Source organism: Camarhynchus parvulus, chromosome 1 (genome assembly GCF_901933205.1).
Source record: "Camarhynchus parvulus chromosome 1, STF_HiC, whole genome shotgun sequence".
In the NCBI taxonomy this organism is placed as follows: domain Eukaryota; kingdom Metazoa; phylum Chordata; class Aves; order Passeriformes; family Thraupidae; genus Camarhynchus; species Camarhynchus parvulus.
Genome location: NC_044571.1, coordinates 2,497,552 through 2,605,698, shown reverse-complemented (window position 1 = coordinate 2,605,698; position 108,147 = coordinate 2,497,552). Strand labels below are relative to the sequence as shown.

Below are 108,147 nucleotides of genomic sequence, written 5' to 3'. Positions count from 1 at the left end.
GAGGGGAAAACCGTTCAAAAAACGCACTGCAAAGAGCCCGGAGTGCCTCAACCTGCTGAGGGAAAAAGCGTTCAAAAAATGCACTGCAAAGAGCCCGGAGTGCCTCAACCTGCTGAGGGAAGGCTCCTCTCCTCTCCCTTCGGCACTGCGTCCACGGGTCGTTCTCGACCGGCTTAAAAATATCACCCCCAAAAAACGAGTTGGGAAATGTGCTGAAAGTCGTGCGACATGTTGGGGCAGTCACAGGATTCTAGAGGGTTTCTTTCCCCTCAGAAATGCGTCCAGGGGTTTTTCTCGGCCCCTCATAAAATCTGTGTTCCCCAAAAACAAGTTAAAAAACGCACTAAAAGTCACCCGGTGTGGGAGCCTTGAGCTGCTGAGGGAAGGCTTCTTTCCTCTTGGAATTCTGTCCAGGGTTTTTCTAATTCTCATCAGAAGAAAAAAATACATTCCCCCTGAAGTGAGTTAGATGTGGAAGCCTCAAGCCGCTGAGGCAAAGCTCCTTTCCCCTCCGAATTGCATCCAGGGGTCTTTCTCACCCCCTCTGAAAATCAATATATTCCCCCAAAATGTGTTTAAAGATGCACTGAAAGTAGCTTGGTGTGGGACCTTTGAGGTGCTGAGGGAATCACAGAATAAAAGGCTCTTTTCCCTTCAGAAATGCGTCCAGGGGTTTTTCTTGGCCCCTCAGAAAATCTGTGTTCCCCAAGAACAAGTGAAAAAACGCACTAAAAGTCACCCACTGTGGGAGCCTTGAGTTGCTGAGGGAAAGATCCTTTCCTCTTGGAATTCAGTCCAGGGCTTCTCTAATTCTCATCAGAAAAAAAAAAAACCAAAATATAGATTATATATATATACATATATATATATTTCCCCCAGAAGTGAGTTAGGTGTGGAAGCCTCAAGCTGCTGAGGCAAAGCTCCTTTCCCCTCAGAACTGCATCCAGGGGTCTTTCTCACCCCTCTCTGAAAATCAATATATTCCCCCAAAATGAGTTTAAAAATGCACTAAAAGTAGCTTGCTATGGGAGCTTTGAGGTGTTGAGGGAATCACAGAATAAAAGGCTCACAATTGCATCCAGGGGTCTTCCTCGTCCCCCTCAAAAAATCAATATATTTCCCAAAAAATGAGTTAAAATATGCACTCGAAGTAGCCCAGTGTGGGAGCCTCGAGCTGCTGACGGAAGGCTCCTTTCCCCTCGGAACTGCCGGATCGGTGCTTCCAGCCTAAATCTGTGACAGTGGGTTTTTAATGTATTTTTTAATTATTTTTAATTTCTGGAATGCCCACAAAGATCAAAAAGTAGAGTCTGGCCTTTATCTAATACTTTAATTCTGACGTGTGATACTTTAATCTAGTCATTTCAGTTCCCAGCCAGCCTCCTTGGAGAAATTAGGACATGTTACTTGTTCCATTTGCTTTTTCTTCCTGTTTTAATTTTTTTTTTTTATCTTGGCTTAAAAGGTGGAAATAAGCAGCCAAGGATTGGCAGACGGATGCAGCCACAGCCAAAACCCCCCAAATAATTGAAGTGTTGAGAATTTTACTTAAATTGTGTGATCACAGAATCCCAGAGTGGGTTGGGTTGGGAGGGACCTTAAAATTCACCCAGTGCCACCCCTGCCATGGCAGGGACACCTCCCACTGTCCCAGGCTGCTCCAGCCCCAGTGTCCAACCTGGCCTTGGGCACTGCCAGGGATCCAGGGATGGAATTCCATCCCAGGGTCTCCCCACCCTCACAGGAAGGAAAATTTTCCCAATTATTTGATGTAAACCTGTAATTTTTCAGTGTGGAGCCATTCCCTGGGTGCTGTCCCTGCATCCCCTGGAAATTGTCTCTCTCCAGCTTTCCTGGGGCTCCTGCAGGCCCTGCAAGGCCACCCTGAGCTCAGGCCAAAGCTTCTCCTGTGCAGGTGAACAATGCCAGCTGTGCCAGCCTTTCCTGCCAGCAGAGCTGCTCCATCCCTCTGCTCATCCTGGAGCCTCCTCTGGGCTCTCTGCAGCAGCTCCAGCTCCTCCCTGCGCTGGGGCAGCTCTGCAGCTGGGAAATCACCTGTGGGGCACAGGGACAGAATTTTGAGCTGTTTTTTTGCATTTCTGAAGAAATATTGAAAGAAAATTTGATATTTAACTTCCAGTCATCCTTCCCCTTCCCACGTGCAGGCAGCAGCTCTGGAATTGTTGCTGTGTGACAGGAAACATCTCCTTTGTTAAAGCAGTTCACATCTTCAGGAATATCCTGAAACTCATCCTGGTGCCACCCCTGCCATGGCAGGGACACCTCCCGCTGTCCCAGAGTGCTCCAGCCCCAGTGTCCAACCTGGCCTTGGGCACTGCCAGGGATCCAGGGGCAGCCCCAGCTGCTCTGGGAATTCCATCCCAGGGAAGGATTTCTCCCTGATACACCATCTAAACCTCTCCTTTTCAGCTTAAGGCCATTCATTCCTGTTTGTCACCCAAATCCCTTGTGAAAAGTCCCTCTCCAGGGACAGGGGTGCACAGGGGAATCGTGGGACCACCCCAGGAGTGGAATTTGAGGTGTTTGGTGAGTTGGAATTCGCTATGGAACTGCACCTTCCCGCCGTGGCAGGTGCTTGGGAGCACCGTGATTTAAGTGCTCCTTTCTCATAGCCCTCAGCCCCAGAAAGATTTGAGGTCACTTGGAGCTGCTTTTGACACTTCTCTTGTTGACTCTGAGCGTGGCCAGAATGTGGCTCTTGTCCTGAGATGTGGAAAGCAACACCTGAGGGAGCTGGGAAAGGGGCTCAGCCTGGAGAAAAGGAGACTCAGGGGGGACCTCAGTGCTCTGCACAGCTCCTGACAGGAGGGGCAGGGACAGGAGGAGAGGAAATGGCCTCAAATGGCACCAGGGGAGGCTCAGGTTGGAGATTGGGACAGAAAATTTCCCTGACAGAGTGGTCAGGCCTTGGGCTGAGCTGCCCAGGGAGGTTTGGAGTCCCTGGGATTGTCCCAGAGCAGTCTGGATGTGCCCTTGGGGACAGGGATTGGGGTGGTGCTGGTGGGGCTGGATGATCCTGGAGGGTTCTTCCAACATGGACAATTCCAAGATCTCCAAGGCCAGCCTCTGCCCAGTCCCTCAGTCAGGAAGAACAGCTCCACTCTCAGAGAGGAGCAGGGGGGGCATTCCCTGAGGATTTTTTCCCCTCTAAAATCTCTTTCTGGTCTCTGTGATTGCAGTGACAGAACAGTTTCTCTGTTGCTCAGTGTAGGTAACTACAAAGCTCACAGAAATTTGTTACACTGTTCACTGCATTACTGTAACTTCCTGGGGTTTGGGGATTTTGTCAGGTTTTGAGGGTTTATTTTGCTAACACTTAAAAATATTACAGAGTTTTCAAGAGTTTGTGCATTTGCTCAGTCATCCTGTACTTTTATTTTACTGGCTACATCCAAGCCCTGGCACCTTGGGCAGAGATAAAATGTCCTTTAAAACGTGATGGCATCTTTTTTAAATGTTATTTTCCAGCACAAACAACTAGATATTTTTGGCTTGTTAATTTTATTTGGATAATCAATAATCTGCATGGTACAAAAGTGTTCTCCTCAATATCCATTTCATTAAAAAGCCAGGGGAGGTTCAGGTTGGACATCAGGAGGAAGAAATCAGGAGGAAAGTGTTGTCAGAAACAGAACTTGTGTTCTGTGCTGGAGGTTTAGGGTTTAGCTTAGGGATCCTCCAGGCTGGGATTCCACCAGAATTCTGCCTCACCTGGAAACTTTGCACAGAGTTGTCACCTGGATGAAGGGAACCCAAGTTCTTGCTTATCAAAAGTTATCAAATCTTACTCCTTTTTATTTTCCTTAGGAAGGGAGGGACTGCCAAGACAGGAAAGACTCAAGAGTCCTTTTTTTAAACTGTCCATCACAAACCACCTGGAGTAGGTTTGCAGTGCTTGAAAACAGGAGGTTGTGTGCATTCTACATGAATCAGTGGACAAGCTTGTAAGAAATATTTGGGTTTCTCTTCCTAAGAGACCACCCCTTAGAAAGCAAAATATTTGGGACCAAAAAAACAATAATAAGCAGAAAAATTGAGAAAAAATTAGAAAAAAAAAAGCACATTAAAAATGAGGAGGAAAGAGAGTGGAGAAATGAGTTCTAAGAAAGAAAATAACGTAGAGCATTCTAGAGAAATGGAAGAGATGTAAAAGAAACAACACAACAGCTGAAGAGTTGGGATTGCTCAGCCTGGAGAAGAGGAGGATGTGTGGAGACCTCCGAGCATCCTCCAGTGTCTGAAGGGGCAACAGGGAAGTTGGAGAGGGACAATCCATCAGGAACTGGAGTGACAGGACAAGGGGCAGTGACTTCAAACTGAAACAGGGAAATTTAGGTAGAGATATGAAGAAGTTGTTCCCTGGCAGGGTGGGCAGGCTCTGGCACAGAGTGCCCCAGAGCAGCTGGGGCTGCCCCTGGATCCCTGGCAGTGCCCAAGGCCAGGCTGGAGCAGCCTGGGACAGTGGGAGGTGTCCCTGCCATGGCAGAGGTGGCACTGGGTGGTTTTTAATGTCCCTTCTGACCCAAACTGTGATTCTATGGCAGTGGAGTGTGATTACGGGTATTCTGTCCCATTTTTTCTCTTTCCAGCCTTCCTGCATGGAGCAGAGGGGCCCATTTGCCTCTCACTGTGTGCTCTGCAAGGCTTCATTCCCTGATCCCACCTGCCCTTGTAGCCCTGAAGTTTTCCTCCTGGAGCATTTCCAGCTCTGCCTCAACTCCAGACTCCCTTCACAGCAGCCATGGGCACCCTGACTTCTCCAGGGCTCAACATTTGTACTCTGGGTACAAGTTTTGATGTAGATGTTGTGCTGGACCAGCAGCAATTCCAACAATCCCACTGCAAGAGGGGCCTTCTAAGGTCACCAGGCCCAAGCTGGAAGATCTTCAGGAAAAATTCCATCAATATACAGAAAGATTCTGCTGTTGTGTTTCTCCACCAAAGCCACCCCACAGCTCAGCTCCTTTGGTACTGGGCCCCTCTGGGGTGGTGTTCCCAGGGGTCCCAGCATGAGGGAAGAGATGAGAATCTTGACTCTGTGTTGCAAAAGGCTGATTTATTATTTTATGATATATATTGTATTAAAAGAAAATTATATACTAAATCTATACTAAAAGAATAGAAGAAAGGATTTCATCAGAAGGCTTGAAAGGAATAGAAAAGAATGGAATGATAATAAAATCTTGTGGCTGACCAGAGAGTCTGAGACAGCTGGACTGTGATTGGCCATTAATTAAAAACAACCACATGAGACCAATCACAGATGCACCTGTTGCATTCCACAGCAGCAGATAATCATTGTTTACATTTCATTTCTGAGGCTTCTCAGCTTCTCAGGAGAAAAATCCTAACGAAAAGATTTTTTATAAAATATGTCCATGACACCCCCATCACTATAGGACATGAAATAAAACAATGCAGATACTGGAACTTCTGAGTTAAAAAGAAGAAGTTTAATTTCTGACTTGAACATTTCTAGACTTTCAAAAGTGACAGTGGATTGGAGGATGACAGTGCCACCTCTCCAATGGTTAAACCAACTGTCCATCAAATTTCTCCTCCTCCAGAAAAGAATGTAAAACAATAATTATTGACATAAAACTACATGAGAAAGTTCTTTACAAGAATGTAAACATCAGAAGGCTTAGAAGAACTTAAGAGAACTTAGAAGAACAGGGTGACAGGCCCCAACCCCAGTGAAGTCCCAGCAGAAGTTCTCCTCCATGGGTTACATCACCAACACTTCCCAGAGCAGCGTGGCAGCTCCCAGGCAGCCTCAGTTCCACATGAAGCCATCATCTGGAGGGAGCAGCTTGTGTTTCGCCTGTCAAAAAGGTGCTGCTAAGGAACTTATGTGGTCCAGCTCTTTTTAGGCCAGAGGGGTTGCCATGGTAACCCGTTGGGATGGAGACAGATCAGCTTTTGAGTCATCATCAGAGCCGGCTTCGATAGTACCGGCTTTGGATTGGCAGCCAGAGCTGCACACTGTGTAGGCTGGCACGCCTCTGGACCAGAAGGTCCTGCAATTGCTGCTGGATGAGGCTTGTTCCCAAAAAAAAAGTGCATTTCCCTGAGTTCTCCCTGGTAATCCCTGGAATTGGTTCCTTGGTGCTCACACTCATGGTGAAGATCACACTCCTGAGCATGAAAAGTTTCCCTTCTGGTTTAAAACATCAGGCAGGAATTTCTGGACATCAGGAGGATTTTTGGTTTTTTCATGGAAATGGTTGTTGAGTATTGGAAGAGGCTGCCCAGGGAGGTTTGGAGTGCCCATCCCTGGAGGTGTCCAAGGAACACCTGGAGGTGACACTCAGAGCTCTGGGCATGGGGCACAGCTGCGACCTGATGCTCTTGGAGATCTTTTCCAACCTGAGTGATTCTGTGAAAATCCTCCCCCAAAACCCAGGAGCTTCTGGGGAAGAAGTCTCCAGGGAAAAGGCTGTGTTAGTTATCCTAGGGAAGGTGCATACTTGGAAGTTGTATCCCAGAATTTCTCCTCAGACCACTTTCCACGACAAATACATCTGTGGGAGTGCAGAACAGTTCCTGTTAAAATCAGGCATTCTGAAGAATTGTGATTCTTTAAAACTTTAGTAAATCAGGTGCTACAATGTCAAGTATGTCTCTACACCCTCAATTCCCTACTTTTAGAGGAATCTGGTTTCCCTGCTTTAGAAAGCATAGAAAACAAAACAAAACAAAATGTTAATTTAATCATAAAGTTCCCTTCACATCCAAAAGAACCAGTACAACCCATGGCTCTTTAAAAATCTTTAATTCTGCTGACTCTAACATCATTGGATCTACACCTGTTCAGTGCTCATCTTTTGCTTCTCTGTCAGAATAGAAGAGTCAAAACCTGTCCTCAATTCCATTAAAATTCCATTCCTCTTTCACTGGCCCCTTCCCTTTTCCACACCAATTCCCTGCTCTCTTGTGCAGCAGGATTGGTCTTTGGTGGCCAAAATGAAAACTTGGTTCTTGCTGTCAGGAGAAAGCTCCTTGTGCAGCTCCCACAGGGATTTTGTTCTTGAAATTCCAGACCAAGGTATTTGTGGTATCCTGACACAAATCCACTCCAGAAAGTTCTTAGAAGTATGTTCTGCTTGGTGTCCACTTGATCAACCTCCTGCTAGCAAAGAAAAAGAAATTGTGATGAATTTTAAATAATTTTTTCTAAAATTGTCACTTAGGGAACTTCATTAGGCTAAGAAGTCATTCTTCAGTAGAAGCAGGAATGCTTTGTTGTCTGTTCCTTTTTCCCTCCCAGATCTTCCATCCCATCCCAGTTCAAAGACAGATGGAGACTTTTTACAAGAGCATGGAGTGATGGGACAAGGAGGAATAGCCTTAAACTGGAAAAGTAAATTTAAATAAGAGATTACAACAGAATTCTTTGCTCTGAGGGTGGTGAAGCCCTGGCACAGGGTGCCCAGAGAAGTCCAGGGCTCAGTCACTGCACAGCAAAGTTCCTCCTGATGGTCAGGTGAAACTTCCCACAGCAGTTCAGCTTCTCCCAAAGTGAGAGATGGTTTAGGGATTAGCCAGGATCAATCCTCCAACCCAGCCAGCAGCTCCCAGAACTTCTCTGAATCTCTTTATTCACACCTCTGCCCAAGGTGGCTCTGTCAGAGGCGGCTGAGCCCTGTGAGGAATAAAAAACCATTGCAAGAGCTCAGGGTCCAATCCAGGGCTGATCCACTCAGGATTATGAACCAAAACAAAGAGTTTGTATTTTCTGCAGAGGAGCTGTGAGGTGCATTCCAGTTCCTGGGTGTCCCCACTGCCAGGCCCTGGAGCTGCTCTGTGGCATCACTAATTAGGCTAATTGCTCTGGGGGCCAGCACTCCTCTTTTGTAGGGCACCATTTTTGGGGCCTGCATTTCCCCTCTGTGAGCTATTGCAGGGAGCTGCAAGGCAAGGTCAGTGCTGACCTTCTGCTGAGATCCCTGCTGGAATTCCAGAGGGACCAGCCAGGCCTGCCAGGATGGAGCTCCCAAAATAACTCCAGGCAGAGCTGTGCTCGCAGGGCAGGGACATCCCTGCAGCGCTCCCAGGGCAGCTCCCCCAGGCTGGTGGAACTCTGCAGAGGGCACAGCACCACGGGCACCTCAGGGGGAAGCACTGGGCACCAACCTGAAACTGCTGTGGGAGGGACACAGGCACACAAACCACCTGGGGCTGGAGCTATGGGGAAATCAGGAACCAGTTCCTGAGGTGTGAAGGGGTGGAGGAGTCCAGAAAACCTTACAGTTCTCCATCCTTTTGAAGAAGCTTCAGGGCTCCCTGTTCCCACTGTCACTCCCAGCTGCAGAACGGCCAGGGTGAGTTCAAAACCAGCCATGGAGAAGTCCTGGCTGTCAGGTCTCAGGACTTCAGGAAACTTTGCAAAGGGTCCAGCACTCAAAGCAAATCTGGAGTGGAATCACAGAATCTGCTTTGGGTTGGAAGGGACCATAAAGGAGTGACAGCACAGGGGGGAATGGCTTCAAACTGACAGGAGGTGGGATTGGGTGGGATATCAGGAACAATTCCTGAGGGTGGGGAGGCTCTGGAATGGAATTCCCAGAGCAGCTGTGGCTGTCCCTGGATCCCTGGCAGTGCCCAAGGCCAGGTTGGACACTGGGGCTGGAGCAGCCTGGGGCAGTGGGAGGTGTCCCTGCCATGGCAGGGGTGGAATGAGATGAGCTTTAACATCCCAACCCAAACCACTCTGGGATCTGTGATTCCCTGATACAAGGAATATTAAAAACTGGGTTTGAATTGGGGACAACTGGCAGGCACTGGTAGCACAATGCAAGATGAGGTGTGCTGCTTGTATAACTGATATTTCATAAACATTCAATTGTTTCCCAAGAAATCTGTCAGGTTTGAAATTGTCCAGTGGCCTTGGTGAAGTTGGCAAATCTGTGGAGCTGGAAAAGATTTCACTGAGCAGCTGCACAGGAAACTCTCTGAGGCAGGGGCTGCACCAAACCACTTCTCTGCTCTGTGCTAACAGCATTGCCCATCAATTCTTTCCTTTCTGCAGAAGAAAATTACCATTACTCCGGGTATTTGATATTTTTGTGTGCAGGGCTCATCAGGTTGATGAATAAATTGAATTAGATGATGGTTTTAGGTCCCTTTCCACTCAAATACCCTCTCCTGAGTGCTCACATCCACAGGACACACAACACTTGTGCTCCCAGCACAGAAAGTTTCTCTCTTGGTTTAGAAAACCCAGTTTTGAAAAACAAAAGCTAAAAAATCACCTCAATCCCATTGTTTTTCCCTCTTCCAACCTATGTGTAACAGCAAATCTTTTCACAATAAACCTCAACTGAATTTCGATACATTGACAGAGCAGTTTTTGAAAGGGATCACCTCAAAGAGGTGAAGCTGGACTGCTGAACCCAAATTTCAGGCAGAACATAAAGACTTCCAGTTAAAAATTAAAATAAAGCTAAATGAAAAGCATTGAGAAAATTCCAAGTAGCCAAATGCACCTGTAGAAGTATAAATATTTAAAAAAATCAAGGTAACATAATTTACTCTGGATATTTATTTTATTTATTTTATTTGAATAAACTCTAGTCCATTCTAGGTGTATGAGTAATGGAAATCTCATCTTTGACACAGAAAAGTCTAAATTAATTCATTTTTGAAGAATTCTATTGATTAAATACTAATTAATGCCATTTATATAGATAAAAACCAATGCTCAAATTTACACAGGAACTTTGTATGTGGGATGGACAGAGCACACATGGAACATCAGGACGAGAACACTTCCTGACCTCATTTTGGGGATTTGAGGATACTTTGGGAGGTTTTATGTGTGTCCAGAACATTCAGGCTGAGACAAACAACCAACTGATCCTTGTTTGTTTGTTTTCCATTGTTTGCAGGTTTGCCAAGCTTTAACTGCTTGGAAGAAGTTTCCTGTCCTGGGTGTTGCTTCAGGCTGATTTTTTATTCTTTAAACCTCCCCTAGTTTTTTGGGGGTTTTTTTCTCTTCTGTTTTAAGTGGAAGGAACAAGGAGAACTTGGGGTTTTTTTTGGAAGGGTAATATTTTGGTCAGGGAAATTTATAAGCAACTTCAAGTTTCAAAGGCTGAAAACAGCAGCTAAAAAATATTTCTTGCTTAAATTGTCACAAGAAAGAACTTTTTGTTGTCTTTTTTATGTTGCTTTCCAAGGCAGTGAAATTGATATGTAATAAATTACAGTAAATACACCAAGTCTGTGGTATTAATTTTTACCCAGATTCCAGATTCTGAGCATCACCTTCTTAGCCAAAGGGACAACAACACAAGGTTTTTACAGGCAACATGGATCTGCTCCATGGGGGGAAAATTCCTTACTGGGAAACTTTTCCAAGCATTTGCTGTTCCTTTTCCCAAGTGTCCTAAACCCCAAACCCAGGGCTCTCTGCAGCACCTTCAGCTGTCCTTGAAGGCCATGGCTGAGGGTGGGAGGCAATGCTGGGATGAGGAGTTTGCTCCAAAATTCTGTTTTTCACAATTGGCATGTTGAGATCCCAGAATCCCAGAAACACCGAAATCCCAGAATGGTTTGGGTTGGAAGGGACTCCAAAGCCCACCCAGTGCCACCCCTGCCATGGCAGGGACACCTCCCACTGTCCCAGGCTGCTCCAGCCCCAGTGTCCAACCTGGCCTTGGGCACTGCCAGGGATCCAGGGATGGAATTCCATCCCAGCCCCTGCCCACCCTGCCAGGGAACAATTCCTCATTGCCAAGATCCCATCCAGCCCTGCCCTCTGGCACTGGCAGCCATTCCCTGGGTGCTGTCCCTGCATCCCCTGGAAATTGTCTCTCTCCATCTTTTTTGTCAGCTCCTTCAGGTCCTGGAATCCTTTTTAAGATGTCTGAAGAGAACTGCACACACTGCTCCATGCACACAGAACTATGGATTTATACCAGGGCAGGTGTGCTGCAGTGTTCTCTGGTTTGTTCTTTATTTTGTGCTCTTAAGAATTCCAAATATTTGATTTGTTTCTCTCAGTAAAAGGGAACATTGTGCTGATATTTTCATGGCAATATTAATCAGAACCCAAAGATCTCAGTTGTTAGTGGAAAACCAGCTAAGAGCCCGTCCTTCTGTACACAGAATTTCCCCCCTCAGTAGTGTGCACTGCTTTACTACATCAGATTTCCCCTGCCATTTTATTATCCAGTCCCTCAGTCTTGCAAGGTTTTTATTCAGTTCTTCAACCCCTTTAACTGCACCTGACTTTGTCCTCTGCCTTTCCTTCACCTGAACGCCTCAATCCCTTCAGCAGGCTGTGGTGTGTCCCTGCCCAGCCCCTCTCTCCAGGTCGTGAGGGATGCACGAGGCAGCACCAGGCACAGCACAGCTCCCTGCAGATTCCTCCTGTAACCTCCCCTTCTCTGAAAACTGACCTTTCAGTGCTGTTTTATTTCTTTCCTCTCATCCTGCCAGTTTTTATCCATTCTTCTCTTGCTTCTTTTGCATAAAGGCTTTTTTATTATTATTTTCCACGCGGTGCTTTGTCTGGGAATCTCATTGTCCCAGGAAATCCTGGGAGCACTTAACCATGGATCTTCATGCTTGCCTGCTCCACCTGGTTAGTGGGGAACAGAGTGGAGGGAGTTCTTCAGCTCTTGCATAGCAGGGATTTGGGATAGCATGGATTTGGGGCAACATGGATTTGGGACAACACAGATTTCACATTGAGAGCTCTGTGCAGTTCTGCTCCTGCAGGAGAGCCCTGGAGGGGCTGGAGCGTGTCCAGGGCAGGGAACGGAGCTGGGAAGGGGCTGGAGAATCCCTGAAGGAGCTGGGAAGGGGCTGAGGCTGGAGCAAAGGAGGCTCAGGGGCCCTTGTGGCTCTGCACAAGTCCCTGCCAGGAGGGGCACAGCCGGGGGGGTCGGGCTCTGCTCCCAGGGCACAGGGACAGGAGCAGAGGGAACGGCCTCAGGCTGGGCCAGGGCAGGCTCAGCTGGGACAGCAGCAGCAATTTGCCCATGGAAAGGGAGCTCAGGCTGTGCAAACCCAGGGCACCAGGAATATTTCTGTGTCTGCTCTGGGGTGCCCTGACCCCCAGGGCAGCACTGACTCTGACCCTCATTCATGGAGAAAGTTTCCCAGACCTCAAGATAGACTGGAATCCACAAAAGTGTGAAATAGATTATAGAGAGCAGTGCAGGTGTATCACTGGGTGAGAAATTGAGGTTTTGGGGTTTTTAGTCTGTTGTGGATGGAAGCAAGATGGAGGGCACAGGGTGTTGTCCTGGGTTTGCTCTTCAAGCTTCTTCTTCCTGCTTCTCCATGGGTTTGGGTGGCATTTTGTAATTGGGCAGAAAAGTCCCCATTGCAGCTCTGTGGGATCAGTTATTGGGTTAAAAGGGAAAGTAATCCAGGTGTCAGTTCTTCATTGGATAGTTCAGTCTTAAAAGACCTTGGAACAAGAGATTGTTGGCCATTTTGTGCCTTCCAATGAAAAGCTGCAGAACTCACAGTAGTGAGACTGTTTTACTGATAAGAAATAATAAACACCTGAGTGCAAACATGAAACACCATCTCAAGTGCCTTCAATCCAGACCCAGAGAAACCAACCACTGGTACTGCCACACCAGGCCTTGGCAGGGGCTGCCCAGGGAGCTTTGCAGTGCCCATCCCTGCAGGTGTGCCCTGGAGGTGGCACTGAGTGCTCTGGGCTGGGGACAAGGTGCCCATGGGGCACAGCTGGCACTCCATGGGCTGGCAGGGCTTTTCCAGCCTCAGGGATTTGGGGATTCTGTGGAACTCTTGCACTGTGAACTCAGATGCAAGAACAGGAATTTTGTTTTCCCTGTGATTTTGCTTTCTCTCTGTGCTCCTTTAACACCTTGATGCTCTCTGGGCCCTGCCCACTCTGCTGCTGGTGCTGACAGAAAGGGTTTGGCTTTGGGAGTCATTCCTCAAGCTCAGCTCAGAAATCACAGAGCCATGGAATGGTTTGGGTTGGGAGGGACCTCAAAGCCCACCCAGTGCCACCCCTGCCATGGCAGGGACACCTCCCACTGCCCCAGGCTGCTCCAAGCCCTGTTCAGCCTTCTGTGAAAGTTAAAAATAATTTCCATACTGTCCCTTACTCCAGCCTAAAATACTGAAAACATATCATTGAAAACATTAAATCAACAGTTTTGTTTGGTGTGTCCTATCTATAATGGAAAAATCTATTTAAGGGGCTGAGTTACAGAGTTTTCCTCCTATTTGACAAGAAAAAAACTTTAAATAAATCTGTGTTCAGTGCCTCAGGAAGCTCCAACCACCTGAGCAGTGAGGGTGGAAATATCCTGCCATTAGTAAACCCATTACACACTCCTTACAACCAGGAGAAAAAACTGAGCCATGAATTGTAATCTTACACTTGGAGTTTCAAAAGCTATTTATGGAAAATGGAAACAGCTGAGGGTGTGCAGATCACGCACTGGGACCATTTTTTTCCCCTGGACCCAAATCAATATTTAAAAAAAATATTAAAAATTAAAAAAATTAAATATTTAATTACTTTTTCCATTCCAGCCCCCTTTGAGGTCATTACAAAATTTTGCTTCCACATAAATGTTGAGCACCACAATTTTTGTTTAATACAACTGTCAGTATTTTCAATATCTGCATAAATCCCAAATTGTTTTTCAAGGGCTATCAGCATTCAAAGAATCAGTCAATTTTAACTTTTCATTCAACATTTCATTATTATTTTAAAATTATTTGAAAACACAAACACCTTTTTTAACACTGTATACTATAATTCATTGCTGCTGGAAGAGTATACAAGTTTTAGTTGGAATGTGCATTTATTTAGTATTTATTTGTGGTTGTATTCTCCATACCTGTATCCTGCCATAGGTTATTTAAAATTATAGAAATAAATATAATTTATAAAAATAAATATATAAATAAAATATAAAATAAATATAAATTCCCAAACAATTCCTCTTATATCGATCAGTTCTCACACACAAGCCTGCAAAATTCAGTATTTTGTAAAGAGTTTCTTTTACCATGGTAGTTGATATTTTTAAGTTGATATTTTTAAAGATACCAACTTGCCCATCATCATTCAGAATCTCTCAACATCCAGTAACAACCCTTTACTAAGAAAAATTACCTAATTAATACCTAATTATTTATTTCCTTTTTTTTTCTGATTCCCAAGTACTTTTTATTCAGGATATTCAGTCATTATTTTCTTTCTCTGCCAAATATAATTTTTTAATGTCTAAACCACTTGTTTTGTTTTATCCACTGCTTTTGTCACCCCTACACATTTTATAACATTATTTTTCTTAGTTGCTAATTCTCCTGAGTGGCAAGAGAAGCTCAGTGCAATTTTCAGCCAGTCCAAGCCCTTTTTAAAGTATCTAATGACAGTTCTTCTAAGGGAATTCCCTTCAAAACTCTGCATTTTGGCTGGAAAATGAGTTCATTCTTAAAAGATCCTTCACCAATATTATTATAATTTATGGGGTATTTTCCTTTTATTGTACCTCTCTCAATTTAAACACTTTCTTTAGACTTTTTTTAATGGATGTTCCCCCAGCTTTGTTCATCTCAATCAGCTTTTCTCACCTTGCTATGTGAATAATTAAGTTTATTTTGCTGCCTTCTTTAATATTTTTTCATTTGTTTTTTGAAGTCTGATAGACTTTAAAGCATAATTTTTAAAAGAAGCATTTTAGAAAATACTGGTGAGATTTAATGTGTGTACAGTCCCTCTATGTGGTGCAGAGATTTTAATTTCTTTTTTATTACCTTCTTTCAGGATCACCACCACTTGTGTAGTGCAGAATTTGTGGAATTTGCTGATTTGTCCACCAAAAAGAATGGATTTCAGTTTATTTCCTGTTCTTCAGGGCATCACTTTTCTTCTCCCCCTTCCTTGGTGTTAAAGAGCAGCTTTTCCACCCAGGTGCTCTGAAAAACAAATTGTCAAATGTGCTTACAGAAACCATGGAATGATCTCAAAATTGTCCAACACATCAACAAGATGTGAAATTACTTTTTTATTAGATTTAATCATCTATAAGTTCCTTAAAAGTGCAGTTTTTCAATGATTTTGTATAAAATGTAGAACTTCTCCCATTGAATTCCTGAAGTTAAATCCCTTCCAATCCAAACCATTCTGTGATTCTACACCACTGTCCTCTGAGCAAAGATTTCAAAACTAATAAAAAACCCCCAAAACCAGAAAAACAGGTTCTGGGTACCCAAAAAAAACTTTGGGTAACCCCAGCTTGCCTGGGTTATCCCAAATGAGGAACGCTGTCATCCCAAACCAATTAATCCATACATTTCAGGTCTGGGTTGGAGCAAATACAGAAATGGAATTATTCTAAATAATTTAAATCTATTTGTTAAATGATGACCCAGAAATAACCAGGTAGAAAAGTGGAAGGGGTTTGGAACTGGATGATCTTTAAAGTCCCTTCCAACCCAAACCTTTCAATGAGGATCCTGTGATAATCAGGAACAAAAACAAATGTATGGATGGTTCTGAGTTCACACAGATTTTCCCTTTCAGTTTAGGTTCATTTGTTACTGGAGTTCTTTTATTCAGTTCTGGCTCACCAAACTTGAAAACAACAAATGAAGTTCCAAGTCAAGTTTGAATCTGGTTGACTCCACAAGTGGAGTCACACCCAAAATGGATTTGAGCAAATTCTGTACCTCCCGGTTAGTTCTTTGTGCTCAACTCAGGAATAACCAGAGTATTTTATTTATTTAATCCTGCTCTTGCAGCTGGACACAACAATGCATCAACCAACAGCAGTAACAGCTATAGAAATGAAGTGATTAAGAGCTGCCAACCATTTCTGCATTAATCCAGAGCTCCTCATCACAGAATCCCAGAGTGGTTTGGGTTGGAAGTGACCTCAAAGCCCATCCCAAAACCCACCCCACCCCCGCCATGGCAGGAACACCTTCCACTGTCCCAGTGTCCAACCTGGCCTAGGGCACTGCCAGGGATCCAGGGGCAGCCCCAGCTGCTCTGGGAATTCCATCCCAGCCCTTCCTAACAATTCCTCATTCCCAAGATCCCATCCAGCCCTGCCCGCTGGCCATTTAAAACCATTCCCCCTGACCTTGCAAAAATGTCCTGCCCAGTAACAGGATTTCTTTCGGTTGATCAAAATTATAAATTTACAGGGTATCCACCTCCCAGTGAATTATTTTGGAAGATTTCAGTAAAATCAGTGAAACAGTTTGAGCATCAGAGCAAAAGCTGGAATTGTTGGCACTGAGCCCTCTCATTGTCAGGAGCCTGCTGCATTTGTCCACTTAGAAAATCCACCCCAAATTTGGGCAATTTGAGACTGACAAATTTAGCTTTGTTTGGGAATGGGAATTCCATCAGAAAATCACAGCTGAAGGGCAAAGGAGCTTCTCAGGGGAATATTGGTGCCCCCAGCCTGGAGGTGGGAAGGGAATTCACCTGTCACTGCACTGGGCTGACAGGGACAACCTGTCCCACATGGGGATACTTCTCTCCTTGAAGGAGTTGTTTTATTCCTCCTGCTTTCTGGGTTTAGGGGGTTTTTTTGTGTGTATATTTTTTAATTTTGGTTTTGTTGTTTTGTTTTTTCTTTGTATCTTTGATTTTGTTTGTTTGGTTGGTTGTTTTTTTGTTGTTGTTGTTGTTTTGCTTACTTGGGTTTTTAGTTGTTGTTGTTGGTTGGGATTTTTTATTTTTGGAGGGTTTCTTTGGTGTGTTTTTTGTTTGTTGGTTTGTTTTTGTGGTTTTGTTCGAAGATTGCACACAAGATGTTTTCCATTCCCATCTGTATGGCAGATTCCCTTGCCAAGTGAGCAGTTTGCCTTATCTCTCTCTTTGAGTGACCACATTCACACCTCCCTCGGGAGGGGACCTCTGCTGATAACAGACTATTGAATGTCCCTGCATGGCTGATAAGAACTATAACATCCCATTGGGAGATGCTCCGCCCAGAGGGAGGAGCCAAGCATTGCTGCCCCGATATACTCTGAGATTCTGGAACTCCGGCACGGCTTTTCTGCATGGGATTCCCCAGAGGAACAGCAGCTGCCTCTTCCTCCCCTGGATCTCCAGAGGAAGAATACATCCTTCTCTGCAGATCCTCCTTGCTCCAACAGAACCATCCCTCATACTTCAGAGGGCTGCAGCCACATTTTCAATGGAACTGCCACCAACACCCTGACCCACAGGGTGTCAGGTTGGGCTCTGACTCTGTCAGTGTTGTTCTAGTGCACTGCATTGTTTATTTTATTCTTTTGTTTCTTCCCTATTAAAGAACTGTTATTTCCTGCTCCCATATCTTTGCCTGAGAGCCCCTTAATTTAAAATCATAGCAATTTGGAGGGGTGGGGAGGGTTTACATTCTCCATTTCAGGGGAGGCTCCTGCCTTCCTTAGCAGACACCTGGCTTTCCAAAACAAGACATTTTGTTTTTCAGGGTTTTTTAAAAAATAATTCTATTTCCTGCACCTGCAGAGCTGCCCCAGCCCTGGGCCCAGCCCAGGGAGGAGCTGGAGCTGCTGCAGAGAGCCCAGAGGAGGCTCCAGGATGAGCAGAGGGATGGAGCAGCTCTGCTGGCAGGAAAGGCTGGCACAGCTGGCATTGTTCACCTGCACAGGAGAAGCTTTGGCCTGAGCTTAGGGCGCCTTCCAGAGTCCAAAGGAGGTTTAAAAAAGGAGGAAGAGGGATTTTTTATATGGACAAAGAGTGACAGGACAAGGGGGATGGTCTAAACTGCCAGAGGGCAGGGCTGGATGGGATCTTGGCAATGAGGAATTGTTCCCTGGCAGGGTGGGCAGGGCTGGGATGGAATTCCATCCCTGGATCCCTGGCAGTGCCCAAGGCCAGTTGGAGCAGCCTGGGACAGTGGGAGGTGTTCCTGCCATGGCAGGGGTGGCACTGGGTGATCTTTAAGTCCCTTCCCACCCAAACCACTCTGGGACTGTTTCAGCAGAAGAGGCCCATGGGGGTGCTGAGCTCTGTCCCAGCAGGGTTGGGACACAGGTGTTCCCTGTGTGCTCCCTGGTTTGTTTGTGGGATCTCTGTTGCCAGGCACAGGGGCAGCTCCTGCCTGCTCCAACGGGAGCTGTTCCTGGACACGAGGCTCCAGTTCCTAGAAATGAGGAACTCAAGTACCTTGGAAAAAGTTTCCCAAGAAAAACAGCTGATTGTGAAAGTGATGGCAAAACAAATCTTCACACTCAGAGGCAGCTGTGCTGTCCAGGCTTTTATTTTCCTCTTTTCCTTGAATGGGGTAAAAAGTAAAAGAAAAAAAATCCCTCTTTATCTGCCCCACACTAATTAATGACAGTAATTGCCTACCTTAGCTACTCAGCTACCTGAGTCCTGCCAGTAATATTCAGTGAGCCCAGTTAAATGCTCCTTTCTTTTTACAATGATCACTTTCCCTCTCTTCCCTGAAATGTGGGACAATTTGATATCTCAGGTTTTGTCCCAAAACAGGAGCTTGCAGTGGGTTTTGGAAAGTTTCCCATAAGCACAGCACAGGAAGGGGCATGGATGGGTTTGGGTACTGAGGGCTGAGGAGGAAGGGGACAGAACCATCCTCCAGGAACGCCCACCACTGACAACGTTATGTTGATTTTAACGATGTAAATCTGAATAAAATCTAATTTAGTGAACAATGTGTGAATAACGAGGTGAAAATAATGCCTTAGGAAAGCAATAACATTCAGAACTGGAGTCCTGCTCTGGAGATTTCCTTCAGGACTTGCAGTTCCACCGATGGACGAGTCCCGGTTCCGCTGAAATCACGGGAATTCCGGCTGAGGCCACACCTGGAAGCAATGGCCGCATTTCCCTCAGCCCTCGGCCATTCCCACACCGAGCATTTCCCTGCTCCGGGTTTTCAAGGCGGAATCCCTCGCTTTGCAAGGCTTTGCCTTCCTGAATTTATCGGACAGGCTGGGGGAGCTCTGGGCACCGAGGCCGGGCCGTGTTTGGGAACTTAAAGCGATGAATCCCGGTGGAATTAGAACGGAGAGAAGTTCGCTCGTCATTTATATCGGTGCTTGCGGCTGTGCAGTGCACTCCGAGGGAAACATTTCAGGACAGCGAGGCCTTTCCCGGGCTCCCATTGTCACCGCCTCACAGTCCCCGCCCCACAGTCGCCACACGCGACATTCGCGGGCCGCGTGAGGCAGTGGCGGCCGCGCCTACAACTCCCATCAACCCACGCGGCGTCCCGGCCTGCAGCGGGCGCTGCCGGCGCGCAAAGCACGCCGGGATCCGTAGTTCCTCGCGGGTGACGCCGTTGCGTCACTCACCCCGCCCGCGCGTTGCTATGACAACCAGGGGCAGTGGGCGTGGCCGCGCGGGAAGTAGCGTCAGCGGCTGGGAAGTGACGGCGGCGAGGACCCGGATGTGGAGGGGGCGGGGCTCCCGCACACCCCCGCGGGTCACGTGAGGCGGCGGTCACGTGACGGAGCGATGGGGACGGCGCTGGACGTGAGGGTGAAACGCGCCGGGAAAGTCTATCGGGATGGGGTGCGTGTGTCGCGATAGAGCCACCGGGACAGCGGGGAACTGCGGGGAACAGCGGCCGGGAAGGGCAGGGCTGGCCTGGGGTGCATCGGGATGGGCATTGCCAGCAGGTCAGGGCTGCCCCTGCCCCTGTGCCCACCCTGGGGGCACCTCTGGCTGCTGTGCCCAGCTCTGGCTCCTCAGCACAGCAGGGCCAGGAGCTCCTGGAGCTGAGCAAGGGCCTGGAGCAGCTCCGTGCCCAGGAAAGGCTGAGGGAGCTGGGGCTGCTCAGCCTGGAGAGGAGCCCAGGGAGAGAGAGGGGCCTCAGCCCTGCCTGGCCCTGTGTCTGTCCCTGCCTGTCCCTGTGTCTGTCCCTGTGTCTGTCCCTGTGTCTGGCCCTGTGTGCAGAGGTCAGAGCAGGCCCAGGCTCTGCTCCAGGCCCAGCAATGGCCCCAGAGCCACGGGCAGGGCCTGAGCCCAGCAATTCCCCTGCACGGGAGGCACAACTTGTGCCCTGGGCAGTGCCCAGCCCTGAGCAGAGACCAGAGGGGCTCTGGGGGCTCCTCCTGGGGACATTCCAGAGCCATCTGGACACGTTCCTGTCACCTGCTCCAGGTGCCCCTGCCTTGGGGAGCTCCCAGATCATCTCCAGCGGTCCCTTCCCAGCCCGGCTGTTCTGGGCTCCCCTGAGCCTGTCGGGGACACCTGGGGCTCTGTCGGGGACACTTGGAGGTCCCCGCTGCGCTCTGGGACCGGCCCTGGCAGCGGGCGCTCCTCGGCGGGCGGAGCCGATCGCCCTCTCCTGTCGGTGCTGCCGCGGTGTCGCCGTCTGGCCGTGTGTCCCTGGCCGTGTGTCCCGGAGCTTTCCCCGTGTCCCTGTCCATGTGTCCCGGAGCTTTCCCTGTCCTTGTATCCCTGTCCGTGTGTCCCTGTCCGTGTGTCCCTGTCCCCCTGCATTCCCCGGAGCTTTCCCTGCTCCCATCTCTTCCCCCGGCGCTGTCCGGGTCCCGGGGCTTTCCCGGTGCTCTCTCTCTCCGGGATTCGGGCTCTGCCGTTGGGCTTGAGCGCTGCTTTCTGTCCTTCCCCATTTCCCGGGAATCACGGGAAGACCCCGACCAGCTCAGCAGAGGCTGATGTGGCTCGAAAGGGAAGGAATATTTTTCATTTTTATCATTTTTTACCTAGAAATCCCGAGTTGCTCAGCAGCAATGTTCAGATCCCTCTTTTTTCTTGCACTTGTATCATAAAAACCCTTTCCATCCACCGAAATTCCATTTATTGAATGATTTCAATGCTGGAAAACTGGATTTGAAAGGAAGAGTGTGCAGCATCTGTCCTGCAATTGTCAGATTATCTAGAGAGTGGCTTTGGCAGAGCTGAATTATTCCCTTTAGGAATGGCTCCAGAGGGGTAAATACTGTCTGTGTCTCACTTCCACTTCATTTTGTGCATTATAAAATTATAAATTATTCGGATTTTATTTATTTATCTATTTCAGTTTCTCAGTGCTGTGTCCATTTTCAATTTGACTGAACTTGACTAGCTTTATATCACTTTTAAATGGATTTTTTTTGGTATGGAAAGGAATATTTTCTCTGTTTTAAGCTGAAATTAGGATATTTTTGGTCAATCAGTCTGTCAGTTCTGTTTTTACCTTCCACTTTAACTCCATGTGGAAAGGTTTAATTTTAGTTCATTAACTGGGCCTGGAATCTGTAAGTCTGGGATGAAAACACAACGATGGGAGAGCTCTGCACCAGGGATACAACATGGATTCTTTAGCAGGAATCTCCTAGGGAGAGAAAGGAGATGCAAACCTTAATTAGGCCTGGAAGGGACATAAAATCATCCCTGGCAGGGACACCTCCCACTGTCCCAGGCTGCTCCAGCCCCAGTGTCCAGCCTGGCCTTGGGCACTGCCAGGGATCCAGGGGCAGCCCCAGCTGCTCTGGGAATTCCATCCCAGCCCCTGCCCACCCTGTCAGGGAGGAAATTGTTCCTAATATCTGTTCTAAACCTGTAATTTTCCAGTGTGAAGCCATTCCCTGTGTGCTGTCCCTGCATCCCCTGGAAATTGTCTCTCTCCAGCTTTCCTGGGGCTCCTGCAGGCCCTGCAAGGCCACCCTGAGCTCAGGCCAAAGCTTCTCCTGTGCAGGTGAACAATGCCAGCTGTGCCAGCCTTTCCTGCCAGCAGAGCTGCTCCATCCCTCTGCTCATCCTGGAGCCTCCTCTGGGCTCTCTGCAGCAGCTCCAGCTCCTCCCTGCGCTGGGGCAGCTCTGCAGGTGGGAAATCACCTGTGGGGGCACAGGGACAGAATTTTGAGCTGGTTTTTTGCATTTCTGTAGAAATATTGAAAGAAAATTTGATATTTAACTTCCAGTCATCCTTCCCCTTCCTGTCCCCTTCCCACGTGCAGGCAGCAGCTCTGGAATTGTTGCTGTGTGACAGGAAACATCTCCTGTGTTAAAGCAGTTCACATCTTCAGGGCTGTCCTTGCTTCTCAGAGCTGAGCTGGACTCGTTTTTTAAAGCAATAACCTAATTGCTTGTGCTAATTAAGGCCCCTTAGCAGAGCAGGGCAGAATTGAGGTCAGCTTTTCTTTGCTGTCCCTTTGTGCTCCTGTTCCAGCATTTCCCACTTGCTGCACTTCCTCTTCCCAGGCTCTCAGGGTGTCACCCTTGCTTGGATGTTTTCCTGCTACCTCAACCCCCCCATGACCCATTTTTACCATCCTGCACCACCAGGAAAGACAAAAATCTGCCAGAATTCCCATTCTGCAGGAGAGATCCTGGTTTGGAGAGGTCGGGTGCAGAGTGAGCACTTGGGATTGTCCCATGACTGGAGGGAGCTGTTCCTTGGGGCCAGTTTGCCTGGGGAAGGAGCAGGAGAGGAACTCAGGGGATTCTCCGGTTCTCAGTCCTTTCCAGCTGGGAATATTTCAGGAATGAAGGAGATTCTGCAGTGTGGGAGAAGGGAAGGATAGACCATGGAGGGTGTGGAGGGAGCTGTGTGCTGCTCTCCTGCAGTTCAGCAGTTTTCAGTGTTGAAGTCTGAGCTGGCACTTTGAGGATGCAGCATTTTTGTGCAAAGGAAATTTTGTGGACAGCACATCCTCCATGGGATGAGTGACAACATCCCTGGAGTCACACAGCTCCTGCCTTTCATTCAGATTCATTTCAAAACTTTCTGTGTGTTCATTTTTTATATTTTAAATTTCTTCTCCTCCACTCTGGAGGCGAATCTCACCCTCAGCTTGGCCATCCCTTTTCCAGTTGTGCCTTTTTCTCCCTCTCCTGTGGCTGACCATCCCAATTTTCATCCAGCAGTTCCTCCTGGCAGGTTATTGCAACACAAACACAACTTGGCTGTTGCAGCTGACCCAAAAGAAAGGTTTGTCATTTTCCTGGACAGAAAAACCTTGAAACTGTGGGAAGAAGTTGAAGCTCAGGTTAATACTTCAGCCAAGAGGAGGATGGTGTTTTTAAGGAAAAGCCAAAAGTGCAGAGCTCTCATCCTGAGCTTGGGATTCTGGAAATCCAAGAATTCTGCTTGAGTTGAGATGTTGTTGTTTCTCTGTCTCATCCTGAATCCCTTCATCAGTGTTTGTCTGTCCTGACAAGGTTACACCATTCTTTGGGCACAGGATTTTTTTGGAGTTTGGAGATCAGTTCCAGGCTGTTTAGATAGCAGCTATGAAAAAATGGATTTAAACAAATGTTTTCCTCTTTCCTCTTAGGAAATTCTTTCTGGAGTGGTGGTCATAACCAGCAAGGACACGGTGCAGCACCAGGGGATCTCCTTAACCATGGAGGGCTCCGTGAATCTGCAGCTCAGTGCCAAAAATGTGGGGGTGTTTGAGGCCTTCTGCAACACTGCCAAGGTAAGGCCTGCCCAGGTGAATGTTTTGAGCACAAAAAACTCTCTTTTCTCGAATGGAACCTTTCCCTCAAGGCTCTCAGGTGGTCAGAGCTGCTCATGGTGTGGAAGTGATGGAAAGCAGGAAGGGCTCAGCTTTATGTGGACCACAGAATGCCAGGAGGGGTCAGGCTGGAAGGGAGCACAGGGGTCACTGGTGTCACCTCCCTGCTCCAGCAGGGCCATCCCAGAGCACAGGGCTGTGTCCAGGAACTCTGGAATATCCCCAGGGTAGGATAAATGAGGACATTTTGGGGAATTAAATCACACTGGTAGGAGATTTTTATTTCAGGCTGAAATGCACTGCCATAAATAGGTAAAAAGGGTTACTGGATGATGCACTGAATCTGTGATTTAAAGAAAAACAATTATTGTGGGATGTTATTTTATTTTTGTTGAGGTGACTGGGTTTAACTGGACTTTTGTGCCAGATCAGTCACTGTCTGAGGAGGCCATGGGGGGGTCCCTGGGCATGGGACAAGATTGCTCAGGAGGGAATGGAGCTCCTGGAAGGACTCTGAGCTGCTCCCCAGGGACAGGCTGGGCTGGTGGGAAGGGTTTGGTTAAGTGAGGATGGCCTGGAATCAGGGAATCACAGAAAGTCTGGGGCAGAAGGGACCTCAAAACCCACCCAGTGCCACCCCTGCCATGGCAGGGACACCTCCCACTGCCCCAGGCTGCTCCAGCCCCAGTGTCCAACCTGGCCTTGGGCACTGCCAGGGATCCAGGGATGGAATTCCATCCCAGCCCTGCCCACCCTGCCAGGGAACAATTCCTCATTCCCAAGATCCCAGCAAATCCTACTTTGAAGCCATTCCCTGGCTCCTGTCCCTCCATCCCTTGTCCCCAGTCCCTCCCCAGCTCTCCTGGAGCCCCTTCAGGCTCTGGAGGGGCTCTGAGCTCTCCCTGGAGTTTTCCCTTCTCCAGGTGAGCATCCCCAGCTCTCCCAGCCTGGCTCCAGCCCTGGGATCAGTTTAGGGGCCTCCTCTGGACTCACCAACAGCTCCACTTCCTTCTTGTGTTGGGAGCCCAAGAGTTGGGGACAAGAATGGCAAAACTGTCCAAGCCAGCCCTCACAGGTAACTCTCCTTGTGGTGAGAGACCTTCCCCAAATAATAATCAACTTCAGAGGTCAGGGGGGTGGCTCAGTGGCCTTGGTCATTCCTGCTGCTGTTCAGGGTCATCATTTAGGAAATGAAGCTCCACTTCCCAAAGCTGGAGCTGCTCCTGGTGAGCTCCCTGAATATCTTTGATCATTAATGTGATGCACCCTTAAAATAGAAATTACTTTCTTGAGCAAAATATTCATGTTTCTTCGTATTGTAAAAAACTATCCCAGCACTTTGTGTCCTGAGGAGGTCCCTGGGATTGTGGAAATGCAGGAATTGTGGTGGAGTTCAGATGTTGTTGGTTCTCTGTCTCAACCTAAACCTCTTTGACATTTATCCTTGCAGCCTATTCAGATTATCAACAGCACCATTGAGATGGTGAAACCAGGGAAGCTCCCCAGTGGCAAGACAGAAATTCCCTTTGAATTCCCACTGCAAATGAAGGGCAACAAGGTTCTGTATGAGACATACCATGGAGTCTTTGTCAATATCCAGGTGAGGAGAGAAAATAGGAAATTTCACCTGCACAATGGCTTCTGAAGCAGCTCTTAATCCGTGGAAATTGAGGGTGAAGTTTGGTCATGTTTTCCTTTCACTCTGACTGAACCTTCCACCCTTTATCCAGTAAATCTTTTAAGGATTGATGGCACAAACAAGATTGTTTTATATTTCAGATATTGTTTTATCTGAAATACCTCAGCAGAACATCTATAACCTAAATCTGATCCATGGAAAAATGCAGCTCTTAATCCATGGAAACTGAGGATGAAGTTTGGTGGTATTTTCCTTTCACACTGACTGAGCCTTCCACCCTTTATGCAGTAAATCTTCAAGGGATGATGGCACAAACAAGATGTTTTACCTGAAACACCTCAGCAGAACATCTGTAAACTAAATTTGATCAATGGAAATTGAGGATGAAGTTTGGTGATGTTTTCCTTTCACACTGACTGAACCTTCCACCCTTTATGCAGTAAATCTTTAAGGAATTATGGCACGAACAAAATGTTTTACCTGAAATATTTTAGCAGAACATCTGTAACCTAAATTGAATCCATCCTGATGTTGTAGGGAAACGGTTTCCATTCCCTTCCTGAAAAAAAACCAAAAACCAGCACCCCAGTGTGGTTGTATTCCACATAAATGTGTAATTTCATGTGGTGTTGGAAGCAACACGGATCAGGAATGATTTGCTTTGCTGGGATGAGGAGGAGTAACATTCCCTGCCCAAATCTGTATGGAATACCTGCTTGGACACAGTCTTGTGGAAATACAGTTCTGAAATTTGATCTTTTTTGGTTTAAACTTGCCTTATCATAGGTGGGTTGGGTTGTTTGGGTGATTTTTGGTGGTTTTTAGGGGGAAAGTCTTTCTCCAGTCATCTCTTGAAGGTAAATTCTGTGTTAGACAATGAAGTTTGGTGTGACTGGAATGAAAAAAACAACCTAATAAACCAAATCACCCTACAGCAGCCTATCAGAAGTAACTAAAAGAAAAAAATCCCTTGTTTTTTTTCTGTTTGGATGTTTTTAAAATACTTTCCATTTATTTGCTCAGTTTTGGCTTCTTCCCTCATGTAACAGCTGTTGTTTGTGGTGGGGATGTCAAAAATGGTGCAGCACTGGTTGAGTTGCTTCCCATATCCCAAATAACTTGCTGTGATCGATCAGTTTGAGCTGCACTTTAATGAGGAATATTTGTTTTATTTTGTCATTCCTTCTCTTCTCTGTGGAGCTTTTCTTGGATAAAATACCATTTAAATTTAATAATTTAAATTTCAGCCAAACTTTGAGAGTCCTGCTCTCCTGAGGAGGGAAATGTGACACTTCCTAAACCTCTGGGCAGTTTAATTGAGCCTCTCTTTCTTGATTAAGGGATTAATTGTGGGTTCAACCTCAGTTTAACCTTTAAGCAGACACTGCTGGATGGCTGTGCCATGAACCAGAAGTGAGGAACCCAAATCCTGGTGTGAGGGAAGAATTAAAAATCAGACAAAACAAAAAACCCAACAAGTTGTCTGTCCTGTAGGGACACTGAGAGGCTTTGTTGGAGGTGAAGTGTAGGATTTCTGGGATAACCAAATTCTTCCTATTTTTCACCTGCTGGTTTATGGCTCCCGTTTTAGGGGAGCAAATTGGAAGCAAATTCACTTCCTTGCCTGATTTTAGTGCTGCTGGGAGCTCAGCTGTGTGGCTGAAGTTCCCCATGAAATATCCCAACTACTGTGACTTCAATCCCACAATAAAACCAAAATTAGGGGGCTGAAGACAAAAACACAAAATACAAAAATACATCACACTGACAATCCCTTAACCAAAACAGGGTGAAAAATCACCCTTAACTGGATATAACAGCAACAGCACTGCACAGAGGCAAAAGGGGGCTGAAGAGTTGGGAAGGAGGGAGGAAATTTGAATTAAAGTTTTTCTTTTTTCCCCTTTTTCCCCCTTTTCCCCCCCTTCCCCCCCCCCCCCTTTTCCCCCCCTTTCCCCCCCTTTTCCCCCCCTTTTCCCCCCTTTTTCCCCCCTTTTTCATCCCCTTTTTCATCCCTTTTCCCCCCTTTTTCATCCCTTTCCCCCTTTTTCATCCCCTTTTTCATCCCTTTCCCCCAGTACACCCTGCGCTGTGACATGAGACGTTCCCTGCTGGCAAAGGACCTGACCAAGACTTGTGAGTTCATTGTCCACTCCATGGTGAGTGTGCTTTATGTTCATTTTGCAATTAATTAATTTTTTTAATTGATTTTTTTCTCCCCACTTCACTTTAAGGGGGGGGGGGAAACCTCCAAATAAACCCATGGAAATTGTGATAGTGACACGAGGGATTACAGAAGTGTAAAATCAGAATATCCTGAGTTGGAAGAAACTCCAAAAATCATCAAACCTAACCCCTGGTCCTGCACAGGACACCCCAAAATCCCACCCTGTGCCTGAGACCTGTGTCCAAAATGTAGGAGTGAAGGAAATCTGCCCCAAAACAAAACCACCCCAAAGAGCTGTTGCTTCTGATTAGAAAAACCCATCCCCCTCTCAAAGAACAAAGAGGAGTTGGATTTTCAGATGCTTTTACAGTGCCCTGAGTTTATTCTCTTGTTCATCCTTGGAGTTCTAAGACAATGGGGTGGTCACATAAATATGATGTCATTTTTTCCAAACACTGCTTTGAATTATCCCTGCAGCTCTCAGCCAAAGCTTCCAGGCTCCCCCAGTCCTGCAAATGGGAGTTGGGTGGTGAAAATCCTGATTTCTGTTCTTCAGGAGTTCTGGTACAGAGCCCTGACTCCAAACTGTCACAGCTGGCTCTGCATCCAGGTGCAAATCATGGAAAGATGGGGGAGAGACCTTCAGGATGACCCAGTCCCATCCTCACCCCAAACCATGTCCCACATCCAGGCTGCTGAACTCTCCCGGGGACTCCAGCACCTCCCTGAGCAGCTCATGCCAATGCCTGACACCCCTGCAAGGGAAACAAGGGAAAACTTGGTCCTGATTTCTATCCTAGATTTTCTAATTCTTGTTTCTAATCCTAATCGCTGTGGGAGGAGGTTGAACTCCCAGAAAATGCTTTGCTGCTTCTTACAGAAGTTCCTGTGTTGAATTTGGGGTTGGTTAGATTGAGCTGTGCTGTCCAGAGCAGCTGAGGACAGGCCAGAGCTGATGAAATGTCCCTTTTTCCATCTCTAACTTGCTGGAACGTCCTGCTTCTATCATTCCTTTGAACTCTAACAGGACAGCGAATATCAAAATCCTTTGTGTTACTCAGGACTTGTGGTGGAAATGTTATTTTAGTTCTAAAGCAACTTTTTAAAAGATGTAGTTTGGTGTTACAAGCAAGTTTCCTGTTGGTAAGATTTCAATGTTTTCTGCAATATCTGATGCTACATTTTATTGGTCCATTATTACATTTATAAGTGAGCCACACTTGTCAGAGGAGTGACAGACCACATCTCCTGCAGTTTTCCTGGGTTTATTTCTTGTTCCCACCACAGCACTTCTGAGCTCACCAGTCAGTAAATCATGGATCTCTCAGTCAGGGTGAATTAATGAGGTTTTACTGAACAGATAATTCTCACTGTCAGTGCTCAATGTACCATTTCCCTTCAGCCTGTTCTGTGCCAGAATTTGTCATTTTGGGAAAATGCAGCCAATCTTTTGCTAATCTCTTCCATCTTGCAGCTGGGCAGCAGCAGCTATTTTGAATTCTTGAGCAGTGAGGGCAGATCCTCACTCAGAGTTCCTGATCAGACCCTTGCTGCTGGAGAGCAAGAATTTATAAAGCAGATTTGAAGCAATGGGCACAAGTTCATTTAGAATCTCCCCTCCCCAAATTTAATAATGAAAGGAAACATTCCAAGGGACATGTACAATGAATTTATTTGTACATCCAGAAATGGGAAATTGAGCTTTTTTTCTTCTCTACTTCAGATGGGGAGGGTACTCCTGCTTTTCCAGGTGGTTTAGGGCAGCCAGCTGTTGTGTTTAATGTTCTCTCTCTGTTTTGGGGATCAGATTTCAGTTTAACCCTTCCACTCCCTGCAGTCACAGAAAGGGAAGCTGCTGCCGAGCCCGGTGGACTTCACCATTACTCCTGAAACTCTGCAGAATGTCAAAGAGGTAAAAGCATTTTCTTACTATTTTATTCTAAATGTGAAGTTTGTGTGTTTCTAATTGAGATCAGAGGAGTGATTAAATTCTGCCTTGTAGATTATCAGGCAGATTATCTTGTTTTGTTTTTCTGTTTTCTTTTTCACTTTTATAAGCAATAAGTGATTCTGCCTCATCTCTTGCACTGTGGTGACCATTGAAGGTGGAATTTTGCTCAGGAGTGGTTAAATATTTTTATCCCTTTCCTGAGTGGAAAATGGCAGTGTGAAGCAAGGGAAAACAATCTATACATGGACAGCAAAGAGCCCTTAAAAATGTGTATTTTGAGCCTTGTTTGTGCCTTTTGTTACAGCCCTCTGTGGCTTTGGGAAGCCTCAAGGAGGGCAGGCTTAGATATTGGGAATTAGGAATTGTTCCTGGGAGGGGCTGGGATGGAATTCCCAGAGCAGCTGGGGCTGCCCCTGGATCCCTGGCAGTGCCCAAGGTTGGACACTGGGGCTGGAGCAGCCTGGGACAGTGGGAGGTGTCCCCACCTCCATCCCCAGCTCCTGGATGAATTCTAACACCAAGTTCTGTCAGTTCTTCCCAGGAGAGGCCCATCCATGGGTGGATGGAGGAGCAGGAAGGACACATGTCAAGGGTGAAGACTGTAGGAGAAATCCTGATACAGAATGCCAGAAATAAATTTAAGCTCCATCAGGAATTTCTGAACTCTTGAATTCTCACCTTTGGAACCTTTGACTAATTTCCTACTTGTTTTAAGATTTTTTTCCTTTTTTCCTTAGCCTGCTTTTTATGGTGCCACCTTTTTCTCCTCCTTCCAACCTTTTCAGAGAGCCTCCCTGCCCAAATTCCTGATCAGAGGGCACCTGAACTCCACCAACTGTGTGATCACGCAGCCGCTGACGGGGGAGCTGGTGGTGGAGAGCGCCGAGGCGGCCGTCAAGAGCATCGAGCTGCAGCTCGTGCGTGTGGAGACCTGTGGTGAGCCCCTGGGCAGGCACCAGCCTGCAGCAACTCCCTCCATCCCTCCTGGCCTGCTTTGGAGAGCCAGGTGTCTGCTGAGGAAGGCAGGAGCCTCCCCTGAAATGGGAAATACAAACCCCCTCCCTCTGAATTGTTATAAATTTGAAATTAAGGGGGCTCTCAGGTAAAGATATGGGAGTAGGAATAACAGTTCTGCATTAGGGAAGAAAATAAAAATAAAATTGTGGTGTTTGTGAGGGTCCCCAGGATCAGGGAAGAGATGAGAATCTGACTCTGTGTTCTCAGGAGGCTGATTTATTAATTTATGATATTATATTAAAAGAATACTATACTAAAACTCTACTACAGAAAGAGAAAGGATACAGACAGAAGGTTACAAAGAATGATCATGAAAAACTCGTGACTGGTGACTGACTCCTCAGAGTCTGACACAGCTGATGGTGATTGGTCGTTAATTAAAAACAATTCACATGAAACCAATCAAACACGACCAGCTGGTAAACAATCTCCAGCCACATTCCAAAGCAGCAAAACACAGGAGAAGCAAATTAGATAATTATTGTTTTCATTTCTCTCAAGTTGAGGCTTCTCAACTTCCCAGAAGAAGAAATCCTGGCAAGGAGAATTTTTCAGAAAATGTGACAGTGACTTAAAATAATGCAGTAAACCAAAACAACACTGTCAGAGTCAGAGCACAACCTGACACCCTGTGGGGTCAGGGTGCTGGCAGCAGTCCCATTGGAATTGTGGCTCAGCCCTCCTGCAGTGTCAGGGGTGGTTCTGCTGGAGCAGGGATCCTGGAGAAAGGTGCAGTCTCTGCCTCTGATGATCCAGTGGAAGAGGCAGCTGCTGTTCCTCTGGGAAACCCAGTGGAAAGGCTGTTCTTGCTGTCCCAGCACCTCAGATTGGATCCAGGTAGGAATGCTTGGCTCCTCCCCTGGGCGCAGCATCTCCCCATGGGATGCTGGAATTGGATCAGCCCTGCAGGGACACTCAGTGGCCATGGACAGCAGAGATCTCCTGGAGGGAGGGTTGGCTGTGGGAGAGAGAAAGAAAAAACTGCCCCATGGACAGCAGAGAGCTGCCCCAGCTCTGACAGGTGGGGATAGAACACATCTTGCCTTGCAACCTGGGACACCTTCCCAGGGAAACAGGGACCAGCAGGAAAGAAAGGCCAGAGCTCTGAGGCCTTGCAAGGTTTGCACTTAAGAGGAACAGCCCTGATGGTAATTTAAATTATCTCTCAGAGTAAGTTATCCTTTCCTCTGTGAAAACTTGCAGGGTGTTTTTCCCCCTTAATCCTGGTGGATCTCTGCTACTTTGTGGCTTCTTTTTTCTGCCTCTGTCAAGGTTGGGATTGAAGCTCTCAAGACAATGTTTCCTGTTCAGACTCAGGTGTTTGTTATTTCTTATCTATATCACAGACTTAAAAGCCCTGAGTTCTGCAGTCTTTCACTAACAAGGTACAAAATGGCTCACTATCTTTCTCTACAAGGCCTTCTTAGGATAAATTACCCAATTAAAAAATGACACATTATTTTTATTTTTAAGCCAGTAACTAATCACTTGAAGTCTGCAATGGGGACTTTTCTGTCCTATTACACAAAACCACCCAAACCCATGGAGAAGAAGGTGAAGAAGGAGCAGCCTCCACCCTAAAACCTCCATCTTGCTTTCCATCTATTCCTGTATTCTAAACCCTTAAACTCTGAGTTTCCCACCCTGTGATATCACACACTTCTATTCAAACTCCACACCTTTAACTTCAGTTTCATTATTGAATTTTGGAAGCTCCTCCACAACCTCAGATCAAATGCAGTGTTCTCCTGGGGGTCAGTGCCTAAAATTCTCAGTAACCAGGGTGAATTTTGGCTGCTGCTTTCTCTCACCTCCTGCCATTTCCCTCCTCCAGGGTGTGCTGAGGGCTATGCCAGGGATGCCACGGAGATCCAGAACATCCAGATCGCCGACGGCGACGTCTGCAGGGGCCTCCCCATCCCCATCCACATGGTGTTCCCCAGGCTCTTCACCTGCCCCACCCTGGAAACAACCAACTTCAAAGTGGGTGAGTGGGGAGGCGTTTTCCTGGGAGAGTAGTGGCCACAGTCATTCCCTTTTGTTAGTGAGGATGGAACAGGGAAGCCCTATAAATATGATTGCCTGGCGAAAGATTTTGAGAATATAGAAACTATAAGCAAGATTGAAATGAAGGCAACCTTTGAGATCTCCTGGCTAATGAACAACGGGAAAACAATGGTGTGGCCGAGCAGGTAATCCCCTTCTTGATGAAACAATACCCTCTCCAGGCAAGCAGGTCCAAGGGTCAGAAGACGACCCTGACTGCTTGGCAGGAGAGGTCCAAAGAGGAGTTTTTAGGGTTTAAAGTGTAACACAATATGGTAATGTAGTGATTCTTATAGGCTGTATGTAAATGCTGTAGGATTTGTATCTTGTATTAGATTGGTCAGTGAGAATCAGAATATTCAACACAGAAGATGATTTAACGCATTGTAGTGGGAACCTCGCTCTCTCACTTGCTCACTCTTCTATGCTCTAGGCTTCTCTTACTCTTGCTCTCTTTCTCCTGCTCTTCTTCGCTCTCTCTCTCTTCTCCTCTGGGCCCTGAGCTGTGGCTGGCCCTGCACCCAGGCCCTTGTGATAAACTCAAGCCCACAGCCCAGCTTCAGAGATCTCTCGTCTGCGTCCATCCCGACCGCGCAGGAGACCATCACCTGCCCCTACACCTTCCCACGGGCAGTGAGGGGATAAATCCAGCAGGGCTGCAGGAGGAGCCAGGACACCCCTGAGCTTCCCTGAGCCCAAGTGCTGCTGCATTTCAGACTGAGAAAACTCAGCCCAAACACTTCCAACACTTCAACACAAACTGCTGTGCAGCCACTCCTAACAAAACTCCAGGAGCAGCAGTGGAATACAGGCCATGTGATTACACACTTGAGGAGTAGTCCAAGAATAAAATTCCCTCTTTTCCTCAGCAGTGAGAATCCCCCTTTCCCCGTTTCCATTTCTTCTCCTTTTTGTTTCCCTCTCTGCTGCTGAAAGCCCTGCAAGCAGCAACGTTGGTCAGGGTGTGATTCTCTTACCAACACCACGTGCTCCTCCCTGCTGATTGTTGTCAAAACCTGTATTTTTATTATCAAATTCAGGATTTTCCTCACTTGTTCAGATCAGTACTGCAAGAAGAATCCACTTGGCTGGTTTGTATTTCTTCCCTCCATCCTGCTGGAATCCATTGGCACAGAATCTGTGTGCAGTGGTTTTCCCCAAAATAATAATTTTTTTGGCCATTTTAAGCTCTTCACTAGCAATTTAAAATGAGCATTTGAATTTATTTTGATTTCTGCTTCCCTTCATTTATTAACTCTGCCTGGCTTTTTGTTCTGTCTCTATTTAGGATTGATTATTGATCTGATACTGATTTTTGGCTTTGAAGGACACAGTGTAGTATCTAAGAACAGATTATTTTTCTGGAATTTTTGCTCCCCATTTGCAGGCCTGTTGTATTCCAGTATTTCATTTCCCAAGGCTGTTACATGCTGGCAATGGGTCTGTCCTGGAATTCTCCCATTCCATGCTTTAAACACCATCTTGGTGGAGGTGTCTTTTCCAAAACATTTTATTCTTTGATATCTGAATCTTCTTTTCCAGAGGGATGTTTGCCATAATTTATCAGTGATTAAAAAAAATCCGGAGGAATCCCATAAGATTACAACAAAGCAGGATTTTCTAGGAATGGTCCAAGGGCTGGGATGCCTGGGTGAGGTTCTGAGGGAATGTTTCAGGAGCTCCTGCCCCATCCTGCTGCTAGGATTCAGCTTTTCTATGGAATTGAAGCAGGATTGCTGCTAGGAATCACTTTCCTGTGGAATTGAAGCAGGATTGCTGCTAGGATTCAGTTTCCTGTGGAATTGAAGCAGGATTGCTGCTAGGATTCAGTTTTCCTATGGAATTGAAGCAGGATTGCTCCAGGATTCAGCTTCCTGTAGAATTAAAGCAGGATTGTTCCTAGGATTCAGTTTTCCTGTGGAATTGAAGCAGGATTGCTCCAGGATTCAGCTTCCCATGAATTCTCTCTTTTTCCCCTCTCCAGAGTTTGAAGTGAACATCGTGGTCCTCCTGCACGATGACCATCTCATCACAGAGAACTTCCCCCTGAAGCTCTGCAGGATGTGAACATCCACAGGAGAAGAAGCAGGGAAGGATTTTCTGGGAATTCCTCAGAGGGAAAGTGGAACTTTATCCATGCCTGGCTTCAGCTGGAGCCACCTCACTCCCTTCTTCTGTGGGCACTTCTTGTGCTTCCACTTTGTTAACCTGGCCAAGACTTTGCCTCTCTGCATTTCCCAGTCCTGCTGCCTTCAACAACCACGTTTTTCCCAATTTTTCTCAGGCAAATCCTGAAGGAATCATTCTGTAGCTTTCTACAGCTTGTAGAAGTATGTAGCAGGTTCCTCTCTTGGTTTAATTTTGTAATATTTGTTCCAAAGTCCTTTGAAGCCCCCTTAAAACTCATAAATCCCATTCCAGCCATACTGGGAGGGTATGGGAATTGTGACAGAATGAGAAATAAGGTCTTGGAAGATCTAAAAAATGGTGCTACAGCTCTGGAAGGTGGTGCTGTGGGATCTGTCCCAAGGTGGATGGGAAATGAGTGATTTCAAATCACACCAAGCAAATTTTGGTCAAACTGCAAACAGCAGGAATTAATTGGAGAAATTCATTGATGTGTTTGTGACTGTACAGCTTAAAGGAGAAGTAATTCAGTAAGAAATAACCTTCCCAACACAAACAGGCTGTAGATTTTGATGTTGTTTTCATGGAACAGCCACAACTTGTGCATTTTCCATTAATTTTCCATGTGGGGCAGAGGCAGGCTCAGGCTATATTATTGTCGTGGGTTTACAGGAAGCAGGTTTTCTGGGAATGGAGTGGCCAGAGGCCAATAGGTGTTCAGATTTTAAATTGACACCAGGCTTGGCCACTGAGGGTGGATGCGCCTCTGAGAACACAGGGGTTAGAAGCAGAGCACTCCCTTGGGCTCTCTCTTTGATTTCCGGCCAGCAAAGAGGCAAGGCCTCCCCTGCCCGGCTTCGAGCTGGGCGGGGCAGGGGAAACCTGCGGCCCGGCAGAGGTAGGCCTGACCCCTCAGGATGGAAGGGTGGTGGGGGCACCAGGAGGCGTTGGGCAGCCCCCCCCCAGGAGAGACAGAGGGAGAGAGGCCCCGAGAAGATTTGGGCAGCCCCCCCAGCTAGAAGATGAGAGAGAAAGCTGGTACGGGCCTGTGGCCTTGAAGTGATATCGGCTGTGAAGAAGGAGGGGGAAGGGGGGAGTGCAGCAGAGAAGGAGCCTGGCCGCGTGCAGAAGTTTGTTAACCCCTTCCTGGACAATGAAGACCTCACAGAGCATTTGGACCTTTCCCGGGGGAGATGGAGTGGATGATAAAGAAGAAATGAGCAAGTGAATGACAGTTGGAGCAGTGAGTGAGTCTGGGAGAGTAAAGAAGAGGCCGGAAAGAGATGATGGAGTAGCTGGTTGCTGGACTCTTTTTGGTACAGCCATGGACAGAACCGTGCTTCCTCGCGACACAGAGGCTGCATGCAGTGGGGGGGCGATGGCTCAGAACTGAGAGGGTTCAGTTTTGGAGACCCCCCGGCCCCAGGGGGTAGACAAGTATGGGGGGGACAAGAGGTCCCGAGATGAGAGAAAACTGTGCTTTTTTTTGGAACTGGTCAAAGCACCCTTAAAAGGATAACCCTTGAAGCAGCTCTGTTCCATGTCCAGTGGTGAGAGCACTGGGCATGCAAGGAAGAGGTCACCATGGCCCCAAGAAGGACTCCTCTCCTCTTGATGGACTGGAATTGAGTATTTACAGGGTGATGGATGGAGAGTTGAAATTTGGAAGATGTATTGGAAATGTGGTGGGGGGAGGAGGAAATGCTTTTTGTGGAGTTTTCATTTTCCAGGTGTGTGTGTGTGTGTGTGTGTGTGGGTTTTTTTCTTTTGTAGTTTAGTTAATAAACTCTTTTTCTAAGGTAGAGGCCTGCTTTGCTTATTTCCTGGTCACATCTCACAGCAAACACCAGGGAAGTATATTTTCATGGGGCACTGGCATTGTGCCAGTGTCAAACCATGACAATTATGGACATGGGAAGTGTAAAGATCAGCACCTAAAAAGGCAGAATTAACTAAGAAAAATAATTTTCTTTGGTTTGTCCAGCAGGAGAATGTAATCCCAGTTTGGGCCCTGGTGTTTCAGGAAGAAAAAGCTGAAATTTTCATTTCAGTGTCTGGTAAGGAGAAGGGAAATGCTATTTACTGAAACTTAGCACTTCTCCCTGAGACCAGGGATGGTACAGGGGGATTTGGGGAAGAGCTGCAGCCCCCCAAAAATATGGGAAGCTGAAAAGGATTCCAGTGCTGGAATTTTTAGGCCTTAATTCTACAGCAGAGCAGTTACTCCCCCCTAACTCAGAGTGAGCAGAAATACTACACAGAAACAACGTGTTTGGCTGCAGAAGTAATTTTATTTTTTATTCAAGTGGTAATTAATACACTGATTAATGAGACAGGAGTTCAAAACTTCAGCTGGAGGAGGTCAAGCAGTGTGGGGAACAAGTGATCCCTGGAATTAGCCAAGGGCTGCTAATCCATGTGATGCTGCCTGGATTCAGACAACAGAATATTTGGGTTTTAATTTCAAGATTCTCAGGCTCTGGTCCTCACCTTTTGGCTGTTTGGGACAAATTTTTGTCTGTGTTAAAAGTTCCCTGGCCACTTCAGACTCATAAAACAGTGGGAAGAAATTCCCTGAGCTGTTGGAATTCTGCCCTTCCTGCTACTGGTGACTATTCCTGCACAAAATACAGAGGCAGTGTGGCTTAAAAATCCTTTTAAAAAATCCTTCCCATTTAAACAGATCAGCTCTTTAACAAGGAGGGAAATTCAAATTTCAACCTTATTTTGAGATAAAAAAAAATTGATCCAAATGAAAAATTTAAAATTCTTGCTTCAAAATGTGACTAAAAGTCATTATTTAAACCATTTGAATTCTCAGCTGTGGATTTGTGAGGAGAGAGGAGCTGCAAAGACCACACCAGGCTTGAATCCTGGATTATTTATGCCAGAGGAGGGGAATGTTTTGATTTCCAATTCTGTTGGGTCCATCCTTTGGGTCACCTACTTGTCTGATATTGGAATAAATCTGAGGGAAAAGCCCCCTCTTCACAGGAATTATGCACTGGTGAAAGAATTTGGTACTTGCAGTGTCCCTTAGCCAAAAATCCCCCAGTGTTGTGTGCTGCCAGCCCTGACCTGCACAGCTTCAGGCAGGAACCAGGAGAAATCCTGGATCGTGGAGTGAAATCCCAAAGCTGTTCCCATGGCCAGTGATCCCAGGGTTCTGTCCTGTCCCCCAGCACTGCTGCAGCTCCTTTACAGCCTGAATTCTGCAGTGAGGGAGGAAAAGCAGGAGGGCGGCAGGCTCAGCTGGGCTTGTTCCAGGCAGGAAGCTCAGGGAAGTCCTCGGGCAGCAGAGCGTGCCCACGGCAGATGGGGCAGGTGCTGGAATGCTGCTTGAGCCACGTCCGGATGCACTGCGGGCACAGGGACAGGGGCAGGCTCACTGGGGGAACAGGAGTCCAGCTGGAGGCTGGAAATTTTTAGCACCAATGGGGAAGCTCTTCAATGAGTTCTACACCCCCAGATTGCAGTGGTGTGGTGTGACAGTGGTCACAAGGGGTTTTGGGGTGAAGGAAGAGACAAGATCCTTGACTCCAATACAGAAGGCTTCATTTACTAGTTTATGATCCATACATATACTATACTAAAAAAGAAAAAGAGAGTTCCAGAAGCTGCTAAGCTAAGCTAAGAAAAGCAAAGAAGAATGATAACACACGAGCTGGCCTTGACAGGCTGCGAGAGCCAGCTCTGCTGTGACTGGTCACTGAACCAAAACATCCACACCAGACCAATCACGGGTCACGCTGTTGCATTCCACAGCAGCAGATAATTATTGTTTACCTCTTGTTTCTAGGGCCTCAGCTTCCCAGAAGGAAAAAATCCTAAAGAAAGGATTTTAGTGAAAAGGATGTCTGTGACAGTGTGGAACTGTTCTCCTGCTCTGATCAGATTTATTAAATCAGCATTAAAACAAAAAAGGTAAAAGGGGAAATATGGAATTACTCCAACACAATCCTGGCTTTTTTACTTCACGGACTTCCAGTAGCAGGAGGCAAATACAGAGTTTTCAGGGATAAACCATTCCCTGAGTGTGCTGCCAGCAATCCCAACCTATTTCATTCTCTGAAGCAGCATCAGAAATCCACTCTGATGAATCATTTCACTTTAAAAACACCTAAAGCTTTCTGACAGGCTGCCTGTGGGTCAAGTTTGGGGGGCAAAGGCTGGAAAAGGGAATTGTGCCCTGTTGTTTAGGCACTGAAGGGTAAGGGGAGGGAATGGGGTTGTTTTTGAGGTGGAGATGGGGAACAGGAGCAGAACTCACCTCTCTGTGGAAGTGATGGCCACACTCGAGCTCACAGCAGTCTCTGCTCAGCTCGTCGTGGCAGATGGCGCAGGGATCCTCACTGCAGGCCTGGCCAGGAGAGCAACACTCAGATACTTCAAAACCAGCAATTAACCAGCACATTCTACTCAATTAACAAGGTCACTAACTTTAACCAAGTCTATTGAAGCTTTTGTACACAAAATAAACGAGGCAATGATTTTTTTTCCAGGATTATTTTGCGTCTTGTACAAAGCACATGGCAACAACTCCACTGAAACGGCAAACTTACAGCACTGTCCTTCCTCCATCTGGCTTTGGGCGTAGCTCCAGCATTGCCCCAGGGCTGCAGGTGTGGCTGGGAGGGGTTTTTACTGCCGGAGGTTTTAGGGGCGGGTGCTGCCCGGGGAGAGGCGGGGCCGATTCCATCCACGGGCGCTTCCCTGGCTCGGGCTGGGGGAGCAGAGCCCGGGCAGGGCAGGGCTTTGCCTGCTGGAGGTGCTGCCTGCACAGGAGCAGAAAGGAGCTGTGTTCCTGGGGCTGTGCTGCTCCATTTCCCGCGGGAAAGGAGGAAGAGGAGCAGCTGCAGCCCCAGTACCTCGAGCTGCTGGTTCAGGATGAGCTCCGTGGCCCTGCTGAGGATTTCATCGGGGCTCAGGTTGGTCCCATTTCTCCTCTGCACCTCCCTGATGGAGGCCATGAGGTCTGAGCTGCAGGGACAGGAGAGGCAGGGTCAGGGCTGGCCCTGCAGAGCACTGCAGGCTCCCTGCCTGATCCCAGCAGGATCAAAGACAGCAGCTTCCCCAGAACTGCTCCCAGGGACTCTCAGTATCCAGGATGAAACCCTGAACAATCCCAGAATTATGGAATGGGATGGGTTGGGAGAGAACTGAAAGCTCATCCCATCCCATCCCACCCCTGCCATGGCAGGGACACCTCCCAGTGTCCAGCCTGGCCTTGGGCACTGCCAGGGATCCAGGGATGGAATTCCATCCCAGCCCTGCCCACCCTGCCAGGGAACAATTCCTCATTGCCCAGATCCCATCCAGCCCTGCCCTCTGGCAGTTTAAACCATTCCCCCTTGTCCTGTCCCTGCATCCCTTGTCAGCAGAACAAATTAAATTCTTCCTGCCCTTCATCCCTGGCTGTTCAGCCCTTGTTTCACAGCACTCCTTCCACCCAGTACCTGCTGCAGTTTGGGAATATACTCTGGAGCTGGGCTAAAATATTTTCAATTTTTTTTGGAAGCTTTTTGTTCGTTGGAATTCCAGAAGGCCTCAGTTGCAGAGCTGAGGGATCCTGGTGGGTCTGGTTGGGCTGGACATGCTGGGAGTTACTTCCAGAAGTGCCTGATGGGCAGGAGGGTGAGATTTTAGTGGAATGTGATCCCTGTGGAGCTTTGGGATGTGCTTTCCCAGGTGCAGAAGAAGCCTCGGAGGCGGGAGGTGCTGCCTTGGCTCCGGGCTGGGCTGCAGCTTTTCCATCAGAGCTGGAAAATGCAGGGAGGGCACTGGGATGTGCAGGTGCTGAGCAATAGGTGACAATGGCAGGGTCACACACGGGAGGTCTGCCTGGCATTGCCTAGGAAACAAACACATTTCACAGGAAACAGGGATTAAAACAAACTCAGCATTTGCAGTGGGAATCGTGCCACGTTTGGTTGTGCCCAGGAGCTCAAAGGTGACATCAGCTTATCTCAAAAACTCCCTGACATCAGGGCACTTGTTTGACCTCATGGTTATTTCTCTTCTAAAAGGTCACTCTGGTGTTACTGCAGAAAAGAATAAATAAATTCCAAATGCAGAACAAGAGGCACAAAAGTTGCTCTTTCCCACTAAATTGGTGGTGATTAAGTTGTCTCCATATTCTCTGTCAATAAATAAAAGAACAGACCTAAAAATAAGTGAGGAATTATGCAGGAGAGCAGGAGTGGAACTTGCAGAAGCCCAGAAAAAGTGAAACAACCATCTCAAAGATTAGACCAGAGCCTTGAATCTAAATTACACCCAGACCAAAAAAAAAAAAAAGAAAATCACAAACCAAGATTTTCCACAGAGAAAAAAAAAGAAGCTTAAAAAAGAACCAATTAGAGGGGTTCAGAAGAAACTGCTTTGGTTTGAGGAAAGCATTGGTGGAGCTGTTGGGCCATGAGAAAATGTCTGTGGACAGAATTTCTGGGGCTGTTCTCATTCCAGATGCATTCCCAGACATGGCTCAGCTCCTGCTGCTCCTGCCACACCTGGCTGGGACCTGAGCTGGGTGTTTGCAGTCAGTGGCACACAGAGCTGCAGGAATTCCTCTGGGAAAGCTTCCCCATGGAAAGGGAGCTCAGGGGCTGCCCAGGGAGCTTTGCAGTGCCCATCCCTGCAGGTGTGCCCTGGAGGTGGCACTGAGTGCTCTGGGCTGGGGACAAGGTGCCCATGGGGCACAGCTGGCACTCCATGGGCTGGCAGGGCTGTGCCAGCACCAGGGATTTGGGAATTCTGCACAATGGGGCTGATCCCAAGGATTTTGGGGCTGTTCAAGCTGGAGAAGGCTCCAGAGAGCCTCTTCCAGTGCCTAAAGAAGCTCCAGGAGAGCTGGAGACAGACTGGGGACAAGGGATGGAGGGACAGGACACAGGGAATGGCTTGGAGCTGAGGGAGGGCAGGGTTGGAGGGGATTTTGGGCAGGAATTGTTCCCTGGCAGGGTGGGCAGGGGCTGGGATGGAATTCCATCCCTGGATCCCTGGCAGTGCCCAAGGCCAGGCTGGACACTGGGGCTGGAGCAGCCTGGGACAGTGGGAGGTGTCAGGGTTGGCACTGGCTGATTTTTAAGGTCCCTTCCAACCCAAACCATCCTGGAATTCCAGGATTTTGCTCCTACAGGAACCCTACAGTGACCAAACCCACCAGTGAGTCATTTCCAGCTATGAACAGCTTGAGCCTCTCCAGGAGCTGGGCATGTGCTGCCCCCTGACCCTGCCCAGCTCCATCCCCTGCTCCTCTGCAGCGTCCCCAGGCTGCAGGGACAGCCCCGCGTGTCCCATTCCAGCTCCCCTGGAGCCCACCAAGGGAATGCCAGGGCCTGGAGCTGCTGGGGGAGGTGGGATACTCACAACAAACCCCTGGGGCCAAGGAAAATCCACAATTTCCACTTTCCTGAGGCAGTTCCGGGCCCCTTTCTTCACCAGCTCAATCTTCTCTTCATACTCAGCCTGCAGAAGTAAAAGCAACCATCAATCAGCCCTCCACAGCAGCACCAGCCTGAGCTCCTTCCTCACCAAAAACCACATTTTACACTGAGCTTCTCCCTGGGTTTTATTAATTTTGTTTTGGTTTGGTTTTTTTGGTTTTTTTAAGAAGCTCCATGGATTTCGAAAGGTCACCAACAAAAATCACACACTTGTTAATGTGGTGTAGTGGTTTGGAATAGGAGCAAATCTAGGGAAGTGATGCAAAAATCTAAAAATTAAATTAAAATTAAATGAAACTAAAATAAAATTTAAATTTTTAAATTAAAATTCAATTAAATTTTAAAATTTAATTAAATCTCAAAATTTGTAAAATTTCAAATTAACTAACCAAAACCACTACACGTGGGGACCCAATTTTGAAGCAAGTGTATAAAGGGCAGATTTTTGCCTTAAAAAAAAAATTAATATATCCACTAGAAATTATCAGCCTGGGCTCCAAACTGCCTCTTTCTTTTGTAATTAAAAAAATTCCCCTCAGTGTTTGGAGGACAAGCTACTGGTGTGTTCAAAACCAAAGTTATTTAATGCTTTCATTTCCTAAGTTCAACTGAGAAGCTGGTGGAGAGAAATGAAGTTTTACCTCAACTTCTTCCAGTTGTTTCTTGACATTTGAAATAAATATTTCCCAGGAATCAATCTGGGACTTCAACACAGGAGCTGCTGAAGCTGAGCTGCTGGAATATTGAGGATTCACACTTAAACTCCAACATTGCCATTCTTTTTGAGACCAGTTCCTCCCTCAACAATTAATCCCAGTTCAAGTTTCCAAGGGATTTCAGGTTAAAATCAGTTACACTGCAGCCCTTTTCTAGGGATACTGGAATATTCTAGGAATAACTGGAATTATTATTATTAGTATTATTATTATTATTCAGATAATCTGATTTTCCCAGCTCAGAAAGACACAAGGATAAGGATGAGACTCAATTTTCAGCTGAATTTTGTTTGGGGCAATATTATTGACCCCCAACTCTGTGCCCTTTTATACTACTACTATTATTATTATTATATTTAATATAAATACTATATATTCAATATAACTACATAAAATAAAAACTATAGTTGATATAATTATAGAATAGAAAAGAAATATATATAGTAAATAATTAACAATCCCAGTTTAAGTTTCCAAGGGATTTCAGGTTAAAATCACACTGCAGAACTTTTCCAGGGATACTGGGCAGGAATAACTGGAATTTTCATTATTATTACTAATATTATTACATGATGATGATGATGATTATTATTATTATTATTATATTTAATATAAATACTATATATTCAATATAACTACATAAAATAAAAACTATAGTAGATATAATTATAGAATATAAAATAAATATTATATAGTAAATAATTAACAATTAATCCCACAGTTCAAGTTTTCAAGTACAGTAAATACTACACAGTAAATAATAAATAGATAAATATATAGTAAAAATATATCAATAAATAAATATATATAGTAAATAATTAACAATTAATCCCAGTTCAAGTTTCCAAGGGATTTCAGGTTAAAATCAGTTACACTGCAGCCCTTTTCTAGGGATACTGGGCAGGATTATTATTATTATTATTATTATTATTATTATTATTATTATTATTATTATTATTATTATTATTATTACCCAGATAATCTGATTTTCCCAGCTCAGAAAGACACAAGGATAAGGATGAGACTCAATTTTCAGCTGAATTTTGTTTGGGACAATATTATTGACCCCCAACTCTGTGCCCTTTTATATTATTATTATTATTACTATAATACTTCATATAAATACTATATATTCCATATAACTACAGAAAATAAAAACTATAGTTGATATAATTATAGAATATAAAATAATTATGATGTAGTAAATAAGGAACAAGCAGGAGCAGGGGGTTCCTGCTGGGAACTCCCAGTACCTGCCCAGTGCCTTCAGCACCCTGACATTTCCTTCTGCCTTGGCAATGGTCCCTCTGAGCTTCCAGGCTTCAGTTTCCTTCCAGGTCTGGAGCACCGAGACCTGGGACAAAAAAGAAGAAAAATAAACAAAACAAAACAAAGAAACAAGCAAAACCCCCTCCCCGAAACTCCACAAAAAACCTCACCAAAAAACCCCCCAAAAAAACCCACAAAAAACCCCCAGAAAACAAAACAGGGAAAACATCCCAAAACAGGGAAAACATCCCCAAAAAACAACACCCCCAAACAAAACAAAACTTTAAAAAAACCAAACCACAAAAAATCTCCCCCAAAAAACGAACCAGAAAAAAACTCCCAAAACCCCAAAAAAAACCAGCAAAAAACCCCACCAAAAAACCCCAAAAACACAAAAAATCCCCCCAAAACAGAAAAAAACAACCCCAAACCCCTCTAAAAACCAAAAAAAAACCCACAAAAAACCCCCAGAAAACTAAAGAGGGAAAACATCCCCAAAAAACAACACCCCCCAAACAAAACAAAACTTTAAAAAAACCAAAACACAAAAAATCCCCCCCAAAAAAAAAGAACCAGAAAAAAACTCCCCAAAAATCCCAAAAAACAACAACAAAAAAACCCACAAAAAAACCCCAAAAACACAAAAAATCCCCCCAAAACAGAAAAAAACCCCAAACCCCTCTAAAAACCAAAAAAAATCCACAAAAAACCCCAAAACCCCCAAACAACAAAACAGAAAAAACTCAATAAAAATACCAAAAAAAAAACCCCACCAAAACAAAGTTAAAAAAAAACAAACAAGGAAAAAAGGGATAAAACCTTAAAGCAGGTTTTAATAAGAATTGAAACAGGAGTTTGAGGATACAAAGTGCACACACACTGTTCCTGCAGTGAGGAATTTTCAAGAGGGATTTCCCTCCCTGGCATTTCCAATATTTAATTCACATCTTTGGTATCATTTCCCCACTTCAATCAGCACAAGCCCAGCTGTAAAAAAAGGTTTTTAAGGATTTTTGTTTTTTTTTTTTTTGTACCTCTGCTTTAACAGCTCTTTTCTCACACTCCTGGCTGTCATCTTGACTCTTTTTTATCAGCTCTTCCAATTTGCCTTTCTCATTAGCAAATTTATTACTGTGAAAGGAAATGAAATATTTGAGTAACATTCAGAGCAGAGCAGTATTTAAAATTTATGCTATTTTAGGGTTTTTTTACAGCTACTCAGGGTCATGTAATCAAGGGAAATGTATGAGAGTAGGATTTTATTTATTCATGGCAAGTAAAAGCAAACTTAGAGTAAGAAATTTGGGTTAAAGTGCTGATTTTCCCCTAAATCTTTACCCAGAGGGAGGCAGAAAAATGTAAATATTGCTGGAAGGGACAGAAAATAGAGAAATAAATAAATACAGGGAAGTAAATATTGCTGGAAGGGACATGAGTTTTACCTGGTCTCCAGAAATGTATTTAAACTTGCATTATATTGCTTTTGCTTCTCATCAATGGCCTTCAAATACCTGGAGGAATGAAACATTTATTGAGTTTATTGTGGAAAAGGTTTATTGGCAAATATGGGACATGCTCCTCTAGAACCACAGGGCAATCTGTAGGGTTTAGATCCTGTTCAGTCCCTGAATTCCCAGCCCTGGGAGTGTCCAAGGCCAGGCTGGAGCAACCTGGGACAGTGGGACGAGTGGAAATAAATGGTCTTTAAGGTCTATCCCAAGCCAAACTATTCTAAATTCTATTCTAAATACATTTAAATGGATTCTCTTCTAAATACATTTAAATTTCTTGCTAATAAAGCAGTGATTAAGATAAAACCAGGCTGATGATTTTTCAGGAGAGATTTGGCCCAAACTATTTAAGATAAAACAAAGATAAAACATTAAAGTAAGATAAAACTATTAAAGATAAAACAAAGGCATTCAAGGACCAAAGTCTGGGCTCTGTAAACTGAGAGAGGACATTAAAATACAGAAGGAACTGTCAAATCTGATTAGGAGAATTATTGCCAAATCAGCTTCATCAGTTATCTAAAAGCTGATTTAGATGTTTACCTGTAATTTGGCAAAGAAATTCAAAATAAATGGCCATGTCCATATTCCAGCCTAATACTGGCAGAAAATGCCTGGCTGGTTTCACAGCCAAGGATTCCATTTCCTTAAAGAGTTCTGAAGTTTAGACTGTCAGAACGAGGGGGTGTAAATCTATTTACAGCTGTACCTCTCGTTGGTGTCCGAGTGTTTTTTAGCTGTGCCCTTCAGTGCTTTTAAATTCTCTCGGTTTTCTTTCTTCTCCTGCTGCCATTTCTTCATTTGTGCTTCTGAGTCTTGGTGGAACCAATCCAGCTCATTCTGGGACACCTGAAGGCAGAAAAGAAAACTTCATTTCTGAAAATTGTGGCTTATTCAGATAAAAGTTGGAGCAGACTGAGGGTATTTGACTCTTACTTACAATACTCCAATAGTAACTCAACCAAAACCAACAATAACTATTAATATTACATTACCAATAAATATAAATAAACAAGATATATTTAAAAAAAACCCCATTTAAGGGTTTTAAGCCAGTACTTAATATCCTTTAGGCAAAAAAAAAATATAACAATATATCAATAATAAAAATATCAATAATAAACAATATAGCAATATAACCTTAGTAAAACAGTTCATATTATAAGTATAGAAAAGACAAAACCAAACATCATTGTGATTTCTCACACATTTTAACCAAATAATTCACATTTACTAACACCCATAAGTACTCTCCCAAGAATTAAAAGAACTACCTTGTATCTACAGAATAAATTATAGCCAAACAATTCAAATTTACTAACACCCACAAGGACTCTCCCAAGAATTAAAAGATTAATTAAAATTAATTAATTAATTTTATATCTACAAAATAAATTCCTTATTACTGTGAAAAATCCCAAATCAGGGATCAGTCAGGGAATGCTGGAATGGCTGGGGTGGGGAGGACAAAAACATATCAACAATAAACAATATAACACACCTCAGTAAAACAGTTCATACTGCAAGTATACAAAACACAAAAATATCACTGTGATTTCCCACACATTTTGGCCAAATAACTCAAATTTACTAACACCCATAAGTACTCTCCCAAGAATTAGAAGAACTACCTCATATCTACAAAATAAATGCATAATTACTGTTAAAAATCCCAAATCAGGGATCAGGCAGGGAATGCTGGAATGGCTGGGGTGGGGAGGACAAAAACATATCAACAATAGATATAAACATATCAACAATAAATGTAACACACCTTGGTAAAACAGTTCGTATTCCAACTACACAAAACACAAAAACATCACTGTGATTTCTCACACATTTTAGCCAAATAATTCAAATTTACTAACACCCATAAGCATTCTGCCAAGAATTAGAAGAACTACCTTGTATCTACAGAATAAATTAATAATTACTGTTACAAATCCCAAATCAGGGATCAGGCAGGGAATGCGGGAATGGCTGGGAAGGGGAGGACACCTCCCTCCCCCCCAGGCCTTGGACACTCCAGGGATCCCACAACCTCTGATCCATGGGGAAAAGCTTTACCTCAGTCTCTTCAATACTTTTTTTCAGCAGCTCCTCCAAAGCAGCAATCTCCTCCAAGCTCCTGCTCTGTGACTGCTTGAATTTCTCCTCTGCTTCTCTGAGTTGTTCCTGCAGCACCTGGTGCTCCTTTTCCACACGGAGAATATCTCCCTGGAAATGAATCAGTTACAAAGACCAGTCTGATTGATGCCTGCTCCCAGTTCAAAGGTCACATTTTCTCACCTTTATCTCCTGCTACAGACATCAACCTGCCATTAACAGCACTCTGAATGCTCTCCAGGCCCAAATGGAATACTCAAATCCAGGTTTTGAGGGAGCAAACACCTCAAACATTCAACATCTGTACAGCTTAAAATAAAACTGTCACTGTCACATTTTCTGGAAAAATCCCTTGGCCAGGATTTCTTATCCTGGGAAGTTGAGAAGCCTCAGAGAGAAATGAAAACAATAATTATCTGATTGCTTCTCCTGTGTTTTGCTGCTTTGGAATGTGGTCTGGAGATTGTTTACCAGCTGGTCGTGTTTGATTGGTTTCATGTGAATTGTTTTTAATTAATGACCAATCACAGCCAGCTGTGTTGGATGCTGAGGAGTCAGTCATGAGTTTTTCATTATCATTCTTTGTAACCTTCTGTCTGATCCTTCTCCTTATTTTGTACAGTTTAGTATAGCAATATAATAAATATAATATAATATAATATAATATAATATAATATAATATAATATAATATAATATAATATAATATAATATAATATAATATAATATAATATAATATAATATAATATAATATAATATAATATAATATAATATAATATAATATAATATAATATAATATAATATAATATAATATAATATAATATATTAGCCTTCTGAGAAGATGGAGTCAGATTCTCAATTCCTCCTTTGTCCTGGGGACCCCTCACAAACTCAACATAAAACAATCAGAACAAATATCAAATATCACAGCAAAGCTCAAAAATCATTTCCTTGTGAGGCTGGGTGATGTTTCCAACAACATCACAGAACACAAAACCAGCCAAACCCCCCAAATACAAAATATCTGTAAAACCTGTTTTTTTTTTCAGAGAACTATTCAGACTATTCAGTTTTTGGGCATTCCTTTAACCTCCCTCATGAGAAACGGACACCAGGGTGCAGGAACTTACTTGTTGATTTTCAAATGGATGGAAAGGCAAAGTATTGGTTTCCCTATTAGCAACTTCCTGATTTACCTAGAACACAAAGAAAATTAGAATTTGATTAAAAATCTTCTTGGTTCATAGACGATCTGCTCCGGTTTGGAGTTTTTATACCTCACTGAGGGTTTTATAAATCCAATCTAATCCAGGCCTACAAATGTTGTAGGAAAACATTGTGGAGCTGTTTCTGAAAGGGATTTCTTATTTTCTTTCTCTGATTTCACTGACCACGAGCAACTGCAGGGAGTTCTGTGGGTCTTTAAACAAAGCCATGCTCTAAATGTCTGAAAAGTGAAGATTTGCAGGAAGTGTCTCACCCTCCTAGGGAGTGAGGTCCCCTCTGAGCCTCCTCCACAAATCCAAATCCTCAAATGTTGTGGAAGTGAAAATAAATCCCTGAACTCATCACAAAAGGAAAAAAATAACAACACAGAATGACATTGCTTCATCTCTAAAGCGAAGCTGAAACTTTTGTGCAGCTGTTCCCTGTGTGATACCCAGGGAAAAAAAGAGCAGCAAAAACTTCAGGAACAATGAAATTCAGTGAGCAGCTCTGAAGAATTACAAATGAAGATTGAGTAATCACAGAAACTGAAAGGTCTCAGGATCATGGAATGGTTTGGGTTGGAAGGGACCCCAAAACTCATCCAGTGCCACCCCTGCCATGTGGAAAGGTTTAATTTTAGTTCATTAATTGGGCCTGGAATCTGTAAGTCTGGGATGAAAACACAACAGTGAGACAGCTCTGCACCAGGGATACAACATGGATTCTTAGTAGGAATCTCCTAGGGAGAGAAAGGAGATGCAAACCTCAATTAGGCCTGGAAGGGACATAAAATCATCCCTGGCAGGGACACCTCCCACTGTCCCAGGCTGCTCCAGCCCCAGTGTCCAACCTGGCCTTGGGCACTGCCAGGGATCCAGGGGCAGCCCCAGCTGCTCTGGGAATTCCAGCCCAGCCCTGCCCACCCTGCCAGGAAGAAAAGTTTTCCTACTATCTGTTCTAAACTTGTAATTTTCCAGTTGGAAGCCATTTCCCTGTGTGCTGTCCCTGCATCCCCTGGAAATTGTCTCTCTCCAGCTTTCCTGGGGCTCCTGCAGGCCCTGCAAGGCCACCCTGAGCTCAGGCCAAAGCTTCTCCTGTGCAGGTGAACAATGCCAGCTGTGCCAGCCTTTCCTGCCAGCAGAGCTGCTCCATCCTCTGCTCATCCTATAAAATGTCGGCTATAAAGTCTCTGCAGCACTGCTCCCTTCCTTACCTGCACAGCCACCATCCTTGTGTGGGGATTGCTCTTCATCCCGGCTTTATTTTTCTTTCCTTTTTCCTTTTCAACACATTTACCACCCTCAGCTTCATCTGAACCATTTGGAAAAGCAGAATCCTTTTTATCCAAGTTCTCCAAGCGGCCCCAAGGGCCTTTGCACTCCTGGATTTCAGCTGGCACAAAAGCCTCAGGGCTGCCTTTCCCAGCTGGAACTGCTGAGCGCAGATTTCCCTGAGGAGCTGCAGGATCAGCGTAAATAAACCCAGCCTGTGCCAGGGGCAAGATTCCATATTGATAACCCCAGGAGCTCTGAGGTAAAAACACAGCCGGGCCCGCAGGCTCAAAACCTTTCAGTAAAACACCCGAAAATGGAGCCTGGTTTTCCATGGAATAAATATTTTCATTTTCCAGAGGATTGCCAGGAGTGCAGGGAGCAGGGAAGGAGCAGGGGAAATATTGTTGGGCGTGATAATCTGGTAAATCAGGAGCTGCTGCCAAAGGGACATCCACAGGGTATGAGAGAGGCTTGAACTCCTGGGCGTAGGGATTCAAGGGCAGCTTGCTGTGGGAAGGATTCCCCTGGAATTCCCCAGGTGGATTTTCATTTTTATGCCCATTTCTGCTTGGATTTCCTTCAAAAGGACGCGAGTGCTTCCTCAGGCCTATCAGATTATCCACCATGATGAACCGAAGGGATTTCCGCAGGAAGGGCTCCAGGCCGCCCTCATCTTCCACCACCTTCCGAGTCTCCTCAGGGAAATTCTCATACTCCCCAATCAGCAATTTATTATTAATTTCCAGAGGGCCATGTGCTTCCAAGATTTGAGAGAAATAACTTAAAAAAAAAACCAACCAGAATTATTATAATTAATTAAAGTTTTCTCATCCATTCCTTTAATCCATTTAATCCATTCCTTCATAGACACGCCACCCCCACCAGGATTCCAATTAACCCCAAAAATTATTAAAATTAATGAAGTAAAATTAAACCCCCAAATACAGAAATTTATACTCACTCATATAAATTCTCAGAGATTGGATCTGGATTATCATTATTATTCATTTGATAATCTTTACTATTTGCAATATTATAGCGAGCTTCGAATTCCTCCAGTTGCTCCTGGAGATATTCTGGGATTACAAAGGGATTTTCATTTGGAAAATCTTTGTACCTTAAAAATCAGAAAAAAAAACCAATGAAGTTAACCCAGCCTTGGTGTTTTTAAGGGATTCTTCTCCTGCAGTTTGGAGTTTGGGCAATAAAAGCAGAATCAAATACTCACAAATTATTTTCTTCTATAAATATCTTCTCGTCTTCTCGTGGTGCTGTACTAACTCCACTGGATAATACTAAAATAGACTAATTAAAAACAGATTTCTTTTAGTTTTTACCTCACAAAGACTCACGTAAAATAATCCACTGCAAAGACCAGGAGTAACTTATTTACACTGAATTTTGATCTTTAAATTCATTGTATTCATTATGAACTGCAAAATTTCCAGGTAAAATTATCAGTGCTAAGACACAGCTTAATTAATTCTTAATTAAAGTTATTAATTCCTTATTCAGAATTTATTTGGGAAAAAGAAATTGGGATATTCAGCCCCAAATCCTTCTTTTTTTACCAATTTCATCAAAATTTAATTAAACTTTCTTTTAAATTTGAGGCTGTAACAAATTTACCAAAAGCAGGAATTATCCCTAATTCCACATGTGACTGGTTATTATTCTGTCTATACCATTACAGACATTTTAGTTGTCTTTATTTTTATTATCTAATAATTTAGAAATACACAAATAAATGCACCTAAGTCAGAAAAATAAATCCTGAGAAAAAAAATCTGAAGTTTACTCTTGAAATTCTAGAAAAATGATAAAGAGGTGAGGGCATGAGGTTTTCAATAAAGCAAAATCCTCCAAAAGGCAGCAGAAAATTCAGGCAGAATAATATTCCAATAAAATCTATCAAATAATGAATTATTAATAACATTCCTGAGCACGAAATGGAATTTTTGAACCAAATTCCCATCTTCCCACATGAAAAATTAAAATCACAACAATAACTCAGAATTAAGCCAGTGGAAGGTGCCTCCAGTCAGAGCCAAAGTGAGTCATAAATAAATTTAAAAATTGTTTTTATACTGAAAAATTTTTAAAAAATGGTATAATTTAAATATTAACTGCTCAATTTTACTTCAAGAAAAACTACTTGAGTAAGGAGTCTCCTCAAGATATTTACAAAAACAGCTCCCATCCACCTGAATGCCAGAAATTCTAAAAAAATCTCAATTTTTTTAGGTGGGTTTTTAGCAGTAAATAAATGGTACCTGCTTGGTAAAAGCTGCTTTAGCAGCTTCCAAAGTTACTGACCTTTGAATCTTTCAAATTCTTCTTCCTGTTTTTGTTTTTAACTTTGATTTCATTATTCTGAAACAGAAAATAAAATGAAGGCACAGGATTGGCAAATGTTGCTTCAGTTTTCCAAGAAAGACAAAGATGAAGGAACTGAAATTTGAATTATTCTTTGACAGGATTGGGATTACACAAGAACAGAATAATTACAGGTTGTTTTAACACTGAAATCAAAGTGGTTTTCTTGTGCTGGCTTTCATTTCATTCTTGGATTTTCCCAATTCATGAAATGAAAAAGCAAAAAAAAAATCTGCATTTTATTTATGTATACATTTAAAAATCTGAATTTTATTTATGTGTACATTTAAAATTCTGCATGTAATTAATGAGTAAATTTTAAAAAATCTGCATTTCATTAAGATGTACATTAAAAATTCTGCATTTGATTAACATGTACATTTAAAATTCTTCATTTTATTAATGTACACTTGAAATTTCTGTGTTTTGTTAATATGTACATTAAAAAGTCTGCATTTTATTAATGTGCACATTAAAAACTCTGAATTTTATTAATGTGTGCATTAAAAACTGCATTTTATTAATCTGTACATTTAAAATTCTTCATTTTATTAATGTGCAAATTAAAAATTCTGTATTTTATTAATGTGCACATTAAAAATTCTGCATTTTATTTATATGTACATTAATGAACTCTAAAGCTTTATTTTGAATTAAAAGTAAATCCTGGATTTGTAAAGGTAAATTTAACTGCAGACAAGAACTTCAAATGAGGGTGCCTCAAACACAGAATTACCTGAAATCCAAAATCTATTTCTGCCAATTGGGATGGATTTTAATGATGATACCAATCAAAAAATTATTCAGAATGAGGCACACTTGAAAAATTATTATTAAATAATTCAAATATAAAATAATTTAAGAAAAGGGAGCTAAAAGAACAGATTAAATCTCCAATAAGTCTGAAGGATCAGGCTGCAAAATATTTCCTTTTCTATAATAGCAAAAAGTTCTTTGTGAGCTGAGGATAAACAGAAATAAAATTCACTTACTGATAAATTCTCATTTCCCTGCTTCTTTAATATAATAGTTGGATCATCTGTGGAAAGGATAAAAGTCATGGTGATTGATGGAAATAACAGTATTTTAATGAATTTACAATTTAACTGTGAAATCACAGGAATTACTGCTCTAATCCTTCACCCAACACCACCAGAGCAGCTCCAAAACTGCAGCTGCAGAACTTTAATGCTAAAAATGCACAATAAAAATGAATTTTTACTGGAAACGTTTGATCCCTTTGCCTACTCACCCATTTTATCAAAGAATTCATCTAAAGCTTGATGGAGCTCTGGGAAATGTTCTCTGTTTTCTTCTAAAAGCCATATAAAACAACGGGATTTCTCTAGGGGAGGGGTGAGGAAATAATCACAAATTTCTTGCTTTTCACCATCAGCTGCCACAAAACCAAATTTACTGCCATATTTCTGGTTCCACCGTGGGGCTAAAATAGAAAGGTCAAGCTCTTGCAGAATTTGGCCATATTGAAGGAGAAAGTTTTTTGTAGCTGTCAGACCTGAAAAAGATGGAAAAAAAATCCCAATATTTCATTCCAGCTTTAAATTGTTAATGCTTAAAATCTGATATTCCTCTTCAAAGGGTGAGAGTTTGGTCAAGAAATTCAACGTACAGACCGTGTGAGAGCTTTTGTCTCCTGGAAATGCAAACAAAAAATGAGCAATGGGGTTGATATAAATTCCACTCTCACCAATTATTATTTGTATAATAATAACTAGATTTGGATCTATTCTGTGGATGGGTTGGATTGGATTGGATTGGATTGGAATAGAATGGAATGGAATAGAATAGAATAGAATAGAATAGAATAGAATAGAATAGAATAGAATAGAATAGAATAGAATAGAAGTCTAAGAATTCTGTCAATTCTTGGAAGGATATGGATGTGATAAAGCAAAATGAGCAACCCTAAACCCCAAAATTCCAATTTTGTTCCATTGTAAAGCCAACAGGAAACTGCAGAGCACCAACATAAAATTATTTCCAAGTTTAATGGCAAAACCCCATTATTTACTGTCCAAAATGAGATTATTGCTGCAAATATCAGCATTTAAGCCCATTCTGGAATCTTAAGACCATTTAAAATTGTTGAATTTTCTCTGCCGAGCTCCTGGCCCACCTAGGTTTTGCTCCCCTCTGGAAATCAGGGAAAGGACCAAGAGGAGAAGTTTTTCTTTGCAGTTTCAAATGAGGAAAAAGGAGAATTTTCTGTGCTCTCAGAACCCACCCAGGTGATCCAGGTGCTGCAGCCACTTGTGCACTTTGGGATCCACCTCTCCGAGCAACAAAACCAGTAATGCAACCCCCTCCTCCAAAATTATTTCTACAACTAGTTAACATTGAATTTTAAGACCGTTTAAAAATTGTTGAATTTTCTCTCCAAATCACCACAGAGCTCCTGAGCCACCCAGGTTGTGTTCCCTTCTGGAAATCAGGGAAAGGACCAAGAGGAGAAGTTTTTCTTTGCAGTTTCAAATGAGGAAAAAGGAGAATTTTCTGTGCTCTCAGAACCCACCCAGGTGATCCAGGTGCTGCAGCCACTTGTGCACTTTGGGATCCACCTCTCCGAGCTGGCTCAGCACGTGCAGGAAGCCCCTGCTCTGCACCCGGCTTTTCTCCTGGATCAAGGAGTTCAGGAGCTGCTCCAGCACCTCCTGGGGAGTGCTAATTTGGCAATAAGAGCCGAAATCCTCCTCTCTGATCACTCCCCAGGCCAGTAATTCCTTTAATAATTGGGCAGGGTCAGGGACAGCAGCTTTGATCTGCTCGGAATTGCGCCGGATGTGCTGCAGGATTTGGTCCCCAGCGTATAAATCCTGGCCAGAATCTGGAAAAGTCAAAATATTCCAATGAAAAAAAAGCACAAAACCAGCAAGATTTCATGTCCTTACCACAATTCCAACTTAAAAAGCAACTTTTAAAAGCTCAAAAACCTTTGAAAAACCTCAAAAACCAACTTAAAAAGCAGATCATTTGGGTTAAGTGGTGTTTGTAATTGTTTTACACTGAGAATTACAGGATTTAAAGAATTCTTTTTTCCCATGCATTCTGAGCATTAGGAATTTGATCCAATTTGATTTGATTTCAATTTTTGTTTAAAGAAACAAACTCCTTGCCCAGGTTTAAGGATGAGGTCACGGTGACCTGCAGTGGCTCCAAGGATCACAACTGAAGATGAGCCAGAGAAAAGGAGAGAGCAAAGATTTAAAACAAAACAAACAGGAAATAAATGAAGTTATAATAATAATAATAAATGATTTTACAAATCCACAGGGAAGCCAAAATCTCCCAAATTTTCAGGATTTGCCATTGAACAGGGAACAGGCACCCAGAGAACACCAAGCATGGGATTGATAAAAATACACCCAGAGTATTTAACAGGGAAATTACAAATTCATTATATTCCAAGTTGATAATACTGACCAAAAAATAAATTCTCCAACATCCCCCCTTTTCCTTTGCCCTGAGAAGCTGCAGGGGAAGTTCCCAGCTCTGGAATGTGGAGCAGCCAACATCCAGCAAGGAAAAGCTGAAGCTTGAAATGCCTACAAAGGCACAGACTGAAATATTTTTATTTTCCCCAATCATCTGGAATGTACGTTTCGAGATCACTCTGTCTTTATCTGAGATATTTTTTTCTCTAACAGGGTCCCCAGGTGCTTTTCCTGAAATCCCTTTTCAATGGGTTCACTCAGAACTGGAGCTTTTCCCCTCTCCAGGCTGATTCTGCAGGAACCAGCCAAGGAAAAACTGAGGTTTTCTACAAGGAATGAAACCACACAGGAATGAAACCACACAGTTGTCACTGTGATATTTTCTGAAAAACACCTTCACTGGGATTTTTCTCCTGAGAAGCCTCAGAAAAGAAATGTAAACAATAATTATCTGATTGCTTGGAATGTGGTTTGGGGATCATTTACCAACAGGTGCATCTTTGATTGGTTCCATGTGAATTGTTTTTAATTAATGACCAATCCCAGTCCAGCTGTGTCAGGGCTCTGATCAGTCAGGAGTTTTTATTATTCATTCTTGTCTAGCCTTCTGATGTCTCCTTTGTCTTTCTTTAGTATAGTTTTAGTATATAATTTTCATATAATATAATATAATATGATATGATATGATATGATATGATATATTATGATATGATATAATATAGTATAATATAATATAGTATAGTATAATTATAGTATAATGTAATGTAATATAATAATAATGTAATGTAATGTAATATAATGTAATATAATATAATATAATATAATATAATATAATATAATATAATATAATATAATATAATATAATATAATATAATATAATATAATATAACATATCAGCCTTCTGAGAACTTAGAGTCAGATTCTCATCTCTCACCTCGTCCTGGGACCCTCAACAGCCCAGCAATTAACAACCACACACAGGAACATCCCCCAGCAATAAAACCAGAAGTGAAATAAAATTTGTCTGAAGTAAAAATGCTGATTTTTCACAGGGGGGTGATGCTCACTATGAGGATTCTGCTGTGACTGAGCTGGGGATGCTCAGAATGCTGATCCCACTGCTTTGTGCTAACTCAGAATCCCAGGAAATCTGAGGCTGGAAAAGCCCTCCAGGATCATCAACCCCAAATCTGATCCCACCTTGTCCCAGCCCAGAGCTCCTTCCTTGGACACCCCAGGCACGGGGACCCCAAACCTCCCACTCCAACTCTCACCCTTCCCATGGAGGAACCAGCCCCCAAATCCCCATTTTCACCCACCCCTGTACTGGCTGAACTGGCACTGCTCGTTTCCCTCCTGCTTTTCCTCAGCTTTTTTCCTGGCAGAATTCCTGGCCTCTTCTCGCGCTCGTTTTCGCCGCTGTTTCTTTTCTTGCTTCTTTTTTATCTTCCTAAGACTGCAAAAAGCAATGCAGCAGCCAGCCAAAGGTTAATTGAGGTGCAAATAGCACACTGGGAAGTACCAATGGAATCAAAGTGGTCTTCATTTAGGAGCAGAGACCACAAAACTTCATAAAGATATTGATTTCCTCAAGTTGTAACAACTTTTACTCCCATTAAAGATGTCTAAATTAGGATTGGCTTCAATACTCTTAATTTACCACTCAGCAATTTCAACCAAATATTAACCTTTTATTCATTTCCTTTTTAAAAATCTGTTTTGTTTGTCCTCTCAGCTTGATTCCTCATTATTTAAAGGTTACTTGACCAAAAAATTGCCAACTCAGTTATGTCAAATGTCTTGGTATCAGTAACCACAACAGCAACATAAAATGCATTTATATTTACACCTTCTAAACATTCACACAGAATAAATTCTGTGCAGCAATTTAAATGCTTTTACCATTGGATTATAATGGATTTTACCTTTTTTTTTTCGTTTATCAGGCAGAGGGAAGGGATAACTTTGCAAAACATTTGTAAAAAGGCATGAAAATCCCTCCTGCTCTGCTCTCAAATCGATCCAAACAGAACAAATCTTACCTTGAACATTTCTGTTTTATACAGGCCCTTGGTGGTTCCTTGAGTTTTGGGATTTTTTGTTCAAACTACCAAAACAAGGGATAGGACAGGAATTAAATTTGAGTTATGGCACAACAAATCCCACAATCATTTCTGCTTCTCTCAGGTCAATATTGTGGGGAGAATTCACAACCTGGGGAGAATTCTCAATTTTCCTGTGCCTTTGGGGAGTTATTCCTGAAGGATTATTGAATTCCTTGAATTCCATTCCCATCCATGACAATCTGACCCACACCAAGGCAATTCCTGCTCCACTAGGACAGGAAATTTAAATTCCTAAATAATCCTCACATTCTGTTAAGGCAGAACAATTGGTTTTTTGCAGTTATTCTCATTTTTACTTTACCCCCCTTAATATTCTAATTAATTTCATATAAAACATGACCATACTTACTTCACATTTTACCAGCCTAGAAGAACTGAATATAACTATTTTTGAAATAAGGCCTTTACAATCAGGAGTAAAACACATTTCCTTAAGGAAATCCTGCAGGAGAAAAGGACACACACAACAAGGGCACTTAAATCCACACATCATTTACACCCCTGCACAAATTAATTCCTCAGTTTGGGGTGAGCAAAGCAATCAAAGAAAACACAATCCCAAACTCTTCCTGGGATGGGCTGAAAATCAAAAATCATGGAAAATCCGTGGCATCTTTTATTCTTTTACTCCCTCCTCCAACTTCACACCCAAAAGTCAACTTCCACAATAATTTTAGGAGTTCCCAGATTTCCCTTCATTTTATCCTGGCTGCTGAATTTTGTGGAATTCCCTGACATATTTCAATGCTATGGTCTTAAAAAAATTTAGAATTCCAGTGTGGCAGAGGCCTCACCTTATCATTTTATCACTGTAGCTTGTTGTTTTCAGCTTTTTCCAGCAGCTGATGTGGAATTCCACTCTGCACTGCTGACAGCAAATAACACGTATAAAACCCTAAAAATGGCAAAAATGGAACATTTTTAAATGAAACCACAACAAAAAACAGTGTTTAGCTTCCCAGATCATACAAAAAGGGGCAGAAAATACATCAAGTTTTACTTCTCAAACCTTTCTCAACTGAAAATTTACCTTAAAGTCTGGGTCTGTAAAATATATTTGGATTTTGGAGTAGCCATGGCACTGCTGATATCGACAAACAGCATCTGGCTCTGGAGGGAATTTACATTCCTCAATATAATTCCTTAAAGCCATCTGGAAAACACAGGATTATCAGAGTTAAAGCGCACAGAACCAGGAAAAGATTCAACTTCTACTCACAAACTCCTGGGGACTGCAGTGAAACACATCCCTCTAGGCAGAGCAGTGACTAATCCCAAAAAATAAAAACTCTTTTCTAGTGAAAGCCAGGCAGGATTGGCCTTTTATGGCCAAAATATTGAAGGGCTGGCAGCTGAGTGCTCACACCCTCAAACGCCCAGAAAAATGCAGGTTTGTCCTGGGCCAGTGTCCCACATCCTGCCCCATTCCAAATGGTTTTGTCATGGTCCAAATGATTAAACATTATGGGGAAAAAATGGGGTTTTTCTGGTCATTTCTGAAGATGCTCAGCATTCCCAGAGTGCCTCACCTGGCACCTGGGCTAAGGACCAAGCTCGGAGCTGGCCCTGGGGAACCAGGGGGGTGTCCCAGGGTAATTTCTGAGGGAAGGACTTCATGTGAAATCAGGGCAGGGCTGGAAATGATGCCTCAGGTTGGAGCTTTCCTATGTTTCACATTCTGTGCTGCTTTAGTGTGTGGATCTGAGCTTCACATTATGGGATGGTGAGCTCTGTGCACAGAGCAGGGAGACAAAACAATTCCTGCTCCAGCTGGGCACCAAGGACAAATGATCCAAATCTCAGCCCAGGAGCACAAACACCGTGGGCTGGAGAGAGAAAAACAAGCAGGGTGGGACTGCCTGGGCTAAAGCTGGAATGGGACAATGAGCTGCAAGGTGCAAATGGAGCAGAACTGATCCCAGGGACAGACCCCGTGCCCGGCCGTGCATTTTGGGGCCATTTTGGTTCATCTTGGGTGCAGCCCTGGCTGGGCTCTGGTGCTGCCCAAGGTGCATCCATGGAGGAGATGCTTTGAATAAATCCCTGCTTTATTCTTTAGCTCTGCCCAGCCTCTGCTCTGGGGCAGCCTGCACAAGGCATCAGACTGAGCCCAGATTATAAACACACCAAGAACAGAGCCCTGATGGAGCCTGGCAGATATCTGCATTGTCCAGAGGTCCCTGACCATGGATGGATGTACCCAGATTGTCTCTGAGAAATCCTGAGGTTGGTTTTTGATAGCAAAAAGCCCAGAAATGGAGTTTCTACCACAAACTCTGCAGGTCTGGGGAGTTTGGCCAAGTGAGAAACCTTCCCAGTTCAGCTGTGTTGAAAACGCCTCTGTGCAGAGCAGCTCCCGGTGCCGGATTTTTCCAGTCAAACAGGGGATTTTACCACATAAATCCCAATGTTTTATCCAGGAACTATGTGCTCAAAGTCTCCTGGTTTGGTTTTAAATTATCAAATTCTTGGTTTTGCCAGCTCAGATTTTTAACTGGCTCTCCCCAGAATTCTGTTGTGTGCTCACACCTGAAAGTTTGGGAGCGTGCAAGGAAAAGAATCAAAAATTATCCCAAAATCACTGGGGCTGGAAAAGAGCTCCAAAATCCAACCTGGGACACGTCCCCACCTCGGCACTGAGTGCCACACCCAGGCCCTGCCTGGCCAATTCTGATAAATGATAAATAAAAAATGAGAAATGAAAATACAGTAAATGGAAAAAATTAAGAATAGAAAAATGATAAAAAATAATAAACAAAAAATGGTAAACAAAAAATGATGGAAAATGATAACTGGAAAATGGCTACACCTTGTGAGCTCAAACAAAGCTTGCTCTCCAAACCCACTGGCCTGTGGAAACTGCACAATTCCCACTGTGGAAAAAGGAGAACTGGAATTTCCCCAGCAGGAATTTCAGCCTCAGCGTCCTGCCAGCTCACTTTGAGGTCTCAGAGGTTGACACAAGCCCTGCCCTGCTGCTCCCCATCCTTCCTGTATCCCACATCTCCCCTGGACCTTGGCAGGGAGGAGCAGGACAATTTTCTATTTGGTTTTTTCTTTTTAATTTATTTAAACATACCTGTAAATTCTCTATTCGTGTCTCCTCGATGACCTGAGTTGTTCCCGGCCAGGTTAAAACTCCAGGGACAATATTGAAATCAATCATCAGCTTTGACCTCAGGAACTGGTCGAGGGCATGAACAAACCTGGAGTGTGGAACAGGTCAAACACACTCAGATCCTCTGGGAGCAGAAATTTCCTAAAATCCCGACCATTAATTTTATCCTGCCAGGAGCAAACAGTGGTGACTGAGAGGATGGGGGATGAGAGATCAGTTGGCTCATTAAATGCTCATTTTTGGTTTTTTAAAATTTTTGTTAATGTTGGCATTGACGTGTTCGAGATGGTATTTTAAGTTATATTTAGATATTTATAATTTTTTATTTATAAGTTTTATAAGTTGTGAGTTCTATAGTATTTTATTAATAAGTTACAAAATGGTTAATTTTTTTTCTATAAGCTCTTTTAAGGTTAAATTATCTAATTAAGAAATGACCCTTAAATTATTTTTACTTTTAACTTAATAACTAATTATCCCTGTCTTGTAATGTGGACTTTTTTGTCCAAGTATAAAACATGACTTAAACTTGTGAAGGAGGAGGAGAAGGAGAAGAAGGAGGAGGAGAAGAAAAAGGAGACAAAGATGAAGACAAAGATGAAGGAGAAGGAGGAGGAGGAGAAGAAGAAGAAGGAGAAGAAGGAGGAGAAGAAGGAGGAGAAGAAGGAGGAGAAGAAGGAGGAGAAGAAGGAGGAGAAAAAGGAGGAGAAGGAGGAGGAGAAGGAGGAGGAGAAGGAAAAGAAGGAGGAAAAGAAGGAGGAAAAGAAGGAGGAAAAGAAGGACAAGAAGGACAAGAAGGACAAGGACAAGAAGGAGGAGAAGGTGGTAAAGAAGAAGGACTAACTTCTGCTTTAAAACTTTTATCTTGTTCTATATATATTACTATATTCTAAAACTTTAAGTTTTCTACCTTATGACATTACCCACTTTTAATTAAACTCCACACTTGTAATAACAGTGTTATTAATTAATTTTGGAAGTCTTCTCTATGGCTTTTAGGTTAAATGCAGTGGTCTCTTGAGGGTCTGTGGCTTTCAGCAGAGAAAGTTTAAAACTCTCAGCATCCAGGGTTCCAATATTTCAATTTTCTGGTTGTCTCGGAGGTAAAACCCTCCAGGTGTGAGGCAGGCAGGGATGAGCCTGTGATGCCAAGGGATCCATGGATGTGGGAATTCAGGGGCAGTGACTGAGCAGGAGGGGACACAGCACTGCTGTGGCTTTTCCCTGAGCTCAGACAGTGGGAATGGCTCTGCCTGGCCAGGGGTGGGAAATGGATTTGAAGAAAATTTTTAAAAAACTTGATAGAAGGTTTATATAGTGTGGATTTGTATGGAAAGTTTGAGGTAAGAAATGTTGGCTTAGAAATGTGATGGAATAGGATAGATATTGTTGAGAGAAATGGAATTAGAAACAAATAAATAAATAAATTTCTGTAAATAAAACTAGATATTTTGGAGAAATAGAATGATGAAAAATGTATTGTAGTAAGATTTATGAGGGGTAATTTTAGATGATCTAAAGTTTGAGGTAAGAAATGCTGGCTTAGAAATGTTATGGAATAGGATAGATACTGTTGAGAGAGAAATGGAATTAGAAACAAATAAATAAATATTGTTCTGTAAGTAAAACGATATTTTGGAGAAATAGAACGATGAAAAATGTATTGTAGTAACATTTATGAGGGGTAATTTTAGATGATGTAACGTTTGAGGTAAGAAATGCTGGCTTAGAAATGTTATGGAATAGGATAGATACTGTTGAGAGAGAAATGGAATTAGAAATCAATAAATAAATAATTTCCAGTAAATAAAACGATATTTTGGAGAAATAGAACGATGAAAAATGTATTGTAGTAAGATTTATGAGGGGTAATTTTAGATGGTTGGTTTTTAGTTGGCTTCTGATAGTGATGGTGTGAATTATAACATCTGTACTGTCTCACCCTTCTCACGAGACTGAAAATGAATAAAAGTTTTTAAAACACCTCTCAGCTGCCCCATCTCTGGCTCAACAAAGGGATTAATCCAACAGCCAGAGGTGCTGTCACCTGTGTAGGGACTTTTTTTGGGGTCAAGACTGCCAGGGAAATGAGCCACATGCACAGCACTGGGGCGCAGCTCCCAGAAGGAGAAATTCCCTCTGAGCATCCACCAGCCCTGAGCAGGAGCTTTGAGCCACCCCCCGGCAAGAGGGGAGAAAGTTCAGCACCAAAACTCCTTTTTTTTGGCATTATTTTGGCATGGCAAGGGGGGCAGGGAGATGGGGGGGGACGGGAGAGCCCCAGCTCCAGCTGGAGCCAACACAGCCAGGCCCAGCTGTGCTTTATCCCTGCAGGATAAAGGGAAAATCACCCTGCACAAAACCTCCTTTTATGTTTTTGGGAGGTTTTCATTCTGAGTTCTGTGTGTTTCTTTTATATATTGGAAGTTAATAACGTGGTTTTTTTTCTTTATTCCTAAGCTGGAGCATGCTTTGCTCTATTTCTGATCACATCTCACAGCAGACACCAGGGAGAATTGTTTTCATAATCCTGAGGAGCAGGGGAAAAAACTTCCCCCCTTCCCCACCCCTGTGGGCAGCTCCGAGGGAGAAGAGTCAGGAATGAGGGAGTGAATTCCAGCCTGGGATGAAGGAGGGGAGCACAAAGGTGATTTTAGTTGTTTTGCTCTGTTTCCCACTCTCCAATTCTGTTTTAATGGACAATAAAGTATTTTTTCCTGACGTTGAGAGTTTCCTGTGAGTCATTAGGAAATGGCCTCCCTGTCTTTACCTCCGCCCCGGAGCTTTTCCATGGAATTTCTCCCCTCTCCCCCAGAGGAGCAGGATCACAGCTGGATAAGGAGCTCCAGGGGTATCCCAAAATCCCCCACCAGCTTCCCACAGCCAGAATTCCACGAGGAAGAAGCTCCAGCAGGAAGCCCTGGATGGGTTGGATGGGTGGGAGCAGCTCCAGCTTTTTTCTCCCGGTTTTTTTCTTGTCCTGGCCCTGCATTCCAGGCTCTCCCCGTCCCTCTGGGATGTGCCAGCTCAGGAACACATCCCTGCTTATCAGCTCCAGGGAATTTGTGACTCACTGGAGCCTTATCCCAGCCCAAGGTCACCCTCCAGCTCCCCAGGGATGAGACAAAGCCAGATTTCTTTAGGATGCGTTTTCCCCTCAGAACAAAGAGGGTTTGTTCTTTCCCTCTGAGCCCTCCCCCACTGCAGGGCTGTGATCCCTGAATCCCAAATATTCCCTCAAACCTGCTCCTCAGCAGGAATAAAATTCCACTTGCATTAAAACCATTGGATTAAACCCATTGTATTAAATCCATTGGACTAAATCCACCGTACTAAATCTATTGTATTAAACCCACTGGATTAAATCCATTGGAATAAACCCGTTTTACTGAATCCATTGGATTAAACCCATTGGATTAAATCCATGGGATTAAACTAATTTTGTTAAACCCACTGGATTAAACCCACTTGGATTTAATTTATTGGGTTAAACCCACTTGGATTAAATCCATTGGATTAATGGATTAAGCTAATTTTATTAAACCCATTGGATTAAACCCATTTTAGTAAATCCACTGGATTAAATCTATTGTATTAAATCCATTGTATCAAGCCCATTTTATTAAATCCATTGGATTAAACCCCTTGGATTTAATTTATTGTATTAAACTCATTGTACTGAATCCATTGTATTAAATCCACTTGGATTAAATCCATTGGATTAAATGCATGGGATTAAACCCATTTTATTAAATTCATTGTATTAAACCCACTGGATTAAATATATATATATATATATATATATAAATTTAATTAATAATTATACATATAATATTTAGTTTAATTAATAATTATATTAAATTTTAAACCCATTGTACTGAATCCATTGGATCAAACTCACTTGGATTAAATCCTTTGGATTAAACCCAGAGGATTAAATTTATTCTATTAAACCCACTGTACTGAATCCATTGGATTAAACCCATTTTATTAAAGCCATTGGACTAAACCCATTTTATTAAACTCATTGATTAAACCCACCTGACAGATGAATTTAATGATTAACACAGCAAAATTAAAGCCCCACCACGCACAGTTCCTCAAATTAAAAAAAAATTCCCAACAAACCCTGAAATTTTCCATCAGACCAACCTGTTTTGCCTGAGGTAAACCCTTCCAATTCCATAGTGTGCCAAACAAAAACAACTTTCTTCTGGATATTGCTCAATTATTTTCTTAAACTGAACTTCAGCTTTTGCCAATGCCTTCAAAAGAAATGTGAGACACAAATAAGGGAGTTTTGCCAGAATATTTTCATTTTTCCTGTTTTTTTTCCCTCCTTTAGACTGGGTCAGTGTGCCCCATTCCTTGATCAGTCTTAGGAACACTAAATGGAATTACACACCCTTGTGATCACAGGCAGAACTTCCCTTTCTTTGAAAAAAACCCAATTTATTCTGTAAACATGGAGTTGCTGTAACCCAAAGAAATGGAATTCCTGAGCTCAGCTATTTTAAAATTCATTTTAAGACACTGAATATTACCAAACACTGCAGGAAGAAACACCCCAAAAAAAAACCAACCCCCACTTCTGGTTTGGCATTTTCCAGAACCCAAAGCAATTCCTGGCTCTTGTTTTAGGAGCAGAATATTTCTGTCCAAAACACCAGTGCAGAGAAGAAATAAAAATTACTGACTGTCATTTCTTGATACTCATTTGAAGGCTTACAAAGAAATTTTATTGGATAGCCTAATTCATCCAAAACCGTCAAGGATTTAGTCCCAAATATTCCATTTGGACAATTCCAAAATGTGCCCAGAGGTTTCTCTCCCTTCTCACCTTCCCAGTAAGGAAGATACAAAAAAATGATGGGAAACTGACTGAGCTAGCAATTGGAATTAAAGGAGTATTTATATATAAAATAAATAAAAAGAAATAAATAGAAATATATACATTAAATATACATAAATTGGAATTACGACAGTATTTAAGTACAAAATAAATTTTTTAAAAATATATAAATAAATATCAAAATAAATAAAAATACAAATAAATTATATGCTACCTCAGGATGTCCCATTCCCAGGAGGGCAGTGGCATGTCCATAGAGGAATATAACATAATTAATATTAAGAATATTCACATTATTCACATACTAAAAAAAAAAAACCAAAACAAAGAAGAAAGTTAAATTATAGTCACAGCACAACAAAGACAGGGTAAAAATACTGTAAATTAATTAAGAGAAATCCAGGATGACTTTTGGATCAGTGGCTGATTGGGTAAGGATAAACAAACACCAAATTTCACAGAATTTGCCATCAAAATCCTTTTACCCTTTGTTCTTATAAATCAAAGCTAATTTGACAATCACAAAAAACACCTTTAAGATCATCAAGTCCAACCAACCATGGGGTTTTTATTTAGAAAACCACAATGTTTGATCCAAATATTTGTGGAAGAAGGAAAAGGGGGGAAGGAGAAAGGGGGAAAGGAGAAAGGGGGAAAGGAAATTTCAAGGAAAGGAAATTTCAAGGAAATTTCAAGGAAAGGAAATTTCAAGGAAAGGAAAGGAAATTTCAAGGAAATTTCAAGGAAAGGAAAGGAAAGGAAATTTCAAGGAAAGGAAATTTCAAGGAAATTTCAAGGAAAGGAAATTTCAAGGAAAGGAAAGGAAATTTCAAGGAAAGGAAAGGAAAGGAAATTTCAAGGAAAGGAAATTGCAAGGAAATTTCAAGGAAATTTCAAGGAAAGGAAATTTCAAGGAAAGGAAAGGAAATTTCAAGGAAATTTCAAGGAAAGGAAATTTCAAGGAAAGGAAATTTCAAGGAAAGGAAAGGAAAGGAAATTTCAAGGAAAGGAAAGGAAAGGAAATTTCAAGGAAAGGAAAGGAAAGGAAATTTCAAGGAAAGGAAAAAGGAAAGGAAATTTCAAGGAAAGGAAAGGAAAGGAAATTTCAAGGAAAGGAAATTTCAAGGAAAGGAAAGGAAAGGAAATTTCAAGGAAAGGAAAGGAAATTTCAAGGAAAGGAAATTTCAAGGAAAGGAAATTTCAAGGAAAGGAAATTTCAAGGAAAGGAAAGGAAAGGAAATTTCAAGGAAAGGAAAGGAAAGGAAATTTCAAGGAAAGGAAAGGAAAGGAAAGGAAAGGAAAGGAAAGGAAAGGAAAGGGAAAGGAAAGGAAAGGAAAGGAAAGGAAAGGAAAGGAAAGGAAAGGAAAGGAAAGGAAAGGAAAGGAAAGGAAAGGAAAGGAAAGGAAAGGAAAGGGGAAAGGAAAGGAAAGGGGAAAGGGGAAAGGGGAAAGGAAAGGAAAGGAAAGGAAAGGAAAGGAAAGGAAAGAAAGGAAGAAAGGAAAGGAAAGGAAAGGAAAGGAAAGGGGAAAAAGGAAAAAGGAAAAAGGAAAAAGGAAAAAGGAAAAAGGAAAGGAAAAAGGAAATTTCAAGAGGAAGGGAAGGGGAAAGGGGAAGGAGAAAGGGGAAAGGAATATTTTGGAAACACTGTTGTGTGTGTGTGTAACATTCCTAAAATCTTTCCCTTGGCAGCCACCAATCCAATCCAAGCATGATTATTTTGGGGGAAGGGAGGGGTGGCACAGGCTGGTGGAGGCAGGAACCTCCCTGCCTGGCACAGGGAAGGGAATTTTGCTGCTGTTACCGCAAACCCTGAGGCGTAGAAGATGCTGAGGAGCTGGGAAAAGGCTCGTTCAGCCCCGTGGCACTGCTGCTCCTGCAGGGCCCTGCAGCCATCCCGAGCCAGGGACTTCACCTCCTCGGGCAGAGAGCTGAAATCCACCTGGAATGTGCATGCAAATCAGTCAATCCAGAAGAAAACAGAATTTTTTTTTTATTAAATAAGAATATTTTGGCTTTTTTTTTTTTCTCACACTGCACCTTGAAATTTTTTTACACTGAACCCAGTGTTGTTGGGTTGTTTTTCCACACAATATTCAGGATTGTTTTGGGGGAAGGAAGGTGCTGAATGCATAAACTTGCATTTCTGGGATAAAAACCAGGTTATTTCTGAGAGTTTACCGTGAACTCTGGAGTATTCAAGGCTCTCAGCAGGGGTAATAGAAAGGGTTTGTCCCTGGCCAGCAAGGCTCCATCACCCTCCAGCCCAAGGGATTTTCCATCAGCACTGAAATCCACCTGGAATGTTTAACAGACAGCAAGTTCAGAAGAAAACAACATTTTCTTTTTTTTTACTTTTTGTTCGCTTTCAAAAGCAAGCAAAAGATTTCATTCAGAAAATAAATATTTGCTAGAATACTTCTGAGACAGCCAAGTGGAAATTCTGCATCCTCCTGAATTGTTTCACCATGATTTCACTTTTCAAGCAGCAAACCAGGTGCATTTTTATCAAACTCCTGCATTAGATTTTCATGGAGCTGCTAATCTCTTGCAAACCTCATTTTTATTCTAAATTGCTCTCCTGAAAGCTGCAACTTTAGGTCAAGCCACATTTTAATTCTCCTCACATATAAAAAAACCAAAAAAGCACAACCCAGACTTCTGCTTTTCCTCACTTTTTGTACCCAAATGTTTTTGGAAGAGCTGAGAATTTTTTCATTTTTCATTTGTGTCCAGCTCAGCTCATGCTGGAAGGTTTCACAGTCTGTTATTTTATTATTTGTTATTATGTCATGCTAAAATTACATTTTGTTATCACTATTGATACTTCCTGAAATCTGCAGGAATTTACATTATTATGTAAATAATTGAGATTTATTTTAATTTCCTACAACTCCTGGGTTAATGCTGTCCCATGCACTCATAGATCAGAATAAATTATATTATTTTAATGTTAAATTACGTGACATACAAAGCAGATTAAATGAATGAAAATGTTCCTTTCAACACCAGCAATGAATTAGCAAAACAAAAAGAAGTATTTGATAGGAAATAAGGGGCAGAACCTGCATTTTCTCCTAAATTCAGTTTTGTCCTGTGAGGCATTTAATCAGAATAAAGGTTTTTGGTATCTACATCCCCCAATTAAAATGAAGGGATGAAATAATTCATTATTTAATTAATTAAATAATTAAATTAATTAGTTAAGCATTGCCATTATTTCCTTCAGGAATTTACTGGTGCTTGACCAGAGAAGGAGAATTTTCCCCCAGTGAATGAATTTTATGAAATTTGTATGGATTTTACAGCATTTCCAACAGCCATTCCACAAAATTGGTAATTTCCAAATGTATCCAAATGGAAAAAACATTTAGGCAGAAATTTGGGAAGGGCTTTTTAAATTCCTGAATGATCCCAGCCAGGTTTTACAGCAGGAGAAGAGAAACCAGAAGAAAATCGGAATAAATCAGAATAAATCAGTGTAACCACAGAATTCCTGCCTCTGATCAAAGCCAGGCAGAGCACAGAGAGTTAAATTCTGGAATTAATCAAGATTCTGAGCAATATTCCTAAAAAATGAGAAATAATTTCCGATTTAGGGCTGGATTCCCCTTACCTGTGGCACAGCACAGAAACCTTTATCCTCCATGGCTTTAGATTCCCTCTTCAAATCCACAGGATCCCTACAAAAAACAGGACAGGGCCACCAAGGGTTTGTAAATGTGCTTTAAATCTCCATTTATTTCCGATAAAATGTGGTTTTCTTAGGTCTGATCACCCCCCTCAGCAGAGAGGCAAATTTGGAGCTGGTTCAGCTGCTTTAAAGAGGATTTGTTCCACAAGAAATGAAAATATTCCCCCTCCTCGAAGTGAAAGGAAAAGGAAGCCACTGATAATTCAGTTTAATGACCTCTCCTGTGGCAAAATTTCAATTTTTCTACCAACACTGGTACTCAAAAAATTATGGGAAAACAACAGGATTGTACTGAAATAAATATTGATTTAAAGAAATTTGGGGTTGTGGCCACGCTTAGATTAGGACTGGGAATAATCAGGTTTCCTAAAGAAGCCTGAAATCTGCTTTGGAAAAATTCTCTTGAATGGAAACTTCCCTATTCCCATAAAATACAAATCCTGTTTTGCTGGATTTTTACCATGTTTTGAGCCATCCTAAACACAACAAAAATCTCCAGAGTGTGGTGACACCAGCACCACTGGAAACATTCAATTATTTCCTCTGGTAAATTCTGTTTTAAGTGGAAACATAAATATTGTATAAATATAATATTTAAGATATATACCAATACATATTTAATAAATAAATATATAAAATACATAAATATATAGAATAAATATTTAATATTATAAAATCTATAGTTTTACCCGACTTAGTTGAATTTTAGCCCCCCAAACAAAACCATTCCCATTCCTGTTCTACAGGAGCACCCCTGGCCTTAAAATCAGACTTTGGATTGGAAATTGGAGCCAACAAACAACTGAAGAACTCCAAAGTTCTTTCATAAAATAAAAATCACAAAACCAGATCTCATTTTTTTCCTGAGCTCAGGGAGTGTTGGAGGAGTTTGAACAACTCTTTGGTGCAGGAGGCCTTGGAAATGAGGTAAGAGTTACAATTATTGCTGTAACTTTGGATGTAACAACTGAGACAAAACTCCTTTCCTCCCTCTCTGCTTCAACAGCAAATATTCAAATTACACCTTCATTTACTAAAACTCAGCTGGGCATGGAAGATTTTCAGTTTTCAAGTAGTAACTGTGGAAAAATTGGAATTTTGGGGAATTTATCCAGTATTAGGATGCAAAAAATTACACAAAGCCATTAGCAAGGAGCAAGCAGCAAATCCAAGTTGTATTGATTTTACATAAAAGAGCTCAAAAGAAGAATAAATTTAAAAATAAATAGTGTAATAAATTTTTAAATAAATAGTATTTCTTACCTCATTTTCTCATAGTCACAGGTTTTGGTTTTTGGCTTTCGTTTGTTTTGCTGACTTTGGTCTGGAAAGAGGAAAAGGATTTTAAACAAAATGATCATTACCTGAAACAAGCAAACAAAAAAGTGCACTTGGAGCTCACTTTTGGCTCTGTAAATTGTAGATCTTAAAAACTGACAAGGTCAAAATTAACACAAGCAAAAAGTGAAATTGAATTTGGTTTTGTTCAATGGTAGACAGGATTAATAAAATCCTAAAGGGGAAAGATTTTAAACAAATAGAAGAATCTTAAAATCCTGCAGGATTGCAGGATTTTAATCCCAAAATTGTGATTAAATAATCATAAAATTGGGATTATTAAAGTGGACGCCAGGCTAAAGAAATCAGTCTGTCCTATAAAAGAATCATTTATATATCTATATATAATATAGATATAAAGTTTATATTATAGGTAGCATATATTATACACATATATAAAATATAAAAAGTTCATATTTCTATATTATATATTTATATATATAAATATATTTCTAATTCTTATATAATTATGTATTGTATATTAGAATGCATATATTGTATGTTAGGTAATGCATTATAAAATAATACTATGCAATATTTTATATTAAAATTGTTTGGGGGTTTTTTTTCTTATACTATTAGGGACCAATCAGAATTTTCAAAGGGAATAACAGATCCCTATGGAAGTCCAAGTTTCTCTGGAAAAATGATGAGGATGGAATTTTGCTTTAAAAGCCCTGAGGTAAAGTGAAGTTCAAGCCCTGCCAGTCTCAAATGGAAATAAAACAGAGACAGACAAATAACTCGAAGTGGAAATACTGGATGCCAAAAACAAGGAAGGGTTTATCAGGAGAGACCAATTCACATTTAACTCTCAAATTTCACATCAAAGATTTCACACAAAATTCACTGAAGTGCTTCAAACCTCCAGAGCTCCAACCCTGCTGTGGAACAGTGGCTGAGGAAACAATTCCTGGGCAACAAGGAAGGAGAAAATGAGCTTTAATGCTTTGTTGTGATGACAAACCCAGGAATTTCTGCCATTAACCTCAAAATCATCTTTTTTTTTTATTGGACACAGCCACAGGAAAACAATGCAGCAGCTGGATTGAAACTCTTGGCCGCTGGGTTATTGTTGTGCTGAACTCCCAGAAAATCAGATTTGAGAATTGGAGGAGGGGTTATTCATGTTACAGGTGAAATTTTAGCAACAATCTGTGCTTAAAAATGGCGCTCAGAGTATTTTAAACAGAAAATACTGAAAGGCACTGGCTGTGGAAAAATCCAGATGAGCCCCGAGCGCTCTCCCTGCAGGCAGGGGAGGTGGCCCATGAACATTCCTCTGCTAAATCCCACCCAGGGGCAATTAAAGCCTTGTGCCAGGAGCAATTTCTCATTAAGAGCTGCTTAATGACCTGAAACTTAAATGAGTCAGCACAAAAATCAGGAGTCACCGGGACTGAGCATGTTCAGAATTATTTCATGGACCACTCCTTGAGTGGATGGCTGCTGGAACTCATGGGAACCCCCAACCTGCACTAAAAATCCCCACAAATTCCTCTAAATAGAGACATTGGAATGATGGAAAATCAGAATGCTCCTGAAAGCCTGGAAACACCTCCAGCACATCATCCTTTAACCATCCAAAAGACTGAGATATTTCATTTTTTCTCCATTTTATGTGTTGCTTTCCCTAAAGGAACCAATCTAACTCACAACAAAATCTTAGTGAACAGAAGAGAAACCATCTCAGCGAGGAAGGAAGAAATCAATCAGCATTATTTTGCTCCAATTTCAAAAGCCATTCAACAAAAATTACTGCAGCAACAATTCCCATAGAAACAACTCCTCCCCTACAACACCCAACTTCAAATGCTGCTTCCAGATGAAACAAAAAAGCTTCTAAAACAAGGTAACAAGCAAAACCAGCTGATTTACTTTACTGATTTAATTAAAATACTTAAGTTAATGTATTAATTCCATAGAAAACATCATTTACTTACCCAACAAACACTTAAAAATATTAGGAGAAGTAAAATGACTTTTCTTAGCACTTTCCATTAGGAGCGACCAAAGGTATTTAATAAAAATATACACGAGCTCAAAAAACAGTACATGAAGACCAAAAATAGGAAGTAGCAAGAAAAATAAATCAAAAAGGCCAACAATTTTACAATAATATAATGTGGCATTAAGTTCTTTTCCATTAAAACTCCTGCAAGTTCAGTGAACAAAGGCAAAGGGGGAAAAAAAAAAGAAAAAGGCTCTTCCTCCCCCACCCACAGCAAACTGGGGCCAGCCAGTCACTGGGAGCCTCCTCCTCCCTCCAAATCAAATATTTTGCTCTACACAACCAGGGGGAGGAGGAAGGGAGAACAGAAAGTGAAAATAAAGCAGTGCAAATAAAGGAGAAACACGGGATGGGCGCGAGGTTGGTGAAATTACTGCGGCCAACGCGTTCCGTGGTGCTCGGCCAAGAACTGTCAGATCTCTCCCAGAATTTCCCCTTCTTCCTTCCTCAGTTCCTCCAAGGATCAGCCACCCTTGCCCCTTCTCCAGGCTCTCTGTGCCTCCCCACCCTGCCAGGGGAGAATTTCTAATTTAATGCCCAATTTCATCCTCTGCCATTCCGCGCCTGTGCTCTGACACGCGGCAGGGAGAAGGGCAATTTTCAGTGCCCCTGAAGTTGGGTGATAAGAGCTCAGAGCCCAACTTGCAAAGGAGATAAAAGAATGTCAGAGAGGCACAGAGGATGCTGAGCACAGCTGGGAACAGATAATGAGGAATACAGAGGGGTTGGGGCAGAATTACCTCCCCCAGAAACACCAGCACACGCCCAAAGAGGAGCTCAGGAAGGGAAACTCCAAATATTGGGGGCTCTCGGTGAACAGAGCCCCAGGGAAACCTTCAAATGATTCAGAGAAACCTTCAGATGATTCAGAGAAACCTTCAGATGATTCTCCAGGGCCATGAAAGAGGTGGATGGCTGGAAATGCGCTGGAATGCAAGCATCCCTGGGGTCCTCAGCCAGAGAAATGGGTGCAGGGGCTGAATTAAAGGCTTTGGAGGAATTAGGATCTATTAAGCCACATAGAAGTAGAAAGCTAAAATTCAAATTTTAAGGAAATAGAAGTGTAAGGTCCAGTTTTAAGTAAGTAGAAATATATCTTAAGTGTCTTAAGAAACTGGCCAGTAAAGGCCCTAAGGCCTCATTTAAAGCTCAGTTTAAACTTAATTCCAGACATAACAAAAGCAGAGCAGAACCTTGCTTGCTTCTCCAGACAGAATTACTAATGTAAATAGATAAAGCTTTATGTGTAAATAGATAAAGCTAATTTAGATAAGAACTAAAACTACTTCCCTATCACTTTTGTACATTAGAATCAAGTTCAGATTGTGAATGTTTTAGATTTGTGGTTTTAGCTGATTGGTTGTTTTATGTATAAAAATCCCTGCACTGGGGTGGGGACAACCACCAACAAAAAGAAGAACAAGAGGACAACAACAAGAAGAAAGTGATGCCTCAGGTTTGAGCTTTTCTGTATTTCAGGTTCTGTGCTGCTTTAGTGTGTGGGTCTGGGGTTCACATGATGGGATGGTGAGCTCTGTGCACAGAGCAGGGAGACAAAACAATTCCTGCTCCAGCTGGGCACCAAGGACAAATGATCCAAATCTCAGCCCAGGAGCACAAACACCGTGGGCTGCAGAGAGAAAAACAAGCAGGGTGGGACTGCCTGGGCTAAAGCTGGAATGGGACAATGAGCTGCAAGGTGCAAATGGAGCAGAACTGATCCCAGGGACAGACCCCGTGCCCGGCCGTGCATTTTGGGGCCATTTTGGTTCATCTTGGGTGCAGCCCTGGCTGGGCTCTGGTGCTGCCCAAGGTGCATCCATGGAGGAGATGCTTTGAATGAATCCCTGCTTTATTCTTTAGCTCTGCCCAGCCTCTGCTCCGGGGGAGCCTGCACAAGGCATCAAAAGAAGAAGAAAAGGCTGTTCCTGCCTGCTCTTCCCTGCTCTCTTCTTCATGTGAAATGCAAAGTTGTGTTTGGTGTCAGGTACATCCAGGCAATGTGTGTATTTGTGATTGTGAGATGTGTGGAAACCGACCAAGGGCATTTATAAAGACGAATTCTAATAATAACTAGTAACTTCTAATAATAAATGAGGAAAGTAAATAAGGGAAGAAGGCCTTTGAACCTATCCTTTGTTTGCAATTAACCTTTGTAAGTCTTATAAGTTGATTTAGGAGCATTTGAATTAAGGCTTTAAGGATGTTGCATTTTGACAGGAACGTTCTGCTTGTAGCAAAGCCTTAAAGAGTTCTGCAATAATTACCTTTTGAGGTATAATTTTGGAATATTGCTTGTAGTAAGGATTTTTGAAACTATAGCTTGAGAATATATAAAAAGGAAACATGTTTATCTCGCACCTTAACAAAACAGTGAAAAGCAGCTTGAGAAAGGAAGATGAACATCAACTCAAGGATTTATAGTTTGGACCAAGGGAAGCTGGACATCACTGTTATGAGATTTATAGTCCTTGTAATTAAAAGGTGGATCCACATCTGGAATCTGGAGCTCACCAGCTGGGATATTTCTGTCTCCTTTCAGAAGCTGGACCCCACCACCTGGGGATACTCCTTTTGGGATACATCCTGAGAAAAACTACATCACAGCAGTGTATAGAACTGTGACGTAAAAATTGGGAACAGAAACTGCTGGTGAGTAAAAATAGGAAATGGAAATTGCTGAGAATGCTCATGAGTACCCCTATAAATGCCTGTAAGCCTCAACTATGGGTGTGCAGCTGGAAGGAAAACTCCCCCCACTGTACCCAGTGCTCATACTTTACCATATTAATTAATATTATTAATTATTAATTATTATAATTGATTAATATTACTATTAAGACAATTAATTATTAATTATTGCTCGTGCTTTACCATATTAATTAATAAATTGATTGCTGCTTGAATATTGGCCTAGTCAAGCTTCTCATTTATAAACAACATTCATCATCATCATCAAGAAGAAGGAAGAGGAAAGGTGTGGGGTTGTTGCTGCTGCTGCTTTGGGCTGGGACTCAGTGCTGGGGGGCTTTTAATTCTGCCTCTGCTTGGGACCCCATGCCAGAAAGCTTTAGCACAGACTTTGGCACTGCCTTGGTTTGAAAAGCCAGGCGCCTGCTAAGGAAGGCAGTGATAATGGGGGCCCTGGAAAATGTTAAAAATAGACTCTGAAAATGTTCGGCTTTGTGTTTTGCCAGATCACTGCACCTGCGTAAGCAGTATGATAAATGATATGATTGTTAGATGTGATGATTGTTTAGCAATTAAATATAATTATTGTGTAACCATAAGAAGAATCATGAGAAACTCTGTTAGAAATTGAAGGGGGAACCACGAGGGGCCATGCCTGACTGAAATCCACATATACAATAAAACAATATAAGTTTAATAATTAACATGCAAGTTATAGAACGATAGAATATAGAAATATATTCATCTTGAATGTATGGTCAGAGTCAGATTTGGGTTGAATACTCCTGAAATCCAGAGCTCTTAATAAAAGCACCAGCATATATTTCGTGGTTATATGTTCCCGAACGCTAACAGCAGGAGCTTCCCCTAAAATGGAAAATGTAAACCTCCTCTTTCCAAATTATTATGATTTTGAAATTAAGGGGCTCTCAGGCATAGCTATGGGAGCAGGAATAACAGTCCTCTACTAAGGAATAAAATAAATATAAAGTTAAAATGAAAATACAAAACAGCACTAAGAGTTAAAATACAACCTGACACCCTCTCAAAGTGTCAGCAGCAGTCTGATTAAATAGCACCTGCAGTTTCCTTAGAGTGACAGATGGAGTTCTGTTAAAGCAGTGATCTTGTAGAAAAGTGAAGTTTTCTTCTGAAGATCTAGCAGTGGTGTGGATAGGCCTGGTCTCCTGGGATTCTAGCAGAGAAAAAGCTGCTCTTCTGAGAATTCAGTAAGAAAAGGCTGACTGTGGTGTTCTACATCTCTGATTATATTTGAGTAAAAATGCTTTGTTCCTCCCTCTGGGCAGAGCATCTCTCAATAAGATGTAATTTTATCACTTATACAGTGAAGCCAAACAGCCTATTAACAAAAGATAACTTTCTAAAAAGAAGATTATTTGTAGAAAAGATAAAGACAACTGCTCAATTAACAGAAAACAACTGCCTTACCTTCAACAAATACTAACAGAATACACACTGCCAGCTGCAACCCCTAACTTCAGAACTTTTAACTTAAGAACTCACTTAGAACTCTCTGCCTTCAAAACTGAGGTACTCATGCAAAAACCAACTTTACTACAACCAGCAGCTGCTCCTGTCTCTTTGAAGACCCAAGAGCCACAGCAAACTGGACAGAAATGAATTCCAGCAAAGTGGAATCAAGGTCTCTGGGTGTGCTCAGCACTGAGGATGAGGATGGCTGAATTTTACTGCTTCAGGCTGGGTTGCAAAGTTGGGGTTTGGCATCACCTCCTGCAGCTCAAGGCCATTTCCTGGCTCCTGTCCCTCCATCCCCTGTCCCCTCTCCAGCTCTCCTGGAGCCCCTTTAGGCCCTGGAGGGGATTTAAGGTCTCCCTGGAGCCTCCTCTTCTCCAGGCTAAAAAAGAATCATTATAAAAGCATTGCTTGAACAAACAATGCACTGAAGTATCAGTTATAACCACTTGCATTGTGTAATAGATTGATTAAAATCCCTTTCTCTAATCATTATGTCCATCGACAGAAATCCAGGATTTATAATAGATTGATTAAAACCCTTTCTCTAACCATTATCTCCATCATCTGAAATCCAGGATTTATAACAGATTGATTAAAATCCCTTTCTCTAACCATTATCTCCATCACCTGAAATCCAGGATTTATAACAGATTGATTAAAATCCCTTTCTCTAACCATTATCTCCATCGACAGAAATCCAGGATTTATAATAGATTGATTAAAATCATTATCTCCATCACCTGAAATCCAGGATTTATAACAGATTGATTAAAATCCCTTTCTCTAACCATTATCTCCATCACCTGAAATCCAGGATTTATTTTACCTGTATCAATTCCTTGGGTTTGCCATCCTTAATCCTGAGGGACAAACTCCCAGCAAGGATCAATCCCACCCCAACAAACCCTTGGGCACAAACCAGAGCTCAGGTCTGACACTAAACCTGGCTCCAGTCACACCCAGACTCCTCCTGGAGAAGGGATTTAGAAACCCAGGAGTTCCTCAGACAATTCCTGCCCAAAATCCATCAAATTCTGCTCTGGAGCCATTCCCTGGCTCCTGTCCCTCCATCCCCTGTCCCCAGTCCCTCTCCTGGAGCCCCTTTAGGGTCCCAAGCTCTCCCCAAAACCTTTCCAGGCTGAACAATCCCAACTCTCCCAGCCTGTCTTCAGAAAAGAACCAAATTTTCATTTTTTTCCTCCATTACCACCTGACATCTTTCCAATCAAAACATCTTGGAATTTCCTGTGCAACCTTCCCCACATTTTCCACCTCCCAAGAAATCCTTTAATCCTTTAAGGCTCTCACAAATCTCCCAAGATCAGGATCCTCCTCCTGCTCATTTAAAAATAATATTTCCTAACACACCTTCGGTGCTTTCCTAAAATCCAAATTTCAAGTGCTCTGTGCTTTAAAATTATTTAAATATTCCAGGAATTGGGCAGCAAAGGCTTCAGACAAATGAGAGCAGGTGGTAAAAACCCCCAGGAAAAATGAGGGAAGGATTTCCCTTTGAAGCTCAGAAGTGCCTGAGCTTCACTTGCAGCGCAGAAAAGGAACTCTGGCACTGGGGGAGCTTTGGAGGATGGGACTTTTCTCTATAAAATTATTTATTCATTTAAAAAAACCCCAAACATGAGCAAGAAGCCACACAACTCTCCAAGTCTGCAGCTGAAAGTCCACTCTGCCAAATATTTTGTGGCCTCTTCCCTCTTTACCTGCCAGAGTTATTTTCTGATGGAGAATTTATTAACCACAAATTAATTGCAAATATTGAAATACAGAATTCCTGTTTAATTTAAACCCTGGCTCAGGAGGAGGGAAAGCATTTCCAGCCTGTGGCTCAGGTTTTACTCTTTAAGTCCAGTTTCAGTTCTGAATTCAGTCAAGGAGATTGAAACTGCAAAAGCATTGAGGAATTAAGACAGAAATAGAGAAGTGTCAGAGGAAGAAGTAAAAGTTGATTGCTTATTGTTGTGGAAATGACAGGAAATTAACTTCTGGTCATTAATTATGGCACAGCAGAGGAAAAAGTGGCTCAGACTCGATAAAAAGCAAAAAAAAGCAAAACCAAAACTCACTTGGAGGCTGCTCCAGCGTGGAACCTTTGCCTTCTGTTCTCTGCGGCTCAGTCACCTGCTGGCAAAAATATCAGATTACAAAAGCCAAATCCATCGCCCTGAGTGGATTTAAACAAAGCCAAAAACCCCCAAACCCCTCAGCAAGGAAAGAAATGAAAACGTGCAGCATCATGTTCCTCAGCAAGAGGCAAAGAAAAATCATTTCATCACCAAAGTGCTTTTATAACAACTTTCCTCCCAAGTTTGCCTCAATTTCTCTGATCTACACATCTGACACAGAAATCTCCCCCTGAGGAAGCCAAACTCACAGAGCTGCAGAGAGACTCTCAGGAGAAAATAAAAGCAAAGCCCTGAGCCCATCGGGGGCTTTCCCCAGGCTGTTTTTCTCTGCCAGAAAAGTCCAAAATTTCCATTTCCTGCCCTCCTGCTCTGGTTTCGTTTTCCCAGGGCCACGTCACAGCCCGGGGCCCTCCCCCTGCTCGGACAGACAAACAGCTCTGCCGGGGCTGCCCTGCTCGGGCTGGAAATTCCAATTATTCACCTGCATTTCCTGCATTTCCTGCATTTCCTGCACTCTTTTATAGTGCAATTCATGGGCTAAATGATAATATGGAAATATGTATCATAACATATAAATATATATTATTATACATTTATAATAGGTATCTACATATAGAACATATTTATATATTCCTATTTAATAGATAATAAATTTAAGTACAATATATTCATAATATATCATAATTAGAATATATTTATAATAGAATATGATATATTTATAAATATATTATAATAGATATAATGAATGCATAAAAATGTATTTATATAATATATCCAATATATAATAAATTAAAACATATATTATAATATAACTGAATAGAATATATTTATAAATAAAATATATTTATAAATATAATAACATAATATATTAGAATACCTACAATATATTATAATACATATTAAATATTAAAAATCTAATAGATTCATATAATATATTTATAATATAATATATATTTTATAAAATAACTAATATAATGTAATATATTTATAAATACAAACATACTATATTTATAAATACAAACATACTATATTTATAATATAGTATATTTAAATAGATATAGTATATTTAGAATACATTATATATATATTATAACATACAAATTATTATTGATTTTCTTCCAATTACAACAACCAAGACGACAAAAAATGTCACAAATATCTCTTCAAATTAATCATGACTTATTTACTAATTTTAAATTGAAAAACTTAAAAATAACATCTAAAAAATTAAAAGTAAAAAAACATGACAGTGGCCATCTCCTCCTCCAAACAACCACCTGAAAATCCCAATTTCTGGGGCGGCTTTGGAAGGAAATACCCCAGGGAAATGCAGAATTGCTGAAAGAATTGCAGAGCTGCAGGCACAGCAGAATTCCAGATGGAATTCCTGCAGTTCCAGGTGCAATTCCTGCAGTTCCAGATTCATGCAATTCCAGGCTGAATTCCTGCAGTTCCAGGTCCTGCAGTTCCAGATGGAATTTCTGCAGTTCCAGGTGGAATTCTGGCAGGAATTCCAGCAGTTCCACCTGGAATTCCTGCAATCCCAGCTGGAATTCCTGCAGTTCCAGGTGGAATTCCTGCAGTTCCAGCTGGAATTCCTGAAATTTCAGGCAGAATTCCTACAGTTCCAGGTGGAATTCTTGAAATTCCAGGTGGAATTCCTGCAATTCCAGACGGAATTCCTGCAGTTCCAGGTGGAATTCCTGCAGTTCCAGGTGCAATTCTGGCAGGAATTCCAGCAGTTCCACCTGGAATTCCTGCAATCCCAGCTGGAATTCCTGCAATTCCAGGTCCTGCAGTCCCAGCTGGAATTCCAGATTCATGCAATTCCAGGTTGAATTCCTGCAGTTCCAGCTGGAATTCCTGCAGTGGGAATTCCAGCAGTTCCAGGTGGAATTCCTGCAATCCCAGCTGGAATTCCTGCAGTTCCAGCTGGAATTCTTGAAATTCCAGACAAAATTCCTGAAATTCCAGACAAAATTCCTGAATTTCCAGCTGTACCTTGTCTGTCTCCAGGGGGTTTTCAGCCCCCTGGGGATGTTTGGGCTCATCCTGGCTCCTCTTCCTCTCCTTTTCTGCTCCTTCCTGCTCCTGGGAAGCTCCTGCAGGAGATTTTGAGGAAGTGCAGTCCCTGATGTGGAAAAAAAGAGAATTCCTGGGTTTTTCCCCATGTTTGTCACCAATATACCATGAAAAAAAACAGATTAATAAAAATTAATCTCACCCCTCTTAGAGGGGTATAATCCCATAAATATGTAATATGTATTAACTTATATGTAATATAATAATTCATATATAATAGAAATGTAAAAATGTAAAGTGTAAAAATAAAAATTTATATATCACATAAATAAAAAAAATGTAAAAATTTCATCAGGCTTTTCTTTACAGATCCAAACTTGTGCAAAGATACAGCAACAGCAAAAAACCCCCCCACGAATAAAAAATTAATAAAATAACAAAATAAAATAATAAAATAATTTTAAAAACCACTTCAATTTTCTACAAAAAGTGGAACTGAATAACTAAATTTATATATTTACAAGTTTCATATATATTTAGATTTCATCAGGCTTTTTTTAGAGGTCCAGACTTGTGCAAAGATACAGAAACAGCAAAAAAAATCACAAATAAAAAAATTAATAAAATAATAAAATAATTTTAAAAACCACCTCAACTTCCTACAAAAATTGGAACTGAATGATTAAATTTATATATTTAGAAGTTAAATCATTAATAATGGGAATTAATTGCTAAAAATGCCCTGGCCCCACACTGCTCTGGATACCCAAGTTTATTTATTTCATAGAAATCCTCAGTACTCCTGAGCAATTTATTATTTCTGGTTTTATTTCCTGATAGACAACAGGATTTATGCAATGTCTGCATTTTATATCACTTAAGCAATGCTAATTTTAAAAAAATCAACTAAAAATCAATTAAAAACTGATTTTAAATTTAAAACGAAGCAAAAAACATTGCTAATTTTTTTTAAATCAATGAAAAATCAACAAAAAGTCAATGAAAAATGAACGAAAATCAACGAGAAATCAACGAAAAATCCATTTAAAACAAACCAAAAAACATTGCTAATTTTTTAAAAAATCAATGAAAAATCAATGAAAAACTCAATGAAAAGGCAATTTAAAACAAACCAAAAAACATTGCTAATTTTTTTAAAAATCAACAAAAAATCAACTAAAAATCAACGAATTAAATCAACGAATTAAATAAATTTAAAACAAACCAAAAAACATTGCTATTTTTTTAAAAAATCAACTAAAAATCAACTAAAAATGTGGAATTAAATCAATGAATTAAACCAATGAAAAATCAATTTAATACAAACCAAAAAATATTGCTAACTTTCTAAAAAATCAACGAAAAATCAACGAAGAATCAACAAAGAATCAACAAAGAATCAACAAAGAATCAACAAAGAATCAACAAAGAATCAACAAAAAATGAAGAGAGAAAGGTCAATTTAAAATGAATGAAAAAACATTGCTAATTTAAAAAGAAAATGAAAAATCAATGAAAAATCAATGAAAAATCAATGAAGAATCAACGAAGAATCAACGAAGAATCAACAAAAAATGAAGATCAATTTAAAATGAAAAAACATTGCTAATTTAAAAAAAAATGAAAAATCAATGAAGAATCAACAAAGAATCAACAAAGAATCAATGAAGAATCAACAAAAAATGAAGAGAGAAAGATCAATTTAAAATGAATGAAAAAACATTGCTAATTTAAAAAAAAGAAAAATCAATGAAGAATCAATGAAGAATCAACGAAGAATCAACAAAAAATGAAGAAAGATCAATTTAAAATGAATGAAAAAACATTGCTAAATTAAAAAGAAAATGAAAAATCAATGAAAAATCAATGAAAAATCAATGAAAAATCAACGAAAAATCAACGAAAAATCAATTTAAAATGAATGAATAAACATTGCTAATTAAAAAAAAAAATCAATGACAAATCAATGACAAATCAATGACAAATCAATGACAAATCAATGACAAATCAATGAAAAACTCTGCAAAAAATGCACAAAAAAATCAACGAAAAGTCAACAAAAAGTCAACTCAAACCAAACCCCTTACTTTTTCTCAAGCAGAGGCTTCCTCGCCTTCTGTTTATGTTCAGTACCTACAACAAAACCAAAAAAAGGAAGAATTACAAATCAAAAACCCGAGCTGGCTCTGAAGCAAATCGCCAGTTGTGCGGCCGGCAGGGAGGGATTACCCTGCATGTCCTGGAAGGTTTTCCTGAATTTCTCGTTCTGCTGGATGAGCTCCCTGAGCCCCTCGGGGCTGCCCCGGCACAGCTCCTGCGCTCTCTTGTTGGCCACCAGGGCCAGCTCAGCCTTGCCCAGCAGGGCCAGGGCTTTGCAGTAGTGGTAGTGACCCTAGGACAAAATAAAAATAAAATCAATCAGGATTTGAAGGTTTTAGCCACACCAGGGAGAGGAGGAGTTAACAGGCAAACCGGCTGCGGTAGCAGCAAAAAGGCAAATTTTGTATAATCCAGCGAGTGAGCTGCTCTCAGCTGATGAAAAATCTGATTTTAACTGAAACAGGGATAAGTCACTGGGAAAAAAAGGAAATTTGGGTGGTTTTATTTTTGCTTTCTCTGCTTTGGAAAAGAGCAAATTTGCTTTTTCTTCTCTAACCTCAGCTACTTCACAATGTTGTCAGTATCTCTTATTTACTCTCCTTCAGGCCAGGAATATTGGGAAACACCCGTTGGCCATTAACCAGGATTTTTCTATATATCCAAATGTATTTTTTAAAGGATTCTGATGACTCCCAGCATCATAAACATTTTCTTCTGCCTTTACACATGCCAAGCACCTCGGAGCAGCACCAACAGGCACCTCAAAACAACATTTTAAACCTAAAAACCCAAACAAAACGCCCTTGGCAGAATCCTCAGCCCACAGAGCTCTGGGTCCATTCATTAAAAAGCAGCTCTGGGTTCTCATCTTGCTCTAAAATGCTAAAAAAAAAAGGAAAAATGTGATTTTGGAGTGTGCAAGAAACCAACCTTTGGCCAGTCAGGCTTGAGAACTATGGCTCTTTTTCCATCAAGTACAGCTTTCCTGAGAGAAGGGAGGGGAAAGAAGAGGAATTTATTATTTATAGCTTTATACATTTTATATACATATATATACATAATACCATATAATATTATATGTACATATAGCATACATAATATTTTATATATTATATAACATATAATATATAATATATAAAAAGAAATATAATATATTATGTATTTTATATTAATAAAATAGATCTAATATATATAAAATATGTATAATACATAAGATATATATATAAAAGATATATATAAGATAAATATATATAATATATATTATGTATTTTATATTTATAAAATAGATATATATAAGATATATAAGATATGTATAATATATAAGATATATATATAAAAATGTATATATATACATAAGATAGATATATATGTGTGTGTATATATATATATAGATAGATAGATAGATATAAAATCTCCAGGCTGGTGTAAAAATAAATTAAATAAATACAAAAATAACATCAATACAAAAAAAAAAAAAAAAAAATACCGAAAATATATAACATATTAAAAAAAAAAAATAAATACAAATCTATAAGATATGTATAATATATAATATATATATAAGATATATATAAGATAAATATATATAATATATTTTATGTATTTTATATTCATAAAATAGATATAAGATATGTATAATACATAATATATATATATATAAAAGATATGTATTTTTTTATATATATATACATATATATATATATATAAAATCTCCAGGCTGGTGTAAAAATAAATTAAATAAATACAAAAATAACATCAATACAAAAAATAATATTACAAAAAATCTCCCAAAATAATAAAAAGACAAAACATAAAAAAAAATACAGAAATACAAATCTATTAAAACAGAATATAGAAAAATTAAAAATGGAATAAAAAAGCAGCTCATATGGAAACTATGGAATGGTTTGGGGTTTTTTCCAAATTATGGGAACGGTTTAGGTGGGAAAGGACCCCAAATCTCCCCTAGTCCCACCCCAAAATGAGCAGAGCCACCTTCCAGCACCCCTGGTTGCTCCAAGAACAAACCCAACCTGGCCACAGACATTTCCAGAAATCCATAATCACATCCACCTGCAGCCACACAACCAGAAACAACGTTTTAGGCTTTAACAAAATGCAATTAATTCCAAATTAATTGCCTGTTTTTGCAAGCAGCTCAGCCCAGGAGAGCAGGGGTCACTCACCCGTACTGCCTGGTGAGAATGAAGCACAGAGCTCGGTTCCCATACAGCAGGTGGTTGGTAGGCCTTGGAAAAATGACATTATGAAGGGTTAATAATGGTTATTTCTACTGAAATCCCTAAGGAGAAGGGGAAAAAATTGAATTTTTACCAGATTTGAGTGCAAGAACTCCGCACAGAAAACCCCGTGGCTTTATTTGTTCATTAGAATTGTGGGACCAACATTTCTAATTTTTGGTGCCATTAATGCAACTTCCAATTAATTCAAATTATTCTCAGCCTGCTCTTAAAAAGCAGCTCAGAGTTAATAATGGTTATTCCTGTTGAAAACTGTAAGGAGAAGAAAAAATTGAATTCCCACCAGATTTGCCTGCAAAAACACCACACAGAAAACCCCATGGGTTTATATGGGAATGTTCATTACAATTGTGGGATCGTTTATAAGATTGGGGGCCATTAATGCAACTTCCAATTAGTTAATAGTGGCTATTCCTAGTGAAAACCCTAAGGAGAAAAAAATAAAAAGGGATTTCCACGAGATTTTCCAGCAAAAACTCCAGACAGAAAACCCCATTGGTTTGCATGGCAATGTTCATTAGAATTGTGGGACCATTTGTAAGTTTTGGGGCCATTAATGTGACTTCCAATTAATTCAAATATTCTCAGCCAATTCAAAGTTAGTAATGGCTATTCCTGTTGAAAACCCTACGTGGAAGGGAAAAAAACCTGAATTTTCATCAGATTTGCCTGAAAAATTTCCACAGAAAACCCCATGGGTTTATATGGGGATGTTCATTACAATTGTGGGATCGTTTATAAGATTGGGGGCCATTAATGCAACTTCCAATTAGTTAATAGTGGCTATTCCTAGTGAAAACCTTAAGGAGAAGGAAAAAAAAATGAATTTTCATCAGATTTGCCTGAAAAAATTCCTGACAGAAAATCCCATGGGTTTGCATGGGAATGTTCAATATAATTGGGGGATCATTTGTAAGATTTGGGGCCATTAATGCAACTTCCAAATAATTCAAGTTATTCTCAGCCTGCTCAGAGTTAATAATGGCTATTCCTATTGAAAACCTTAAGGAGAAGGAAAAAAATTGAACTTTCGCCAGATTTGCTTGCAAAGGAGGAGAAAAAATTGAATTTTCACCAGATCTGCCTGAAAAAATTCCAGACAGAAAACCCCATGGGTTTATAAGGGAATGTTCATTAGAATTGTGGGATCATTTGTAATTTTTGGGGCCATTAATGCAACTTTCAATTAGTAATTCATGAATATTCCTACTGAAATCCCTAGGAAGAAAAAAAAGGGATTTTCACCAGATTTTCCAGCAAAAACTCCACACAGAAAACCCTGTGGGTTCACATGGGAATGTTCATTGTAATTGTGGGATCATTTTTAAGTTTTGGGGCCATTAATGCAACTTCCAATTAATTCAAATTATTCTCAGCCAGTTCAGAGTTAATAATGGCTATTCCTGTTGAAAACCCTAATGAGAAGGAAAAAAATTGAATTTTCACCAGATTTGCCTGAAAAATTTCCACACAGAAAACCCCATGGGTTTATATGGGGATGTTCATTAGAATTGTGGGATCATTTGTAAGTTTTGGGGCCATTAATGCAACTTCCAATTCATTCAAATTATCCTTAGACAGCTCAGAGTTAATAATGGCTATTCCTATTAAAAACCCGAAGGAGAAGGGAATAAATTGAAATTTTGCCAGATTTGCCTGCAAAGAAGAAGAAGGAAAAAATTGAATTTTCACCAGATTTTCCTGCAAAAACTCCACACAGAAAACCCTATGGGTTTGCATGGGAATGTTCATTGTAATTGTGGGATCATTTGTAATTTCTGGGGCCATTAATGCAACTTCCAATTAATTCAAATTATTTTCATGCTGCTCTTAAGAAGCAGCTCAGCCCTGCAGCTCCTGGCAATCACAGATCTCCTCTGCTCTGCACCAGCCCCAGGATTTCCTGGTTTTCTACCAAATTTTGCTTTTCCCTTCCTGGCCTTGCTACAATTTTGCAAGAAGGGTGAAATCAGCTCCAATTTGGGACCAAAACCCCTCCTGCCATGTGGCATTTATAGGGATTAAAATGGATTTATTCCCAAAACATTGGAAATTAATTGATTAAATTGAATTGTATGTGGTGTGACCTTGGTGTAGATAAAAGGGAGGGGAAATAAATCAAAAATCCTGATCCTTTTCAGGGCATAATTGTAAAGTTACAGAGTTCAAAAAAATTAAAAATCCAACTCTTTGCACAAGGGGGTTTTGTGGAAAGTGGGATTTTATCAATTTGCCTGTATTTTAGGGACACCAGGAGGAGTAAAATCAGCATTTTCATGAGCACAGCTCCAATGGTGAACACAGCAACCCTGCTGACATCCCAAGGGAAGGGGAAAAATGCCCTAAAAATTCCCATTTCATCCCTTTCTCCCTTCTCCAGAGCCCAGGAAAGTCTCCAGAGCCTTTCAGGAAGAAACTGAACCAAGATTTCAAAAGGAAACAAAGCCTGAGAGCTGCCAAGAACAGGCAGTGAAATATTTGTTCCTTATTCCTTTTGCATCGTGGGAATAAAGATAAATAATGATAAATATTGGCAACATTTGCAAGAGCCTTTTGAGGGCAAACATCCAAAGTGGTTGTTCTTGGTTGTCCACACCAAAGAATTAAAATTATTTTGAAATTATTAGAAGAATTAATTTAAAATTAAAATAGTTAAAATTTAAATTATCCATAATAAAATATTTCATTTTCTTGCACGCTTGCTCCTCTTCCTCTTGGTCATTTGAAGCCCTAGAAGGACTTTTGAAGCAGAAAAAAACAGGAAAAAATAGAATTAAAATGGGTTATAGGGCTTTTTTTAAAATTTAGGTATAATTTGGCCTCTAATTCAAGTGGCTGATGCAAAATTGCACAAAATGAGGAGAAATGTGAAGAAGCTGAGCTCAGTTCTTACCAAAACTCGATGGCTTTGGTGTAGGACATGATGGCAGAGCTCAGGGCTCCCTGGGAAAATTCAGCATTTCCCTTCTGCTTCATGGCTTCACTCTTCTGTGGGACCAGGAAAAAACAATTTATGCACCAAACTCATTACATTCAGCAGTGCAAAGATCATTATTTCATCTTAGTGGGACCAGGAAAAAACAACTTATCCACCAACCTCATTAAATTCAGCAGTGCAAAGATCATTATTTCATGTAAGTGGGACCAGGAACAGAAAATTTATCCACTAAAATTTATCCACTAAATTTTATCCACTAAATTTTATCCACTAAAATTTCTGTTCTGGTCCCACTTACATGAAATAATGACCTTAAGGAGTTTAGTTGATAAATTCATTGAATTCAGCAGTGTAAAGGTCATTATTTCATGTAGTACAGAGAATTTTTTATGAATGAAACACTCAAGCTTTTGAAATATTTCTCTTCAATAATTGGGGTTTTTTTAACAATCAGAACCCCCCCAAAAAAAGCCCCAAACACATCCCTGAGAGCTTCTCTCACCTTCCTGGAGCTCTCACAGGTCAGAGCTCGGAGTTCTGCCACTAAATCACAATCCTCCAGGGCCACCTTGGTGATGGAACGTTTCCCTGGAGACAAAATTCAAGAGAACACAGAGGGTGGAGAAATCCCCACTAAAAAAACTCCCACTAAAAAAACTCCCATTAAAAATCCAGCCCTGCTCGTGCCTACCCACAAAATCTGCAATAAATTCAGCAACAGGAGCAGCCCAAATTATTATTATTATTATTATTATTATTATTATTATTGTTATTGTTATTATTATTATCATCATCATCATCATCATCATCAATTATCACTATTATCACTATCATCACTATTATAAATATATATAAATAATACATATTATTAAAAATGTTAATAAGAAGAAATTATAAATATATTATAACTATATCTAATATTAAAATTAAATATATAATGAATAACTTATATTATAAAATATATAATATATTATAGATTTATTATTATTAAATATAACATAAATAACATATAAATATACATAATATATTATAAGATAACGATTAAGAAATTCTAATAATATAATTATATATAATATTATCATTAAATGTATTATATATGTTGTAAATAATATATAATATAAATATATAAATTATATCTATTATAGACTTATTATTATCATTATCATTATTATCACTATCATCATTATTATATTATAAATATATATAAATAATACATATTATAAATATTGAGAATAATAAATTTAAATATATTATAAATATATAGAATATTAAGATTAAATATATTATAAATAATTTATAACATATATATTATAGATTTATTACTATTAAATATAACATAAATAACATATTATAAATATACATAAATAATATATTATGAAATAACGATGATATTAAGAAATTCTAATGATATAATTATATAAAATATTATCATTAAATGTATTATAAATAATATACGTTGTAAATAATATATAATGTAAATATATAAATTATATCTATTATAGACTTATTATTATCATTCTCATTATTATCATTATCATCATTATTATATTATAAATATATATAAACAATACATATTATAAAACAATGATAATAATAAGAGATTATAAATATATTTTAATTATATATAATAAAATTAAATATATTATAAATAATTTATATTATAAAAAGATAAAATATATTGTAGATTTATTATTATTAAATATAACATAACATATTATAAATACACATAAATAATATATTATAAAATAACGATAATAAGAAATTCTAATGATATAATTATATAAAATATTATCATTAAATGTATTATAAATAATATATGTTGTAAATAATATATAATGTAAATATATAAATTATATCTATTATAGACTTATTATCATTATCATTATTATCACTATTATCATTATTATATTATAAATATATATAAATAATACATATTATAAAACAATTATAATAATAAGAGATTATAAATATATTATAATTATATATAATAAAAATTAAATATGTTATAATTTATATTATAAAAAGATAAAATATATTGTAGATTTATTATTATTAAATATAACACAAGTAACATATTATAAATATACATAAATATTATAAAATAACGATAATAAGAAATTCTAATAATATAATTATATATAACACTAGAATTAAATGTATTACAAATAATATACACTATAAATAATATATATTATAAATATATAAATAATATATATTCTAGACTTATTATAATTAAATATATTATAAATAATATGTCAAATATATATAAATAACATCTATTATAAAATTATGATGGTTATAATAATAATAATGAATTGTAAGCATATTATAATAATATATAATTATATATATTATAAATAATATGTCATAAATATATATAAATAATATCTATTATAAAATGATGATGGTTATAATAATAATGAATTGTAAGCATATTATGATAATATATAATAAAATATAGTATAAATAATATGTGTCTTAAATGTATCTAAATAATATACGCCTATAAATAATATATACCATAGATTAATGATAATAATAATATTGCTGACATTAACGACAATGATAATGATGATGATAACAACGACAATAACAATTTACTAGCAGAGAAGCCCAGGATGGAAATAAACCAGGAATTCTTTCCTGATTTCTAAGAGAAAAGTGATTTTTCCCCCTCATTTTTGGCTCCACACTCACAGGCAGAAAAGAACATGGCAAGGATGGACCTGCCCAAAGCGAAGTCGCCCATCTGCTCCAGGTCCCGCAGCATGCTGGAATCCCCCACACACCTGACCCACTCCAGCGCCTCTCCAAGGTGGAACAGACCCTGGTGGAATCGGGGAAAAACCAGAGAAAATCGAGAAAAAGTCATGAATTGGCACAGCAAAGCCTTGGAGCTCTTATCCGCGTTTTTGTTCTGCTGATTTTTAAGCAGGCAACAGCAAATAAATACAAATATTTGAATTGTTTGGAGATCTCCGGCACAGCACGGTCACAAAGTCAAAGCAGACTTGCAACAGGAAGGATTCAAATGGTGCAATTTCATTTGAAAGCCTCTGAAATTATTGAAAAATAATATAAACCCCAAAAATATTGCTTAGAAACATTCTTGTAATGACTGAAATTATTAAAAAATAAAACCCCTGAAAATTTGATTTAGAAACGTCCTTGTGATGACTGAAATTATTAAAAAATAAAACCCCTGAAAATTTGATTTAGAAACTTTCTTGTGATGATTGAAATTATTAAAAAAATCATATAACCCCCCGCAAATTTGATTTAGAAACTTCCTTGTGATGACTGAAATTATTAAAAAATGAAACTCCTGAAAATTTGAGTTAGAAACTTTCTTGTGATGATTGAAATTATTTAAAAAATCATATAACCCCCCTCAAATTTGATTTAGAAACTTCCTTGTGATGACTGAAATTATTAAAAGAACCTCCCAAACCATTCCAGAAACTCACATTTTCTATCCCAGTTCCAATCCTCAGGACGCCATTGATGAAATGGGGGACGTTCTGGAACAAGGAGGAAAAAAAACAAATTAAAAAATCAGTTACTGAGAGGAGATAATTGGAATTTCTGCCTGCTCAGGTTCAGCTCAGTGACATTTCCTGTTCTGCTGGAATTCACCATCCCTGGGGCAGCTGCATTCCAGATTTTTGTTGAAAAATGAATGAGAAGAGAGAATTCCTGTGAGATCTGTGCAGCTCCCTAAATCCCAAAGAACCCCAAAGCTGAGACATCCCAAAATTTGCTCCTCCAAATCCACTCTACTCTTGGATCTACAACCCAGAAAATGAAGAGAAATTAAATAAGAAATATGTTATACCTGATTTATAAAATAAAATACACCTAAATTTATAAAATAAAATATCTAGCTTGGGGTTGGACACACAATTTCAAGAAATGAAGTAAGAAATGTTTTATTACCTAAATTTAAAATAAAACCCACAACAAATGGAACAAATTCCTTACATCCTCCTCTCCACTATTCTGCTGTACAGCAACAGCAAATTTAAAATATCATTTGTTGAATGAGGGAAAAAAAATTATTTAAGTCAGCCACCCACCAACTTCATTTCTGAGTGCAAATATTTCCTAAATTACCCCACCTGGAATAAAGCCTAGGCCACAATTTCTTAATTATCAATTATTTGATAATTTTGTCTTCACTTCAGCAAAAGGAAAATGTCTAATTCAGGATTAGATGATGCTTAAGGGACAGATTTAATTAACATTAAATGATTTCTAATTAAATAATTTCTAAATTAAAGATTTAGAAATTTAAAATCAAGTACTTACAACAACTTTTTTAATTAAATCAGCGAGGTCTTCCATCACATTGAACTCATAGACTTTCTTCATGTCCCAGTCCAGGAACATCAAACTGTTGGAAAACAGAAGGAATTATTATTTAACAGAAGGAATTATTATTTAGACAAACACCAAGCTGTTACAGGGTCTGAATTATGAATATTTAGAGGGATTAGAGCTGAGAATGTTCAAAACTTCACATCCAGCCCTTCAGAGGAGGAAGGAGAATAATAATAATAATTAAAAGGAGAAGAGCTGGAAAGGTTTTGCTGCTTTTGAAATGTCAGCGTCTACAAAAATACTGAAATGCCCCCCGAATTTCAGCTTCCCAGAATCCCAAAGATTCCAAAACTCCAGAATCCCAGAGATTCCAAACTCCACAATCCTCAAGATTCCAAAATCCACACCCCCCAAAGGTTCCAAACTTCAGATTCCCAAAGATTCCAACCTCCAGAATCCCCAAAGATTCCAAAGATTCCAAAATCCCAAAGATTCCAAACTCCAAAGTCCCCAAGATTCCAAACTCCAGAATCCCAAAGATCCCAAACTTCAGATTCCCAAAGATTCCAAACTCCAAAGTCCCCAAGATTCCAAACTCCAGAATCCCCAAAAATTCCAAACTCCAAAACCCCAAAGATCCCAAACTCCAAAATCCCCAAAGTTCCCAAAACTCCAGAATCCCAAAGGTTCCAAACTCCAAAAACCCCAAGATTCCAAACTCCCCAAAGATCCCAAACTCCAAAATCCCCAAAGATCCCAAAACTCAAAAATCCCAAAGATTCCAAACTCCACACCCCCTAAAGGTTCCAAACTCCAGAATCCCAAAGATTCCAAACTTCACAAATCCAGAGATTCCAAACTCCAAAATCCTCAAAGGTTCCAAACTTCAGATCCCCAAAGATTCCAAACTCCACAATCCCAGAGATTCCAAACTCCAGAATTCCAAAGATTCCAAATTCCAAACTCCCCAAAGATTCCAAAATCCAAACTCCCCAAAGATTCCAAAATCCAAAACCCCCAGATTCCAAACTCCACAATACCCAAAGGTTCCAAACTTCAGATTCCCAAAGATTCCAAACTCCAAAATCCCAAAGATTCCCAGACTCTCCAAAGATTCCAGACTCCACAATCCCCAGAGATTCCAAAACTCCAGATACCCAAAGATTCCAATCTCCAAAACCCCAAACATCCCAAACTCCAGAATCCCAGAGATACCAAACTCTAAAATCCCAAAGATTCCAGAGTCCAAAATCCCAAAGATTCCAAACTGCAGAATTCCAAAAATTGCAAACTCCAAAATCCCAAAGATCCCAAACTCCCAAAGATTCCAAACTCCAAAATCTGAAAGATTCCAAACTTCAGATTCCCAAACATCCCAAATTCCACAATCCCCAAGATCCCAAACTCCACAATCCCATAGATTCCAAACTTCAGAAAATCAATCTTAATTTTTAAATTTTTTTTCCTGTGGATTCGAGAACTTCTGACCTCAACCAAGCCCAACATTTCTGCACCAGTTGGAGCCTTACTGGAAGCACCCATGGAATTTTCACAGGAACAAGGAAAAGTGGGAAGATTTGGAGGGAAATGCCCTTGGAAAAGTGGGAAGATTTGGAGGGAAATGCCCTTGGAAAATGTGGATACTCACCAAAAAGTATCCACAAAGGAAGTGCTTTCCCTGGTGAAGAGACCACACCAAAAAATCCTGATTTTGATCACGTTGCAAATTTCCCTTAATTTTTCCACGGGCTGGCTGCACCACACCTCACAGGGATCAACTCCTGGAAGGGTAAAAATGGGAATTCCAGGGCACAAGTCAGGCATTCCAAAGTACCAAAAAACATTAAAATCAATCATTCTTTTAGGCATTCCAAAGCACCAATAAATATTGAAATCAGTCATGATTTCAGGCATTATAAATACCAAATAAATACCAATAAATATTTAAAACAAACAAACAAATAAATACATTAATATATTTAATAAAATTAAATATATATATTGGTATAAAAATACCAATAAATATTAAAATAAAGGATGAATTCAGGCATTCCAAAGCGCCAATAAGCATTAAAATGAAGGGTGAATTCAGGCATTACAAAGTACCAATAAATATCAATAAATATAAAAATAAATATAAATAAAATAAATAAATATAATAATGATGAAATATATTTAATAAAATTAAATATATTGGTACATAAATATCAATACATATTAAAATAAAGGATGAATTCAGGCATTCCAAAGTGCCAATAAATATTGAATTTAATCATGATTTCAGGCATTATGAATACCAAATAAATAGCAACAAATATAAAAATAAATATAAATAAAATAAATAAATATAATAATTATGAAATATATTTAATAAAATTAAATATATTGGTACATAAATATAAATAAATATTAAAATAAAGGATGAATTCAGGCATTCCAAAGTGTCAATAAACAGTAAAATCAAGGATGAATTTAGGAATTCCAAAGTGTCATTAAACACTAAAATCAATCATTATTTAATGAATTCCAAAGTACCAATAAATATTAAAATGAAGGGTGAATTCAGGTATTCCAAAGTACCAATAAGCATTAAAATTAATCATTATTTCAGGAATTCCAAAGTCCCAATAAACATTAAAATCAATCATTTCAGACATTATAAAATGCCACTAAATATTAAAATAAAGGATTAACTCAGGCATTCCAAAGTGCCAATAAATATTAAAATAAAGGGTGAATTCAGGCATTATAAAGTACCAATAAACATTAAAATCAAACATTATTTCAGGAATTCCAAGGTGCCAATAAACACTAAAATAAAGGATCAATTCAGGCATTCCAAAGTGCCAAAAAACATTAAAATCAATCATTATTTCAGGCATTATAAAGTGCCAATAAATACTAAAATAAAGTATTAACTCAGGTATTCCAAAGTGCCAATAAACATTGAAATCAATCATTATTTCATTAATTCCAAAGTGCCAATAAGCACTAAAATGAAGAGTGAATTCAGGCATTCCAAAGTGCCAAAAAAGATTAAAATCAATCATGATTTCAGGCATTATAAAGTACCAATGAATATTAAAATAAAGGATGAATTCAGGCATTCCAAAGTGCCAATAAGCATTAAAATCAATCATTATTTCAAGCATTATAAAGTGCCAATAAATACTGAAATAAAGGATGAATTTAGGCATTCCAAAATGCCAAAAAACATTAAAATCAATCATGATTTCAGGAATTCCAAAGTACCAATAAATATTAAAATAAAGGATTAACTCAGGCATTCCAAAGTACCAATAAATATTAAAATCAATCATTATTTCAGGAATTCCAAAGTGCCAATAAACATTAAAATCAATCATTATTTCAGACATTATAAAATGCCACTAAATATTAAAATAAAGGATTAATTCAGACGGTCCAAAGTGCCAATAAATATTAAAATAAAGGGTGAATTCAGGCATTATAAAGTACCAATAAACATTAAAATCAAACATTATTTCAGGAATTCCAAGGTGCCAATAAACACTAAAATAAAGGATCAATTCAGGCATTCCAAAATGCAAAAAACATTAAAATCAATCATTATTTCAGACATTATAAAGTACCAATAAATATTAAAAATCAATCATTATTTCAGGCATTATAAATACCAAATAAATATTAAAATAAAGGATTAACTCAGGCATTCCAAAGTGACAATAAATATTAGAATAAAGGATGAATTCCTGCATTCCAAAGTGCCAATAAACATTAAAATCAATCATTATTTCAGACATTATAAAATGCCACTAAATATTAAAATAAAGGATTAATTCTGGCGTTCCTAAGTGCCAATAAATTTAAAATCAACCATTATTTCAGGAATTCCAAAGTATCAAAAAACACTAAAATCAAACATTATTTCAGGAATTCCAAAGTGCCAATAAATACTAAAATCAGCCATGATTTCAGGCATTATAAATTACCAATAAAGGATGAATTCAGGCATTCCAAAGTGCCAATAATTAAAATCCAGGATGATTTCCATGATTTCCTGCCAAAGCCAAGCAAGGGAATCTGAACACTCTGAACTCACCTGGTAATGGAGGGGGGTTTTGAGAGGGGATTTTTATGGAATTGTGGATTTGCATCCTTGTGTTCTGAATGGATAAATTAAGATAAAAATGGATAAATTAAACTAAAAATGGATAAATGCAGCCTCTCCTTGCAGGGTTGGAAGGGAATGTTCTTTTCCAGGAAAACATCAGCCTCTCCCACCTGTATCCATGAATTATTCTGGCCAAGAGTAATTAAATTAACAAGAGGGCACAAAAACCAGCAGGGTTTGTCCTCAAAACTGCATCCTGCAATTCCCAGAATCTGGATGGAACAGGGAGGGATGTGAAAATTAAAAATTTTAAGTAAAAATTAAAAATTAAATCGGGGGCATTGAGGTGGCTTCAAGTTGTCTGGGGGAAATTCAAAGTTTATTGGGGTGGCTTGAGGTACTCTCAGAGGAGAGGAGCCTCGCCTGAGAGCTGGGAAAAGGCAGGAAAAAGAGAGGGAAAAAGAGGGGAAAAGGAGAGGGAAAAAGAGAGGGGAAAAGAGAGGGGGAAAAAGAGAGGGGGAAAAGAGAGGGGGAAAAGAGAGGGGAAAAGAGGGAGGAAAAAAAAAAAAAAGGAAAAAAAAGAAAGAAAAAGACAGGAAAAAGAGAGGGGGAAAGACAGGGAAAAAGATGGGGAAACAGGAAAAATATGGGAAAAAGAGAATACAGGAAAAAGAGAGGAAAAAGAGAGGGAAAAAAAGGACAGGGAAAAAGGAGAGGGGGAAAAGAGAGGGGGAAAAGTGAAAAATATGGGAAAAAGACAATACAGGAAAAAGGCAGGAAAAAGAGGGAAAAGGAGAGGGAAAAAGAGAGGGGAAAAGAGAGGGGGAAAAGGGAGGGAAAAAAAGAAAAAAAGAGGAAAAAAAGAAAGAAGAAGGACAGGAAAAAGAGAGGGAAAGACAGGGAAAAAGATGGGAAAACAGGAAAACTATGGGAAAAAGACAATACAGGAAAAAGAGAGAGAAAAAGAGAGGGAAAAGAGAGGGAAAAAGGAGAGGGGGAAAAGGAGAGGGGAAAAAAGGAAAAATATGGAAAAAAAAAAGGAAAAAGGAAAAAAAAGAGAGGGAAAAGAAGGGAAAAGGGGGAAAAGAGAGAAAAAGGGGAAAAAAAAAAAAAAAAAAAGAAAAAGAAAAAAAAAAGACAGGAAAAAGAGAGGGGGAAAGACAGGGAAAAAGATGGGGAAAAGGGAAGAATATGGGAAAAAGACAATACAGGAAAAAGAGAGGGAAAAAAGACAAGGAAAAAGACAAGGAAGAAGGAAAAAAGACAGGAAAAAAGACAGGAAAAAGACAGGAAAAAAGACAAGGAAGAAGGAAAAAAGACAGGAAAAAAGACAGGACAAGGAAAAAGAGAGGGGAAAAGGCACGGGAAAAGACAGGGGAAAAATCCACAAAAAATACACAAAAAAAAATTACCAAAAAAATTGTACAAAAAATATTACGCAAAAAAAATTACGAAAAAAAATTACGAAAAAAAAAGACGAGAAAGAAAATCCACCAAAAAACCACACAAAAACGCCCCAAAAAAAAACCTCACCAAAAAAAACCACCCACAAAAAATACACAAAAAGCCCCACAAACAACACACAAAAATTCCTTTCCACAGCTGTTTATTTCTTAATTCCCACAAATTAGGGGGTGCAGCAGAAAATATAATTTTGAATTTGAGCCATCTGTTTTTCTGCAACTGGGAATTTTTGGTTAATTTTTACTGCAAAACCTCCCCTGCAAAAAAAAACCCCAAAAATGGAAATTGTTTTTAGACCTACACAGCTAAAACCACCAGCCTTGAATCTCCACCCTCACAGCATTCATTGCCTGCATTTATTAAATATTCCTGAATATTTAAGTTATATTTGGAGAAACAGATGAGAATTGTTCCAGGGTCACAGAATATAACAATGCTTCTGCTAAAAAATAATAATGAACCAAATTTCAGGCAAAATAAGGAAAAATAAAATTAAATAGCAATGCAAAGATCCAAGAAATGGAAGAATATTGTTTTTGTTTCCATACCTGTTTTAGGATTAGGTGGCACTGTCTGTCCAAAGGCTCCATGATCCTAAAGATAAACACATTATTGACATATTTATATGTAATATATTTATATGTTTACCATTTATTACATTACACAGCCAATAGCAAACAAAGAAAACCAAGCCAGGAACAAAGAAAGCATTTTGTTTGGAGAAAAAAAAGAATATTTACCTGCATTCCAATTAAAAATGGCCACATGTTAATGGTTATGAATGGACAGGAAAAGCTTTACTCATTTAAACAATATTTTCAATCACACTAGAAGAGGATTCTAGGAATTCATGATTCAAAAAATCAGGCAGCAAAATCATGTTCAAGAGGACCTGACTAAACTCAAAGGTTTAAGAAGGAAACACAAGTTTTTTTTTAAAAAATAAAAAATAATAATTACATTTCGACAGTGAATGTGTATTTAAATAAAACCACCTATAGCAAAATAAAGGGAGTTGATTTAGTTTTTCATGTTACTTTTAAGGAGTTTAACCCCACTTGAGCACCTCAAGCTGAAGAAGAAATTATTTATTCTGATTTATAGATCCCTACAAAGTCTGTTATTTTAGCAAACACCATAAATGAGTGATTTAATGAACACCTGTATCACAGGAAATGCTGCATTACCATTTCACAGAAATGCAGAAATCCTCAAATTCATGGATTTAACAGGCCAGGACACACAATAAAAAAAGAGGAGAAAAAAAATCAACTGTGATTTAAAAATCAGCTCAATTTGAAAGACAACTGAGAGCTCTTAAGGAGCTTTGTTTTGGCAGCGGCAAACACATGAAAAATTCTTCACTGGTAGAAATAAATTCTGAATGGAATCACAGGCATTAAAAATTCCCATCAAACCCTTCAGAGGAGGAAGGAGAAAAATAATAATAATTAAAAGAGCTGAAATCCCAGGAACCAGGAGCTGAAATTCCATAGGTGAAGAACTGAACCAGGGGCCAAGAGCTGAAATTCCAGGGCCAAGAGCTGAAATCCCACAGGCAAAAAGCTGAAATCCCAGGAGCCCATAGCTGAAACACCAGGAACCCAGAGCTGAAATCCCACAAGGCCAAGAGATGAAATTCCACAGGCCAAGAGCTCAAATCCCAGAAAACCAGAGCTGAAATCCCAGAAAACCAGAGCTGATCCCACAGGCCTAAAGCTGAAATTCCAGGGACCAAGAGATGAAACCCCAGGAAACCAGAGCTGAAATCCCAGGAACCCAGAGGAGAAATCCCACAGGCCAAGAGCTGAAATTCCACAAGAAACTGAAATTCCACAAGAGCTGAAATTCCACAAGAGCTGAAATCCCACAAGAAGCTGAAATTCCACAAGAAGCTGAAACTCCACAGGCCAAGAGATGAAATCCCAGGGGCCATGAGCTCAAATCCCAGAAAACCAGAGCTGAAATCCCACAGGCCTAAAGCTGAAATTCCACAGGCCAAGAGCTGAAATCCAGGAATCAAATCCCAGGAATCAAGAGAGTAAATCCCAGGAAACAAGAGCTGAAATCCCATAGGCCAAGAGCTGAAATCCCAGGAACCCAGAGCTGAAATCCCAGAAATCCAGAGCTCAAATCCCACAGGCCAAGAGTGAAATCCAGGAACCCAGAGCTGAAATCCCACAGGGCAAGAGCTGAAATCCCAGGGGCCAAGAGCTGAAATCCCAGGAACCCAGAGCTGAAATCCCAGGAGCCCAGAGAGCTCAAATCCCAGGAACCCAGAGCTGAAATCCCACAGGCCAAGAGATGAAACCCCAGGGGCCAAGAGCTGAAATCCCACAAGCCAAGAGCTCAAATCCCAGGAACCAAGAGCTGAAATCCCACAGGGCAAGAGCTGAAATCCCAGGAGCCCACTGAAATCCCAGGAGCCCAGAGGTGAATTCCCAGGAACCCAGACCCGAATTCCCAGGGCCCCAGAGGTGAATTCCCAGGAACCCAGACCCGAATTCCCAGGAGCCCAGAGCCGAATTCCCAGGGCCCCAGAGGTGAATGCCCCCTGCAGGGACAGGCACTGAGTGCCAGGCTGAGCTGCAGCAGCCCAGGGACAGCCCCAGGACCAACAGGCTGGGCAGGGTGTGTGACCGGAGCTGCACTCAGCAGTGTCCCCCTGCTGCTGGCAGGGGACACAGGCTCCGGCTCTGCCCCAATTTGGGGTTTTGTAAGGGAATCATGGCCAGTGGGAGAACCTGGACAGCAGCTCGAGTTCATCGGCACTGGGAGCGACTCTGGAGATCTGATCAGAGAATCCCAGAATGATTTTGGTTGGAAGGGAATTTAAATATAATCCCATCCCACCCCTGCCATGGCAGGGACACCTTCCACTGTCCCAGGCTGCTCCAGCCCCAATGTCCAACCTGGCCTTGGGCACTGCCAGGGATCCAGGGGCAGCCCCAGCTGCTCTGGGCACCCTGTGCCAGGGCCAGATTTGGGTAAAAACCCCCCTGGAACATCCTGCAAGTTTCCTGTCACTATAGGACACGAAAGAACACGCTGCTCTTTTCAAGGTAAAAAAGAACTTTAAAATTTCTGACTCCAACATTTATAGATTTCCAAAAGTGACAGGCGGTTGGAGGGTGACAGTGCTACATCTCCAGTGACACTGGACAAACCAAATTTCTCCTCCTCCAGAAAAGAATGCAAAACAGTAAGTTATTTACATAAAGTGCGTGAGAAAGTTCCTTACAAGAATGCAAACATCGGAAGGCTTAGAAAATCTCAAAAAATCAGGGTTACAGTTTCCCACCGAGCTCCAACCCCACTTACCAGCTGAAAGTAGGTTGGATCACCAGTAAAGAGAGCCAAGGCTGCAAAGAGGTCGGATTTGCAGAGAGGATCAGCCATGGCACATCACCCTGAGAGAAACAGCGGGTGAGAAACACCAGAAACACAAACACCGGGAGATGTCAACACTTCCCAGATCTCACCGCTAAACCTCGCTGTGCTGGAACTGGGAAAACCGTGCAGCAGTTAAAGCAGAGCTTAATGCTGAGCACAGCCCGCCTAAGCCCGGCTGGAAGCTTGGGACAGCGACTAACTCTGATCGGCACCGTGACGGGAGCCGGGGCACGTTATCCCTGCCGGGGCGAGGAGCAGCAGCCCGGGAATCGCGGCTGTACCCCGGGAATCACGGCTGCACCCCCGCGATTACGGTTCCATCACGGGAATCGCAGCTACATCCCGGGAATCACGGCTGTACCCCTGGGAATCGCGGCTGCATCCCGGGAATCACAGCTGTACCCTGGGAATCGCGGCTGTACCCGGGGAATCGCGGCTGCATCCCCGCGATTACGGCTCCATCCCGGGAATCGCAGCTACATCCCGGGAATCGCGGCTGCACCTCGGAAATCGCGGCTACGTCCCGGGTGCACCCCAGGAATCCCGTCTGTACCCCGGGAATTGCGGCTGAACCCCGGGAACCCCGGCTGCACCCCGGGAATCTCGGCTGTACCCCACGATCACGGCTCCATCCCGGGAATCACAGCAGCACCCCGGCACTCACGGCTGCACCCCGCGATCACGGCTCCATCCCGGGATGCCGCACACCCCGCCCCGTCCCGGCAGCTCCCGGGCTCCCCCCTCCGACCGCCATCCGATCCCGGAACTGCCCGGGCTGGCCGCTCACGTGCCTTATCCCGCCGGCACGGACTGCCAGAGCCCGGACAGGCGCACGGTACTGCGCTCCGCCCCGGGCGGGCTGGGTGCGCCCGTCACGGCACCGGGCACAGACCGGGCAGCGAGCGGCGGCTCCGGGCCGGGCGAGGCGCGGGGGAAGGCGGCCGAGCAGCCACCGCTCCCTCCCTCCCTCCATCCCTGTATCCATCCTCGCATCGCGCACGCACCGCTTCGGCTCCGATCCCGATCCCGATCCCGATCCCGATCCCGATCCCCGATCCCGACCCCGATCCCGATCCGCTGCTGGCACCGCGCCGCCGCCGCTGCGCCGCTCTCCCCGCCCCAGCGCGCCCCGCCCGCCGGACGCACCGCCCATTGGCCGCCCGCCCTCTGACGTCACGGGCAGCGGCCAATCCGCGGGCCGTGCGCCTGCGCGCGTGGCCGGATGCGGGCGGCGCGGAGGTGGGAGCGGGGGTAGGGAGCGCCTTCCTCCCTTCCTCCCTTCCATCCTTCTTCCCTTCCATCCTCCTCCTCCTCCTGCTGTCCCAGGGAGGGAGGGAGGGGTGCGGCCCCCGCAGCCGCGGGTCCCCCCAAGGAGCTCCCCAGGAAATCTCCGCCCTCGCCGCCAAGTTAAAGGCAAGAGCCCGGGATGGTTGAGAACTCTCCGGCCCCGCTGCCAGAAAGGGCAATTTATGGATTTGCGCTTTTTTTGGGTTCGTGGTTTGGCTTCAGTGAGTATCCCACAGCCGGATCCGTCCCCCCCCCCGGGGTGCTGCTTTGCTGCGTTCACGTTTTAATCCGTTTTTGACTCGAATCACGCACTTTTTCACGTTGAGCAAGCACTGGAGGTTGTTGTGGTGTTCCTTTGGGATGGTCTGGACAATGCTTTAGAGAACAGCAAAAGTTGATTTGGTTAACTCAAGGGAAATCATGGAATGGTTTGGGTGGGAGGGACCTTAAAGTTCATCCCATGGGCAGGGACACATCCCACTGTCCCAGGCTGCTCCAACCACGTGTCCAGCCTGGCTTTGGGCACTGCCAGGGATCCAGGGATGGAATTCCATCCCAGCCCTGCCCACCCTGCCAGGGAACAATTCCTCATTGCCAAGATCCCATCCAGCCCTGCCCTCTGGCACTGGCAGCCATTCCCTGGGTGCTGTCCCTGCATCCCCTGGAAATTGTCTCTCTCCAGCTTTCCTGGGGCTCCTGCAGGCCCTGCAAGGCCACCCTGAGCTCAGGCCAAAGCTTCTCCTGTGCAGGTGAACAATGCCAGCTGTGCCAGCCTTTCCTGCCAGCAGAGCTGGGTGTTACCTACCCCACCAAAACACTGAAAAAAAAAAAATAAAAATTAAGTCAATCTGACCAACAGCAGCGGAAAATATTTTGGGTTCCATCAGCTTTTCTGTGCTGGTGTGATGGGTCCAAGGTTTGGGAGGGTACAAAACACTTTTCCAACCCAAGAAAAGGTGCTGCAAATATCCTTCAGTGCAGGATCCTGCTGTGGGTCTTTGGCACCCTCGGGCAGTGAGAAACGAGGGGAGTTGGGCCCAGCTGCTCTCCCAGGAAGAATCAGGAAGGATTTTCAATATTTTTTCATTACAGTTCCATCCAAATGCTGCAATTCCACCCGGTTTTGTTCCCATTGAATGTCCTCTGTGAGATCATTTTCTGCTCTAATATTATTTCTGTTCAGGCTCCTTTGGCTTCTTTTTGTTGAGGTGTTTGGGGGTGGTTATGTTGGTTTTTCCTTTTTTGTTCTGCAGTTTAAATTGGAATAAATTCTTGTCTGCCTTCAGAGGAAATCAGAAATTAAATGTTAAATACAAAATTGATCCCAGGGACTGGGCAGGGTTCGTGTCTGAGAGGCAAACCCTGCAATCTTTTGGGAGAGGTATTTTGGGTTAAATAAAAGCAAACTTTAGGAAGTCTAAAACACCATCAGTCTTATGGTGACTTTTTGATTTTGTTGTGCAGTTCTGTACCTTATCTGGGCTTATGTTCCTGAGACTTGGCTCTTCTCCCTGGGACTGACATACTGGCCTCAAAAGTAAGTCCAGCCAATTAAATTCCTTCAACTTAATTATTTTCAAATAAAAAAACTTATTTTTTTAAATAATGGCCTTGCACTAAATCCATTTTCCCCTGATGATAAAGGGCTGCAGTGTTGATGTTTCTGAAGCATTTTGTTTTGTAGCTATGGTGAAAATGTTTTGTTGTGCCATGAAATAAATAATATTGGGATGTTTTAGGATAAATGTGACATTTTGCTTTTAGGAAGTTTGCTGGTGGAAATACACTAAACTTTAGGCCACAATTAAAAAATAAACACCTTTTCAAAGGAATTTATCTGATGGTTTGTCAGTGGCTCCAGTGGAGTCAGGATCTGTAATCAGAGGTGTTGCTTCTTTTCCTCTGGGAGAAATTCATCACAGATAAAAAAAAAAACCAACATTAAAACTGATTTATTATTAAGCATTTGTAACTAAATGTCAAATTTCCAATCCCTTTTCTCAGGTACTGGGCAGTTGCTCTGCCAGTTTATCTCCTGGTGTCGGTGGGAATCGGTTATATTTTGCTTTTTGGGATTAACATGATGAGCACAGCTCCACTCAACTCCACTCACACCATCACAGGTAATTTTATTGCTTTTTGAAAAGTTTGATTCTTCACTGAGAATTCTGGAGATCTGTAGAGAATAAAATCTAAATTTAAAACCTTTACATAAAACCTAAATTTTAAGCATTTAAATAAAACCCAAATTCTAATCCTTTAAATAAAGCCCAAATTTTAATCCTTTAAATAAAGCCCAAATTTGAATCCTTTAAATAAAACTCAAATTTTAAGCCTTTAAGCCTTTTTTTAACTCAAATATCTGATTTTTTTCGAAGTCCTGGTGGGGTTTTCATCCTTTCAAGTAGCTAAATTTGCAGTGTTGCATTATAAAATTCCATCATATTCTGGGGAAAAAAAAAAAGGACCTGGAAGCCATGAAATGTTCTCCTTATCTTTTGTAGATAACTTTGCCAAAAAGCAGCAGCAGAAGAAATTCCAGGAGGAGGCAATTCCAGCCCTGAGAGATATTCCCATCAGTGAAGTCAACAGGATGTTCTTCCTCCCTGAAAAAGGCATCTGCAACAGCACATAGTTGTTATTAAAATCTATTTGGACAAAAAGATTAATAAAACTTACAGAGTTTTATTTTTAATTCATTTAAACCCCTCCAAGCTAAAAATAAAAGCTCCTCCAGCTTTTTTTGGCCAGAATTTCTAATTTTTTTTTTTTAAATATTTTATTTATTTATTTTATGTTTATTATTATGCACCTTAATAACCTGCATTGCTCTGAGAATTATGCCCCAATAATTTATCTGTTTATTCTTTAAAAATTAAAGAAGTGGCTTGACAAGTGTTCTGTTACTTGCAGCTCTCTGCTTTGGAATTCCCCTCTGAGAGGGCAAAAAAAAAGCAAATTTTAGGCAGAGTTTAATTCTATTTCTCTTTTTATTCAAGGGAGAGAAAATGTGTTGTGCCAGTCAAACACTCGAGGATCTTTTTTAATTATTAACTGGAAGTGTTTGCATTGTAAAGATACCGTTTGCCTTTGTAAATATCAATAAAATGTGGCTGGTTTTTCCAAATCTTCACCGTTTTCCTGTGGTTCTGGGAGGTTTCTCCTGGGTTGAGGTGATAAATGCTCCCTTTGCCTTCACAAAATCCTTTATTCAGCCAAATCTGTTGATCCCCCACTCCCCAAAATATCAGATTTACTGAGTTGCCAAAAATAATAAAGGTGGCTTGAGAAGATTTGCTGAAACAAGACTTGAAATTACTTCTTTAAACTTATTTTTAAGAAAACACTGACAGCAAAGTTCAAGGGAATTGCTGCAGTAGAGGAGCTGACAGGTCCATGCTGTTAAAACCCAAGGTTAAGTGGTTCAGATGTTTTATAAACAGGGAATTTTAATTATTTTGGTTTATTTCCTTTCTCCCAAGTGTCACAAATTCAGTTATCTCCAGGACTCGATGTTATTTGGGTCTGTTTTAAAACCCAGTGAACAGAACCTCATCCTTTATTAAGCCTGTAACCAACTTCAGCAGGGATTTGAGTTTAAAATGTTGTTATTTCATTAAAAGATGAATAAATTTTTGAGAATTTGCCTGGAAAATCTTATGCCAAATCTGTCAAAATGATCGTCAGCTGCTCTGGAATGTTTTGAGACTTGGTAAAAATCACTTTGGTGTAAATAGAAATCTGTGCTGGGCTGGGTTTTCTGCCTGACTTTGGAGGAAAAATCTCCTTGTTCATTGTTCCAGGCAGGATTAAACCCCTCCTTATTGAAGGGAAAAGAACTTTTCAACATTTCACTTTGAAATTCTGAATTTTAGCTGTATTGGCATGCTATAAAAACGATTTTGTCTAAATTAGAATTGATTTGTGTGGTAATTTTAAGTTATTAATGAAGTTTTGAGGTTTAGTTTGCTGTTGTTTCCCAGCCCTGCCACGATCCTGTCCCTTTATTAATTTTAATTAATGATATAATTTCCATTAAACCATGATTTGATAACCAGTTTTAAGTTGTTCATAAAGTTTTGGGGTTTTATTTGCTGTTGTTTCTTGCCCCTGCCACAATCCTGTCCTTTTATTAATTTTAAATAATGATTTAATTTCCATTAAATCATGATTTAAAACCATCTTGAAGTTATTAATGAAGTTTTGGAGTTTTATTTGCTGTTGTTTCTTGGCCCTGCCACGAACTTGTCCTTTTATTAATTAATTTTAATTAATGATTTAATTCCTTTAAATAGTGATTTGATAACCAGTTTTAAGTTATTTGTGAAGTTTTGGGCTTTTGTTTGCTGTTGTTTCCCAACCCTGCCATGACCCTGTCCCTTTATTAATTTTAATTAATGATATAATTTCCATTAAATCATTATTTAATAACCAGGTTTAAGTTATTAATGAAGTTTTAGGGTTTTGTTTGCTGTTGTTTCCCAACTTTGCCACAATCCTGTCCTTTTATTAATTTTAATTAATTATTTAATTTCCATTAAATAGTGATTTGATAACCAGTTTTAAGTTATTTGTGAAGTTTTGGGCTTTTGTTTGCTGTTGTTTCCCAACCTTGCCACGATCCTGTCCTTTTATTTATTTCAATTAATGATTTAATTTCCATTAAATCATGATTTAAAAACATTTTTAAGTTGTTCATAAAGTTTTGGGGTTTTATTTGCTGTTGTTTCTCGGCCCTGCCACAATCCTGCCCTTTTATTAATTTTAAATAATGATTTAATTTCCATTAAATCATGATTTGATATCCAGTTTTAAGTTATTAATTAAGTTTTAGGGTTTGGTTTGCTGTTGTTTCTTGGCCCTGCCACAATCCTGCCCTTTTATTAATTTTAAATAATGATTTAATTTCTATTAAATCATGACTTTATAACCAGTTTTAAGTTGTTAATGAAGTTTTGGGGTTTTGTTTGTGGTTTCCCAACCCTGCCATGATCCTTCTATTAAATTTTAATGAATGATTTAATTTCCATTCAATCACGATTTGATGACCAGCAGCCACAAAGATGTGTT

General features: G+C 41.0%; 3 protein-coding genes across 3 annotated transcripts; 2 read left to right on the top strand and 1 right to left on the bottom strand.

The window, feature by feature from the left end:
* Positions 1-19,440: 19,440 nt before the first annotated feature.
* VPS26C (VPS26 endosomal protein sorting factor C) lies at positions 19,441-35,157 on the top strand. The gene is made up of 8 exons (XM_030949404.1): positions 19,441-19,534; positions 23,248-23,391; positions 24,881-25,030; positions 27,148-27,228; positions 29,074-29,148; positions 29,973-30,123; positions 32,039-32,191; positions 34,235-35,157. The coding sequence occupies exons 1-8, from the start codon at positions 19,478-19,480 to the stop codon at positions 34,315-34,317; spliced, it is 894 nt and encodes a 297-aa protein (XP_030805264.1). The 5' UTR covers positions 19,441-19,477; the 3' UTR covers positions 34,318-35,157.
* Positions 35,158-36,656: 1,499 nt separating this feature from the next.
* On the bottom strand, positions 36,657-102,831 carry TTC3 (tetratricopeptide repeat domain 3). Its single transcript, XM_030954247.1, has 48 exons — positions 102,795-102,831; positions 101,719-101,807; positions 98,946-98,991; positions 94,489-94,621; positions 92,829-92,913; positions 91,988-92,041; positions 91,218-91,347; positions 89,023-89,108; positions 88,476-88,570; positions 85,508-85,570; positions 84,252-84,306; positions 83,451-83,613; positions 83,309-83,354; positions 81,201-81,330; positions 79,140-79,197; positions 70,785-70,845; positions 69,444-69,510; positions 68,009-68,125; positions 67,632-67,769; positions 66,044-66,133; positions 65,130-65,242; positions 60,939-61,065; positions 58,890-59,012; positions 58,654-58,754; positions 58,508-58,571; positions 58,209-58,301; positions 57,776-57,840; positions 57,053-57,189; positions 54,815-55,126; positions 53,534-53,797; positions 53,274-53,320; positions 52,222-52,278; positions 51,134-51,210; positions 50,867-51,022; positions 49,845-50,685; positions 48,553-48,618; positions 47,386-47,535; positions 46,028-46,167; positions 45,250-45,318; positions 44,842-44,938; positions 43,792-43,892; positions 42,464-42,557; positions 41,746-41,844; positions 39,834-40,228; positions 39,246-39,357; positions 38,940-39,152; positions 38,648-38,737; positions 36,657-37,736 (listed from the first exon to the last, which is right to left on the bottom strand). Exons 2-48 carry the CDS (start codon positions 101,794-101,796, stop codon positions 37,626-37,628), a joined length of 6,009 nt encoding a protein of 2,002 aa, XP_030810107.1. The 5' UTR covers positions 101,797-101,807; positions 102,795-102,831; the 3' UTR covers positions 36,657-37,625.
* Positions 102,832-103,037: 206 nt separating this feature from the next.
* PIGP (phosphatidylinositol glycan anchor biosynthesis class P) lies at positions 103,038-105,782 on the top strand. The gene is made up of 4 exons (XM_030952082.1): positions 103,038-103,298; positions 104,542-104,614; positions 105,082-105,200; positions 105,582-105,782. Exons 1-4 carry the CDS (start codon positions 103,217-103,219, stop codon positions 105,710-105,712), a joined length of 405 nt encoding a protein of 134 aa, XP_030807942.1. The 5' UTR covers positions 103,038-103,216; the 3' UTR covers positions 105,713-105,782.
* The last annotated feature ends 2,365 nt before the right edge of the window (positions 105,783-108,147 follow it).

Bases quoted from the DNA above. Each gene is read 5' to 3' on its own strand.
- PIGP (XM_030952082.1), top strand. From the start codon at position 103,217: ATGGTTGAGAACTCTCCGGCCCCGCTGCCAGAAAGGGCAATTTATGGA. The intron at 103,299-104,541 runs GTGAGTATCCCA...TTTGTTGTGCAG, and splicing joins GGGTTCGTGGTTTGGCTTCA to TTCTGTACCTTATCTGGGCT. The intron at 105,201-105,581 runs GTAATTTTATTG...TATCTTTTGTAG, and splicing joins CTCCACTCACACCATCACAG to ATAACTTTGCCAAAAAGCAG.
- TTC3 (XM_030954247.1), bottom strand. From the start codon at position 101,796: ATGGCTGATCCTCTCTGCAAATCCGACCTCTTTGCAGCCTTGGCTCTC. The intron at 43,893-44,841 runs GTACAAAAAAAA...TTTTTGTCCCAG, and splicing joins AAAGAGCTGTTAAAGCAGAG to GTCTCGGTGCTCCAGACCTG. The intron at 40,229-41,745 runs GTGAGTATCCCA...TTTGTTTCCTAG, and splicing joins CTTGGCCCCAGGGGTTTGTT to GCAATGCCAGGCAGACCTCC.
- VPS26C (XM_030949404.1), top strand. From the start codon at position 19,478: ATGGGGACGGCGCTGGACGTGAGGGTGAAACGCGCCGGGAAAGTCTAT. The intron at 23,392-24,880 runs GTAAGGCCTGCC...TTATCCTTGCAG, and splicing joins CCTTCTGCAACACTGCCAAG to CCTATTCAGATTATCAACAG. The intron at 29,149-29,972 runs GTAAAAGCATTT...CAACCTTTTCAG, and splicing joins CTCTGCAGAATGTCAAAGAG to AGAGCCTCCCTGCCCAAATT.